This window comes from Microtus pennsylvanicus, chromosome 9 (genome assembly GCF_037038515.1).
Source record: "Microtus pennsylvanicus isolate mMicPen1 chromosome 9, mMicPen1.hap1, whole genome shotgun sequence".
Lineage (NCBI taxonomy): Eukaryota > Metazoa > Chordata > Mammalia > Rodentia > Cricetidae > Microtus > Microtus pennsylvanicus.
The window spans coordinates 37,640,110-37,784,288 of NC_134587.1; the positions used below are offsets into that span (position 1 = coordinate 37,640,110).

General features: G+C 37.7%; 2 protein-coding genes across 2 annotated transcripts; one reads left to right on the plus strand and one right to left on the minus strand.

Moving 5' to 3' along the window:
• Window positions 1–4,833: 4,833 nt before the first annotated feature.
• On the plus strand, window positions 4,834–115,802 carry Nxph2 (neurexophilin 2). The gene is made up of 2 exons (XM_075985309.1): window positions 4,834–5,372; window positions 113,494–115,802. The coding sequence occupies exons 1-2, from the start codon at window positions 5,322–5,324 to the stop codon at window positions 114,226–114,228; spliced, it is 786 nt and encodes a 261-aa protein (XP_075841424.1). The 5' UTR covers window positions 4,834–5,321; the 3' UTR covers window positions 114,229–115,802.
• On the minus strand, window positions 88,834–89,144 carry LOC142856766 (small ribosomal subunit protein eS28-like). The gene has a single exon (XM_075984415.1). It carries the CDS (start codon window positions 89,142–89,144, stop codon window positions 88,941–88,943), a length of 204 nt encoding a protein of 67 aa, XP_075840530.1. The 3' UTR covers window positions 88,834–88,940.
• Window positions 115,803–144,179: the final 28,377 nt, after the last annotated feature.

Sequence of the window (144,179 nt, forward strand, 5' to 3'; positions counted from 1 at the left end):
CAATGATAGCTTATACTGTAGAGGATTTGGAATAAGGGGAACACTCCTCCATTACTGGTGGGAATGCAAATTTGTACAACAACTCTGGAAATCAGTATGGCAGTTTCTCAGAAAATTGGGGAATCAACCTACCTCAGGAACAAGTAATACCACTCTTGGGCATATACCCAAAGGTTACTCAATCATACTACAAGAACACTTGTTCAACTATGTTCATAGCAGCATTATTCATAATAGCAAGAACCTGGAAACAACCTAGATGACCCTCAACTGAAGAATGAAAAAAGAAAATGTGGTACGTTTATACAATAGAGTACTACTCAGCAGTAGTGGGTAACACAGACACTGAGAGCAATAATTAATGGGACCTCCTGAAACTGAGAAACTTCTGTAAGGAAAAGGAGACAGTCAAGAAGACAAAACAGGAGCCTACAGAATGGGAAAAGATCTTCACTAACCCCACATCAGACAGAGGACTGATCTCCAAAACGTACAAATAACTCAAGAAACTAGACATTAAAATACCAAATAATCTAATCAAAGTATGGGGTATAGATTTAAGCAGAGAATTCTCAAAATAAGAATTGAATTCTGACTTAAGAGTATCAGATTCCTTGAGCCCAGCAGTGAAGGTGCACACCTTTAATCCCAGGACTCGGGAAGCAGAGGCAGATGGATCTCTGTGAGTTCGAGGCCAGCCTGGTCAACAAGAGCTAGTTCCAGGACAGGCTCCAAAGCTACAGCGAAACCCTGTAGAAGAAAGAGGAGAAGGAGGAGGAGGAGAAGGAGGAGGAGGAGGAGGAGGAGGAGGAGAAGGAGGAGGAGGAGGAGGAGGAGGAGGAGGAGGAGGAGGAGGAGGAGGAGGAGGAGGAAACTCAAAAGGATTTTTGTTAAGAATGGTACCAAAGAGCCCACCCGCTTTTTAATGTCAAACCCATGAGAAGCCAGAGGCTACTTGAGAATCTCTTAGTCCTTGAGGTAAGTCGCACCCTATTTTAAAATCCTAGGCTTCACTTCTCTGAGAGTGCACATTAGCACTAAATCATGTCAGTCTCCTGACCTCTCAACTCTTCTAAAATTATTGCAATATCAATGCTTCAGGCTTTGATTAGAGTGGAATCTCTTTTCCTGATAATGATATAGATTCTGTAGCTTTTAGCATCTATAGATCTTCCCCCTATTTCTTATTAGCTAGAGGCACAATTGTTCACTACATTTATAACTGCCAGAGAGTTGAATAATACCTGAGGTGGAATGATAAATGGGAAAGAGCAGTTAACAGCAGATCTCAGTGACTTCAATCAAGTTGCAGACTTGCTCATCTCATAAGATGACCTGAAGCGAGTCACATAACCTTTCCAGTTGGTTTCCGTACATGTAAAATGAGAAAGTTGCCTAATATCTAATATCCATTCCAGCTCTGAAATGCCAGCCTGCATATTATCTTTGTCACTTTTTGGTATTGATACTAATGAAGAAAAATGATGAGAAAGTAAGCATGGAGAAAAAAAATACAACACCTCTAACCATCCAGAAAGGCCACAGGTGGATAAATCTGATCTCAAAGCTTTGAGCTTATCTGTGCACCTTACACTTTTCAAAAGACCGAAAGAGAGTCACATGGTGGCAAAATTTGGTTGGCTCAGCGTTCTGCTACTAGTTGGTATAGAATTACTATGCTTACTCTCCCTCAACTTTAACAAGAAAATTCTTAAAATGATGATTCAATAATACCATACTCAAATTGTTAGGTTAATTCTAAGACAAAGAAAATGGTGATTTAAAAAATCTAATTTGTCAGGAAATATGTAAAAGCCCAACCATCAGGTTCAGTGCATCATTCTGAAGCAAAGGTCTTACACCTACATTTCTCTGGTCCTTGCTTCCACTTACCATGACTCCAAGCCCCCTCCTCCTCAAAGCATCCTGCATGTTGCCCTGCATCAATCTTTATGCCCCTTGATGATGTTTCGAATCTCCCTGTAGATTATATCTCTTAATATTTAGTGTGGCATTCCTGATTTCTACCACTTAGCACACAGATCGCTCTTTTCTTGCCTTTTCTCAACACATTTCTTCCACCCACTCTGCACTTGTTGTTTATTCCTCAGCTGAGCAATCAGAAGTCACTTGCTTTGCTTTAGCTCACACTTCCCTCCCCTGCCCCAATATGGAATCGCCTTCTTCACTTTTCTTAACATAGACTAAACTTGGTCATTGTTGGAAGCTAAGCAAACGAGCATTTTTATCTCTTCCATGAAGCACTGGTGTTCCGATGATCTTTATTTCCTCCACCTATGCTAAGTAGCTCTTCTTCCTTTCTGAATTGACTACTATGCTTTGTTTATTGCATATTCCTGATACTATTACTGACTTCTGAGGAACAGATGCAATGTAAACAATTCTTCTAACTCCCTATGTCTCTCCTTTTCTTCTTCCCTCTCTCCTTCCTTCCCATTCTCATTCTCCATCTCATCCCTTTCCCCCTGTTTTTTCTTCTCTCATAATTTGTAAAGTTGGGAAATCTAGAAAACAATCAATTGTTGCTTTATAAATAAACATGGCAATCAATAATATAAACCTTGGGACTTCTCTTCTACACAGTTCTCTTATGTACTATATATGATAGTTTGGAATTCATGTCTCATCCCAACACATCTTTTGTGAGACTACATAGCCGGAAAGCACATCTAACTCTAGGTTCCACTTTTAAATTTGATTTAGAAGTTTTCCTACAAGAACTGAAACATCCTAAGAAATATGAATAAATTAAGAGATTGGTTTATGATTTATTCTGATGGGTTTAGGACTTTTACATTCGTCTTACAAACCATTTGTGGTACAGGGTTACATGGTGAGTTAAAGGACCTCGCTTTTTTTTCTTTTTTTTAAATTTATTTATTTATTAAAGATTTCTGCCTCCTCCCCACCACCGCCTCCCATTTCCCTCCCCCTCCCTGATCAAGTCCCCCTCCCTCATCCGCTCGAAGAGCAATTAGGGTTCCCTGACGTGTGGGAAGTCCAAAGACCACCCACCTCCATCCAGGCCTAGTAAGGTGAGCATCCAAACTGCCTAGGCTTCCCCAAAGCCAGTACGTGCAGTAGGATCAAGAACCCATTGCCATTGTTCCTGAGTTCTCAGTAGTCCTCATTGTCCGCTATGTTCAGCGAGTCCGGTTTTATCCCATGCTTTTTCAGACCCAGGGGACCTCGCTTTTACATCACAGGTGAATCGTTCAGGCTCAGGCAGAAATGGACGGCTTCAAATGAGGGGTTGCATCTGGCTAATGTTTTGTCCTTCTACCATGTATCTTCATTTCGTCAAAGGGGAGTTTGCCTTTTATACAGTCACATCCAAATAAACTAAAACTCTACCCCCAGACTCAGACCCAGGAAATTAAATGTTAGAAATCTCTTTAGATTTTTAAAATGATCATATTTATCCTTCTAGGTCAGAATAATTTTCTAGGGCTAACAATGAAGATTAGTGGTAGGTAGCTTCTCTAGCCTGTGTGAGGTCTCAGGTCCAGTCCTCAGCAACACATACACACACACACACATACACACACACACACACACACACACACACACACACACAGAAGGGGGGAATACAGAGAGAGACAGAGAAGTGGAATTAAACTCTAAAGCCACTGATAAGGAGAATTTTGGGGATGGGTAGCAATGGAATAATGATGTTTGTCTTAAAGAAAATTTAAAGACAGACAGAGATAACGTCCTTAGAACACAGAAATCAGGTTTGGCAAATGCTTAAGGAATACGTCTTATACTTGCCTGTGTCTCTCTCCACACAGGAGTGAAATTTTATGGAGAGATACTCCTGCCATAGCTTCAGGAACAACATGCTTCGAAACCACAGTGGAATTGTACAACACTCTGGGAAAATGTCCTTCTCATTCCCAGTCTTAGGCGATCCACTGAGAGGACTGGGCAGGTCTTTGGCCTGTGAGACCTGAAACCAAGGCTTCTTTGCCTCAAGCCTGACCGCTAGGAATTCACAAACCACCTTCCTATGTTTTGGAATCCAGGATTCTAGGAGAAGGAAACACACCTTTATTGCTTTTGTTTTTCCTCCTGTTTCAAATTGCAAGTCAAACTGCTCCTTTTGCTGTATTTTGTGTTTGAAGACTTGGCTGCAGTTGCAACTCTGCTTCCCTACCTCTACCGTTTCCTTTTGTAAGAGCTATTTGTCTCTAGATGTCAGGACGCCAATTGTTTTGGATATTGAACCTCTCTAGATTCTCTTCGGTTGTCCATTTGTTCAGTAATGGATCATTATGAATTGTACTTAGATTTCCACCCGGTGACCCTTGTGATTGTTCTCGATGTCCACTGCCTTTTAACTTCTTCACTCGATCGTAAAGGCTAAGGAGCTCTCAAAGGAGACAGGTTAACACAGAGGTTGAGGCTCAGAATTGAGATTCGCAGCCTTGCCTGGCCTCTATGATTGCCTTCCATAAGGTTCTCCAGTGGCTGGCTTTCCTCTATTCTCCCTAAACCCGGAGGCAGATGTTACACTGTCATAGCTCACAGTACTGTGGGTCTCCTAAACACCTGGTGTTTAAGCACCCTTAGCTCCTTTACCCGCCATCCTGCCTCTGGCACAGTTTGAAGTCCCCTGAGGGTTCCACAAGTACCCAACTCCAGAAATCCTTCCACCCCTACCAACAACTCTGGTGTTTGTGGCCAAACTCCCTAAGAGATGGGCAGGTGTTCTGAGACCATGACTGAGCCTTGCTTCCTATCATAAGACCTCCCCCCACCTCCACTCCCGCCGCCCTCGCGCCTTTCCCAGGACTCTGAGTAAGCTTCCCTGAGGGCTGTCACTGAGCATCCTTCTTGCATCCATCCAAGGAGAACCCATCCGCCTCCCTAGCCCAGCACTAGAGTCACTCTGCAACTGGCAGTAGGTACCGCTTACAACCCCAGTCGCTGGGCGGGGCCCGCTCCGGTCCGTGCAGAACTCTGCGCCCAGCTCCTGAGAGACAGCCGCTGGCTGTCCCGGGTCCAGTGCAGTAGCGATCATAGTCTCCCTGGTCCCCAAGCCCTTAGGTCCTCAGCCTCTCACCCCAGGGGCACAGCGCTATCTGAGAGAGAGTACCGGAACCTTGCGGCTCCGCGCGCTTTCTTGTCGCTCGAAAGAGGCACCAGGCGCACGGACCCCACCTCCCGGCCGCCCCACCTGCTGTCCTCTCCGCCCACCGACCACTGGGTCCCCGGCGTGCTCAGCTCACAACCCGAAGTGGAGATGCGCGAGAGGCTGGGGAGGGCGCGCAGCTCCTGAGATCGCGCCAGCTGGCACCATGCGCCTGCGGCCGCTGCCCCTCGTCGTAGTCCCCGGCTTGCTGCAGCTGGTGAGTGCCCTACCCCTGGACCTGCGGTGCTGTCCATGTGCGGGGATGCGTTTCGGCGGGAAATCCTCTTCTGTAAGGGACTTGGGAGCTGAGCTACTAGAAGCTCAGGTCCTGACTGGAGTTTAGATTGTCTTACTGTTGGTGGGGAAGAAAGACACTTGGAGAGAGCACCTGGAGGCGAGTTGAAACGCTTAGTGAGGGTTGCGATGTGCGATGTACTGTTTCAGTAAAGTAGGAAGAAAATATTTAGATAAGAAGCGCGAGAAAGAAAGAAGCGCCCTGCTAGTCACTCAGAGAGGACCCGGGCTGACAGACACGACCCGGGGGGTTCAAAGACCTTCCTGCAGCCCAGGGACAATCTTGGCGGCTCTGTTTAGCACAGGTGCCCGCGAACATTCCATACAAAGCAGGGGTAAATAATAGATACAAACTGATTTTCGGGGCGACTTGGATTTACTCTGTTTCTTTCTGGCCTTCGAGACGGAAATGGGTTTCTACCGGCTAGAGATGTAAAACGTAACTTTGATGCCCAACTCCGTGCAGTTGTTAGTAGCCGGATCCGCGGTGCCAGATCTCACAGCCTGAAGCACTGCGGCTGCAGAGCAAGAAGTGGGGTGTTAACAGATAGTTCAGGGTGTGCTAGGAAGAGTCGGGCTGCCATTTCTGCCTTGACTCTCCAGGTTTCCTGAAAAATAGCTTGCTCTCCTTCACATACATTATGTTTTCCTAGTTAATTGTATTTCAGGTAGACTCGAAGTAAAACCTTTAACAAGCAACTTGACCACGAATGTAGAAATTGGTTTCTGACTTGTTCTGCCTTTGCCAGATTTCTCCTGGTCTCTTGGTACCTGTCTTTGGGCAGTGTGATGACTAGCCTTTCCTTGATTCCGGCGTCTTTGGTTCCAGGACTGCTAACACCTTGGGTTGTTGAAAACAAGAGCAACACTTCCAAGTGCTTACAGAATAAAGACCATTTCTCTTTCTTTGTCTTTTTAGAGAAAATCCTAAGTAACTTATGAAAAAAAATTATAAACGGCAACATGTGGTAGAAGTAGGCACTTTGCAGTGTTGAGGGTAGAATGGACCCTAAAAAGTGACGAGGTTTCAGCAGAGACTTAATTCACCTGCACAGCATTTAATAAGAAAATTGTCCATGGCGTCATGAAGAAAGGCGGCTGGGCCGACGGTTTTTGAATGAGCCAGCACTTTCAATAGAGTCCCATAAAATGAACTAAAATGAAGTTTTTAGGTGTCCACGATGCCTGCCTATGATCTTTAGTATCACTTGCTTTAAAAAAAAAAATCAATGTGAATGCCAGTAAAAGTGATCCGACAAGAAAGCCCTTGTGCCATGTGCAGAAGAAAATGCCTGAGGAACCTGGCCGCTTTCCTGGAGTCTTAAGCACAGCCTCATGAATCTTAGCTAGTTGATTTTTACATGCAGTGACCATGGACTGAGTATGCGCTCCATAAGCACCACGTTGGTCCTCAAAGCCGAGGAAATGCTTTTAGGGATGCTGTGGGGAAAAGTTCTATCAGCCCTGATACAGGAAATGTTAGATTCCCCCTCCTCCACCAGGAACTAGGAAATAAATATGGAAGGAATTACATATACTCCTCAAGAGCCGGACTCTAATATTACAGCATGAGTTGATTGATTAGTTTTTAAGGAAGCGTATGCCAAATTCTAATCGGTTTTTGGATTGTACTGGGATTGTAATTTTTTTTCTTCTTCTTCTGGAGCACTTTATCATGGAAAGTGAGTTGGGGAGCTGCAGCCCAGTGATAAGCAGGCAGGCCTGAGCTGCCATCCTCCTGGACAATAAAGGCCTGTTTACATTCTACACATTCTTAGAGCTGTTCCCAGCCTGACACAAGCCAGGGGTGATGTGAAAGGAAAGCAGAGCAGTTGAGCGGGGATAGATGTAAATAAAAACACCCCAGCCCCACTGTATAACCCACCCAGCGGATTTCACAAAACATCGAATCATTTGCTGCTTGGATGGTTCATGGTTGTGTTATTTTCAGCTGATGTGGAACTTCTTTATTAAATCCTAAGAGGAAATAAATTAAAACGGGAACTCGATTTGAAAAGTGGTCCTTATTTTGTAGGAAGCATGAGTCGACACAAGCCATGCCCTATGTAGGATGCAAAGGTGTGTGCTACATGGCTATCAGACGCACAATTATATAGAAATAAATCATGCGAAATTTTATTAAAATATATGTAAAATTTGTTGCAGCAAGACTTGCAAATGGAATTAGACTTTAGTTTTCCATCTGCACTGTCAACCTAAAGAATAGTCTTCAAAAAATTATTTAAGGGAATATTGAGTTTCTTCCGGCACATTAACAATTAATTAAATGAAAATGCTCTACTTAATCTGAAAATAGTTATAGGAGATCAGGTTTAAATAAGTCTTCAGTGACATTATTTCTTGTGTATCTAGAATTTATTTGTACTTATTTTATGAGATTCTTTAAGGAGAAAATAAGCTAAGCTGTTATATGTTATACATAGGCAGCCTATGAATAACATGTGTATTCTCCTTACACCTTTGCGGTTACCATGACCTATACTCGGTCTTTTTAACATGCTATCAACCTAATTAAAGGGATTACTAGGCACATACACAAATTGGACACTCATTTTACAGGTATTCCTTTCTTAATATTCTTGTTCAGTACACTGTTCCTTTTCTGTCGCTTCGTGAAGACAATTAGCATATGGAATTGATCGTATAACAAAGCGAGGGTTGTTTCATGACACGACTTCACCAGATGTCAAACTCTTACAGATTTGCTAGATAACTTGCGACTCATAATAAGGCTGATTTTAATTTTCAGTAAAATGCAGGCTGCTAAAAATACTGCATTTGAATTTCAATAAATAATTAAGTCTAAGTTAAGGTAGACTCTAGCAGTGATTTTTAAAGATGCATTGTTTGGAATTGTTTTTGTGTTAATTGCATTATGACTAAGCAACTCAGAGTTGCATAAATTCGGAATACTTGAAAGATAGTGGGTAATGGTGCATTCATCCTTGCAATGGAATATCACCTCACTCACATTTATTTAGTGTATTTTTGCTCACCTTTATGAATTTATAATTTTAACAGTTATTCAGTACAGTCTTCTTACTCACCCTCTCTTTTGTATGATCCAGAAGTGATAACTCATCACTGTCTTCCATTTATCAATCACAATTTCTCCCATACCGTCTTGATCAATAAACATCAAACCAGCATTTCCCAGTGTGGGATCAATAGTCATCTGTTGTCCAGATGACAGTGCAGAAGAAAAGAATCACATCAGGCCCAAGATTTAGAGTGATCTGGGCTTTCAGACCAAGTCTCCTATAAATATCATTAGTCTGGAACCTTTAATAATGGACTCTTGTCCCCCAGTACCCTGTGGCCGGTTCTGAGATTATGCTACTGATCCAGGTTTAAGTACTTTTCACATGCAAAACTGATTCCTGCTGGGAATTTAGTATGTTGTCAAATAGAAAAGAAGGTCTTCCTTAATCTTCATTTTCTGTGTAAACTCAATTTTCTACTTTTTATTTTTTTTGTGTGATAAGTGGCCAGGTTATATTGTAACTTAAAACATGTAACACTGGCAATCACATGAATTATGAAACCCAGCTTTTGTCATGTACAATATGATGTGTTAACGTGCGTTTTATAATGCACTGTCTAACTTTTATATATTAAGTAGCTAATTAATACACTGTGAATGATCTTGTTATTTAATGGTAGCAATCAAAAATGAATATAAACGTGTCATCGACCTGTGATTTTATGGGAGCTACAAAATTGCCCCTGTTTCTATATTCTGTGAACTCCTGTACCTGAGGCGTTGCTGGGTAAGATTTGAAAAAAGAATTATAGCTGTACACCCTCGAGCTGACAGCCAGGGCTGTGTCAGCATTCCTGTAAAGAATCTCATTCCTATCTGAGCCATAAGCATTTTTGCTAGTTAGAAGCTGGCATTTAATATCTTGATTTTTGAAGTAGGTTGTTTTAACGCTGCTTTAAAAATCGTTCTGAATGATTTTGAGCACTCATCCGTGAGAGGTTACCTCCGAGCTATTGTTATGATATATTATTCAACAAACTAATTTCTGTATTGATCCGGTGACTAAATTAAGAGGCAAATCTTATAGTTTTGATTTGTACATGGTTATAATTTAAGATGTGGTATTTAAAAACTATTTTAGCTAATGTACAAGATAATGTTTTCCAAGTAGCATATTTGTTATACAGTTACATGATTTTATAATACAGTTTTTGAATAGGTGTTTGCAATTTTGTCAAACCACGAATTCCAGTCAATGTTTTCTATGACATTTACTAACATTCTCTTTAAATATTTTATTACTGAGAACATGACCAATGATGCAGATGGCAATTTTATTTTTTATCTTAAAATCCTTTTGAAGTGATTTAGAATAAGTTACAGCATAGACTTTAATATTTCAGAAAAAAATCTAACATATTATTGCTAGAGAACTTCTGTTTTACGTTATTTTAATTTGTGAACATTTTAATATGGATCCACAAAGAACTGTCTGGTTTATTGAACTCTATGATGAGCATTAGTAGGAAATTCTGTTTCAGAGTAAACATACAGTCCGAAATGAATGGTTTCCTTATTTTACCCTAAATGCTAGGGGGAAAATGTTTTTCTTCATCACTTAATTCAAGAAGTTGCATTCATCTTTAAGATGGCCATACTTGTCATTTTTCCTTTTTCAGACCTATAGATGAGTGTGGTAAGGGAATGGGGCATTCTATGAAGTCAATCCACAATGATGGCCAAGCATCATATTTGTACTTTTTCCCCACATTCAGATCTTCCAACAAGTCATCATATATTATTATACCAACGAAGACTAGGAAACATACGATACGTTAATCGTTTCATTCTTGTTCTACAAAGACGAATGAACACCATGTCGAAGATTTGAATTCTCCAAATCAATTAAAAGTTCAACAAATATTACTATCTATTGTGTCCCAGATAATGTTCGAGGAAACAGAACGGTTCCAGATATGAGTGTGTGTGGGCTTGGCCTGTTCATCGTACAGTCTTAGACACTCGTCTGTAAAAATGGAATTATCATGAAAAAAGAAATAAAAAGCTATTTCTAACACTTACTCCTAAGAACATGTTATGACAGTGGTTCACATTTTTCTTTTCATGAATCTCATTTTTTGTTTTTATACCATTTACACAACTTCTTAGACACAAACATTGACTTAAACAAAAGCTTGACATGGGATTTCATAGTATCACAAATGAGACAGGAGTATACATGAGAACAGGTTGGGGGCTGATGACGCTTATCACTGCTTACGGAAAAGGAAAATTTAGTCTAAGATAAAGAAATTAGCAGTCATTAAGCATATAATTAGCTAGATCAAATGAATTTCAATTCAAACAGTATTTTCAGATGTTAGGCCATCTTTAAAATTGTAAACTATTAGCATCTATTCTTTTCTTTCATTTAAATAAAAAATAAATGGATGTTCAGTGTGTGTGTGTGTGTGTGTGTGTTTAAGAATCCTCCTGCTCGTTTTGTTTCGGGTTAAAGGTGAAAGCGATTTGCATAGTTTACATGTTCAATAAGTGAAGGGGTGGGGTGAAAAGAACCACTTAGCATTTTGTAGTGACAGTAACATGTATTAATAAATCTTTGCAATTCAGTAATCCAAGCCAGGAGTTGATCTGGAGCACTTTGAAGAGAATGGCTGTTCCAATGGAACTGGAAGCAGAATTCAAAGGCATGCTGTTCTGAGATGATGACGCAGCAGTTTTAACCTCCCTTTCTACCCCACCGATCGGCATCCACCCCCATTTGCTGTCATTTAAATTTAGATTTTACTGCCAATTCTTAGTGAACTTGTCTAAAGCCAAACACATTTCTTTTAAACCACCATTTTGATACGTGTAACTAACGTGTCGTAGTATAATGGATTACACAGTTTAAGGAGAAAAAAAATAAACTCTTTCATGTACTTGACTTCATGAACGTCTTCACCGCAACCCTGAAAAATAAGCAGAGCAGTGGACGCTGCCTTCACTTTATGGGTAAAGAAACAACAGCCCAAATGTTCCACAGAAACAAATTGCAACGATGGACTTGCCCACCAACTTCATTCCACTCTTGGTTTGTGGCAGGATCCATTTGTAGCCAATTGTGGGATTCATGATGAGTGCCTTTTTTTTTTTTTTGTTTTGTTTTGTTTTTCGAGACAAGGTTTCTCTGTAGCTTTGGAGCCTCTCCTGGAACTAGCTCTTGTAGACCAGGCTGGCCTCAAACTAACAAGAGATCTGCCTGTCTCTGCCTCTGGAGTGCTGGGATTAAAGGCATGCATTACCACCACCCGACATGAATGCCATCTTTATAAGACACTTGGAATTGAAACTCAGGGAAATGAAATTGAGGGACATTTCCCCGAAGGAACTGTTCTGCATAGAAAGTGCATTAATGTGACCCTGACTCTTATGTTTGACAATAGATTAAGCAAGTCTTGCCATAATCTCAAACAAGTTAAACAACATGAACAGTGTTAGAGCATGTTTCTGAACCTGGAGTTGTTTTTTGAGTTCAGCTTTACCAAGTCTGTTTTCCAATGGTTTCCTGCTAATAGACAGCTTTCGTGTTCGGTTTACAGCTGAGTAATATGCTTCCTGTTAGGATTATCAGAGGATTTCAGAGTTCGGATCTCTTCTGTGTTACTTCAGGTGGGGACAGATTGATAGCAGAGAGGGAATCATAGGTTCAAAGTCTGCTTAAGTCTGGTATTCTAATGAACCAGGGGAATATGAGAAGAAGCTGCTGGGCATGAGAGCGGACAAGGGAATACCCACACTTGTGTGGAATGTTAAATTTTGTTTTGCTTTTAGCACACTGCTATCGCTTTCTTTCCCTTCCTCATTATTTACGATATCACATTTTACTACAGAAGTAACACGCTTTAGCAGATATTGTCGGTGCTCTGGGGATACACTTTGCAAAAGTGCAGTTTGAATCCCACGTGGCATTTTCTTCCTTTACAATTCTCTGGACCAGTGACTGGCAGATAAAATACTATGGAGACCCCAACTCCTTTGTAAAGCTTTGAGGTATAAAAGATAACCAGGGTGTCTTTGCAGCAGCCCGTCAAAGCTGTGTTCTGTAGGGCTTTGTCTGAGACCATGCTTCAGTGGCCTTCTCCCATTCTCACACTCCCAAGGAAGCGATCCCTGGATTATTCCCTTACACTCAAGTGCTTAACTCGGCAGCATCTGCATCTGGGGACTCCAACCTAAGGTTCTTGTTTCAGTTTTTCTTCAATATTCAGAAAACTTAAAGTATCTGCTAATCTTGTCCTTGCTTTGAGCAATTATTAATAGTGTAATGACATTTTCCCAGATATTACAGATATGCACTTTTTTTAAATCATGATATGATTTTGAACATCATAATTTCCAACATGCCAGTATAATGCAGTGACAAATGTGGATGTCTTCCATATTGCATAGAGCCATTTCTGTTTTGAGAGTCATAGTGTTCACAGCACTGATTGTACCAAAATATATTTCAGCAACCTGTGGTTAATACTTAGAATTTTTAAATCTAGAAAATATTTGTAACTAAACCTATAAAAAAATTCTTAAAAGTGAAGGTGATGGCTTAATACTGAGAATTTGTAGCTTGAATTTGCTTAAATACGGTTTTCCTTCTGAATAATTTTAACAGTATGAAATACTACTCACAATACATACAAATGTCTATAATTGATATTTTTGTAAACATACCAGTCTATCGTATCTCATTGCTTTAAAATGCTATTTTAGGATTTTTTTTATTACATTTATTTGTGTGTATGTGGGGTGGAGGGGTTGGTTACATGCCACAGCGCACATGTGATCAGAGCATGCCTTTCAGCAGGTAGTTCTTCCATCATGTCTGCCTTAATAATCAATCAGAGCTTGTCAAGCTTAGCAGCAAGTACCTTTACCTTCTGAGCACTTTACCAGCACTTAAATGTGCTGCGGTTTCTTAGGAATGAAAAGGATCTTTTTTATTTAAAAGACATTCCTTTTTCTCTATGCTCTGCATGGTCTTTTAAAATAACATATTTTCAGCTGACTTTTTATAGTCTTTAACCTTTGCAATTTCTTGTTAATATTGCAGTGGTATAATTTTGATGTATTATTCTTGGATGTTGTACAATATAGAGCATTATGAATATTATTTTAGGCATACCTTAAAATTATATTCACTGAAATTAAAAGAATATAATTATTTTTCTATATTTAAGCTTTTATCTGTTGCATTTACGCTATTTTTAATAATTTATGTTTGTTTTTACAGGATTTTCTTTTTCAACAGGTCATATTATTTTCAAATAATCTTTTATTTGGTTGTTTCTATTGAACATTAAGTCTTATTAAAATTTGTTTGCTTGTGACAGTAGGTAACCCTTTAAAATATTGTTGAAGGTGAAAGTAGGCATTGTTCCCAAGGTTCCAAACTTAATGAATATTTTAGTAAATGCAAAATTTGTTTTTTGTTTATGAGAATCTATCAAGTTAACCATATATTTTCATAAATTTTAGGTGCCTGTTGAAGATTTTATATGATCACATAATTTTTAAATGTGAATCGAACATTTGAAAAAAATTTATAATAGGCTTCCAAACATTACTCCTTTTTGAGAAAGCTCGGATTTCCTATACTTGCATAAGCGGTATTAACAAATTATTATTTATCTGAAGAAAAATATTATTTCTATTTTTGTATGTAAAAGGTAGCAAGAGTGATGCAGGCTAGAGTCTGCTCCAGGGTGGTTCCAAGGTTATAGTTTGAGAGACAAGGTCTGTCTACCACTCCACTCACCAGTTACTTGGGGAGAAGTTACAATAGTGATTATTTCCCCTTAGAAGTCTGTCGCTTTATTTATTTATTTATTTATTTATTTATTTATTTATTTATTTATTTAGGATTTCTGCCTCCCCCCCTCATCCGCCTCCCATTTCCCTCCCCCTCCCCCGATCAAGTCACCCTCCCTCATCTGCTCGCAGAGCAATCAGGGTTCCCTGACCTGTGGGAAGCCCAAGGACCGCCCACCTTTATCCAGGTCTCCAAAGGTGAGCATCCAAACTGCCTAGGCTCCCCCAAAGCCAGTAAGTGCAGTAGGATCAAAAACCCACTGTGATTGTTCCTGAGTTCTCAGTATTCCTCATTGTCCTCTATGTTCAGCGAGTCCGGATTTATCCCATGCTTTTTCAGACCCAGGCTGCGAGGGGTGCACCCACACACTGAGACAATGGGGATGTTCTATCGAGAAGTCTGTCGCTTTAACTCAGTTTAGCTTTAAGCCCTTTGTGTGCAGAGAGGAGACCTTTAACTTTACATTTCTTCTCTGGCTTCTTATTCAGGTTTATTTTCAACTGTAACTGAAACCTTTCTATTGATTTTCAAAGAATATTGTGTACTCTATAACTCTTGAGGTTTATTTAGCATAATTACACATATTGTTACTTGGACTTTCAAAGTTATATCCCGTCATTTTGAATTTGTATACTGTATTTTCACATTTATTTTACATGTTTTCAAACAGTGGTGATTAAGGACTGCCTTCATTTTTTCCCCAAGGATGTGCTCTAAATAGGAGGCTTTTATAGCAAATTCTATACAACTGTCAAGGAGCCCAGGCTGAGTGAAATTCTGGGCAAGCGATTGGTGTAGGAGGTCCTTCTACATTTGTGTTGATTTCATTGGTTGAATAAAGAATCTGCTTTGGAAAAAAAAAAAAAAGAATCTGCTTTGGCCTTTTGATAGGGCAGAAATTTAGGTAGGTGGGACAAGAGAACTGAATGCTGGGAGAAAGAAGGCAGGCAGAGAGCTGCCATGAAGCCAGCCGCCAGGTCAGACATGCTGAATCTTTCCCAGTAAGCCATGACCCCGTGGTGACATACAGATTATTAGAAATGGGTTGAATCAAGATGTGAGAGTTAGCCAATAAGAGGCTAGAACTAATGGGCAAGGCAGTAATTTAATTAACACAGATCTCCGTGTGATTACTCCGGGGGTTAAGCTAGCCGGATGGCGGGATGCAGCCCAATGGACCTCCTTACTACAGGAATGTGTATTCAGAAGCACTTTCGGCTCACAGTGCCCAGGCAGTGGCTGGCACATCTCTGGTCCAGTTTCACCCAGGGTTGTGTACCCAGTTTTCTGCCTCTTGCTCTCTTTCACAATTGTTTGGTTATAGTTTGTTTTGCTCAACTGACATTTTCTATCATTCTGTTTAACTCTTTATTTATTTGCTTGATTTCTTTTTCTTTCCTTTTGAGGTAGTATCTTCCTGTGTAGCCCAACCTGGCTTTGTCTTGGGACTCCCCTACAGAATGCTGGAATGGGCAAGCAGCATCATGTCTGTCTTACCTCATTCGTCTTTCTGTCTTCCAAAGCCTCCAAATTTTCTGACTCTTAGGCATTGTGTCCTCTTTTTAACACCCTTAGGTTTTCAGTCCTAGATCATCTCTTTAGCATTGGGAGAGTGCTTTTAGGAAAATGCTCCTTTCCTGTTGCAATAGGAGTTTCCAAAAGCAACTTTAGGGAAAATGAAGTTTATTTTGAGTTATAGTTTCTGAGATAAACAGTCCCTCCTCATGGGGAAGGCATGACAGCAGACAGGGATGCCATGGTGGCATGAGAAAGAGGCTATCAGGTCGCATCTCATTCATACTCATGAAGGAGCAAGTCACAAATGCATGGTACTGTCCAGGCCTCTTTTTGCATTTACACAGTCTGTGCTTCTAGCTGGGGAATGGTCTAATGGTTGGATCGTCTCATCTTCATTAGAATAGGAAAGCTGATTTCCCGCAGACATGCCCAAAGTAGAATAATCCAGGTAATTCTAGATTTTATCAAGTTGACAACTAATATTCACCATCCAACTATACCTTTGGCAACTTAACATTGACACATATTACATTTTAAATAATGTTCTTTTGATAATAAAGTTGTTTATTATAATATATTCAGATCATGGTTTTTCCTCCCCTATTCAATTTCTTCCCAGTTCCTTTCTACCTACCTACCCTTCCAACTCCACACCTTCTTTCTCTCTCTCTCTCTCTCTGAAGAAAACAAACAGGTAAATAAAAAAGACAAATAAACAAGTATAAAACAAAATAAATACTAGTAAACAAAAGGAAGACAGAACACAAGAAATATATACATAAACACATACAACACATACAAACAAAAACCATAGAAGGTTAAAATCAGAAACCGTAATACATAAGGCAGAGAAAAGGTTTTAAAAATGCCCAAATAAAGCTATATGAGACAAAAATCTCCAAATGATACTTCCTTGGGCAAACTTGTTTTCAATTTGCAAGTGATTTTTGACTAGTGATAGCTTCTTAATTAGGAAGGTGAGCTTGTGTACACTTCTTCATCTCAGTGACAGTACTCTGGTTTGGATCTGTGCAGGACATAGATATGCTGCGACAGTTTCTGTGAGTTCATATGTGTCTCAGTCCTGTTGTGTCTGGAAGGCATTGTTTCCTTAATGCCATCCATCCCTTCTGTTTCTTACAATATAGTTCCTCTTCTGAATGGTTACATGAGTCCTGAGGAGAGAAATTTGATGAACACATACCATATAAGACTGAATGTTATGAGGTTTCTCACACTCTGCACATTATCTTTTTGTGGGTGTTCCCATCTACTTCAGGGAAAATATCTTTAATGACGACATTGATTTACGGGTATATCAGAATATCATTAGGACCCATTTTATTGCTATCTCCTTTAGCAGAACAACAGAATTTGGTTTTCCCTTAGGCATTTCCTGTATCAGGTTCTTGGCCCCAGAGCAGTGGTAGGCATGGGTTCCATCTTATGGAATGAGCCTTAAACTCAATACTCCCACAATGTTTGTGTCTGTGTCCCTATTGCACCAGCATATCATGCAGGCAGGTCACCATTATAGACCAAAGGTTTAGTAGCAGGGTTGGAAAGACATCATTTTGAAGCCATTGTCTTCCACTCATTGTCTTCATATTCTCACAACGTTACCATTGAAAATGCATTCAGTGTAGCTTTAAAGGTTCTAATAACAGTATGTTAAAAAGTTAAAACATCAAAGTCTTTTAACTGTGTGTTACTATTAAATAAAACCAAGTTACATACTTCTATATATGCTTCCAATGTGTAATGCACAAAGCACATATTTTTACTCAAAAAAGAAGAGGCAGGATACTGTATGTAATGATCAAGCCAAAGCAGAACCAGAGCCCAGCAAAAGAAAACGCTAAGTCCTATAGTTCTGTGTTCAACATCTGGGGCATATGGTGAAACCCAAGGACCTGGGTAGCCAACCCTACTCCTCTCACTTTGCCACCCACAGCATAGATTGTTTCTCTTGGATGAACTACACTCAATATTTACTATTTTCTTTGCATCTCCAATATTCTAGAGACTCCATTAAGATTTTAGCTTCACATAAACACTGTATTAGTCACTGTTCTATTGGGTGAAGAGATACTATGACAATGACAACTCTTATAAAAGAAAATATTTAATGGTCACTCACTGTGAATAGATCTTCTCTCTTTGATCAGTATAATATACCTACAGGTATGACCCAAGCTGAAAGTAAATACTAGCAATCCTAGAGAGGGAAGAAAAGTAAATATATTTATTCAACTTTCCGCATGGTAACTGTGCATTTTGTAGTCATTTTTGAACTTATTTCTCCTTATCTCCTGTCATATCCATTCAAACTCAGAGTCTTCTGAAATTTCTTTCCAAATTCCTTCACAAACTGTTTGTTCTATGCCTATGGCATTTTGTCACTGCTGCCACATCTTAGGTGTACCTTACTCTGTTGACAGAGGCTACTCATTTGTTTCCTGGCTTCCCAGACCCAAAATAATTAGACAGAAATTATATTAATTGCAATACTGTTTGGCCAATGACGCTAGCGTATGGTAACTGTGCATTTTGTAGTCATTTTTGAACTTATTTCTCCTTATCCCCTGTCATATCCATTCAAACTCAGCTTAGCATCCTGCACCATGAAATTTCTCTCTGTACTTAGATCATTCACAGCAAATAAATTCAGAGAAAGCACAATAATATAATCCTTACTCTCAGTGTATATTCCATCTTTTCATGACTTATTTTTCTTTACTCCTTTGCTTTATGATTGTCTTGCTGTCTTTTTAATAACTTTGTCTTATTTTTTTACAAAAAAACCATTTACTTCTTTTTATAACTGTCTATATTCTTATTCCTCTCTCCCTCAAACCTATGTACATTTATCCAACACTGTGACCCATTTAGGCGTCTTTTTTGGTTTCTTGTCTGAATCTGTCTTTATTGCATATCTGTAATAATTTTCTGACCAGGAGCACTTGTAAAATGCTAATCAGCATGGCCAGAACTAAGGCTGCTTTGCCTTTTGCCTCTGCCCAGTCCAACAATGGCAGAGGTTTGTTCTGCACCAGCTCTCTGGGCCATACTCCAAGCCCCATTTCCAGGCACACAGAAGGTCTATGTCTCCATTAAGCAATTCATAACATTCTACTCACAGACCCCATTTAAATGATTGAGCACCTGAAAGCGTCAAAGCGTCAGAGCTGTTTGTGCAACTAACACCAACTAGGAAGCCGCCATTTTGAAACCTTGTTTTTTTTCTGCTAATGCTGAATCATGAAGACCTTTTTTAAAAGAGCCATGGTTCTCTTGTTCGCTGCCAGAAAAAAAAAAAAACAAAAACAAAAAACAAAAACAAACAAAAAAACTATATGAAAAAGTAGAGCTACTAAGAAGTCATGCTTTGCTCCCATTTTTATGGGTCTTGAAGTGCTCTTTTTTATTTTATTTTTTTACCTTTTAGCTTTTTTTTTGTTAGATCTTATGTGAATCTATGCCCCAGAGAAAGAAATTACTTTTAAAGCACAGCATTACTCCAACATGAATATCCCGCTTTCATGAAATTATCTGCATTAATTTTCTTTTGACTTACTATGACATTTCACAGATTAAGAATGAGATTATGATATTCTTATTTATTTATTTATTTATTTATTTATTTAATACAGTCAGTCTAAATTTTTCTCGTGGCTATTCTAGATCTGTATTTCCTCCAGGACTCACTGCATAGGTAACTTTAGCTAGGCCTATATACTTAGTGCTGTATGAATGCTTCAGAGTGGAGGAATGAAAATATTTGGTTTCAGACTGGATGAATTTCCTTAGCACATGGGTCAAGCTAATGAATCTCACATTTTCTCCTTATAAAAATTAATAGGTAGCTATTTTAAATAGTTGCAATAATTCTATATAAAAGCATAACATACCTGACACAGTATTAACATAACAAATGTAAGTTTTCCTTTCCACATGTTCTAGCTAAATTCTTTTTCTGAAAGCAATAAAAAAATTGATCCTAACCAATGCATACACAGAGGAAAATTAATGAAAAGGGATGGCTCACAGGAAATAAATGGGAATGAGGCATTTTTGAGAACAGAATACCAGGCAGAAAGATATTAGTTAGAAGTTAAATAAATTATAAATAAAGAATCATCAATTTATCTCTTCTTCTTTTCATTAATGATTCACATCTAGGTTGAGAGTGCATTTTTGGGTTAAGCTGTCTGTTCCGTCTGAGAGTGGTAGGGGTCGCTGATGAGCAGTTCAAAAAAATCCAAGAGAGTCAGCACTGTGTAGTCCAATTAGACAACTTGCAATTTTCACTCCAACTGAAAAGTACTGTTACAAATAACTGCAAAGGGGACGGATTCCAGCCTTCCATATATGTCACCATGACCTCCTACTCAGAAGTTGACATGTACAACAGAGATCACCAAAAACTTTAGTTGGTTTTCAGAGAAAAAGAAATACCAGCCAAGCAGTGATGGTGCATGCCTTTAATCCCAGCACTCGGGAGGCAGAGGCAGGCAGATGTCTGTGAGTTAGAGGCCAGCCTGGTCAACAGGAGCTAGCTCCAGGACAGGCTCTAAAGCTACAAAGAAACCCTGTCTGGAAAACCCCCCAAAATATATATATATATATATATATATATATATATATATATATATATATATATAAACACCAAATCTCCCCCCCCCACACACACACACAAATGGAAAGGAAGGGAGCAAGGAGGAAAAAGTAGAAGAACTTACGCTGGAGAAAACCAATAAATCAAGGACTAACCACATTCTATAAAATCTCAAGTGTAGCTCTTAGAGAGTCACAAGATATTTCTATTATGAATACAATATCATGGCTATGAAGAAATATTAGATGGAGAACAAAAAATAGTTTTTAGAAATATGTTTCTACTACATAAGAATTCACAGAAAAGACTACTAAGAATAGGGATAAAGGGTATGACAGCTGAAGTGTTAGAAAATTCCCATGACCTGGAGTAAAATATTAAAAAAGTAGAGGAGCTAATTGACACTGAAGCTAAAGCTAAAAAACCCAATGAAGATCTTCCACAAAGATGACAGTGGTGATGAAGGAAAGAAATAATCACAGTAAAAGCATTGAACAAACTGCCTTAGAAAACAAAACCAAAAATGAACAGACATACAAACAAAAAGCATGAGACTCCAACCTCTCCATCCAGCCATATCCTGCACACACTGTGCTAGAGTCTAGTCAAGTGAATCTTAGGTTTCATTTCTGTGCACCCTCCTCAAGACCCTAGATCTGGCCCATGCTTCACCCCACATGGTCACCAACCACCATATTCCAGCCAGGCCATGCATGCCCCATTCTTCTTGAACAAACAGAAATCTATGTACCATATTCTAGCCTCTCTGCATGACCAGAACCTGTGTATGTTATGCTAGAGTCTAAATAATGTAAGTTCCCCTGATTCTTCCATGCAGCCTCCCACACCAAACCTAGATGTCTTTCAATGGAAGAATGGATAAAGAAATTATGGTACATAAACAGTGGAGTATTGTTCAGATGTTAAAAACAACGGCATCATGAAATTTGCAGGCAAATGGAGTGAATTAGAAAAAAATCATCCTGAGTGTGGTAACCCAAATCCAGAAAGACAAAAATAGTATATATTCACCTGTAAGTGATTTTAGCTGTAATGTAATGGATAACCATGCTGCACTCAACAGATTCAAAGAAGCTAAATAACAGGAAGGGTTTAGGAGCAAGGGATGCTTGGATCTCCCTGGGAAGGGAAAATAGATTTTGGGAGTGGACTGGGGGTAGGTGGCGATGAGAACATGAGGGATCAGGTGGGGATAGGGTGGTGGGGGAGAGTAATGAAAGAGATGACTGAAAGGAGGCATTTCAGAGGGAGTTAGAAACTTAGTGCCGTGGAAACTTCCAAGACTCTACAAGGGTGACCCATGCAATGACTGGTAGTAGGATATAGCCTGAAATGATCACCTGCTATAGCCAGGCAAGACTTCCAGTGGAGGGAATAGGACAATAATTCAGTCACACAACCATCAGCTTACAATTTGTCCTGCCTATAGGATGTGCTGGGGTAAAGGTGGTACAGAAATCGGGGGAGTGGCCTATCATGGTAGTTTGCATCCAAAGAGAATGGCATTATTAGGAGCTGTGATGTTGCTGAAGGAAGTGTGTCACTGTGAAGCTGGCTTTGAGGTTTCTTTTGTTCAAGCTTCCCTCAATTGTACACTGAGAGGGTCCACTCTGCTCTGTGTTGCCCTGTGGTCAAGATGTAGCCAGCACAAGATGATGCCGTGCTCCCCATCATGATGATAATCGACTGATAATATGAAATTTTAAGTCACCACCTCAATTAAATGTTTTCCTTTATAAGAGTTGTTGTGGTCATGGCATCTCTATAAAGCAATAGAAACCCTATGATATGAAGTTCATATCGGGGTCTGGGGTATTGCTGTGATAGGCCTGACTATTCTTCTGTTTGGAGGAATTGGGACTTTGGTATTTTGGGTTAGGAAGGCAGTGGAATGCTTTAAGCACTGCTTAATGGGCCACACACTAGTAAAACCATGGAAGATAATGCTGCTGATAATGACTTGAACTGTCTGGGAATGGATCAAGAGGTTTCAGAGGAGAAGAGCTTTAGTGTGTTGCCTAGAAATCATTCTTGTGAAGAATGTGACTGCTTTTGCCCTTGTTCGAAGGCTGAAGTGAAGAGTTTTAGATGAATTCTGTTGGCAGAAGAAAGCTCAAAACAACCTAGTATAGACTGTTATGATAACTTTAATGAAGACTTATAATGAAAAGGAACAAATTAAGCAGGGTAAATTACAAAATGTAAAATTTACGGAGAAAAAGGACACCAGGAAGTGAAATGGAACTAAGTCCTGTGTTCAAGTCGATAAACAGGTTAAGACGTAGAATAAAGGAAGCTGTAACTTCAGGGCAAGGTCTACCCAATTATATTTCCAACATGTGAAAGAGAATTAAAGGTAAACTTAGAGCTGGGTATCATGATGCTCACCTTTAACACCAGCAATGGGAAGACAGAGACTGGCAGATCTCTGAGACCTGCCCTGTCTATTGAGCAAGTTGTAGAACAGCCAAGTTTAGGTGGTGAAGTACAAAAGGCTGGTGAAGATGTAATTGAAGGAGGATGCCATATTCTAGTCCCAGCAAACAGCAAAACGCAGCAGCCTCAAGCACATGGTTCTGGCTTAAGAGTTAGAATAGAATAAACAGGTTATGGAATCTGCCTCCCTGTCTAGGGAATGCTACTGAGGCAAGCCATGTGTCGGGGATGTCCCTTAATGGAGGCCTAGAGAGGCCATAGCATGAAGCTGTGAAGTTGGTGCCTGGATTGCCTTGGAGACCCCAAGATGTTGAAGATGCCAGAATCATGGGATACCTGCCAAGGGAAGCTTCTAGTAGACAGTGGAACCAGCCCAAGAAAAAGAAGTATATTGTAATCATCAAAAATGGAAGGAGGGGAAGCATTTGAGGAGCTGGAACAAACTGGCGGCAAATGTGGAGGCTTCAGTGAAACCGGAGGCAGAGAGAGGGCAGAAAGCGACAGGAACAGGAACAGGGAACCTGTTTAGGTGCTGAGGAGTTCCATCTGGACGGGTGAGTGTGTGCTATCCAGGGGCAAATTGTCCCGGAAGAGAGCACAAACCCCCCTTCCCCAGCTCCTGCTGCAGGGCTGCCTTTCTTACACACAACCCCCTCCCCCAAGCCTGCATTGTCTGCAAGGTCCTTTGCTCAGGATGGGAAGGCGCCAATGCAAGAATTCCTCCAACAACCTGAAAGGCAACATGACATCACCAGAATCCAGGGATCCCGAAATAAGAATTGTACACCCTACTCCAGAAGAATTAGAAGAAATCGACTCAAAAGTGAATTATATGAAAATAATAGAGGACCTTAAACAGGAGGTCAAAACTGGAAGGAGTTGGAGATCTGAAGAGTGCTTCCATAGCAGATATGGAGATGCAGATTTTGGATTCTGCCCAGCTGGCTTTTGGTCTTGCTTTGGTCTAAGACTTCCTCACTGTGCCCCCTTCCATATGCTTTGGAATGGTAATGTTATCCTGTATCATTATATGACAGAAGCATGTGATCTGCTTTTCATTTTAATTTTATGAGGGATTAGAGTTAAGAGATTGCATGAATCTCAGAAGAGATTTGTAAGCTTACACTTTTAAATAAGTTTTAGACAGTTTTATGAGAATATGGAGACTTTTGAAGTTGAACTGAATGTCTTTTGCATTATGATATGTCTACAAGACTTCAGGAGCCAGAGAGTGGAATATGGTGGTTTGAAAGAAATTGATCCCCAAAAAGGAGTGGCACTGTTGGCAAGTGTGGCCTTATTGTTTTAGGTGTGGTCTTGTTGGAAGAAGTGTGTCAAGTCATGCCCAGTGAGACAGATCATTTCCTGTTGTCTGCACATCAATATATAGCCATGCCTTCTCCAGCACCATGCTCCCATTCAGAATGATAATGGACTAAACCTCTGGAACTGTAGGCTGACAACTCAGTTAATGTTTTTCTTTAGAAGAGTTGACATGGTCATGGGTCTCTTTAGAGCAATAGAAACTCTAACTGAGACAAGGACCATCATGGGAGTGGCATCCCTAAGGTGCAATAGTAGCATAAGTAGTAGCTCTCTATTTGGACTCAAAATCTGCTCAACTGGAAAGAAATCATGGCTAGTAATATAATCCTAGTTAACTACTTAACTCCTGCAGCATAGTAAACTCATAGATCTTGAAGAAACCAACAATAGCCCCTTTACATAAAAAAAAGACAATTCTTAACTACATTCTAAATATTTATCCTTATATTGTCCTTATAATATTGTCCTTACAAGTCAGAATAGGTCTCCCAGCTCCCCAAAACACTTTAGCTTTCAGCAGATGGAGACAATTATAGAAAACAACAAACAGAATGAACTGTCACAGCTCCACCTGATACAACTGTAACACAACTTCTGTACTTTCATTCAGGGATTGAGTGGAATAGGGAGTGAAAATATTTAAGAGTGAGAGAAAGAGGAAATTTTCCGTGAGAGAGTTTGTCATCTAGGAGTGTCAAGAAGCTATATCCATGAAACCTCATCAACATGGTTGCCTAAACAAAACCTGAACAAGCACAATAAGAGACATGTTAACATGATATGGGTAAATTGTCTGGGACCTTAACGCTAGACAATGAACTGGAGAAATGTTTTCTCTGGAGAAGAGCTCCCAAACGGGTTATACAATCCTAAGTAGTCAGCCGTAAAATCATGTACATATAAGAAACATTGTATGTACTGAATAGATTTTATTTATGTATTTAGGCATATACTTTGGGATACACACACATACACAACACACATACACTGTGCAACAGCAGTTAAAGTAGAGCCCAGGGGTGATGTGGGATTCCCTTGTAGGTTGTGAATACCATTGGTTAATGAATAAATATGCTTTGGCCTACAGAAGGGTAGAATTAGGTAAGGCAGGGATTCCAAGCAGATAGAGGAGGAAAGAAGGTGGAGTCAGGGAGATGCCAAGTAGCCACAGCTGGAGACAGACACCTGGGAACCTTGCTGGTAAACCATGTGCCTTGTGGTAAATAAGAAATGGGTTATTTAAGATGTAAGGCTAGCTAGAAATACACTTAAGCTATTGCTCAAGCAATATATTAATTAATACAGTTTCTATGTGATTATTTTGGGTCTGGGCGACCAGGAACAAACAAGCAGCCTCTGCCTACACAGGAGCAGACATGCAAGGAATGGTTGGAGGGAGAAAAAGGGAGAGGGAGACCAATGGAATTGCATTTTACTTTTAGAAAATAAAAAGTAATTAAAAGACAAGCAAAGCATAAGACCTCATTATAGCACTTGAAGGCTAAAATAGAAAATTTTCAGAACTTTCAAAGAAATACAATAGAGCAGCAGTGACACGGTACATCTAATTAATCATACTGAATGTTAGACGTCCCAAGGTTTTCAGTAGAGAGAGAAATTGAACTTAAAATTACATATGACGGAACAAGGAAGAGGGCAAAGAGGAAGAGAAATTAAAGAAATCAAAAAATGATACTTGGGGATTGCAAAGGTCTACAAGGAATAGTTCTACTTTTCCATAGAGAAAATCTTCAAAAAACTTTTCAAAGCAAGAAAAGAAGGCAGGACACAGAAGTGATGAGGTACAGTTGCATTCAAGTCTTAGTATGACTAGACCTCTGTGCCAGGAAAACAAGGTTTCTCTCTTTCCCTTTGTGGAGCAGTGATTGTGTGGTCCCAAAGGGCCATGCACTGAAACTGCATCCTTTTATAAAATGCTACAGTCTGTGGCACTCCAAATAGATTTTTGCATAAATACTGAAATATTAACAAATAGTTTAGATAGTATACTATAAATACAGATGAAAATGTCAAATGTGTAAGTAAGAGGAATATAAGAGATGAATTTAGCAAAATATGACAGATTTCTTAGCTTACACATTAGGAAATTAATAGAAGATGACTAATCTTAATAAATAAAAATAAACAAGAGGTCTTAAAGGTTCCCAAATATTTGAAGAATTAAAATAATGTAACCACCAAAATTTCAGTATATAAATGAAATTATCACTATAAATGTTTACACTTTTTCTGTAACTTGACTTCATTAAAAATATTTAAAATTATCACAAGGAAAAGGCAGACACTGAAGTCTCCATTTTGATCTCAAAATACACTCCTTTTTAGGCTGTGTAGATGGAAGTTTCAGTTCCACCTGGTCCCACAGCCACTCAGTACCAAATAAACACACAGAGGCTTATATTAATTATAAACTTCTAGGCCTATTGCTCAGGCATGTTACCAACTACCTCTTACAACTCAAATTTACCCACAATTCTTATCTATGTTTAGCCATTTGCCTTAGTACGTTTTCTCAGTAAGGCATTTTCATCTTGCTTCCTCTGCATTTGGCTTATGACTGTGTCTCCTCCTTTCTTCTTCCCAGAATTCTCCTAGTCTGGTTGTCCGACTTATACTTCTTGCCTGGTACTGGCCAATCAGTGTTTTATTAAACTAATGCAAGTGAAAAATCTTTATAGTGCAGATAAGCATTATCCCACAGCAATGTTGTGCTTTTAACAAGTGTTTGCTAGTCTATAAATATCACACCAGAGTAGTCTTCGTAGTGAAGATGTTTGTCAAACAGACTTTTCATGAGGCCATGAACGTTCCATGAAGTGATGTGGCCAACTTTGTCTGCTCTGGGGCCATCAGTTCAAACAACTGTTGTTGTTTGCTATGCGACAATTCTTAGTTTTTATTCATTCTGTGCCTTGAAGGTTGCTGTCCTACATAGTTGTAACCTTGACACAAACTAGTGTCCTTTGGGAACAGAGAACCTCAGCTGAGCAATGCCTCCATTATACTGAGCTCTAGGCATGTCCATGTGTTTTGTTGTTGTTGTTGTTATTCAAGGATTGATGTTGGAGAACCCAAACCACCATGAGTAATGACCCTTCTGGGCGGGTGATTCTGAATTTTATGAGAAAGCAAACTGAGCAACTCTAGCTGAGCAAGCCAGCAAGCAGCCTACCGCCATGGCCTCTGTTTCAGTCCCCACCTCCAAGTTCCTGCTTTGAGTTTCCTCCCAATGTCCCACAGTGATGGACTGTAAAGTGGAAATGTAAGCTGAAATAAACCCTTCCTCTCCCAGTTACTTTTAGTCAATTTTATCACAACAACAGAAAATTATGAGGATAAATGCTAAACAGTACCTCTGGCTCTATTCTTTAGAGGCCAATAATCCCCATTCCACTGACACAGCCACAAATGTCTTCAGGTGTTACCAAGTGTCTCCAAGGGAATAAAAGTGTCCTACCTGAGAATACTGAGTATGACTTTTGACTATGGAAGTTTCTCAAACAAATGGCCTCTTTTTGTTTGCAAAAGCACTTTTGTTTCTGTCCTTCAAAGGCAACGAATTTTCTTTTGTTCTGTTAAATTCAACCAGCGTTTATGAGTGCAAATTCTTCCTGGCTCTGTGCCCAGTACACACATCTCTGACAAAAATTCCTCCTTAAGAAAAATGAATGAAGAGTATTTATGCTATTCTTTACCTGGATATTTACTTTATTCCCTGACCTCACCCCATGTGGAAATTGTCACACATTTTATTTTGCTTCATGAATGATCTTAGCGGTTGCTAGATTAAAACACAGCAGTGAGAAAAAATTACTTTGTTGAAGACAGTAAATAAAGGTGAAAGTAGCAATCATAAACACTGGTTGGTTCATGAAAATTTGAACAAACCAAACACTTAATAAGCACATTTAGTATAATTAAAAGATAGTAGAATAATATACATCAAAGTTTCTAGAACAAACCCATGTTATATTGTAGATATCAAAACTGGAAAACTGTAATTTGCAGCATAAATTTTCATTTATTATGTTTTAGGTTAAAAGTCATTTTATGATTGTTATGTGTGCCTTGAAGAAGCTAAATTGCACTTTCTTTAAAAGTTATAGATTCCATAGTTTGCCTAAAAGAAAATTGCAAATTATTTTTTATAAAAGTGATATGAATCTCTTTCTTCTACATTGGATTATATTTTTAATTATTTTTCTTTAAAGAAAATCATTTTTAAAAAGAATATGTATCTATGAACATGCTTAATCACAACAGAGGTTCCCACTGTACAGCTCTTTACTGTGCACTTTTATATACGATTTATGTCATCTGCCTTGGCAATATTTTTATAGAAGTTTGTATAAAAATTTGTTTGTCATATTTTTCTCTATTGCTATCCCAGTGTACCTAGTCACTAAATTGGTAAATTTATTTTCATTTCTGTGTCTGTATTCCTCTCATTTTCTTCTGAATGTTCAGGAATTGGAGTTCAGTAATTCCTAAATTTTGGCTAATGGAACAGCAACAACAACTGCAGAAGGAGTCATTCCCAAAACCTTTTTTCCTTTTTTGTTTGGACTGAGGATAAGATAAGGGGCCATAAAATAGCCACTACCTTTGGAAACACTTGGAAAATCTTATCTCTTTGAAGACATCTGGTGTACTGAATTCATGGTACTTTGGGAAACACAGATACTGGTTAGTGAAATAGGAGCCAACCCTATGGGAAGTTCCAGATTCAGGAAGGCAAATACACCCCATCGCCCCTGGTCATGGATAGCTTTTCCCTCATTTGCAGCCTACCACTACAAAGGTATATGAATCCATTGTATGACCTACTACCCCTGCCGCCCCAGAGGAAAATGAAAGTGTCAGTTTTTCTCCCTTTACTAAAAATAGATTCTAGTGCAGGAGAATCTATATTCTGTAAATTATGTTTTAAACAAATGCTAATTGGCCAGTAGCCAGGCAGGAAGTATAGGCGGGGCAACTGGACAGGAAGTAGAGGCAGGTCATTGAGAACAGGAGAATTCTGGGAAGAGGGAAGCTGCCTCTGCAGTCCTGTCCGGATGCAGAAGAAGCAAGATGTGACTATGCTGCTGAAAAAGGTACTGAGCTTTGTTGCTAACACAGATTAGAATAATGGGCTAATGTAAGTTATAAGAGTTAATAAGAACCCTGAGCTAATGAGCCAATCAGTTTATGATTAATGTAGACTCTCTGTGTGATTTCTTTGGGACTTAACAACTGTGGGAACTGGGCAGGACAGAAATGTCAGGCAACAAGATTCTTTTCTCATACAATATTTCCTAATTACAGCTTCCCTCCCATCACTCATCCCCGTCCCCACCGCACACTCCCAGCTCTTCCCACCTGGTTCCACACCCCTTATGGCTCTACTTAGAAAAGAACAGGCTTTTGAGATATAATAAAATAAAGCATAATAAAATAAAATTAAACCATCAAATAGAAATTGGACAAGTCAAACCAAGAGAAGGAAAAGAGTCCAATATAAGGCAGAAGAACCAGAGACCCACTCATTCACTGACCCTGAAGTCCCATGAAAATCCTAAACTAAAGGCTATAATATCTGCTTATAGGACCTGGTGCATACCTGTTCAGGCCCTGTACTTGCTGCTTCAGTATCATATGACCTTTGCTCAGTTGGTTCAGAATGTGTTGTTCTTCTGATGTCTTCCATACTCTCTGGTTCTCACACTCTTTCTGCCTCCTCTTTTGCTGCATTCTAAGAACTCTAAGGGAAAAATTTGATGGAGCTCTCCCACGTAGAGACCTCTCTCCTCTCTGTAATGTCTGGCTGTGGCTCCTTGAATTTGTTCCTATCTTCTGATGGAGTAGTCGTCTCTGGTGATGGCCAAATAAGGCACTGATCTATGAGTATAGCAGACTATAATTAGGTGTCATTTATCACTACTTTTATTGTATGACTTTTTTGTAGATATGAATAAATGTCTATTCCCCAGATAGGGCACTGATGGCAAACAGATGCATATTCTTACATTAGTGAACCAATGAGTTTACTGGGGTTACTTACTGAAACATGGTTGACTAAAACATAGTTTAATTTATCATGCTTCCTGCCGTGCTTGCTCCACAGAAGTTTCCTTTTATAACCGTATACTTTAGTAAATGTTTTCCCTTTTGTAGCTTATTCTCCAGGCCTTGGGATTTTTAACTGCCTAAATGTTTCCTGCTTTCTACACTTCCTAAGCTTCATGGCCTTCTTCTGTTTTGTTAGCTTTCCGAGACTTATGAGACAGGGAAAATGGTGCAATCCAGAAGTACGTAGACAGCATAAGTTCTTCACTCTGGTCTCTTCTCTTTAATCCCTCACCACTATCTCCTGATGTTGTAATTGTGGATATTCATCTTTAGCTATTGTACGTAAGCAAATTATATGAATACAGGAATAGAGATGTCATTCTCTGTAACAGTGCAGTCATCCATCAGATATGTGAAGAGGTTCAGTGATGAATTACTGAACTAAGTTGTTCAATAACTCTCGTGATAGTCTATGATTTAGAGCATACGAGTTCCTTCTGTTAGATTATAGAGAAGCCATTTGGGTGGTCTATTAATTCCGCCCCAGCAGTCAGCTGTACTTTTAGGTGTAACCAGAGCTTCTTTGTTTTGGTGCTCAAAACTTAAATAGAAAAATATGCCTTGTCTTTAAGAATATGGTACTGGAATCTATTTTAACAAGTCTTCTATGCCTAGATTATATACTCTGCCTAATTCTTTCAAGATCATCTCCATCTTCTATCAAAAACAAGAAGCAGAAGCTAAAAAAATGGTTGGTAATTTTTTTGGAAGAAAATGTAAACAACCAGCATCTAATTTATAATATGTTATGCCTTTTTCTTAACTTGTTTGTTTCTAGGATAATACATCATGGAGTTGTCCTATTTAACTACTGATGTTTAAGTGACTAGTTAATATAGTAAATAAATACTTCTAAAGATTGGATCCAGTTCTTTGATAGAAAATGCCATAAATAATAATATGAAAATAAGGAGTTAAGCAGTGAGTAATTTTAAATTTATGAACAAGATTTCTGGTGTAGTATGTAATTTTGATATCTTAATGCTAATCTGCATTAATTTTCTTATTTATTTCCATATATTTTATGACATAATAGTTCTAAATTTACCAGTGTTGATGTACTAAGAATACTTTTTTCTTAGGATAGCTCAATTTACCATCTTTTCAAATTTTAAGAATTATGCATCATATTTTTATTTGAGGTTAACTGAGATATTTCATGAATGATACTAAAAATTGTAAAAAAGAAATAGATAATTTCTACTAGTCATTATGCTGTCTATCTGTAAGGGCTGCAGCATTCTTATAATAATAGACCATTTGCAAACTCTTTACTATGTGTGGAAGTAGATGCAGCATAATAAAAGGATGGAGCATCCTAAATGAGCATGTGTCTGACAGACAAGGGGACAGGTGTGTTGTCTAGTGAAGGTTATTGTTTGTAGATAGTATTGACTTAAGTGAGGCAGGACTCATAGTATAATCTGATAAGGTATTCTCTATTCATTCACAGCATCCCACTTGAAAGGTATGTCAGAGACGAAACTTGAAATTTCTTCCAGGAACAATTATACTTCTGGGTTGTAGAAAAAAAACATTTTAAGCTATGATGATGAGCCATTTCCATGTATGATAGCACATTTATGTCAGTGGACTAAAATGAACATGAGAAAAGCACATGGACCAGCTATTTCTTCCATGATACTTCCTTTCGGTTTGTCTTTGGATTTCTATTGAGGTAAAGTGTAGCCTAAGCAATAGTTAAGGAGCTGTTAAATGAGATGTCTTCAGTGAAACACTCATTATGTTGGTGTCTGCAATGGGCAAAGGGTTTTTATTCTTGACTTATGTTAATGATATATCTGAAGACTTTCAGTAACAATCTTATGACTCTGGATCTTTTTGTATACCATATGAACCATGGTAAGTGATGAAGCAGGATTGGTGTGAAATCTGGTTCCTATAAACATTCTGATTTCTTATGCTCTCCAGTTGAGCCTTGCTGACTCAGAGCTCCAGACTGGCTTGCCATGTATTCCAGGGATAGCAAGAAGGTGTATCTGGAAAGAGGAAAGAACTGCGGCTTTTGTCACATTTGCTCTTTTCTTCCTCCTCATTCAATTCTGAATCTGTTTAATGTTATCTCCAACAGAAATTCCTGATGAACTCATTCTCTCAGGACCCATATTTCTTGAATACTTCACAATTTATTGTATATCTAAAAATAATATTAATTTTATCAGCATTATTTTCTAACCAGGGAAGAAAGTCTCCAAGTATGTCTACCCTTTATGATACCCTGAATTTTAGATAGTTCTGTCTTTCTGTGTATTTTCTGATATGCAGTGGCACTTTATACTTTCTTTACATTAATCTTTGGACATCCTCTCTGCACTTACCAGTACTTTTATATGATTAGCTTTCAACTCCTATCTTTTCATTTTTTTTAAACTCTCAGAACTTGTAGCTTTCTTTTTAGGTGAATCTGTCAACCCTCTTTTTTAATCTTCAGATAGCGAATACATTTGGATGTATATAATAAAAAGTACAGCTTTAAACATATTCTTCAATGTACTTCAATCAGAACCTTGGAAAAGTAATCCTATGTCTTCAGTAGACCTGAAAAATCACTTTGGCAACTTTATTTTAGTGAACTTTGGGTGGAAGAAGATTTAGTTTGCAACCAAAGCCCAAAGCCCAGGACAGGATCCTACCTTGTCAGAATCAAATGACACAGGAAACCCCTTTTGACTCACAACAACCTCTCTCAAAATAGCACTTTTTTTTTGTTTTTTTATTTTACTTTACTTTTTGCTACAGACTGCGTTGCTTCTTGCTTGAAGCCAACAGGAGGAATAGCTGATGTTCTTTTAAATCTAAAAGATTTCAAAACTCCAGAGAAATTTGGCAAATAGCATTGAAAATATTTGATGCATTATTGTAGCCTAAACTGTGCTATAGCCTCTGACAGGTAACAACATGGACCACAATGAGTATCGAAGTCAATCCTATTGCTAAGACTGACTATCTGTCTTATGAGTTTAGAGAGACAAGGCAACAGTGAAGGAAAATGATTGACTATATATCCAGGGGATGCTTCAGATAATTATAAGTGAAAGAATTAGTTGAAAATGGACAGAAGATAGGTGGGGACGGCTGGAATGGGTTGGGTAGGCTCAGAGGGAGGTAATGCTTGTGGTAGAGGGAAAGAGTTTATACAAAAGCCCTGGCCCTTCATGAATCTCTGACACATACTGAGGAGGAATATTGGTCAAAAGGAAGCTCGCACATGAAAAACCAGTTCTGATAATGTGGCTGCTCTTAGTCTGGATACTTGCTTGACTAAGTGAGTTCAAGTATTTGTCTTGAGCCAAGGAATGAAATGATTGCTCTTTTCTAGAATTTGATCACACCTAATCTGACTGAAAAGTTTGTCAACCATCAATGCCACTTGACCTATGAATGTGATATATGAATCCAAGAAAGTGTTCTCAAATTTAAGTATGAAGTGACTCAAAAAATAATAACAGGCCAGGTGGTGTTAGTGCATACCTTTAATCCCAGCACTCTTGAGGCAAAGGTAGGCAGATCTCTATGAGTTCAAGGTCAGCCTGGTCTTTGAGAGCTAGTTGCAAGACAGGCTCCAAAGCTACAGAGAAACCCTGTCTCGGAAACAAACAAACAAAAAGAAATTAATAACAGTGCAGGTTTGGGCCTGGAAGACAGTGTGGAGCCTAAGAACCTCAACTTTAAGCACCTTCTAGAAAGCTCACTGCAGGCTTTAGGGATGATGTTTTGAGAAATAACCATCATAAACCTAGTTCTACTTTGTCTTAAAAATAGTCGTTTTAGTACACTATAGAATGACGTAAGGATATCTTCTCTAAAAATAACCTTTATGCATGTGAGGACATGTGGTTCTCTATATTCTAGAAGTAACTTTTCAGGATATCAGTATTCATGAACTTGCTTCTCATACGGAGCTCTTTTGTTTTAAAAATCAGAGTGAGTGGTCCGACAACTTGAGCACTGATGAGGATAGAAACAGGTTACGCTGGAATTATGTAGCAAGAAAGAAGAGACATTGATTTATGGATGATTTACTGTCACTCAGTTTGCAGTGGGAGCCCTTCTACTTTGTGGCTGTTTATCTGAGACGGGGATTAGGAGCATTTCTGAAATGGAACCTGGAGGTTGCTGCTTCCCAAGTCCTCTGGGACTGAGCAAATTGAATTAGTTTTAATGTTTTGACACAAAATAAAAGTATAGAATATTGGCACAAGCTTCTCCCTCTCTTCCTCCCTCCCTCCCTCTCTCCCTCCCTCCCTCCCTCTCTCCCTCCTTCTCTCTCTCTCTCTCTCTCTCTCTCTCTCTCTCTCTCTCTCTCTCTTTATCACCATCCAAAACTTTTTTGTTACTTGTAAAATTTCAGTTGAGAGTAGATGGATAGACACAGGTAGGGCCCATGGCTAACAGAAATTTACTACTCTTGTAAGAAAACTTCTGCTTCTTTAAAATAATGATGACTGGGCAAGTGAGATGGCTCTGTGGGGAAGAGTTTTGTGTTCAACCCTGGGCACCTGAGTTTGATCCCTGGAATCCATATAAATGTGGGAAGAGAAAACTCTCCCCACAAATTTGTCCTCTGCTTTGCACATACTCACACCTGTACTGTGCTACTCAAACAGCCCATCCTAATAATAAATAAATAAATTTTAAAAATGATAAATTTAGCTGAAATGCCTTTTACTCCTTGGAGTTTTGTTCAAACCATCTGAAAGTTCAACAAAGAAAGGGAATTAAACAAAGAAAGGAAATTATAGATAAATTTTCCTTATGAACATAGATGCAAAAAAAATCACAATAAAATTCTTACAATAACTATCATCCACCATGATCAAGGAAGCTTCATCCCAGAGACGCAGGATCGATCAACATACAAAAATAAATAAACGTTTAAACAAACTGAAAGATTAATGTATTAAGCCACCTTTTGGGGTGAGTACTACCATGATCCTAGCCAATGCAGGTGTCGGGGTAAGGGTGTGAAAATAAGAAATGTTAGGAAGGAGGAACAGAGATAAGAATGAGTCACAGAGGCACAGGATAGTATCAGGAGGACAACTCAATGGATCCTGAATGCTGAAATCTCAGTTCTGAGTACTGAGTTCAACTGTGTTTAATTTTCATACAGTTTTATACTCCAGTACAAAAGGGGAAGAAGGCAAAAGGCTGTTTTAACATTACTTGTCTAACACTTGAAACATCAAGTCATTAATTCTTGAAAAAAACATTCTTTTGTTTAGGCAGTGAACCCGCTCCAGGCCAAGTATCATGAAGGCAGCCACTCCCTAGGTCAAACCTCCTAATTCAAAAGTAGGGACAGAAATATGCTTAAATTCTCTGACCTTTGGTCAAGTTGGAGTGTATCTACCTCCATGGGCCATCTTAATATCCAAAAGTCTAAGTAGCTACATCTAGGTCAGAGTGTGTAGCCCTAATTATTGTTAACAACTTTGAGCAAGCTCAGATTCTCTGACCTTTAGACAAGGCAGAATAGGCTCATATTTTTGGGCCTCCACAGATTAAAAAAAGGAAAAAATATGATTATCTTATTAGATATAGAAAAGGCCATTGACAAAATCCAACACCCTGTCATGATAAAAGTCTTAGAGAGATCAGGATGCAAAGAACATGTCTCAACACAATAAAGGAAATTTACAGCAACAACCAACAACCAATATTAGTTTAAATGGAGAGAAATTCAAATTCATTCCACTAAAGTTAAGAACAAGACAAAATTATCCACTCTTTTCATATCTGTCAACATAGTATTTGATGTCTTAGCTAGAATAATAAGAGCAGGAGATCAATGAGAAATGAGATATAAATAGGAAAAGGAAAAATCAGTGTCTCTTTGTTTGAAGATGATATGGTAATACACATAAGTGCTCCTAAAATTTCTACCAGGGAATTCTTATAACTGATAAACACTTTCACCAAAGTGCCTGGATACATAAGTAACTCAAAAAGAAAAAAAAAGATCAGGAGCCCTCGAATCTACAAATGAAAGACTGAGAAGGAAATCAGGAGAAAAAACTCCTTTCATAAAACTCTTAAATAGAATAAAATATCTTGGAGTATGTATAACCAAGCAAGTGAAAGTTTGTATGATAAAAATATTAAGACACTTAAGAAATAAATTGAGAAAGATGACAGAAGATGGAAAGGCCTCCCATGCTCATGGTACATTAGGATTAATATAGTAAAAATGGCCATCCTACCAAAAACATTCTATAGCTTTAGGAAAATCTCCATCAAAATTCTAACACAAGTCTTTCCTGATCTTTAAAAGAGAATCTTCAACTTTATAGGAAACAATAACAACACAAACAAAACAACTTATAAGATCAAACAGAATTCTAAACAATAAAAGTACTGACGGAGGTATCACTACACCTGACTTCAAGTTCTACTACAGAACTATAATAATGAAAAGAGCATGGTATTGTCATAGAAACAGAAATATTGATCAACAGAATCATATTGTATATCCAGACATAAATCCACATGCCTATGGACTCCTGAATTTTTATATTAAATAAAAAGCCAGAAATACATTGTTGAAAAAAAACCATCTTCAAAAATTGGTGACAGTCAAACTATACAGTTGTAATACAATACAAATATATTAAACTTAAAACTAGGCTTAAAACTCAACTCTAAGTGTATCAAAGGCCTTAGCATAAAACCAAATATACTGGCCTTGAACTTGTGATCCTCCTGCTTCTACCTCCTTCTGCAAATCCTACCAGCATGTGCTACCACAACCAGCTACCATTTTACAGCTGTCAGAATGGCTAAAATAAAAAACAATAATGATAGCTTATGCTGGAAAGGATGTGGAGTAAGAAGAATTCTCATTCATTGCTGTGGGAATGCAAACATGTACATCCACTTTGGAAATTAGTATGACAGTTTCTAAGAAAATTGGGAGTCAATCTACCTCAGGATCCGGCAATACCACTCTTGGAAATATACTCAAAAGAAGCTCAATCATACTATAAAAGCATCTGTTCAACTATGTTCATAGCAGCATTATTTGTAATAGCCAAAACCTGGAAACACCTAGATGCCCCTCAAATGAAATATGGATAAAGTGTGACACATTTACACATCATTAGAGTACTATTCAGCATTAAAGAACAATTATATCTTGAATTTTGCATGCAAATGAATGGAATTAGAAAACACTGTCGTGAGTGAGGTAACCCCCCAAAATTAATAGGGTATGTGCTCACTCGTAATTAGATACTATAAACAAAGGCAATTGAGCCTATAGTTCATGATTCTAGAGAAGCTAAGTAATAAGGTGAGCCCAAAGAAAAACATATATAGACTCACCTGGAAATTGGAAACTGACAAGATCTCCTGACAAAATTAGGAGCTTGGGGGTGGGTAGTAGAAAAAAGAGAAGGGAAGGGGAGAGGATAAGGGGAGGATAGGAGAACTTGGAATGGGATAGTAGAGATAGAGAAAGGACAGATACAAAAGCAAGGAAAGAGATATCTTGTTTGAGGGAGCCATTATGGGTTAGCAAGAAACCTAGCTCTAGAAAAACTCCCAGGAATCCACAAGGATGACCCCAGCTAAGACCCCAAGCAATAAAAGAGAGGGTGCCCAAACTGGCCTTGTCCTGTAGTCAGACTGATGATTATCTTAAATATCACTATAGAACCTTCATCCAACAACAGATGGAAATAGAGACCCACATCAGAGCACTGGACTGAGCCCCCAAGGTCCAGTTGAAGAATAAAAAGAATGAAATATGAGCAAAGAGGTCAAGACCATGAAGGATTCATCCACTGAAACAGTTTACCTGAGCAAATTGAAACTCTCCAACTCCAGCTGGACTGGGAAAGAAAATGCATAAGACAAAATGAGTTCTCTTGCATGAAATATTTTCTTGCTTTGCCTGCTGAGACAACTTAGAAAGAATCACACCTCAATAACTGTAAACACTCTTAAAAACAGATCTTGTTTGCTAATTCTGTTTTTTAGTAAAGATGACAAGGGAAATGGCTGATTCTGGAACTTCAGCTTAAAAATCTTCATATATAAGATTAAAACATCTTATAATGCTAAAATGTAAGAATATATTTGAATAAAACCAAAAGTTTCCCCACCCAAACCCACAAAAACTCCAACCCTCTATGACAGGAGTGTGTTGAAAGGACACTAAACCAACCGAAAGAGCGATGAATGGTCAAGACAAGAATAATATAAGCAAGAAAATAAATTAGTATTGGATCATAACCAAAATTGTAGAGTACATACTCAAATGTTCTTGTCAATAGAAATTAGTCAATAATAAACTAAAGGCAAATCTCATATGCAGAAGAATGCCAAATAATTTATGTAGACACTACCAAAAGAAGAAAGAGAAGTCCTCAGTTCTTAAATGTACACTGTGTAAGACTGGATTTTGGTAAAAGCACTGTATGGAAAGGGAAAATATTTTTCGTATTTTTTGTAGTGGAGAAAATCTAAGATATTAACCTGATAAACAATGTCAGATCCCTGATATTAGGATGACAATAGATCTTGATCCTTTGGGAAAATGACACTCTGTATCTGTTGTCTTTCCCCCTCAAAGCAAACAACTGCAATCAAGTTGTGAAAAAACCCCACATACAAATACTATTAGAAAGGCATTCTCCTACATAGCTGACTTGTATTCCTCATAATATGGATGCCAAAACAACAACAACAACAACAACAAAGTTTTAGGAAAATTACAATAAAAAGGAGTTAGAGATTCAACAGAAAATTGTATTATCTTCCTGAGTGGGGGACTGTAATCAGAGACTGAGCTTTTTGTTTCCCAGCCTCCCAGGCCCAAATAATCACACAGAAACTTTATTAATTATAACACTATTTGGCCAATGGCTCAGTCATATTCTTTGCTTACTCCTAAATTAACCATTTTCTATTGATCTATGTATCACCATGAGGCTGTAGCTTACCAATAATATTTTTGGCATCTTTCTCCTTTGGTGATTACATGGCATCTTTTTTACTTCGCCTACTTTCTCTGTGTATCTCTGTTCAGATTTCCCACCTGGCTTTACTCTGCTAAGCCCCTGGCCAAAATAACTTTATTAATCAAAAATAAAAGCAACACATATACAAAAGGACATCCCACATCAGAGGACTGTATCAAAAGAGAGATATTAGGGCGGAAATGAACTTTTGCTAGTGATAATGGGTCAAAACTGGTTTATTAAGGGAGAAGAGAGCCCCATTTATATATGAGCTGTCAGTAATAGGGAAAATCAGGTGTAGGCAAATGAGGATGTGTCTTATGTTATGGTTTTCTTTTCATTTAAACTGTTTTAAAATGAAAAGTTTAGTGAGGCGGGGGGTTATAAGTCTATAGTCGCAGCACTCAGGATACAGAGACAGGAGAATTATGATGAGTTCAAGATCAGTATGCCCTTTTCAGTGACTTCTGGAAAGACCCACTCTAGCTGTATAACAAGACTATCTCAAAATAAGTTAGTAATTTGATAATGTTGACATTAAATTAAACAAAAATTTTTAATAGAATTACTCTCTTAAATTGTTATTATTGTGAATATGATGCATATATGAATATGGTGTGTGGGTGTGAGTATGGGTGTTTATGTGTCACGGTAAGCACATGGAGGTCAGAGGACAATTTCATGAGGGCACTTCTCTTCTCCCACCTTCATTTGGGTTCTCACTATCAAACTGGCTTGCAAAGCAAGTGCTTTATCCCTCAAGCAATCTTGCAAAGCTTCTGTATTAAAATGTTTGATGACAAAGGCCTTAGTAAATTCCTTACTTTTATTTTCCCAAGTCATTATTAGTCAACCTCTTAGCATAGTGTTCTTTTTTCTTGTTTTTTGCCTTTTATTTGTTTAGCTATTTCTTATCACATTGCTCGCCATATGAAGACTTTCACGCCATGAGATCAAACCATAAATCATTATTCAGGGTTCTAGTTTTATAATTGATTCTTCCTCCCATTGATCCTTCTCTTCCTCATAGTTCACTGAGATCAAACCCACAGTATTTCAAGCATCGCAATTGCTCATCAGTCACTGTCACAAAATCTCTATGAGGTCTCTTACCAAGTTTGTATTGAATACTTAATAATGAGTGTTAAATTTAGGACTTAATATTCCATTTAAATTCAGCATTCCTCGTAACCTTTCCAGTCAGAACTGATAATCCATTGGAAAGAGAAGTAGAGTGTGATTAACTTTTAACCATCTGAACAGAATTATGAAAAGGTAAAAAATGTGTTACCTTGAAATTTTTTATTTATTAATAGCTGCTATAATTTATCTTGAAAGCTGTCGCTAAATTATCTTCTGGTCAAGGAAAACAAGAAAATGTAACTGAATTTCTTTTTCCTCTCAAGGGGCTATACTAATTTCTCAAAGGCAAAATACTCTTTTGTTCCAGATTTGAAGAAATAGTTTATAGTTAAAGAAAGCAAATGTAGAGGAATTGTCTAAAATAGCTTTATAGCCATTATGAAGATAAAATATATATGGTTCTTGTGCTAGGTAGTTAACTATCTACTTGATACAAACTGTAGTCATTTCGGAAGAGGGGACCTCAATTGAGAAAATGTCCCACCAGATTGGCCTGTCACCAAGTCTTTACAATTTCTTGACTGCTGATTGATGTGGGTGGGACCAAATCACAACTGGAAGTACTTGTCATCCCCAGACTGGTGTTCTGGCTGCTATAATAAAGAAAGCTTTCATGAGCAAGAAGGTGGATATAAGAAAAGTGATATTGAGCTGAGGGTCTTTATACAAAGTTCACACTATGTTCCTAATAAGGGTCCTAAAACTATATCATAAGTTTTTGCTGAAGGTCAGGTCCAGTCTCTAACAATAATCTCTGACTCAAAGGTCTTGTAGTGGAGACTCTCCAGCCACAGGACAGATCACGGTGTCATCTTACCAGATGTGCAGAGCAGAACATTGCTCTTGATTTCTGCTTATATTGTGTAGTGGGCATCATGGGGTTCTAGTTCTGTGTCTGGTTATCCTGAGTAAGTAATGTCCCTTGGTCCTGGTTACCAGGTACAGCCTTGGGTGTAGTGAGATTCCTGACTAAGCTAATTTTGCATATCTAAAAGGCATGTTACCATGCTAACTACAAAAGCTGAACAAACCTTGAGAGCAAGTCAGTAAGCAGCACTTCTCCATGGCCTCCCACTTGTGTTCCTGCCTCCGTGATTCTTCCTTGAGTTTCTCTCCTGTCTCTTTTTAATGAAGAACTGTGACCTGAACTTTATAAGCTAAAATAAATCCTTTTCTACCCAAATTGCTGTTGTTCATGGTATGTTTATCACTGCAATATAAACCTTAAGACAGTTCTCATAAAAGCCAATTAGCAGTCTGAAGTCATAAGAAATGAAAGGTGACTCAATATACTCATTAGAGTAATATAAATGTAACCCACATATACAGCACTATACGTATTTCAAATTTCAATTCGCTTTGAGGATATATTGGATAATCAATAAAATGATGTAAATAGTTGTTAGGTATTGCTAGGTTTCTCCACCACTGATTCAAAATGCCAAATCAAATGAATTTAATAAATCCAGATTTAATAAACAGGGCGATGCAAAGCAGAGCACCACTGGGTGACTTTTAGAAAGGTAGGAGACAGAACACATGGCAGATCTTTAGGTCCAGTCTTAAATAGTCGGTGTGGTCCCAGGCATCGCTAGGGGAGGAGTCACCAATGATGAGTTTTCTCAGGAGTGGAGTTTGAAATGAAGCACCTCCATGAAGCTACTGCTTGGTATGCTGAAGGGGGGATTTGGACAACCCTCTCACCTGTTGAAGGTTCCAAACTATAGGTTGTCAACTCTAAATACTATCTTTCTCATCTGGGTTTCTGTGGATCTTGAGGAGTGCATAGAATAGTCTTAATGTGATCTGTACTGATTATTGATTTCTTATGTGAATATTTACTTCTGAACACTTTCAGTGTCCCAAGATAAACTGGTTCATCCAGCAAACAGGTTCCCGTTCTTCTAATAATCTAACAGGAGAAACAACAAGCAGATAGATTATCAGGAGACTTGTGAGCAGTAAAGGATGTTGTTTAGGGAAAGCACCTATGATGCTGAGAGAGTATGTGTGATGTGGGACAATTTTAGAATTAGAAAGAGAAATTTTGTATGATTAGACCCCTGAGCTAAGACCAGAGCACAAGGAAGAACCTAAAGCAGAGATAACTGAAGAAAGAACCTGCTCCACAGAGAGGTAGAAAGAGGGATCACATTTATTTCCTATTATGGGTTAATAGACTGAATTGAAACTATAAGGCATAAAAAATATTGTATTTCATTATAAGTTATTCTGTTTTATCTTATTGGGACAAAGGTTTCCTTATGTAGTCTTGACTGTCCTGGAATTCATTATGTAGACTATGGACTTGAACTATCAGAGATGCTCCAGTTTCTGCCTCCCAGTGCTGGTATTAAAGCCTTGCACCCTCACATCCAACTCAGTAAGGTATAGATATTAAAAGAACAATGCCAAAGACCATCTTGGTATTATAGCATTTGGGTACCCTGGGTTAGCAAGAAGTTTTATGCTTTCTCCAGTGATAGTTGGGTCATCACAACAGTTTTTGAAAAAAGGTCTGAGAGAACAAGAGACTGTCACAATAAGACGTAGACTTACATTTTCTTTGCACTATTTTTCTATAAAATGTGAATGTTTTAGAGAATTGCCTGCTTCCACCTTTTTTATAACTCCAAATAGTATTGGGAATTCAGAGTAAGAATTTTCAAAATTTGATATCACACTTGTCAGATTCAAAGGAAACTCCAATTTTCCAGACTCCAAAAGGCAGTCCTGGATCCTATAAGGACATCCGGTGGGTAGCTGAAAGCCAGCATCCTTTAGGAACTTGTGAAGCTGAAAAGAAGTAATTTCTGTTATCATTTACATAAAGAACAAATGGCTAGCTGTGCGGTCTTTGAGAATATCAATGGGGATACTAGCCCCAGGCTCCCTCATTATCATAAATACCTGTTATACATTTCAAAGTCATGTTATCATTGCTGCTCTTCACCTCCTTCTCTACCCTAACCTTCCTTTAGGCCACAGACTTCTTCCCCCCAGCTCCTCGTTCTCCTCACAGCCCTGCTATCTCAGCTATGGCATCTTTCAGGCTCCTTCCTTCTTGTTCTCTCCCTCTCTTGCTCTCTCACTTTTCTTGCCTTTTCTCACTTCCTTGCCTTTTCTCTATCTCTCTGTTCTTACTTCTTTCATTCCCATGTCCAGTCTGCTGACCATGTTCAACTATTCCTTTCTCTCTCTGCTTAAGACTCTTCCAGATGCCTTGAGCTATTTTTTCTCTCTCTCTCTCATATCTACAATAAAAACTTTCCATTAACCATATCATGATGCAGTGATGTAGTCAATTTGTATACTATTGAGATACTATATTGGAGAAACCCAGTAAAGTAGTAGGTTATCATCAGGAAAATGTAAATATCATTAGTTTTAAATTCAATTATATGTTATATACTATCTTTCAAATAAATTATTGAAATAAGTGAGCAAGGCTAGTGCTTGAAGTTAATGAAAAGAAGCATATATAAGACAGTGTTTGCTTTATCCAGCAAGAAACTGGAACCACAAACTGTAGATAATACTTCTTAGAACTAGAAAAGTCTTAAGCTACCACAATTTTTAAGTTGTGTCATATATCACTTACTAAGAAACATATTTCTCAACTTGTCATACTTATATGTATGTATACATATATGTGTATACATATATATCGGTGTATATATATAGCATATATATTAAATATATAAGACATATATATTTGTTAGATTTGTTTAATGTGTATGGGTCTTAGATAGGGTTTCTATTGTTATGAAGAGGCACCATGACATGACAATTCTTATAAAGGAAAAATTGCATTCAGGCATGGCTTACAGGTTCAGAGATTTATTCCATTACCATCATGACAAGAAGAATGATGGTACTCTGGCAGACACGGTGCTGGAGAAGGAACATCCAAGTGTAGAAGATCCAGGTGCTCTACATATAAATCAACATGCAGTAGGAAGATAGGACCTGGTTTAGGCTTCTGAACCCTCAAAGCCCACCTCCACTGATACTCTAACAAAGCTATACATTCTAATCTTTTAAAATAGTGCCACTCCCCATGATCTTATGATTTTTTCATTCAAATCACCACAGTATGAGTGCTTCTTTCTGTATACCACTTGCATGCCTATTTCTTGTAGAGACAAGGAAAGGGTGTTAGAACCCCTGAGACTAGAATTACCAATGCTTGTAAATTATCATATGGAAATGAAAACCTAGTTGGGATACTCTGGAAAAGCAACACGTGCTCTTAAACTCTCAACCATCTTCCCAGCTCCTCATTTTATCATTTTTGACTAACATCATTTATTAAAAAATATTTAATAAGTAATAATTAAATTTAATTAACTTCATTAGATTTTTCTATATATACATTTTAAACATAAACTGCCCTTTCTTTTTAGTTACTTTATTTTTACCATATTCACAATTTTGTATACAAAAGACTCTTTCTTTTTGAGACAGGATTTCTATACATAGTTGTGGCTATAGTGGAACTTATCATGTAGAATAGGCTGGCCTCTAACTCACAATTAGCCTGCCTCTGCCTACATAGTTTTGGAATTAAAGATGTGCACCAACACACCTAGCCACAGAAAGTGTTCCTATTAATAATCCAGTTTCTGTATTCTTCTTCTAAAAAATCTACCCAGGCCACGCTATGTGAGAAACTACAAATAGTTGATGATGACAGAACTCACCACTATTATAATTTTCGTTGAGTAAGAATATGTAATCAAATATAGACCGCTACATTTCCATCTGTTGTTGTCTTGTAGTCTCTGAATTCTGTACACATCTCCTTTTTCCTACAAATTTAATTTTGAAGCCACATTATCCTACAGATGTGGCATAATCTTGTCTCTATGGTTTTGGAGACAGGGACTGCATCTCATTTGCCTTTAACTTATTTACATGTGAGCACTGATCTTATTTCGGCAAACACTTAGTAAATATATATAAAATAAGTAAAAGAATTAATGCATAAATGAGTGAATGAATATGTGAGAAGTGAGACCTTACTCTGCTGACACATGGCTACCTTCCCTTTCTGGGCTAGATCCATGATGTTTCTAACTATAGTTGCACTATTTCCAGATTTTTTTTTTAATTTCAGGATCAGTTTTTAATATCCTAAAGTGTTTGAGGGCTGGAGAGTTGAATTCATTTGATTATTCAATTTGGTATATTTGAGCTCAGTGTTCTTATTCTGGATTAAATTTTTGTATTCTAAGTTATTTTGAACTCCATGAGAGGCACTAAAAGCCAGAGAAAGCCACCGTATTCACAAAGTGATTCTTCTGGCGGACTGTCAAATGAGACTTCAAATTCTCCCCAGTGCAAAGGAACAAGGCTTTGTTCTGTCAGCTCCACAAGGGTAAAATTCGGAGTCACAGCAGATATGCTGCTTGGGCATTTATGAATAGATGCGGAAAGCTCCAACCAGAATGCCCTGGCCTGTGAAAGGACAGAACGAGCTCTTCACATAAGCAACAGCTTCCCTCAGACCATTAGTGTGATTGATATAATGGGACATATTCCTATTTGTCTTTAGTTTGTAGAGGAACATTTTCTCACTTCAATTCATCCATTATCGAGAACAAAACAGAATGTCACTATAATTTACTATTTTACTCTGACATTTTAAATGATATCCTTAATATTTTTTTTTTACTTTTATTAGAGGAAGTAGGAAGTATTGTAAGATCTCCGATTTTTTTTTATTTTTTATTCAAAAAAAAAAATTTCTGCCTCCTCCCAGCCTCCCATTTCCCTCCCCCTCCTCCCGCCCCTCTCCCCCTCCCCCCACTCCTCTCCCCTCCCTCTCTGGTCCGAAGAGCAGTCAGGGTTCCCTGCCCTGTGGAAAGTCCAAGGTCCTCCCCCTTCCACCCAGGTCTAGAAAGGTGAACATCAAAACTGGCTAGGCTCCCACAAAGCCAGAACATGAAGTAGGATCAAAACCCCTTGCCATTGTCCTTGGCTTCTCAGCAGCCCTCATTGTCCTCATTGTTCAGAGAGTCCGGTTTTATCCCATGCTTTTTCAGTCACAGTCCAGCTGGCCTTGGTGAGCTCCCAAAAGATCAGCCCCACTGTCTCAGTGGGTGGGTGCACCCCTCATGGTCCTGACTTCCTTGCTCATGTTCTCCCTCCTTCTGCTCTTCATTGGGACCTTGGGAGCTCAGTCCGGAGCTCCAGTGTGGGTCTCTGTCTCTATCTCCATCCATCGCCAGATGAAGGTTCTATGGTGATATGCAAGATATTCATCAGTATGGCTATAGGATAGGGTCATTTCAGGTTCCCTAGATGTCCGTCAATGGAAGAATGGATGAAGAAAGTGTGGAATATAAACACATTAGAGTACTACTCTGCGGTAAAAAAACAATGACTTCTCGAATTTTGTATGCAAATGGATGGAAATAGAAAACACTATCCTTAGCGAGGTAACCAAGACCCAAAAAGATGAACATGGGATGTACTCACTCATAATTGGTTTCTAGCCATAAATAAAGGTCACTGAGTCTATAATTTGTGGTCCTAAAGAAGCTAAATAAGAAGGTGAACCCAAAGAAAAACATATAGTTATCCTCCTGGATATGGGAAGCAGACAAGATTGCCAGGCAAAAAATTGGGATCTTGGGGATGGGGTGGGATGGGGGCAAGGGGAGATGGGGAGAGAAAAGTGAGAAGGGTAGGATGGGGGGAACTTGGGGAAACGGGATGATTGGGATAAAGGAAGGTTGGATAGGGGAGCAGGGAAGCACATATCTTAGTTAAGGGAGCCACCTTAGGGTTGTCAAGAGACTTGAACCTAGATTGGCTCCCAGGTGCCCAGGGCGATGTCCCCAGTTAGTTCCTTGGGCAGCTGAGGATAGGGAACCTGAAAAGATCTCCAATTCTTAAACCTGTGTTAAATTTTCATTTCTAAGAAATGTATGTTCTGAATATTTACTCCCCAAATATTTGTGATTCTTTCATATTTTTAAGTATATTGGTTATATATATAGATCAACATAATTTGTAAAATACAAAAGAGTATTAAGGTACTATTGCTAAAAGTAAGTCTGCTAATAATTAAGGACTTATGAACAAAGTTTCAAGAACTTTCGGACTTTTGATAAGGGTAGTAATAAGGAATAATACATTAAAATTTTTATTCTATTTTATAATCACAGAGTAACCACTGAGTTTCTTGACTGCAGTGCCTAACATCTTTATATAAAAATGCCATTCTTAATGTAAACTTTGCTTTGTATACCTCTTATTCTCAGTTTGGCTATAATGCACCATCCTTGTTTTCTACAATTAAACTCAATAGCTAACAGCTAGAAGTTTCTATACCCCCTGTTTAGATATGGTATTTTCTGATGGTAAGAATAAATAAATATACTTTTCATGGTGTATTTCCCTATCTCTCACATATGTACATTTTCTTTTCTAGCCCATTTTTATCCTTCACAGTAGTAAACTCATTTTGTTAGTACTAAGTGTTTCCATACCTTTTTGTTGTGTGTGCTATCATTTTGTTCAAAGACAGATTGGTTCACCAGAAGTATTCAGTCCACAAAATGGTCCAGCTGAACGATAAATACCTCAATATGCCACTGACCTATCTTGCATATAAATCATGCTAGCTTTAATTTCATAAATGTATACTACTGCATTTGCATCATTTTCCCCATCCTAATCCTCTATCTAACTTCTCCTGTGCCTTGCTTACCAGTCCCTCTCAAATTTGTCACCTCCATATTTTTAAAAATTGATAAATATGTATATATAACCTACTGAATCCCTTTTGTGTTGCTTACATGTGCTAAAGCAGAGATTAAGGAGGAACACTGCTTGCTAACTTGCTCCTCCTGAATTTCATGTTTGCTTTCTTATACACCCTAACTTACATGTCTATGGGTAGCACTACTTACATGGACTGGACACTCACGTGTCAATAATTCATTAGGACAATGCCCTGTATGGTTGTCCATGGGCTAATCTTATGGAGACATTTGCTTAGCTGAGGTTCCCTCAGATGATTAGCATGTGCCATGTTCACAAAATGTCAGCTAGGACTTCTCTTGAGGATTTCAAATAATGTATTTTTTAAAAATCATACCCAGTCCTCCCAGGTCCTCTCAGGCCTACCCCTGGCTCTCTACTTTATCCAACTTGATGATTGTGTTTTTTGGTGTTTTGTTTTGTTTTTAAACACATAGATTTCAATTTTTGTTGCCCAACTCTTCTTGTCTATGCAGCCTTCACTGGAGTGTGACTTCAGACTTTAAATTTCACTACTGACTTACTTGAGTCACACCATCAAAGAAATTGACTATTCCTCTGCCAGGAGATAGAAATGCTAATAGCTCCAGGTAGAGGTTGAAGTTTGTGATCTAACGTGAACTTGCTCATGTGTTCTTATGTATAGCTTCCCTATTGTGTCTAGAAACATTGTCTCCTTGATATCATTTACTATCTCTGGATCTTTCTGTGCCCTCTTCCTGAAACATCTGTGAGCCTTGTAGAGAAGCTGGTGACATGGATGTGCAATTTTAGGGCTCAGCATTCTGTAGACTCTTGTCTACCTGTGGGTCTATAAACTAATTTCCATCTACTCCAAGAAGTTCTCTGATGAGGTTTGAGAGTTGCACTATTCTATAGATATTACAATGTCATTGGAAGTCATTTTAATAGTGTGTCATGCTTTGGGACAATGGTCTTGTACCCTGTAAACATTTGTCACTTGTATTGCTTTATTAAAATTCTGATTGGCCAATAGCCAGGCAGGAATTATATGTGGGGAAACCAGAACAGAATTCTGGGAAGTGGAATCAAGATGAGAATGCCTCCCTGATAAAAGGTACCAAGCCATGTGGCTAACACAGAGAAAAATAATGGGTTAATGTAGGATGTAAGAAGCCTGAACTAATAGGCAAACCAGTTTATAATTAGTATAAGCCTCTGTGTGTTTCTTTGGAACTGACCGGCTACCAGACCAGGTGGGATAGAAACCTCTCTTAACAGTGTCCATGAAACAAAGTGATAATAGTAGGTTTTTCATTAGGGCCTATGAACTAACTATAAATTTCAGGTTCCATTATCAGTACAAAAAATGAGTTCCATTTTGTGGGTGGGACATTAAAGCCAATAAAAAAAGTGGTTAATTGGTTGTTTACTCCCACAAAATTCTTGCCACTATTTTTCCAGTAAGCATATCTTGCTATGTCAGTCTTTATGACAATTCATAGGGTGTCCAGCAAGGTTAGAGTGATGATAGCAATCCTGTGATAGCAAGAATAATGCTTTCATCACTATGAATGCTAACCATCAGGGATGACATTTACAGATTGTTTACAAATTGACTTCTTCATGTTTATGACTCAAGTATATGGTGTCTTCAAAAATAGAATCTGTCAAGTTCTGAAGGGTAACTGAGGGCATTGGCAATAGCCTGTAATGATTAAGCATCTATGGGACACCACTGCATGACAACGTCAAGAGAGGTAACCCATTCTGATACTGAGGATTTTATATGATAGTATATGGTGTCTGGTTGGGGACTTGTCTTCTTCTTATAAGGCAACTCCATTTAAATTCTGTTTATGTATATGTCTGGTATTTAGGAAGCTTCCATAGTAGTTGGTTTCCACATGGGTTTTTCAAAAATGTCTTTAGTGTTAGTTATTCCTCTCTCCTGCCCTACCATGTAGGGATAAGTCCCGCCCCTTACAGGGCGTGTTTGCCTCAGGCTAATGTTTACCTATAAACCTGGCAAGTGTGCTTGCCACCGCAGTCTCTTCTGCTTTCCTGGTCTCTGCAGGAACGGTGGTTCTGTAAGTCTATTTCTCCATTAAAGCTGTATATATATATATATATATATATATATATATATATATATATATATATATATATATTTACAATCTGTCTGCATTCGTTTACGCCGTTACACTACCACACCCTACTCGCTTAATCTTTTGTGTTCCCCTATTTGCTTTTCCTCATTCATAGCATTATATTCTATCTCCCCTCTCTCAAAGATCCCCTCCTCACCCATACTAGTTTCCACACTTCTATGGGTATTCCAAGTGAAGCACACATAACTCCAGATCTAAAACTAGTATTCACATATCAGAAGGAAAGCCAATGCTTATCGATCTGGGATTGGTTTACTTCACTTAAAATGATTGCTTCTAATTTCATCAATTTACCTTTGAATTTTATTTTTCTTAATACCTGAATAATATATCATATTTTGAATGAACTGTATTTTTATTTTCTATGTAACAGTATGAATATTAAGGTTGTTTCTATTTCATGGCTCTTCTGAGTAAAGTAGTAATGAACATATATGAGCATGCCTCTGCAGTAAGATATAGAATCCGCTGGGTACCAATAGTGTTATAGCTGGATCCTGTAGTGGATGTAATTTCAGCTTTTTGAGGAATTTCCACATTGATTTCCATAGTGGTAGCATCAGTTAGTACTCTTACTAGCAGTGAATAAATGTTTCCCTTTCCCTATATCCTTGATAGCATCTGCTGCTTTTTTTTTTATCTTGGCCATTTTTACTGCAATAAAATGAAATCTCAAAGTAGTTTTAATTTACATTTCCCGGATGGCTTAGAGTGTTAAAGTTCCTTAAAATGACTCTTAGCCATTTGTATTTCATCTTTTGAGAACTCTCCATTTATTTCTATGGCTCTAGTCTATTTTTTTATTAATTAGTATAGAAAAGCCCAGGGTACTATTGTTGGCACGCCCATGGGCAGGTGGTTCTGGATTGTATAATAATGCTGGGTAAGCAGGAAACAGAGCCAAAAGGAATGAGACAATAGGCATCCTTCCTCGGGGTTCTTGTCTTGAGTTTCTTTCTGATTCTCTCCAGTGAGGGATCATATCTGTCAGGGTTCTCTATGAGAACAGAACCAAGGCAGTAAATATACATTTAAGAATTAATTAAGTCAGCTTTAAAATATTAACCAGAGTTAGAACATACAAGATGCCACGCCTTCTTAGCGTTATTCCCAAGGGAAATTAGAGTGCACTATCTGCCCATTCTACAGCCCCACCATGCAGGACAATCAGATGCAATAGGGAGTCAAGTCAAAGCAGAAACTCAGTTTATTACTACGAGCATCAGATTATATAGGTTAAGTGACATCATGTGATGTGGGGGCACCTCTAGCCAATGAGAGACACCCAAGCCCTCCTCTGGATGGAGGGCCGTCTACCTAGATTTTGCTTTCTCATCCTCGGTAGCTTTGAAACTATCCCTCAAACTCAAGCCAGGCTTTTCTCTGTCCTACAGACCTTGAGGTATAAGTTCTGAGATAATTTTAGCCCAACATCTCCCCCTTTTGTTTTATATCCCACCCCCTTCCCACGTCACCAAGCCAGAATAGCCCAACAAGGAGAGAGTATAGGTCGGGACCAACCCTATCTGGAGTTTTGGCCTGGACACCCTCAAATTGAGAGTTCATCCGTGGGTGAGATGTATTGAGCCTATCATAACATATTTAAAGGGCCATGAGTTATACCTGTTGTATCTGTTTTTGGAATATTTGTTTCAGCCTGTGGAGAACACATGGGTCAAAAAGAAATATCAAATAAAAAATAGCCATTGGCCCAGTTAGGGAGGGGATGAGTGTGGTGAGCCATGGGGACCAATTAAACCAGGTCTCATAGGGAGTCCTTGACTTAAATGAATCAATATTTTTTCTTAATTCATCTAGGGTTCTTTTAACTATCCCAGAATGGTCCACATAGAAGCAAATTCTTCCCCAAGTGCCCTGAAAATTCCTCCCTGTTCCATAAACAGCAAGTCCAAGCCTCTCCTATTTTTTAGGTTACCCTTGCTAAGGAATCCACAGACTTTTGTAAATAAGGTAATGCAGTCTCTGTCTTTTCTAATTATGTCAAGCCCAGTCTGCGCACATCTCCAGGAAGAACAGTAGTAATCAAGAGGCAGTTTCTAATAGTGGAGGCAGTACGGTTGCTTCCTGGGCATACATAAAAGGGTGTCTGCAGAAAGGCATGTCTCCTAAGGACATGAGGACACCCACACTCAATAGGGTAAGATGCCTGGGTAGAGTGCACCCCCAGAACCTCCGCATTTAGGTCTCCCTTCTACCCCCGGAATCCAGTTCCCCACATCTCAGCTCATCTGAGATGTTGAATATATATGTTTTTTTCCTATCTTCTAAGAGCAATCTGAGTTGTATCATCAAGGCAGAAATAGGATTAGTATCCAATCTTATATAGGCATAGGGTAAGTGTGGCAATAGGTTCTCCACATAAGAGCTGTCTGATTAGAGGTTGCAGGGTTCTGGGACCTCTTGTAGGGCAATATATATGGCTATCATTTCCTTATATTGAGCAGATCTCCCACAAGGGAAAGTTTTGGTAATATTGGTCTTGGTCCCCCTGCAAGAAAAACTATAAAGGTGGCCACATTCTTCCAGACATCTGTGCAAACAGTGAATGCTTGGGGCAGGGGCCTAGAAAAAAAGACTCAGGGGACTCTCCAGTGTAGTTCTTGATATAACTTCACTAACCAGGACTCCCCAAATTGGGTGTCTATGGTCCCCAGTAATTCCTTCAGAAATCCCACTAGGGTGAGGCTAGTCTGGCCACCCATTCTAAATCCTTAATTTTGAATGGAATTATTAATTTAAAGAGATCTTTCCCATAATGTTGGAGGGATGTGTCCCTGATTTTTATGATCACTGAGATGTCAACAATTAACTCTCCTTGGTTCTAAATGCATCAAAATTCAGATATGTCCCAAGGTAACTGTCAGTCACTTGAAGGACACAAGATGGATTGTCTGTGTCTGGTGTTGGAAGTCCTAAAGATTTCCTTGCCCACAATGAAAGTTTGTAAACACTGGTTTTACTATCAAAGAAATCAGCAGCAGAAGCAAAAGCGCTAGGAGGCCAGAGAGAAGGTGGAACAGGATAATCTTCCTTCTGAAATACGCTTTTGATTCTGGCTTGCTACCAGAACATGCCACTCTGAGATGTCTCACATCAAGCCAAGAAATCAGGAAGATTCTTAAGGTGCTGCTGAAGACAATTCTAACTCGTGTCAAGTTGACATTAAACCAATCATAATAATGACAGACTGGGATTGTAAACTGTGTACCCCTGTCCCCAAGCTGTATCAGGTCATAGTGGTTATCATTGCAACAGGAAGCAAACTAGAACATGCTGTGAACTTAATGGAATGAAACTAAGGAAGAAATGTTATGGGTAACTAAATGATAAGCAACAGAGAACAGTAGCCTCATGCCAACAGGGAATGCTTGTGGCAGGGGCTTTCCTATACTTTCTGTTCAATAGTCTTGTTATGAGAACTTAACTTGTTAAGGAACAGCAATGTCTTCATCTATGGGCAATCTAGTGGACAGCTAGGCACGTCAGATAAATGTGGCCACCACATCTTCCTGTTGTCTAAAATGTGTTGACTAACCTTCAAATTAGATATAAATTGCCTGTAGTTCTCCATAAGGCAAAAACCAGATATGAAGAGGGAGCATTTAATTTAAACTCTTGGCCAATTTATCCTCAACAGAGTTTTTCATTTGTGGAGACTATATATCAAAATGCATACATGAAGATATAAGTTACCTTTGATAGTAAATAAATACTCTTCTGCTGGAACTTTCTTTCTTGATAACCCAATGAGGGACAAGCACAGACAGAAGGATAATTGGGGGTCATGAAGATAACTCCTTGGGAAAGTTAGAGCATGTATATTAACATATCAAAATGAATGAAAATGGCGCCTGGTGCTAGCTTCGCTGATATTAGTAGACATCTCCCTTTCCCTTCCAGGAGGGGCCCAAGGTACCAGTTTAGTCCACTATATAACTGTATAAGAATGAATAACTCATGTGTTTCACTACAGTCCTTGATTCCTGTCATCATAACCATGAGCACTATCACCAGTAGAATCTGGGTAGTGATTTTGACTTCGTTTGGGTGGAATAGGACTAGGTTCCATGAGAGTAGACCACTGTATGTCACTCATTAGAGTTATGACTCATTAACCCTTTTATTATTATGGAACATATAAAATATAATAAATAATTATTATAATAAATATAATAAATAAAACCATACATTTGTGTGTGTGCACATGCATGTACATGTGAGTGCCAAGGTATACGTGTAGAGAGCAACTTGTGAGGTTGGCTTCTTTTCTGAAAAGGATTCCTGGGATCTAGCTCATCAGGCATGGCTGCAAGCTCTCTTATCCACTGACTCAACTCACCAGATTCTTTTTCAACTTTAAGTCATACAGTACATTTTATATTGACTGCTATCATATGTGTCACATATGCACATAAATGCAAATTCCTCTTTTTCTCTTCTTGATGTGATTTCAAATTTTTATTAGAAAACATTATGTGATTAACTTCTTTGAATGACCTAAATTCATAAGGAAAAGCTGTAATCAACAGCTCAGCAATGGGACATAAATGGACAATACATGAAAGTGGAGACTTCAATATCTAGCACTGTTTAAAACCTGCTTACCTTTAGGAATGGTTCCTAACAGAAAACATTTGATTTCATCTATGTATGGGAGAGATGATAAACAAGTGAACATCATTATGCCTAGCTTGTAGCAGTTTAAATAGAAATAATCAGTTTGTAGAGCAGCTTGTTGCTGTCCACTGAACAATCTCCTTTCTAGTTTAAGATTAGAATCATTCTTCCTTCCATTTCTCTGGTTTACTGGGTGACAGGCTTGCCCAACTATAGCTTCACCCAAAAGAAGAAAGTCAAATGGAATTCTGTTAGTCTCTGGGACCACAGAAGCAAAGATTGGGGAGAATTAGGCTTGTGTTTTCATCACCTCTTCTGATTTGTCAGATATGCATGTGAAGCTGACAGCTAGACACTTTGGACTTATAGCTGCAAGGCTGCAAGGCTGCAAGGCCTGAATTCAGGGGAACTATAACACTTGCTGTACTGGCCCAGGGGGTCTGGGTGTACAAGGAAGAGTACTCAGAATTAGCAGTCTTCAGTCAGTAATCCAGTATGCATGAATAGAGACGTGAAGATTTATGACAAATATTTTCTATTTTCAATTAGTGCCCTACCTCTGATGTGATGTTATCTTTTGCTTTTAAGGTCCATCTCTAGGATTCTAGATGCTATTGGCCTCTGACCTTCAAAATCACTTCATTGTCCTTGAAATTTTTGATCTAGAATTTAAACTGACTGGTGTCGTTTTGCTTGTATTTATCAAGCAAAGTTGATTTTTGATAAGTGCAACTATGAAGAGCCGCGACAATTACTTCAACTCTTATAAAGGACAATATTTAATTGGGACCGGCTTACAGTTTCAGAAGTTCATTATTATAGCGGGACGTGGTGACATGTAAGCAGACATGACGTGAGAGAAGTTGCTGAGTGTAAGTTTGTGGTAGACTGAAGCAGAAGCAACTGTGTCACACTGGGCCTCACTTGAGCATAGGTGACCTCAAGACCTGCCCCTCACAGTGACATACTTCCTCCACCAATACCACACACACCCCAACAAAGCCACACCTCCTAATAGTGCCACTTCCTATGGGCCCATTTTCTTTGAAACCACCACATTGTTCTCCCTGGCCCCCACATGCTTGTGGCTACAACATTCATTCCAAGTTCAAAAGCCACCTAGTCTATAACAAGTCTTAAGTTTATTTAAAAGTCTAAAGTTCAAAGTCTCTTCTGAAATTCTTTCAAACTATCACAAACCACCATAGCTACAAATTGAGTTGTCAGGGTATATGACAATAAGAAATTGTTATCTTTGTCTTTGCATATGTAGTACGTAGAGAATGTTATGGTCAGACTCTGGAAGCATGAATGAAGGAGCAATAGAAGACATTTTATCATGATAACAGTCTCCTCAGTCCACATACAACACACACAGTTATTTCTCTCCAGTTATCCTCAGTTTTTATTTTGTATATAATCAATAATGTAAGATCAAGAATAAAATATAAGAAAATATAGATGGTATCTAGCCTTTTTCATTAGACATTCAGGATACAGTAACACAGGAAGTATCCAGTTTACTAAGTATCTTGCTTTCATATCACTTTTTGATACTTTTACTTCTCTGGTGTGGATTTTTTTTCTTAGATAAATTAAGACACTCCCATGAATGTTGCTTTGTATTAACAGTCTTAGTCTACAGAAAATCACTTCGATTACAAAGTCTTATCACCTGTAGAAAAATGAGTTTGTGCTGGTCTTTTTGTACTGAGAATTTGGATTTAGAGAACATCAAGACTCTTTTATTAACATCCACTGTGTGGAGGTTAGAATTCCCTCTTCCTAGCATCCTCTGAAATCAGACAGGGTAGTAGTCAAGGACTGGGTCCTAATTTCCTAATCTAGGGGTGGATGGATGACTCTGTGGATGGGTGGCTCAAAAGAGCCTCTGCTATTTCTGTTATTTGGCCAAGTGATGTCCTTGCTCTGCCAGCACACTCTTAGCCAGAGCTCCTGGATGTAATGTTGCTATAGACTACAGATGTCACTTGTCCCAATCACTGCAAAGCTAAAAACCAAACACCATTCATGGAGAATCAGGCCAAGTTGTCAGACAACAGCATTATTCTTTTCTTCCCCCAACACATGAAGCAAGATACCTTCTGCACCATAAACTAAACCATTTTTCCATAAAGCTTAGGGTAGCATCTTTTCTGTTTTGTTTGTTTTTGACCAGGCACATTTATAGAGAAGGTGAAAGCAAGAGGACATAGCTCTCCCGGTAAGGATTTGCTTTAAGGTATATTTTCTCCACCTAGGTTCTATTTACATCTCTTTTTATATTACCTTTTTAGAAATACAAAGAGATTCAATACGCACATTTTCTCAAAGCTGAAGCATATCCTTTCTCCCTTAAGTCCCATTGCAAAGTAACACCATGTTGTAGTCTATAAAGCAGGCAACTTTATAATGCAATGTGAATTACAATTTGGATGATAAAAGTTATTACACATGAGTGAGTTTGTATCTCCAAATCAATGAAACAAATTATGTTCCCTGTTTTGTAGCATATGGTATCCTCATAATTGCCTTCATATAATTATATCTCTATTTATTAAAAAGAATTATGTAAAAATATGGTTGATTTATTCTGGTGTGATTGCCTTAGTAACTTAATTATACTAAAAAGCATACTAAAATAAAATATAATTTAATTACCCAATTCATTTCGAGGTGAATAGAAGCCTCTCACCTCATTTTGATGCTGGGCAAAGCTATGCAAGCAAACAAGCAGAGTTCAAGACCAGTTAGACACCCGAATGGCATGTCAATTAGGAAGCAAAGGAAGAAAGGCTATTCCAAAGCACTTCCTGCCATAAAGTTAAAAAGTAATTTTACCTCAGGATGGTTTCAAAGTACAGATTTTTTTTTTTGAAGTGACTATGGCATTCCAGGACTCTCTTCCCACATTATATAACACCAGTTCCTAAAATCTCTCTCTTCACCCTTTCCTGCCGTGTTATTTTAGTCCTTCTCTCAACTGGCATGACTTCTGGAGATCTCGGTCCCTAATGTGAAGACTCAGGCAGAGCCTAAACCTAGAGTGGAACAGTCTGCTAGCTATTTCAGGGGAACATACACGGCACTGTACAAATGTATGCTGCAAGATTATAGTGGACAGGTATGCACGGATTAGGTAAGATGACTGTGGCCACTCCAGAAACAGCTCAAAAGTCAGGAGATACAAATTTTCCAGGGTTAAGACTTACATTTTCCTGCTTGCTTTCTGTCTGTTCTGTCTGCCTTTTTCCTTTTCTCATTTACAATACAATCATCTTTCTGTTTGCTGAGTAATACTTTGGGTTTCTGAATACATACATACAACCTGATTCCAAAAATCGACCAAAAGCAGCTCTGTTCTACTCCTTAATGTTAACCTTTTTTAACACCGTTGGCCTGATGATATCTCCCTACTGTGAAGTAGACAGTTTCCTATTGCAGCTACTTGTAGAGAAAAATCATACCTCTTCAGTCTGGCGTCTAAGTTCTCCTGACGGCTCCTGCCTGTTCTGTTCTCTGTTTCTCTAGGCAGGTCTCTCGTGTGGTGGTAACCCTTCATGGTAGTAACATGAAATGATTTGTCACGTTGTCCCTCAACCACTGCTTTTTCCTTTTCTTGTACCCTCCATGTCTTAGCTCCTACCAAATCCTATTTTCAGAATAGTTCAAGCCTGAGTTTCAGTATTGCTTCCCACATGAATCATTTGCTTATTGTTTCAGTGAGCGATTGTTTCTCTTGCGTTTGGTGTATAGATAATGTATGTAATTATGGTGTCAAATGGTGTGATTATTTAAACATACCTAGAGTTTCATTTACACTGGGCCTGTGACCTTCTCCGCCCACCCCCATCCCAGTTCTTCTGCCTACAATCTTCTCATGTGAGACCTGGTGATTACTTTTGGTTGAATGAAGCTATACTGTATTTTTTATTGATTATTTTATGATTATTTTATCTATAAATGTGGTGTTATTGGTAGTGTCATTGGGGATTATTGTTGCTGTATTATGCATATCATGGACTTTTTTTTAAAAAAAAATCTTTCCTTTTGGCAATAAAACTTTCCTATGGAAATCACAGTATGCAAATATTCACTATCCCAGCACTCCTGTAAAATTTATTACTTTAAAGGAATTTCCTCTCAAAAATAATAGATCCACTTTCCCAGGACTTTGTGAATCCTTGAGGCCAACAAATCTCTCAGGACCAGCTGACTTCTCTGTCTATTGAATCTCTATATCACAATCAGACAGGCTACAGGGTTGTCTGTCTGCAAAGAAGGAGATGGGAGATACGTCTCCAATTCATAGAATTCTGCATCCATTGACTCGGGCACACATGGCACAAATGATAACACAGCGCTAATGGGAAGAGCAAGGGGAGCGACTGACTGCAAACAATCCCCTTGGCTCAGGCTCTTTGTTTCAGTGTAGTGCTGCCATGCATTGAACTTGGGTGCTTTGCTTTGCTTTGTTATGGGAACAGAACTAAAAAGAGAATAGAACAGAAGTACATCTATAATGAGCGCTGAAGTGATCAAGGAAAAAAACTACATTCGACAAAAGACCCATTTATCAGTGTCACGAAAATTCTTTGAATAACCACAATGTGCTTTTGTTTTTTGTTTTTCTTTTTGCCATGAAGTCTTTTATCCTTATGGGCTGTTGTAATAGGTGTATCTCCAGAGGCTAGATAAAGGTTTGTGCACGCAATGAAAAGGGATGAAAACGTTTTCAAAATAAAAGTAGAAATATCAGTTATTCTTTGGAGGAAATCTATAAGTGCCGTGGATTATTGAAGGTATTTCTTCCCTCATCATTTTATCTAATTATCAGAGTAGGCTTGTAAGCTACATATCATTCCCATTTTATGTGATAAAATCATTCGGATTTGGAACTAAATCCTCCTTTCTTTCTACTATGCTGGATTATAATTACATGCAAACATGAAGATGCACCGTTTAACAAGGTAATAGAAGAGCACGATGAATTCTACTGTCAGCATCTTTCAATGATGTCACACGGCATCATGGTTCAGTGATGCCTTCTGATTTTTAGCTGCCTGAACTTATGTATTTTAAAAGTGCTACTGGTGAGAATACTACCACATTAGCCTTGGCTTAGATAATGAAGGGATGGTAGGAACATCTTGTTCTGACCAATCTAAATACATTGCTGTACTCTTTACCTTAGAGAGAAGACTCCAGAAAAGTTGAGACTTGCTAGAGAAAGACAATTTGAAATTTGTACTAAAATATGTGGGTAGTAGACATTGTAGAGTTGAAAAATCAGGCATTGTGAAAGGACCCCAACTACAAACCTTTGTACAAGGCCTGGTCTCAACTTTCACAGTCACAAAAGTCATAGGAGACTGATGACATTGCAAATTATAAAACCAACCTCTCTAACTTTAGACATCTTTTATCTTTGATTTTTGCAAAAGAGCACAGGTTCACAGCTATGATTTACATAACACACTTCCTCTGCGTCTCATGTGCTGACTTAGAGCATGGCTTTGTTCTTGCCCTTCCTCTTGTTTGAATCTTCTTTACCATACCCCAAATTAGAACACGGATTACCACCTCTAAGTTGGTGAGTAGTAAATCTGGTTCAACAGTCTTGACTCTTTCGCTCTCCATTACTTCATTGTAAACACTGTCAAAATCTTCCTCAGCAGCTTCAAACTCAGGATACTGAGCACTGAATTCTCTGATTTCTTTTCTGATCCTCCGTTGAGCATCAATCTTTTCTCCTTGCTGCCTCTTTTTCTTAATAGTGCCACCAGTCATAGGAGTACCTAAGCATGAATCCTACGGATCACCGTGAACTTTATTTACTACACCACACCAGCAATTATATCTCTTTTGTTCTGTGTCTTCCAAATGGCAAACTATTGGTTTCATCTCACTCTGGCTAGTAGTCATCAATGTTATGTGACTGAAATTCACATCTCCAGGATCCTTCTTCTACTCTGGATTTTATATTTCTAGAAGTAGATAATCATTCATTAAAGATTCTGTACAAACAAAGCTTTCTCTATAAAGGTTTGCCTAGCTTAACTATTTTTTCTGCTCTACCGCCATATTGAACAAGTAACATAATATCATTCCCTACCCCCTAAATAGTGTTTTGAGCAACAGAAACTCAGTCCTGTTAGCTTTTTCTTCCCAGAGCTCAGAACATAGTAGGAGATTAAATAGTGATTGACTCGAATACTAACCCGGCTTTTTCTCCTCAAATACTCCTGTAATTCTGCAACTACTCTTTTCAAATACCCAGAATGGTTTATGTTTTCTACTTGACTTTCTTCTTACATTTAAAAATAGTGCATATAGTTTCTCTCGATTCCAGGACACTTCCTGACGCTGGTCAGTGCCTTCTTCAGATCACATATGAACATCAAGACATGTTCTGGGCTACATGAATAGATTAACAGTTTTGTACAATCTGTATCCCTAAGGCAGCTGGATCTTGTGAGAACATTTAAGCATCGTATCTCCATGTATCTAGGGGACAAATAAACATTCAGATATTTTCAGATTAATGACAATTCCTGTAGGAAAGCTTTTCAAAGATTAAGTGTACAAGATAACATTTCTACTCGTTTTTTAAAAATTTTTAATTGAAAATAAAGTTATTTCAAATAATTCAGATTATGGTTTCCCTCCCCCAACTTCTCCCAGTTTCTTCTCACCTTCAAGAGTAGGCAGCAACACCAAACAAACTCATTTTGGCATTTTTTGGAGTTTCTTTGTCTCATATTGCTTTGGCAAACATATTTTATCCTTTCTATTAGTTTCAACTTTCTCCTTTTGGCTTTCAAGACCTTTTTGAATCTTAGTGTTTAATAAAATATGAGCTAGCTCTGCTAATTTTGAGACACTTGAAGATTGTTTCCTTCTAATTTTATATAGCAATAAAGATAAAGATTCCATAAGTTTATTCAATTCCTTTTTAAAAATAAGCCAGATATTCTCTCTCAATACCTGAAACTTCCTGTCTTTTCTTTTTAAGTTATTCCTAGCTAACAAAGTGAACTTAAATTTGTTTACCTTGATTTATTTAAAGACAGTAATCACTGAGCCACTTGCACTAAAAAAATCTATACAAAGATTTCACTCAATGGTAAAATATCTTTACATGAATTTGTCTTTCAAATATATATTATAGTCTAGCTAAATTTTAAAAAATGAGAAAATTCATAGGACATAACTTTTTTTCAAAATGTTCACTTTCTCAAGATTTCTTCCTAACAAAGGAAGAACAGAAGAGGTTAAGGGGGGATTAAGGAGAAAATAAAAGAGGGTAATGGATAAAGAAAGGAAAAGAGAGAATAGAGAAGAAAAGAGGCAAAGGGAGAGAAGAAAAGAAATATGCAAGGCATTTGAAAGAACTGAATATGTCTTTGAGGATAAAAACAAAACAGTGAAGGAAGTCCCATGAAGACAAAGATATTAAATTGCCTAGAAATATATTTTATATAACACTACATATTTATGCTCTGCTGCAGAATTTTCCTCTTAATCTAGTGGTTTTGGCTTTTAGTTAAATCGCCATAACATACATAATCATGAACAATGAGAAAATCTATAAAAATTAAAAAGAAAAATATGCAATAAACTGCAGAGTCATATTATTAAGAATTACAAAGAACCTCTTATTAAGAGTTTGAATATGAAGTCGGCTCCACAAACCGGAATCAGAGAGAACAAACGGACTCAGTGTGGCTTCCACAGGCAAGCTTGTAAATCACCAGAAGAACAAAACTAGCAAGAACAGCAAAGCTGTGACATACGGGGGTAACAAGGCTGAGCCAGCACTTGAAAGAGCCTGAGATCACCATCTTAAGAAGGATTCTCATTGCCTTGAATCTGACACTTTCAGAAGGTCAAGGATTATCTACTGAAAGAACCCGGTTCACAGATTCATATCAGGCTTTTCTACTCTTTTCTCCATGAAAGAAGTTTCAGTATTAGATGCTTGACAACAGGTCACAAAACATTTCTTCAGTATGAATTCCTTTGAACCAAATGTGTATACAGGATAGTAGAACACTTTCAATTGTGTAAACTGATTACATTCCTAACTCCTCATCGCCGTTCAAAATACTGTGTATCTGGTCAGCAAACTTCCAGAACGACATGGTTCATAACAGACTCAGATGCAGACTGATCTGCGTGGGAGCAAGCAGGCAGTTCTGTGATCTTTGAACTTTGCCTTTTAATCACATTGCTCTAATTATTTCTGCTTCCTGTCAGTTCCTCTGCCCATTTACTCCTGTTCATTCAAAGATATTTACAAAGACATTTCCAGGTGTGGGCATTTATGGATCACAGTTTAAGCCTGCTGCAACCCTACACAAAGACTTATAGGCAACTAAGGGATGCTAAGATGGGGAGAAATAGACCTCCACAGGAAAGAACATAGCCATAAGGTTATCCAGTACTAAGTTGTTAGCCCTGAAAAAATATAAGTAATATTACATGTACTGAGCAGGTTATATTTATGTATTTATAAATAAATATGTATAAACATATTCATGTATGCTTATAGCAGCAATTAATGAAAAATAGATGCCATGAATTTGAAAACGAGCAAGGAGAGCTGTTTGGGGTGGGGGTGTTGCAGGGAGGAAAAAGAAAGTAGAATGAAGCAATTATATTATACAATCAAAAATAAAAGAAATAATTAAAAAGTAAGTCAATTATTCCGGAAAAATAATAAAACTTTGGGGCAAAACTGGTGTAGGAGGTCCTTCTGTTTATGTGTTGCTTTCATTGGTTGAATAAAGAAACTGCTTTGGCCTTTTGATAGGGCAGAACTTAGATAGGCGGGGAAGACAGAATAGGATGCTGGGAAGAAGGACAGTGTGGCAGACACCACGCTTCTCCTGCCCTAGACAGACACTGATTAGACTCATGCCAGTAAGCCACAGTCAAGTGGCGATACACATTAATGGAAATGGGTTAAACTAATATGTGAGAGTTAGCAAATAAGAAGCTAGAAATAATGGGCCAGGCAGTAATTTAATTAATATAATTTCTATGTGGTTATTTCAGGGGTTAAGCTAGCCAGGCGGATGAGAACAAAAGCAGGCCCTCTCCTCTCTTTTACAACACAAAACAAAGCATAGTTTTAAAAGTATAGAGCTATCAGGACTTTCTTAAAAATTTCAGATGCATTATATTCAGCATTTTAAATTTGCTAAGATTTTAAAATAGGCTTTTAGGAAGTGTCTATTACTATGTTTCATAGCATTGTTTATCAGATTAACAATGCATTGTGTTATATTTAAAGATGAGTCTTTATTATACCAAACAAGATAGAAAAGTCCTTGTGGAATAAACTAGGTTCTTTTACCTGTTGCAAGAAATAATACAGATGGGGCTGGAGAGATGGCTCAGAGATTAAAAGCACTGCCTGCTCTTCCAAAGGTCCTGAGTTCGATTCCCAGCAACCACATGGTGGCTCACATCCATCTGTAATGAGATCTGGTGTCCTCTTCTGGCCTGCAGAGATACATGCAGACAGAATGCTGTATACATAATAAATAAATAAATTAAAAAAAATAAAATAAAAAAGAAATAATACAGATGAATTCAAGGCTAGAATTTAATGCAAATTTTCACTTCCAATTTCCAAGTGATGTCTCAAACACACTTAAGAGATTTAGTCACAAGAAATATAAAGTCTTGAGAAATATTTATTCAATTCATAGTGCTGTGTCAGCTTCTAAATAAAAGCTGTGCTACATCCTGGCCAAGCTCCTGTCAACTTTTAACAGTCCTGGTGGCCTTAATTGCCACATGTAAGAGTATTGGCTTTGAGTCTGGGTCACCAGTCCTAAGCTTGAAAAGTCCTGTATTTCTTGTGACCTGTCTGGTTTTTTGGAAGATCCACCTACAAACTGTAATTCTGACAGACCGGAAACTTACAACTCATCCTGGTATTTGGAAAATGTGGAAACTCATTCGGATCCAGGCTTGTGGTACAGAGGATGATTAGTGTCTCTCTCTAGCAAGGAGCTCCATTCATCTTCGCTCTTACCTTAGTTTGTCAAAACACGGGGGAGACTGTATGTAACAGTAGATTATTTTCAAATAACCATGTTGTTGTCAGTAAGCTGTTTCCATGCATTAGTGTTTCCTAGATTATCATTACATCATTAGCCCATAGATTAGACCTAGTCAGAATAGGTATTAAATACATGTGAATGCTTCAAATTTTATAGAGCCTCTCTCCAAATCTAATTATATTTCTTGAAATTACCTATTCCCAAATAAAAAACACAATACTGGATGCATAGTCATTGATTTTTATTTCCTTTTCAACAAACTTCCACAGGCTCTTACTATGAGCATATTAAGTGCATGTTCTTAAAAATTGATATTACCAAGAAGAGGGCAGAAATAAATAACTAAGTAAAAACAAATTGCTAAATAAATCGTAGGTGAATAAAAGTAATAATAATAAATATTTGAATGAGCTTCTAAAGATGACAGTAAAAAGTAAAGGTGAGCAACCTGTGAGGAATCTGAGCCTAAGTGAGGAGGTCATAGAGAAGACCTGTCGATGTGCTGAGGGTAATGCTGATGAAGACGGAGAACCACGAGTCAGACTCAAATCAGGATTAGACAAAGGAAGAAATGTGAGCTGGTCCTGTGAAGGATCACCAAATAGTTTTATATTGAGAAATGTGTGTTTTGAGGTGCGAAGAACTTGAGAAACAACCATTTGTAATAGGAAGAGGAAAGCAGCCTAAAACTACAATTTGGACCCATGAAACATCGTTGGGCCTTTCTCAGATTGAATTGCACAAGTCTCTGCTTAGATAGTACTCTACTGATAACATTCTATAAGGAGACTCAAAATAAATTATCTAGCCCTCTCAAAGACCAGCATTGGAAATGTTAAAGATAGAAATACTAGTGTGCAATATATATGTCTCAGTTTTCAGCATACTTTGAATAAAAAAAACCTGACTTTGTTCAACTGTCTTTGCCACTTAGTAAAATAGTGTATATCTCTTCTCTTAAAGAATAAATAAATTCAATTTAGTGAGAAAACAAATGTAAGGTATTAGAACTTTGTATACATATGACAAAAACAGGATTATAAGCACAATTCAATGTTAATTTTATCTTTAAAGTCGGGAATATATTTTCCCTCAAAGAATAAGTAAAGCTTTTCTGTAATGAAATAACCGGGCAGATATAAGTAGAATTCCAAATACCGTGAGAGAAGATGAAGACATTTAGAAACGTATGGCTTCTTCAGGAAACAATCTTATCTGAGAGTTGATCCAGTATGTACAAAGAGAAATGCCCATAAAGAAATGATCTTTTTAATACTTAAACATTTATTAGAGTCATAACATAATAGAGTTAAGTAAGAATCAGTGTTAGGAAGAAATATAAGCCCCTAGCAAAATTTTGACTGTCAATACAATCCCAGCACTAAAAACTAAAAGCAACTAAAATGTCTTATAAAGCCACATCTGTGTTTTTAAAAAGTTATTTCATTTCTACTTTAATTTATAATTTTCCTTGCTTATTATACAAAGTTTGTTGTCTAGGTGATGGCTCCCTTTTATCATAAAAATATAATGCATTATTTTTATGACAATATTTTTATGTAGGGTTTTGTTTATACTTGGTGTTCATAGTCACTATATTTTAAAGGAAGGCAAAAAATACTGTTCTCTTGAATGCCTGTAGATGAAGTATCTAATTATTTTTTAAAATGGTTAATATTTATTAAATTTCTATATCAAATGCTATGGTAAGTCATTTAAATGTTATTTTTAATCAACTAGTCTTTTGATATATGTATTACTTTCATCCTCAGAAGATAGAACAATCTTTATAAGTTTTATTAGTCTCCTTGGGCTTCTGCATGAAAGTGTCACAGACTGGGTTGATTATGTAACAGAAGTTTGTTTTGTAAAGGCAATGTTATAGAATTCCAATATCAATGTGAAAACAGGAGTAAGTCCTTGGCCTATACATGGTTCTTCCCTTTCTTGTCTTTGGAATCTTTTCTCTATGCACTTATGTGGTGAATGGGATCTTTTTAGTATCTTGTCTGAAGGTCACAGTCCTAATGTCCTAAAGCCCTTCATCTCATGGTACCCTTTCCACAGATAGAGTCACAGCAGGGACTGAGGCTTCAACATGAATAACAAGGACATAAGGGTCGGAACCCAGAGAGCCTAATGTCAGACAAATGAACTTCCACTTGTGATCTTTTCACTGTTTTTCCTGTGTTTTCCAGAATCTCTGGCAACATAGGGAAAAAAGGAACAAATAACTGGGTAGAAATTTACTTAGAGTGAGTATAGAAAAATATCTCATTAACATAGAGTTCATTAAAATTAAAACAACCTGCTTTATCAATTTCAAGAGAATAAATCAATAGAAAAAAGCTATTTACAAAGCACATCTGGCAAATGCTCTACCACTGAGCTGTACCTACCATCTTAACTTATTGGTTGCAGAAAATGTACCACTCTGGTGGAGGATGATGTTGGGGGCTATATATATGGAAACATTTGTACTTGGTGTTCAAATTTGAAAACAAAAACGAAACAAACAAAACTAAAACTGCTCTACAGAATAAAGTCTTATATTAAAAACACACCGGTGATTCAAGCAAGAGAATTGGATCCTTGATTGAAGAGGCCTACATGTTTTCCTTTAATCCCAGCACTCGGGAGGCAGAGGCAGGCAGATCTCTGTGAGTTCGAGACCAGCCTGGTCTACAAGAGCTAGTTCCAGGACAGGCTCAAAAACCACAGAGAAACCCTGTCTCAAAAAAAAAAAAACAAACAAACAAAAAAAAATCCTAAAATATTTTTATTACTGATTTTAGCTTTTGAGATTGTAACAGAATTACACTATTTTACCCTTCCCTGCCTTCCCTTCAAACCTTCCCATGTACCCATTATCTCTCTCTTTCAAATTCATGGCATCTTGTTTTCATCAAGTGCTGCTACATGCCTATATCTAATACCTATATATTCCTAAGTTTACCTTCTTGCTCTGTATAATGCTACTTGTTTTAAAGGGTGATGATTTGATATTAAATTATCAGTTGGTGTGCTCTTCTGTGCAGAGGACTAATTATACCACTTTCAGCATTCCTGTTACTAGTGTTCTCTGTGAAGGATTAAAGTCTCCTCACCTCATGACTCTTGTCATGCCATTGTGAACAACTGAAGTTCACATTCATGTTGGGGAGAGTTTGTAGATGTAGTTTATGACTTTATGAACAGATACAGTCTCACAGCAAAATCTCTGCTTCTCGGGCCCTTACAATCTTTCTTCCTGCCCTTCTGCAATGTGCACTGAAACTTATGTATAGGGTTATTTTTTTTTCACTTTGAATTTGGGATTTATTGAAATTCATTCTAGTAGAAGTTAAAGAATCTTCAAAGTCTTGCTATTTTACAAATATTGCTAAGTAAAGTTTTGCATAAAAAATTTTATAAGTGCATGAAAATATTATACACTTGGGAGTACTAGATGCCTCATACTGTAGAAAACTTACAAAAGGTAACATACACCCCACTTGGTTTCAAATGAGGCCTTTAAGTGGACTGTTCATGCTATTTGTCTGTTTGAATCATTGAAACAAATTGCAACCAACAAAAGCTAATGAGAATCTATGTATAGGGGTTTTTTTTGGCAAATATACCTATATCACTTGGACCCACAACACTGCATTTTGATAGTTTGTGGTTTCACATCTTGGTCTCTATCATTTGCAAAGATAACTTTCTTTGATGAGGGATGAAGACTCTACTTATATGTGACTATAAGGATAAATATTTGGAATGTAGTTAGGGATTGTGTTGGGTTAGTAAAATGGTGGTGATAAGTCTTCTCCAAGATCCATGACTTCTCTAGCCCTGGGGAGTTAGCTAGGTTTCCAGCACCAAGTTGGGTGGGTCTTAAATTGGTTATCTTTATGCTATGCATGTCAGTACTGCACCCTCAGAGATATCTTGCATGCTAGCCATTGTGTTTCATAGGTGTCATACCTGGGTGGGTCTGTTTGTTGCTTTCTTCCTTTGAAGCTTGCTAAGCAATGTAATTCACCATAAACTGAATATTTTTAATTTCAAGAAATACTAAGGACAGTATAGTATAATAATGATCTAACTTATTAACACGGTTTCTGCAGTTTTGACTAGTAATCTCATGAGAATCATCATTATTGTAATTAAACATTTGTGTTTGATATATATTATAAATTCTCATGAAGAGATAAGATCAATTCAGACAGTGGTGGCACTCACCTTTAATTCCAACACACGGGAGGCAGGGGTAGGTAGATCTTTGTGAATTTGAGGCCACTGTGGTCTACAAGAGCTACTTCCAGGACAGCTAAAGCTATTACTGAGAGGAACTCTGTGGAGAGAGAGAGAGAGAGAGAGAGAGAGAGAGAGAGAGAGAGAGAGAGAGAGAGAGAAGAAAGAGATAAGATCAGTATAAATACATCTACAATATCAAGATTTTTACAAGATTGTAACATGTGAGTAATATGGGATTCCCTTCTGTATGCTGTAAATATCATTGGTTAATAAAGAAACTGTTTTAGGCCTGAGGCCTGTACAAGGCAGAACTTAAGTAGGTGGGGAAAACTAAACTGAATGCTAGGAGAAAGAAAAGGCGGAGTGAGAGAGAAGCCATGGAGCCACCAGAGGAGAAGACATGAGCCGCTAGCTGGAACCTTGCTGGTAGGCCATGAGCCTTGTGGTAAAATATAAAATAATAGAAATGGGTTAATTTAATATGTAAGAGCTTGCTAGGAATGTGCTAGAGTCATTGGCCAAGCACTGTTTCAAATAAAATAGTTTCTGTGTGATTATATTGGGAGTCTGGGCAGCCAGAAAATGAACAAGCAGCCTCCTACGACAAATTGAAGCTAGAGCTAATGGGCCAAGAGGTGATTTAAATAATATAGTTTCAGTGTGGTTATTTCAGGGCTGGGCAACCTGGATGATCAAGCAGCCACCTACAACATGTGAGTGTTGTCATAGATCCTGAAACAAGAATATAAATGGGGACAGGGTGCATGACAATCAGTACTAAAAGAAAGCTTAGCAAAATAGTGATGGTACTGCTACCTAGACATTTGAAAACTCTAGATAACAACAATATGTTTTTATGCAGGAATGTAACAAAGCAGAAACAGACTACCAGAGAAAGCCAATTCATTGTTAGATTTTGAAATATAGTAAATCGGCTGTATACCTATATGGATGGGCAAATACAAGATAAACTTGAGTAAAAATGAGTGTATCTGCATTGCCAAGCATTATGTAACACAATCCTATAACATTCTTTTGCCCTAATCTTGAATTGAAGCTATCTGTTTACTAATGTTTTTGCTCAGGAACTTTACTTAAAGTCATGATTTTCCCCTGATTCTAAGGAACTGATTATGGCAATGTTTGACTTCACATAAATATTGTTTCTGAATCAGAATTACATATCATGTAAGAAACTTAACTTTGTAGCTCCATCACCTATATTGATCCTATCTAAAGAAGTTTTCATCTGTATAGGACTGGGATGAATATGAGTAAATGTAGCTAGTAGAATGTTCTATGATATAAATATTTGTGTTTTTTCTTACCTGTATGGATAAAATATATTGATTTCATTTTACTACAAAGTATGATGTAAGAAATTAGGTGGAGTATGGTAGAATAAGCTTGTAGTTTCAGCACAAGGGAGCTAGAAACCAGAGGCTCAGAGGTCCAAGGTCATCTTAAATGCATAGTTAGTTTGAGGTAAGTGAGATCCTGCCTGAGCTAAGCGAGACCCTGTCTCAAAGAAACAAAATAAATAAATATCACTAGTGGTAGTTTGAATTAGAATGGACCCTTGTAGGCGTATATATCTGAATGATTAGTATCAAGGAATGTCACTACATGAAAAGGATTAGGAGGTGTGGCCCTATTGGAGTACATGTGGTCTTATTGGAGGATGTGTGTCACTGGGGGTGGGCTTTGAAGTTTCAAAGCCAAAGCAAGGCCCAGCAGCTCTTTCTTCCTTCTGTTTGTGAATTCAGCAGAAATCTTAGCTACTTCTCCAACACCGTGTATGACTGTCTGCCATGTAAGCTCCTTTCCATGCTGATAATGGATTAAACCTCTGAGAGTGTAAGTAAGCCCTCAATTTAATGCTTTCTTCTATAATCGTTGCCTTGGTCATAATACCACTTCTTCACAGCAGTAGAACACTGAGCAAGACATCACCAAATATTTGTGGTCATTGTCTCAATAATTGAAAATATGAATACTTTCATAGGTTTAAAATAATAAAGAAAGGCAGTAGAAAGATGGCTGGACAGAGGGTCAATTCTCAGAAACTATAAAGTGGCTCTCAACCATCTGTAACTACATTTGCAGAGAACCTGACATATTTTTCTATCATCCCATGGGACCAGCCATGTACATGATGCACAAACTTTTCATACAAGTAAAACACCTACATACATAAATTATAATAAGTAATAAAATAATGAGGAAAATATTCTAGTCATCAACTGGGCCTTTCAACTCTTGGAACACAGTAGACACATGCCATACTTAATTTCAGACTACACTGTTTTAGCAAGTACAAATTGTTTCTTATTCATTTTGTATCTTAGCTCATCTTTCTCACTGTTGCCATGAGCTAGTAAGTCAAAAGCCACCTATAATCTGATGACCCAGAATAAAGCTTTATGTTAGGGGTGAGTCCATCAGATTACAGCTACTCTCACTAGTAGAGTGCCTTGATTTGCAGACTGATTTCCAACAACGTGCAATGTCGTTACAGTGTGTCTAGCTTTAGAGAGAACATATATCATTGTAGGAGGATGTGGGCCTGCTTTTCATCCTGGCCACCTGGCTAGCTTACACCGGAAATAACCACACAGAAATTGTATTAATTAAATCACTGCCTGACCCATTATTTCTAGCCTCTTATTGGCTAACACTCACATCTTGATTTAACCCATTTCTATTAGTCTGTATATCACCATGAGGTTGTGGCTTATGGGGAAAGATTCAGTATGCCTGATTCTGGCAGCGCCATGGCGGTTCTCTGACTTTGCCTTCTTCCTCCCAGGATTCAGTTCTGTCTTCTCCACCTACCTAAGTTCTGCCCTATCAGGCCAAGCAGTTTCTTTATTGATTAACCAATGAAAGCAACACATAAACAGAAGGACCTCCTACACCAATATCATACTGCCTGTCATTTATGTTCTCCCGTGCTATTTGTTTAAAGTTTTAGCTAGTTAATTAATAGCATTTCCACTGTTTAGCATCTGGCACACTAACTTGGAGAAAATACAGTGAGCAGGCAGAACTGAAAATAGTGTGCATTTTTTCGTATCACCATGGCTACACTAGCAGTGAAGCAGTGCTAACTGTGCCGTGGTACTCAGTGTCCCACCACTGCTTGAACCTCTGTCTCCTGAAAGAGAGAGGCATCTAACAGTGCACCGTGGTCTGCTGAGCTCTGATTCTGAGTGGATATCAATGCAAACAGGGTTTGTGAGCACACACACAAAACCATCTCAGCACTTCAGAAATAGAAACTGGAGGCTCAGTTACTTCAAGGTCTTCTTAAATTACATAGTGAGTTTGAGGTCAGTCTGAAAAAAAATGAGACCCTGTTGCAAAGAAACAAGATAGCAAAAAGAAATAAATAGCTACCATTATATATTTTTGATACATTGTCTCAATACACATTTGAATGTTTGCATGGGTTTAAAATAATGAGGTATGGAGCACGAAAGATGGATCAGTTGTTAAGCTGAACAGAAAAGGCTGGCGTAGTTAGAAGTGGCATGTGCTTATACCTGACTCACTGTTATGCACTACAGACTCTGAAATATGACTTATGGACAAACGCTAGGAATGCTAAGTAGATGCCTACCTTCTGGAAGCTAATGAAATATTATAATTTCCTAAAACCATTTCTGGTATAATCTATTGATAAAACATGAAATGAATTGTTTATGATTAGGGATGAAAAACATCCAGAGTTGCAAAGAGCAACATACAAGACAATGATGTACCAAGAAGGACAGCCAAGGCCTCAATTCAACTGTACCAATTTCAACACAAGAACATAGGGATCCAAGTGATTTACTTGGAATCTGTTACTGTGATGGTTGGAATGAGAATGGCTCCCATAAGCTCCTATATTTTGAATGTTTACTTAACAGTTAGTGGAACTATTTGGGACAGTTTAGGAAGTGTGACCTTCCTGGAGGAGGTGTGTCACTGGGGTTGGAGTTTTGAGGTTTCCTAAGCCAATGCCAAACCCAGTCTCTTTCCTTTTTGGCCTGCTGTTTGCAGACAAGGATATAAAGCGCTGAACTATGTATGTATGTATGTCTGCTTCCTGCCATGATGATCATGAACTCACCCTGTAAAACTGTAAGGAAACCCCCGCTTTAAATGCTTTCTGTTATGAGTTGCCTTGGTCAAGGTGTCTCTTCATAGCAATAGAACAGTGACTAAGATAGTTATTTTCCTGTATGTACAAAGAGAAAAAGAATGTTGTTTCTCCTAGTATGCTACTGTGAACACTATCCTGAGGACCAAGAAACTGATAGGAGGCTATGCTCAGCAGATGTCAAGTTCTACATATTATGTAAGAGCAGGTGGCCTGTGAGATGCCCAAGATTAGTAAGTGCAAGATCCAGCTTAGTTTAAAATACAGGATATTAACAAAACCCTAGCAGCTGGCTTAATATGAAAACTTCAGCTCTGAAAATTAGATTTCAGGGAAAAGTTTGAGCCAAATATGTTAGTTTTCTCCTCAGATGCCAAGTAGTCTGCTGTGTAGACTTAACTGTGGTCTTCCATCTCATTCATCAACATTATAATTGTCAAATGATTTCTTAATTTTATTGATGCACTGTGGAAGTTCATTTTGTATTCTTGCTATTTAGCTTCATTGAAGCTGCATGGATTGAGGCTTGCAACTAGAGATACAGTTTGTTTCTTGCTTGTTGGTGTTGCTCAGTTCTGCTTTCAAACGAAACTGCCAGTCACTCTGCCTATCCTTGTTTGGAAGAACAGTGTGTTTTATGTCTTGTCTCTGTTTACCTGAGAGGACAATATGGAGGAACATGTACATGGCCTTTCCATTCACCTAGAAACAAAGATAAGTGGATGGGAAGCAACAAACCACATCCAAGAAAGTACCTGATGCCACTCAAGGCTATTGTGTATAGGCTGAGCTGAAGAGTCCTGGAGGTCCTAAAGATAAAGAACTTCAAGAGAAGGCATGAAGAAACTCCTAATTTTGAACAATGATAGTTGTTTTGTTTACTTTGTCTTGCTTCAACATAGCTAACCACAGTCCCTTAATACAAAGATTGCACCATTAGCACCCATATTAAACAATGCGGAATGTGACCAAACCGCAACACTTCTCCATCAGCTACTCTTGATCTTGTTCACTGAACTGTTGGATCACTGTAGAATGATTTGCTGATGCCCCTGCAGTCTTCACTCCATACTCACATCCACCCAGGGATCCACAGCAGGTTATGTGATATTGCTGCTGTGTGCAGCAATTCTGCTCATCAGTCTGACGACATGCTGCCATGGGTACCTGCCCATTTGCCTACTGGGTGAGTCTCCTCACTGCCGCTGCATTGGCACATGCAGTCTGATCTCCATCTCCATATTGGACTCCTTCCTTCACCTTTCCCTTTCTAGAGCCACAATTCAGCACACAAAGTGATGCTGGCCCAGTATTGAATATCTAATTTAGTGTAACAATGTAGGCCCAGACCTCATGACCACTTTGGTCCTCGTTTTAGCCATTGGCTATCTAATTCCAGTTTTCAATAGCTTATGATTTGGAATTTTATTCTTAAAAAAAGAAAAAAAATCATATTCTAACTAGGATCTTTTCCAAAGCAGACAAGTCGTACAGAATAACAAATGGTATAACATATGGCTGGAAGCAGTTGTCTTTATGAAATAATTTTACCACTGTACTAGGAAACAGTATGTGATTATATCAAAAGTAAATGAGCAAAGAATGAATTTGTATGACAAATTTGGAAAAACTAGAATCTGCTGGCTACAAATTTAATAACATGAAAATAATTCTGTTCTCTCTTGCGGTAGTACAGCATCTTCTTCTGAACTCTCAAATTAATTCCTAAATTAATTAACTTGTCTGCAGTGTTCTACAGATGTTCATTAAAAGGTGTGAGGAAATGTGCTAATATGCCTTTTGAACTAACTTGAGAGTCAGCTTAACAACTATGTTGCACAGATGTAATGTTTTCTCCAATGCTCTTTTTTTTCTATTTAAAAAAACACAAAACTGATACCAATGACTACCAACAATGTATAACACATATGTATACTATATTATATGTAATGTGATTATTATATATTTACTAATATATGTATAATATACTATGTTGTTATATATTAATAAGGTTATTTAATACAGTGCTTAATTTCTTTGAGATACCTGACTTTATTTTCTGTACTCCTGTCCCACAAATCTGCTGACATAAATAGGCAATTTATAGCTTGAAATCATGACAGAAAAGAAGCACCTCATTCAAATCAATACTGCACCCAAGAGGGAACAACCCTTCAGTGCCTCACCGTTATTTTATTTTTTTATCAAGACAAGAGAGGGAAAGTGTTGTTTTCAGTCAATCAGAGTGAGTTTAGTTACCTCCTGCCTCTATAAGAGAGGAATTCAGTGCTACTGTCTTCAAAGGCTCTAGAAGTAAGGAAATTTCACATTATGTGAAATTCATTTCTAGAAACTTTATTTCTAGGAATTCAAAGACCTCAGGATTTGAAGACTGCTGAGTGAGAGTATATCCAAAATCAGGTGGATCATGTGACATTATAAAATAGACAATCACAAAAATATTGTATCTCACATGGGGAATTTATTGATTCTTTGGCTTAGCAGGGCCTTCTGCCCCATCCACATCACATATTAAGAGAAGGCTAAGGAAAGAAAGTTAATTTAGTATGTTTTATTATGAATTATGAGACTACATGAATTTTCTGTTTTATATTTAATATATAGGGCTATGAATTTAAAGTCCTGTACTTTTATAAGAAAAGATAAGTGAATCTGGCTTTATTTCTGTTCAGGTCAAAAGCCATACATAGCAGCAAAGGCATAAAGGCATAAAGGTCGTCTGGTGTTGATATGGAATGTATGGTCAAGAAACAGAGATTGGCAAATGATTCTTCTCAGATAGTTTGCTCCTTTTTGTGCAGTCTGGGAGCCCAGTCTATGGAACAGTACCACAGAAATTTAGCGTCATGCTACCTGTATCAATCAATGGAATTTTGAAAAATCCCTCATTGACACTTCCAGAAATTTATCTCCAGGGTGATTCTAAATCCTGTCAAGGTGACAATCAATATAAATCACAGTCTCAGTTATATCTCTTGATGTGGCAATATACCTGAAAGGAATGATTTAATGGGAGAAAGTTTTAATGGGACTTAAGGGAATGGGTTGAAGCTTGGATAGAAAGGTATTCAGGAAGTCAGTAGTCAAGGAATACCCCAAAGTTACACCACACAAATAACCTCACAGAAGAAATTTATTGGGAGGAAAAAACCCAGGAGGGTGGCTGCCTCTGTTCAAGTGAGAAACAACAGAGAACTGAGCAGCAAGCAGGGTTTATATAGATTTTCTTGTGGAGGGAGTGGGTGGACCTCTACAGGGTGAAACTTTCCAGGGTAGGGATTAGTAGGATTTCAATTCCAGAGCTTGGGCTTTTTATCTGGAGAAGAGGGTCTGGGACTGGCTGTTAAGGCAATTAGAGTGTTCTGTGGGTTGAACCTGGCAGTTGAAGGTCATCAGGGGAGGGGACCTGGCCACTCATATACCTTGAGGAGCTTGTAGTCATGGAGGGGAAAACTTGGCAGTAGGAGTGAGATGTGGACTGGTATACAGATAGAGAAAGATAGGAAAGGGGGTGGGACTTTAAAGACTTCCAGGCTTACTCTCAGTGGCCACTTCCTCTATCAAGGTTCTACAACTTTCCAAAATAGCACTGTTTGCTAGCTGTGGATGAAGTATCCAAACACCTGTCTCAAAACACAACAGTCTCATATTAACTGCTCATTAAAGTCAGAATCTCTCTCATCCTGATAGACTAAATAGCTCACCTTGGACTGATTTTTTTTCTACAGAACAAATACTCTTTGTCTGTATTCACAGAACTGGTGTGTGTGTTTGAAAGAATAAGTATAATGATAGCTGTGTGTTGTATGATTAATTTATAGTGATAGTTATAACTAGATGAATGGAAGTACATGAATGAAGAGCCTTTTATTTTATTTATTTATTTATTTTATCAGATGATGTCTCTCTATTGTAACTCTGGCTAACCTGAGTCTCACACAGATATGCCTGACCCTTTCTTCCTGCCTGCTGGAATTAAAGGTGTGTGCCACTATTCCTGGCCCTTAGAACCCAGTTTTAAATTAGAATAATTCTTCAGTTAGAATCAAATAAACCCATGGCTAGCTGAATAACAGCAGAGAACCCTTGTTACAAAGACTGTCACTGGCTTAGTCTGACTAAGCTTCTTGTCTCCTGATTTTTGAATTCTCTTCCTAGCATTGAAGATGAATGAGAAAAAAAATCCCACACTATCTCAGAATTGAGTATAATAACAAGTTATTTATTTAGGGGTTGACTCACAGATGACAGTCCTCTGCATGAACAAGAAACAGGAACTGAATCCAGTAGTCAGAAAGAAGAACAAGTGTGTACTTTACCTCTGCATTTATAGTATAAGAGGCCATGCCCAAGTGGGATAGTATCTTTTTAAAATTGATTTTATTGAGTTCTTGGTGAGGGAGAATTTTCTGTATTCTGTCAATCATGTTTTAAATAAACACCGATCAGCCAGGCAGGAAGTATAGGTGGGTCAACCAGATAGGAAGTAGAGGCAAGGTGATGAGAACAGGAGAATGCTGAAAAGGAGGAAGCCCATTCCTCCCATTCCTGCCCAGACAACCAAGAAGCAGGATGTGACCTTCCCCACTGAAAAAGGTACTGAACCATGTGGCTAACATAGACTAGAATAATGGGCTAACATGTCATAAGAGCTAATATGAAGCCTGAGCTAATGGGCCAATCAGTTTCTAATCTTATGGAGACCTCTGTGTGATTTTCTTTGGGGTTTGCCAGATGTGGGGTACTGGGCAGGACAGATACCGCAACAAGCCGGCCCTCATGTTACAAGCTATACATTTTTCTCTGTTCCCCTTCCTGTCACTCTCCTCTTCAACCCTCTCCCATGGTACCCATGCTCCGAATTTACTCAGGAGATCTTGTCTTTTTCTACTTCCAATGTATATTAGACCCATGTATGTCTCTCTTAGAGTCCTCATTATTGTCTAGTTTCTCTGGAACTGTGAATTGTAGGCTGGATTTCTTTGCTTTATGTTTAAAAACCACTTATGAGTGGGTAAATATGATAATTGTATTTCTGGGTCTGTGTTACCTCATTCAATATGACGTTTTCTAGCTCCATGCATTTGCCTGAAAATTTCAAGATGTCATTTTTTTCTACTATGTAGTACTCCATTGTGTAAATGTACCACATTTTCCCTACCCATTCTTTGGTAGAGGGGCATTTAGGTTGTTTCTGGCTATGACAAACAATGCTGCTATGAGCATAGTTGAGCACATGTCCTTGTGGCACGATTGAGCATCCTTTGGATATATAGCCAGCCAAAAGTGATATTGCTGGGTCTAGAGGAAGGTTGTTTCCTAATTTTCTGAGAAACTGCCATACTGATATTCAAAGGGCCTGTACCTGTTTCTGTTAATGTCCCTAGTCTGGATATGCTCCTGTGGAGGTCCCTGGCTTTGAGTTGGTCCTGCAAAGGTCTCTGGCTCTGATCTACTCTCTAGGAGGTCCCAGACTTGGGTGTGCCCATATACACAGAGGACCTGGCTCAGGCTTACTCCCTCAATAGTCCCAGACTGACGCCCAGACCCACAGAGGTTCTATCTCAGGCCTACTTCCTCACAAGTCCCAGACTCATGCCCAGACCTGCAGTGGTCTCTGGTACCTACCTATACCCTCATAGGTCCCAGACTCATGCCTGAACCCACAGAGGTCTTTGGCTCTGGTCCACTCCCTCAGAGGTTGCTCCCCTGTACCTGCTCCTGTGGAGCTCACTGTCTCAGGTCTGTTCTGGCCCAGGTCACTGGCTCAATCCTGTTCCTGTGGAGCTTGCTGTCCCAGGACTGCTCTGGCCCAGGTTGCTGGCTCAGTGCTGCCTCCTCAAATGTCCCTAGTCTGGATCTGCTCCTGGTCCCGTGGAGTTCGCCTTCCCAGGCCTGCTCCAGCCTAGGTCGCTGGCTAAGTCTCATGAGCTGGTATCTTAAAGGCTACTGGCTGAAGGAATTCCTACATCACCACATGTTTGATCACCTGCTGTTAAGTTTTTCTTTTTTACTTTAAACAGCTAACAGCACAACATACCACAAAACTACCCATCACATTGATCCAATAGGATGACCTTGGGTACAGTTTTGCTTTTCTTGATTTCTGAAGAATTCCACTGAATACAGTTCAGCTGCTATAAGCATGCCTGAGCTCTGCATCTTACTAATTTAACTTTATTCTTACTTCACACAACTACCCATGTTGCAGAGTGAAAATTCAAGTGCACTCTCCACACGTGGGTACAACTTTTCTTTCCATGAATCAATGGAAAGCTATGGACTCATAAGTTTGGATGCCAAGTTAATAAGGATCAGACTTTGGATTGATTCTATTGTCTGCTTGAAGAAATAACCTGTGTATGACAAGGAAGGTTATTTACTAGGTTAATTGAGGTAGAGTGATCCACCCTAAATGTGAGTGTCACTACTCTATGTTTGGGCATCCCAAAATGCATTAGAAAACATAAAGATAACTGAACAGAAGAATTCACCACTCTGCTCCTTTGCAACAGATGCCATGTGATCAGTAAGCTCCTACTTCTGCTGCTGACTTTGCTGCCATAAGGGGATTCTTTATTAGATGCAAGCCAAAATAAATTCTTTATTAAGTTTTTTGGTCATGTTTTGTTTCAATAAGAAAAGCAACTAATACAAATACAGAAACTACCTGACAGCCAGCCATATGCCTTATTATTGTGACAGATTCATAGATGCTTTTCAGATTAAGTTAAACCTAAAACAGATATTATAAACTACATGAGGCTGGCAAAGAATATGCATTTCTCTTTTAGTTTTCACCATGAATGTTATCTTCAAACAAAATGTGAAAATTCTTCAGGCATAGGATCATGGTGCTCAGAAAACACAAAGACCAAGGCAGAAGACAGATAATGGAAGTGCTCATGAGGCAGGCAAGACTGGAGCAATACAAGTCCATTATGGAACAGTAAAAAATGTCATGAGAAAATGCTTGGGTCCTTGTGGAAGTTCAGGACTGGTATTGTCAGACTGCTGGAATACGTTTGAGTAGACGATCATAAAAAGAAGACATATTCCATAGCCTATAAGATGGACTTAGCATAGAAAAGGAGGCAGAGACTAGTTGCAGAACTATTGTCATATCCAGCTCTGGATTCAAGTTGGAAGGAGCCAGAGGAATGAAAGAAAGGCACAAATGTAAGGAAGAAGTAAGGACATTTCTGTTGAAGGGTACATCTGTTAGTAAGCCTTCTTCCTTTGGCTAAGCTTTTTAAGAAATAATTTTGCCAAAGATAGGATTGCATAGTATAATATCAGGATAAAACAAAAGCATCTTATCTCATTTGGGCAAAGGGGAAGTGGCCATAGGAAGACAGCACAAAGGGAAATGTTAACTAATGGGGCAGGAAGATGTCAATCAATTGGCGAAGCCAACAGTGCTAAGTGATAGAGCCATGGTATAGGTTAAGCCTTAATGATTCTATTGAACTGGGGACTTAAATGTGGCTTGAATTGCTTCTCTAGTTTAGAAGCCATAGGAAGAATGAATATATCTTTTATTAGTAGTATTGCAGTGAAGCCCAAAGCCTAGAGAAAAGTATGGGTGAAGAAAATTCCAGTGGAAAACTGTAGATCTGATAACAGTAAATTATAATAGCTTGTGGTAAACAAAGAGGCTAATTAATTCTTAGACCAAATGGTTGTAAGTTAATCCTCATTTGAACTAACCACTTTGCCTGCAAAGAAAAGCTGCAAATTGGAGTCCTTGTGTGTCGTTCATGGGAACATAGAACAGTGCGGTTGCTGTTGAAAAGTTTGGCAGTCCCTTTTAAGCTAAACATAGCATTACCATATGACTCACAATTTCTCTCCTAGATAGGAACTGAAAACTGTGCCCCAGACAGAAACTTGCACACCGAACTGTTTGCATCATTATTCACAACTACCAAAAGCATATTCAACCAAATGTCCATCATTGAACTAATGGATAAACAAATCCTGGTGTGTATATATAAACAAGTGTTTATATATAACCATCAGAAGGTATGGAATTCTAGCATATCTACATGGAGCACTTAGGATCACAGTGCTAAGTAACAAATCAGGCAACAAAGATATGAACGAATATGATATGTATTAGTTACTTTTCTATTGTGATAAAACACTACGACTAAGGCAACTTTTTTTTCTAATAAGTTTTAAGTTTATGTGAGTTCCAAGGAAATGAGCCCTCATGACAGGAAAGGATGGCTGCAAGGGTCAGGCATAGATGCAAAACCAGGAAGCTCAAAACTCATGTGTCAATTACCAGCACCATGATGTGAATCTAAACGAACACCTCCAGTCATTTACTTCCTCCATAAAGAACACACTTCCTAAATTTGCCTAATCAGCACAGCCAACTAGGGACCCAGTGACCCAGTGTTCAAATATCTGAATCTATGGCATCTATTGTCATTCAAACTACTCCACTCCACTCCCTGACTCCCATAAACTCATATATCATAATGCAAAGGGCATTTAGTCCAACTTGAAAAATTCCTCACAGCCATTCACACTCCCAACACTGTTTGTAAGTTCAAAGTCTCTTCTGAGACCCAAGGTTATTTCTCATTTATAACCCAAGGAAAGAAAGAAAAAAGAGGAAAAAAAAGCAAATTGCATGCTTCCAACATAGTAGAGAGTTTATATATGTTTTAATAAAGGTTAAAATGGCTAGATTTTTCCATAATGGAAAAGAAAAATATCAGGTTTAGGCAAGTTGTAGGAGTGTTGGTAAGTGGTTTAAAGTATATGAAACATGAGTTATTATGATATGTATGTTGATAGTAAAACTGCCAAATTCAAAGTTTAAAACATTGGTGTTAAATGTTAAATCTCTACTTAAATTAATAGAGCTCTCATAAGTATTAATCCACTTTTGGTAACAGTTATAAGTATGGACTACTGAAACTTTAAGAAAACAGTTAAAATTTAAAGTCTATGTTGATTTGACAAATTGCTCCTGAGAAGTTCATGCATTTTATTTTTGAGTAATAAATAAGCTTTTTCATTTATGACTTGTCCTTGGAAGCTATGGAGAATTCTATGAGAGACATGAATTTTGCTAAGTTAATTTTAAAAAGAGTATTTTAGATACATCAGCAGGGCTATTGTTTGTTTTTGATCTGCTTTGGGCTTCTTCTAACAGAAAAAAACAGTTAATAAACATCTGTAAACAGGCTTATGTAGACCCGTGTGTTGCAGTACAGGTGAAGCCCAAAGTTATCAGCGTGAGCATGTCATAAACAATTTAAAATGATCAAAGAAAATTTAAAATTCTAAGCTTGTGCCTATCATTTTAATTGTTTTTCTAATTAAAGCTTTAGCATCTAGTATATATAAGTGTTACAAAGAGTATATGACTATCTTATGAGATCTCCATTAATTTAAGTAGAGGCTTAACATCAATCTGGTACACTTAGAACCTAAAATTTTAATACCATATGTACATCTATAATTCTCATGTTTCACATACCTTAGATCATTTACTAAGACCCTCACAACCTGCATAAATCTATAAATGTGTGGTTTGGATGCATTACTCATGAACGTTTAGTCCTCAATAGTTTAAAATTACAGTTATGCAATAGCTTAGTTTGTAAAGGTTGATCACATGGGGGAACTCAAGGCAAGCAAGTTTTGTTAATACCAAACCTTAAAGGCAGGTCAAACAAACACAGCAGAATAGGAGTCTTAGGGAATCTCAAGATCTATTATTAACTTTTGGACAGCAAAATTTCCAGTCTTTTAGAATGTAGGAGATAGCTTCAGAACATTGCATTGCTGCAGCACAGAATATGCATTACCATTCCAACGGGAAACATTGGAGGCATAGAAAAGAAATACTAAAACAAAATCAAAATCCCATAGGGCAAACATCAAACTTTTTCCAGTGTGTAAGGGTTTAGATGGCTCCCCTCTAGCTTTGCTTCCTGCAACATACATCTCCCTCATGTTGGTTTCAGTTCCTGTGTGTAGCACTCCTTGGAAGCTCTGACATCTCCAATAACTCAGAGTCTCTACTTTCACATTTCCATGCAATGGCCTTTTGACTTCTCAAAGCCTTTGTGCAGGGACTCACATGCTACACACTGACTGGTCTCAATGGTTGTCTAGACCCTCAGGAAGAATCTGCAACCCCTTCATTTTTGCATCCTTCATGCCTTTAAAGTCAACACCATATGGATGGCACTGTCATGTTTGGCTGCTACGAATAGCCCCTGTCCCCTGAATTACATTAGCATCAATATTCAGGCACTTTCTAAGAACAACAAAAGAATGGTTTAGGCTCTTTCACAAGTTGGAAGCTTAGGTTAGTCCTGGCACCATTGTTTTTGACCCAGTGTAGAATATGATGACTCTCCTTAGCAGGGGTAATATCCTTATTTCTTTCAACACACATTGCAACTGCCACATTATTCTTCCTAATGCACTTTTTCTCTTCAAACTCGACATTTAAGTTTTTCTTCTGATCTACTTGCACATTGTAATTGTAGAAATGTATAAGAGCCATTAATAATTGCCAAGGCACATACTCAATATTATACTGTCTTAAAAAATCTTTTGCCAAGGAAATAAATGTGTTACCTTTGATTCATTTATTTAGCCTAGGAAAGTTCTTAGGACAACAGCAAAAGAAAGCTAGATTATATGCCAAAACATCACACCCTTGGCTTCTAGCCCAGTTTTTCTTATTGTTGCCTTCTAAAATTTCTTAGCTGTAGTTCACATTGCTCCCAGCAGTACGGTACTTTTCTGTTGCTGTGATAAAACACCACAACCAAGGCAACATATAGAAGGAACAGTTTATTTGGCCTGTAGTTCCAGATGGATAAGTGTCTATTGTGGTGGAGAAGCATGGTAGCAAGTTGCAGTCATGGAAGCTGGAAGAATAAGCTAAAACCTCACATCTTCAACCTCAAGTACAAATTGGAGAGAGAGAAAGAGAGAGAGAGAGAGAGAGCTGGAAGTAGTGTAAGACTTTCCTCCTCAAAGCCCATCCTCAATAACATATTCTTTCCATATGGCCACACCTCCTAAGCCTCCCCCAGACAGTGCCAACTTCAAGGGACTTCAAATATATGCACTGATAAGGTACATTCTCATTGAAACCACCATATCTGTAATCCCACTGTTATAGAATATTTTTATCAAGCAAATTAGTACATTATAAGGAGTTTAGAGAGTAGGGATATGTTGCTTAATGGCAGAATTTCAGTTTGGGACAGTGGAACTCTTCAAAAACACCATAGTGATTATTATACAAGTTAGTGAAAAACTAATGTAATTTAATTCTTACACATAAAATGGCTATAATTTGGAAATAGTAAAAATGTCCATGTCTGGGTGTGTTCAGTTCTTTTTGCTGTAACAAAATACCTCAGAGAATTTACTTATACAAAGGAAAGACTAAGAAGTTTCACTCACGTTGCCTTGCTCCGGTGTTTCAGGAATTATAATAAGGCGAATATAATGGTGAAGAGTGTGCATGTACTAACAAAAACAGTCTTGTTAACTCTGTGGGAGATCAGTAGAACACACTTCCAAATGTGTGTGTGAGGGCTTCTCCAGAGACATCATGAGGGCTCACACCTGATCAATGGATTGAATCTTTATCGGCCCCTAGCAAAATAGTTTTATATGGAGGTGATATGGGTCTAAAGTAGGAGATTGTAGGAGGAGATCCTTGAAAGGCTGTGTCTTGTCCTGTTTTTTTCCTCAATGGTCATTCAGTTGGTGGACTCATACCCTGAAACTGACAGTCAAAGAAATATTTCTTCTCCCAACTTGTTTCTGCCAGCTTGCTCACAAAGATAAGAAACCCTTGACATAGCTATTTACCTTGTGGTGGTTAGTAAGCAATTAGAGAGAGATGAAGGGCTAGTATTCCCTTCAAGGACATGTTCCCACATGCTAGTTTTCTAGGTGTCACCTCCCATAGGCCTATTACTTTCTAAGAGCATCACAGGCTGGCAAAAAAGCCTTCAAACTTGGCCTTCATAGAATATTTAAGAACTAAACTCTAATAGGTGAACTGGGTAAATACCTGTCGTATTTTCAGGAAGTAGGATATTACTCAGTGTTGCAAATACATGACCATTCATATCAAAAACAGATATGGAAGAACCTTAAATGCCTATTACGAAGGGAAGAAAATCAATCTGAAAAGACTGCTTACCATATGATTCCAGCTATAAGACATTCTGGAAAAAGTGAAACTGTGGAAATGGGGAAAAAAAGATTAGTGGTTGTCAGAGGCCAAGTGAGGCTAAGGATGTACAGGTTAAGCATAGAAGATGTTTTATAGCAGTGAAACTACTCAGTATAGTCTATAAGGGTTGGTAAATATTCTTATCCACTTTTTCAAATCTATTGATCTTATTGTAACCTAGGGGGAACTCTGTATTATGATGTGTATAACTTTAAAAAAAAAAGTGTACCATGCTTGGTGAATGCTGATTATAGGGGAAGATGGCCCATAGGAGTGAGAGGTACAGATCTCTGTACTTTGACCTGAGTTTGCTGCAGGCTTTAAAGTGCTCAAAATATCATCCATTAAATATAGTTAAAATTACAAAGGATTTCATGTATGCTTCATCACAGGAGGAAAAATTCAAAAGAAGCTTCAATGGATGCTGTAGTATTAAAGATGAGAGGGAAAACATAATCTGAGTCTTTGGGATGCTGGGGAGAATTCCCTCACTTCCTCAGGCTAGCCGCTTTTTCCTCTGAAAAGACAGAAGGGTCACTGTAAGTGAGACTGTGCCAGCATCTCCCCCAGATACTCTGGGACTGAAGCTGCTTCTTCTTGATTGGAATTACTGTATTGCTGACACAGCTGAGAGAATGCACCTGTCAAAAACTGGTCTGAACTTGAAGGCTCTCTTATTTTGTTTCAAAGTAGTTTGTAGTCTGTACGGACACAAGTTAAATGTGTGATCCTGCATTGTATTTTGTCAACGTGAAGAGAGTGAATTAAAGTACACTGTACAATACAGCTCTTCTGTTAATTCTTGATTAATTTACGCTTGGATAAATGTCCTCCAGCCTTTAACCCAAAGAGAAGTTGGTATCCAACTACTTAATTGAAGGTTTTCTAGTTAACAGTCATTAACTTTTTGGCAATGTGCATCCTTAATTTAGAACAACATTCAGAAGATAATAATCACTGTACTTGACGTTGGGACCTATTTCTAGACTCCTATGTGGAGTATTCATAACTAAAGGACAGTTACTATTTTTCAAGATTTTTCAGTATGTATTTATAAGGAAAATAAATTGTTAAAACACTTAAACAATTTCAGTCATACAACTAATTTTTCCATGAGAACAGAATGAAACATTAATTTTCAATAGAAAGGAATAATGACATTATTTTAGATTTAATGAATACAGGTATTTGCAATATTCAAGTATTGGTGAAAAATAATAAAGGCACATTATGTGCTCAGAAACTTTCTAAAATGTCTTAATTCATCCATGCTTATACTTTTGTCATGTTTGACTACCTCGGTCTGGTGACAAATTGTGCAGTGGTTAGTGTGTGTCACCGCTGGGAAAGTAGCAGTCCAACTTCTTTTTGTTTTGTTGCTATTACTTTCTAGGTTATCACTGCTTCATGTTCTATGCTAGAAAGAAGCAAAATTCTTTTTATCTAAGTACGTTCATTATATACCCTGCATGTCAGGATAAATGCAGCCATATAAAAGACAGTTTCAGAGCCACTCTTGAAGCTCTTTAGAGAGAACAGCTCTGGCATCTGGGGACAGATGTGACTGCCATTGCAAATTACACCTGATAAAAAAGGAATTGGAGGTAGTATCTGTACAATCAGCTTGGCTACCTGCAGAGTCTTTTGACAAGGTCATATTTTTGAAAGGGCAGAGACCAATCTTATTAAATTAGCTGATGACATAAGGCACAGTGAGAGAAAGGATGTGTTGCCTGACAAGACTCACAGTGATCTCAACAGACTATTATGATGGTTCAATCCAGAAGGAAAGAAATTGAAAGAGACCATTTCAAGGTCTGGCACTGGAATACACAATGAATACCACCAGACAATAAAGCATACATAGTTAGACGTATGCAAAAATTTTAGTTGAAAATAATATTGTGAATCATCGATCCAGCAAAAGCATTCCAACACATGCGTAAGCTTTCCAGAATGCTTATGCAACTTCAGGCTTTATTAATAGATCGTGGTATTTAGCAAAAGAAAAGTGATAGCATAAAGCATCGTACGCAGATGTCAGGCAAATGTTCTTTGAGGTTAATGATGTTTAAGATCATAGATTATAGTATGAGGGTTCATACTGTACCAGATCAAAGCAATGACTAATCCATTTAAATGCCAGGCCCTTTCCTTGGAGGATGGCATGAGTCTCTAGTCAGTGTAAACTGGAATGACCTTCTCTGGGTAGTATGATTGGTCTCTGTTTTCATCTGCTTAGTGTGTATTCTGACTGGTGACAATAACACGGAATGCCGTTTTCCAACTGTGGAAATTTGATTTTACAATTAAATAAGTCTCATCTTTAAGGAACTAAGATGTCTTCTCTTTCAATGATGCAAGTACCTGTTGTTAATAAATTATTGTCTAGAATACAACTATGGTGTCTCTGCAGTAGAAGTTTGTTTCATGAATTTCTGAGAAGTACAAATGTGAACACATGGAAGGGTAAAAATATTTAATAGCACTTACCCTTAAAAAAACCAAATAGTGATTCCAGTGGCCTCTCTCCCAGTAAATAAAATTTACCTGCTTTAGATGTAGACCCCAGAGTATAGTACTCAAGTAGCATTGATACTTTACTTTCATGTTGAGAAATAAGGCACCATTGCTGTATTACAATAGTCCAATTCTAGATAGTTCTCATATTTGAAATCTGAGTTTCAAACAGTTTATATTTTATCTAGATCATGATGAAATCTTCATGACCCATTTCCAATCTAGAGCCTCTTTAAAGCACATCTGTTTGGAAAGAATAAAGTATCTTTCCTTTCATATGTGGTTGTACAAATCCAACTTAGTTGAGCCTTCATTAGGCGATTGATATACTTTGAACACTGACACGAAAAGCTCATGTTGAGCTTGTATTAGTGTTAAAGCCCTGATTGTTTATCCTGCCTCTATTTTGCTAGTGGGTGTTGGCCAGCTCCCGTTCCAAGTGCCTTCCATTGGTTAGATACTACATTGAATTCTCCTGAGTAGTTCACCACCTAGGACTTGCTCAGGGATCTCCGTCCTTCTATAGAATGTCTGAGATGTCTCCAGCTATCTTACTTATTTTTATTTTTTATTTTTTTAAAAACAATACAAATGTTTTATTTAATAGTCGCAGGTCATCATGGGCCAAGTGGTGGATACTCAGGACCCAGCAGGAAGGTCAGTCAGCGCAACCTCCGAGCCTCTCTTTCTGACTCCAATAGGGTGAGCACATCTCCCTCTCGAATGGGACCTTTGACGTTTCGGATGATGGAGCGGCTGGTGTCATCCATAAATTCCACACGCACCTGCGTGCACGGTCCCTGCAAACCGGTCCTGCCCAGCACTTTTATTACCCTAGCGAGCTTGATGGGCTGCATGCTACTCATGTCCGTGACGGCGGCGATCAGGCGGAGCTCTTTCTTATTTTTAAACAAAGATTTATTTGTATGTGTCCTCAGAAGCCAAAAAAGATCTCCAGATTCCCTGGACCTAAAATTAACCTATTAAGGTGCTTAGAACCAAACTTGAGTATACTGGAAGAGCAGCAAGCAGTTTGAAAGGCTGCAACATCTTCTCTGGTACCTTATGTAATACTTAATTCTTAAACCATCTGTGAAAATGGCTTCTTTTTTGTTATTTTAATTTCCACTCGGGTGCTTTTATGAAATTCAAAGCAGATCATTGGATGATGTCAGGAAAGTCAAATTACTATAAAAGTTTCTAAACACAAAACTATTTATCTTGGTGGCAGTTCGGAAACTAAAGGTTATCTGATGACTGACGATTTGAGGAACACTTAATTCTAATACAAAGCCAAAGTCACTTTCAGGGCTTAGACTGCCTTTCAATCATTGCCTTCCTGTGGCTTCTTCCATACTTGCTTGTACTCTATACATCAATAGCTTGACGATATTTTAATTGGAGCCAATGACTTGTATTCAGAGCATAAGAGAAAATGCTAGAACCTAATCAGATAGTCTGTGTCCCCATCATTTTCTCTAACTCTTGAGACAAGATGCAAAAAAAAAAAAAGTATTCAGCATGGACTCAAATCTGCAATGCAGTTTCTTAGATGATATAACATGTTCACATTCAGGAAAATAATGGAGGAAAATTGTGAATCCTCGGGGTATAAGTTTTGGATGAAGGCTAACCAATTGCATGTTGTTAAATATATATTCTATACCTTATTAAAGAGTAAATAGAGGTAGACGCATGCATGATACGATCTCAGTGAGTGAACTCTTCTCAAGAGATTGTTTGCCATACTTTAAAAATTAATAGCAACTTCATACTGAGCATCCTTTAGAAAAGGCTCAGTCACAGTTTTTCATTATATCAGCCCAGCTTGTATTCATCACTTCATGTAGCAAACACTAAAACTAGAAAAGAAACCTTGAAATCACTTTGAACAGAGAGAGGTGACAGCAAGAGCTATTTTACCTAAGTCTTGGTGTGAACAGAACCTGTGTTGGGGTTGTTAGCATTTCACCACTCCGATACCTACTGGATTTCTTGATAATGACCCTGAGAATGCATCTCTCAGTTGCATTCAAGTGGCTGGAAATATTTAATGGTGGCATCTATGTCTTTAAAGGGTCCCCAAGGTTTATTGCCTTAGTCCTGTACAACCCAATTTGTCCTTTCTGTCATCGGCCAGTGGTGCTTTCTCTTGAAATCCATACTGAGTCTATGATTTTCCAACTGCAGGTGGGAAACATTCATTAGTTAAGCTCTCAGAGGTGGTTTATAGCTCTAATATTTTCTTTTACTAATGATCTCTGAAGCATAAAATAGTAAGCCTATCGTGTCTATGGGAAATGTTGAATTTTTATTTTCTTGCTTCAAGATTCAAAGCGTTAGGTGTACTCAATTACCTAAATTATTAACAATCTCATCCCAAGGCCCTGAAGATATAGAAGAAAAATGGACTTTACACTCTTAGTTTTAAATACTTATTATTTAAAACATGGAAAAACAAGGCCCATCTCTCTAGCAGGTACAAATAAGAGCTGAAGCACCATTTTTCTTAAATAATTTCCAAATGGATTTTTCAATAAGAATCCCTTATTTCGGTGTCATTCATTCACCTTCATCCTTTATCCATTTGCTTTACCTCTTTACATGCTCAGGACAAAGGATGTGTGTCTGTTCTCTCTTCTCTTGCACTAAACTAAACTCTCTTTCCTTTGCTTTGGCCATTGTTAAAGATCTTTCACTTTTTGTTATTGTTCGTAGTATATGCTAGTTTATGCTAATTTGCTTCTTATATGTAGATAAGGGCATTTTATATTCTATTTTATGCAGCGAATAATCTGTCAAGGAAGTCGGCTGCCCTTCTTGGCTGCATTGGTAGCAACAAATAGTAGCTTGCATTTTTTTTAATGTTAATCTTAGTTGGTTTGTGAGGATGGCTAGATATGGAGAGCACAAAGAAAATTCAGGACAGTTTTGAATCCTCAGTAGTTGTCCTTGGTGGAATTTGAAAGATGAGTCTGTGGGCCAATGTTGTAATTTTATTTAAGCAAAGAACTACTTGTGAAATATATGTAAAAATAAGAAAAAATATTTCTAGAGAATAGTAAAATGACCCATGTTGCAGAGATTTCTCCGATTATTCCTTTATATTTTACCTTAAACCAGAGTAATAGTCCTGCACTCTTGCTTGTCTTCCCGCAATCGGTGGCTAGCAGGGCCAACCCCTTGCAGAAGCCAGCTCTGTGCCTTTTTGTGCCACTCATGACAAAATTAAAGACTGTGCAATGGACTTCTCAACCCAGAGTCTGACCTCTACAAACCTGCTGCCTCCTCTGTGCGAATGGTACTCTCCAGATCCAAGACCCATACAACAGAGCACACAGTAAGCGTTCCTCAAATTTCCTTTGGTACATCCCCACATCCTCTCTATGGTGCCTTGTTCATAGAAAGTGCTCACAACTGTAGATAATGTCCCAGGGATGCTTCTTCTTTCTCTTTCTGTCTCCTTTCCTAGCCATCTTTCTCATTATAACTTACCACTTAAATGTCTTTTCTGATTTATTCTTATTTGCTTTGTTTCTTCTTCATGCTTCTATATTTGAATGTTGAGGTTATCTTGAATTCTCACTACCAATAGGCATCCCCTCAGCTCTTTAATGCCACTCCGCACTAATTATAACATTGATCTTTACTATAAAGAAAGGAATCATCTACCCATGCCACTTTCTTTTTTTTCCTCAAACTATCTGTTTATTTTGATTTTATGTGCATTGATGTTTTACCTGCATGTATATCTGTGTGAGGGAGTCAGATCTCATGGAACTGGACTTACAGACAGTTATGAGTTGCCACGTGGGTGCTGGGAATTGAACCCAGGTTCTGCGGAAGAACAGTCAGTGCTATTATCTTTTGAGCCATCTCTCCAGTGCCCCTGCCACTTTCTCTCCCTACCTGATATTGGGAGGATCACTTGGCATCATTTCTATTTAACTGTTTTTGTTCTCCCATCCCCAAAGGAGTTATCATGAATGGGTTTGCAATTGAGTCAATTTCATGTATTTACAGTTCTTTCCTGCCTTTATTTTTTGTTTGTTTGTTTGTTTTTTTATGGCTCTATACATCTCTTTCAGTCCTCACTACAGTAATTCTTATTTGAGACCCGGGGGATAAGAGCAGATGTGAATTTGTCCTGCAGCTAGAAGATATCAGCACCACTGTGTTTAGACCACTGAAATGAACCAACAGATAATTACAGTTTCAAATTAGTATTTTAATGAGCCGGTCTTAGCAAATGTAAAGTGAAATCTCCAAGGCATTTATGAAATGAACAGGAGGGAGGACATTAAGTAAGAAGTCCAACAGACGGATGGCCGGCAGGTGTTGGTATGATAGTCGAATGCTCCAATTTTATAATCTTCACAAAGGGGGGAGAAACCCATATTTAAGTGTGAACAGAATTGCCTAAATAGTCTCAGTCACAAATACTACTAAACACTTAATGTTTACTAAAACTAAACATCAGTATACAATGTTTAAACCTAGTAAGTTCACTATTTTTCTCATTTAGAAATTAATAGTGTGGTATTATACTTATATAGACGGGTATCCAAAGAGCAAAGTAAAAATTTTAGAAACTGAGTATTAGTGAGAAGATTGTTGCATAATTAAGGCTCATTTCTAAGATGTTTATAGCAGTAAATATACATTTTGCTTAGTACTGTGTGGTGGCACAGCCTGTACAGCTAAATGAGGAGGCATAGATAATGTTAAAAAATGATTTGAATGCAACATTTAACATGGACTGTTATATATTGTGAGGAAACCATTTTCTGAAATTCTGACAGGAATTTGTGAAGCTAGTTGGGTTCTCCTCTACCACTGGGGAACCTATCACTGGCAGCAGGGACACATAACTACCTGTGTTGCTAATTAGCATACCAAAGCACATGCTGGTCTCCAGGCTCCCTCAGTGTCATTGCTATAACTTTTCAGAGTCCCTGCAAGCATCCTAGCTCTTCACAGGTTTTCCCACCTCCCCACACAACACACATCCTAGACTTCCCTCAGTGCAGGAGCTTTCCTTTGCCTCAGCCCACTTCCAGCTTCTCACCATCCTCACAACCCTTTTATTACAGCAATGCTTTTTTTTTTTTTGGTCTTTTGCCCACACTCTCTCTTGTCTTCTCTCATTCATCTTCTCTCTCTACTTGCTCCTGCTTCTCTCCTGGCCACATCCGGTCTGTAGGTCATGTTCAGCCTTCTGCTTTCTCTCTCTGTTCTGTACTCTTTCCAGATGCATCTGGTTGTTTCTTCCCTCATATCTACAATAGAAACCTTCCCCCCAACCATAACATTGAGTGGTCATGTCATCAATTTATACAAATATATGTCTGCAAGGTTTAATAAAGGGAAGTTTTCTCATATGCGAAAGTGGAGTTCATTGATGATCTCTGAGTGCTGCACAAACCTTCTTGGATGAGGAATACATGCTACACTAATTTGTGGGTATGACAATAAGTATTTAGAATACAGTTATTATTAACCTCTACTGGCTTAGGAAAGTGGCAGCAAGAAGTAGGCTTTCATAATGTCCAAGTCCTTACTGTCCATAGGTAATTGGCTAGGTTTACAGAACCAGATAGGCACTCCCTCCTATTGTGTGGTCCTTAAGTCCAAGCAAACAGACGTTGGTCAGCTCTAGAATAGAATTGCCACTATTGCCTGTTTGAGGATGTCTTGCCATGCTGATCACTGTTGTGGCTGGTAGGCTTTATATCTCAGTAGGGCAATTGATTGTTTTTCTTCTTTGGCAGCTTATACAGCGTTTTCAGATACTTTGAGAGCCAGACCTCAAGAAGTATGCCTCTAGGTCAATTGCAGATTGATTCTTTTATATCCTGTAATGTCTTCAGAAATAGTTTTACCTTTAGGTTTTAGGAGGCAATCAAAGGCAGCAGTGATTGCTTATATTGTTTGAGGAGTTTTCTTGTACTCCCATGATCAACAACTAGAAAGGGCTTTCTCAAGCCAGGTACTAGGATTTTTGTTAGAGAATCCATGGCTCTTGGGACGCTATCAACCCAAGCGGGGTAACAGCTCTGTGTCTAATTTTATACCTGTATCCTTTTCCCATAGTCTTTTTACTGTCCTGGTTGCTGTGATTGATTCAAGTTATGTATTCACAATCAAATATTTTGAATGAAGATCTTCATTTAAGGGCAAATAAATTTACAGTGTTTGTTTTTCTTAGTTTTGGGTACCTCATTCAGTATAATATTTTTAGCTTCATCCATTTACCTAAATAATTAATGATTTCCTTTTTCTGTGATTGTCTCTGCTACAAAAAGAGAAGCTTTTGTAATGAGGGGTGAGAACTACACTGATTTGGGAGTGTAGGAATAAATATTTAGAATGCAGTTAAAATATTCCAGTGTGTCTGTGTACCACATTTCCATTATCCCATTCATCAGTTAAAGGACATTTAGGATGCTGAATGCTTTTAAGTTATTCCTTGCCCATTTTTCTTTTTCTTTTGAGAACTCTCTGTTCAGATCCATACCTCATTTTTTAACAGGGTCATTAGTTTTCTTGATTCTTTGTATATTCTGGATATTAATATTCTTACCAGATACAGAGCTGAAAAAGATTCTCTCTGACTCTGTGGGCTTCCTCTTCCCTTGATTAATTGCTTTCTTAGCTATGTGGAAGCACTTTAGTTTTATGAGGTTCCTGCTGTCAATTGTTGTTCGTACTTCCTGAACAAATGGAGTCTTATTCAGAAAGTCTTTTCCTGTATCTTTCACTTCCCTCTTCATTTTCATCTAGGAGTGGCAGATTCCACATTAGGGTATTTGATTCTTTGGCAATGCAGTTTTGCACTTGTTTATAGATCTAATTTCATTCTTCTTCATGTGGGCATTCAGTTTTCCCAGCATGATTTCTTGAAGATGCTGATTTTCCTTCCATGTATGTGTTTGTAGCACCTTTGTTACATATCACAGGGTTGTAGTTATATGCAGTCATGTTCGAGTCTTCTATTTTGTTCCATTAGGTCTACATATCTGCTTCTGTGTCAGTACCAGGCTTTTTTAAGTACTATAACTCTATAACGCAGATTGAAATATGGAATGGTAATCTCTCCAGCATTGTACCTTTGGTTCATGGTGGCATTGACTATCCTAGACCCTTTGTGGTTCTATATGAATTTTAGGGTTATCATTTCTGGGAAGAACGTCATGGAGGCTTTCATTAGGGTGGCATTAAATCTGTAAATGGCTTTTGATGAAATGGTCATTTTCACAAAATTAATTCTATCAATCCATTGACATGGAAGTTCTTTCTATCTTCTAGTCTCTTTTTAGGTAATTTTATAAGCTATTCAGATTATAGGTGTCTTAATCAGTGTTCTATTGCTGGGAAGAGATACCATGACTATGGTAAATCTTATAAAGGAAAACCATTAATTGGGGCTGGCTTACAGTTTCAGAGGTTTAGTTCATTATTGCCATGGTGAGAAGTATAGGCAGACATGGTGCTGGAGAGGAGCTGAGAGTGCTACAGCCAGATCTGCAGACAACAGAAATGGAGAGAGCATCTAGGCCTGGTTTAGGCTTTTGAAACCTCAAAGCCCATCCCTAGTGGTGCAGTTACTCCAACAAGGCCACTCCTACCCTGAAAAGGTCTTACATACTCCAAAAAGATCACACCTACTCCAACAGGACCACATTCTCTAGATTCAAAGACACAAGCCTCTGGGGATCATTAGATGACACCTTAGTTAGCATGTTTGGTGTAATAAAAGACTGCTGGTTTTGTAAACTGCTACTTTGCTGTAAATAGTGTTCCTAGTATTGATTCTAGGAGTTTTCTGTGGAATATTGGGACTATCTTATGTGTAATATCATGTCACCTACATACATAGATAATTGGGCTTCTTTGTTTTCTGTTGTTAGTCCTTAAATTTTCTTCTCTTGTTTTGTTGCTCTAGTGAGTGCTTGATTGAAGAGGAGTATGGATAATGGGGATCTCTATCTCATTCATAATTTTACTGGAATTGCTTTGAGTTTTTCTCCACTTAGGTTTATGGAGCTGTGGGTTTGTCATATAGAGTCTTTACTATGGTGAGGTATATTCTCCCCAGCCCTACTCTTTCTAGAACTTTTATTGTGAACACATTTTAAATTTTATCAGAATGTTTTTCTGCATCAATACATTATCATATGACTTTTATCTTTAAGCCAACTTATATGATTCATTTACATCTCTTGAATTACATATGTTGAACCATATCTTCGGAATATAGACAGCTTGATTGTGATTTTGAAAGGTTACTTCTGTGTTTTTCTTTTTTCTTAAAAATAATTAGACATATTTTGTACAAATCTTGTTAAAAATCTGATCGACTTCTGCTGGGAGTCCACCTTGAGCTAGGCTTGCATTAGTTCAAAGGCTTTTTACTCCTGTTTCTGTCTCCTTTGTTTTTGTCTGTTTCAGAAATGGTGCGGTCAGGCTTAGATCTGGAGAGCTAACCAGGAAAGGCTAGTGTGGGAGCTTATGTGAATGTACCAGGGGGTTAGCATATGGGGGTGGCACATTCGTGCTTGGGTCTGAAGGCCTTCACCAAGTTTAAATATGATTTTTAAAGGCACCAGTCATGCATGTGATATATTTGCAAAAATTCCTATAAAACATTCATACACATAAAATAAAATACTGCTTAACTAGCCCAATTCCTCTACTTTGTCTTCAAATCCTAGTATTCTAGCTTCTCCCTGATTCATTCTACTTGTAAGGCTCTCTCTCTCTCTCTCTCTCTCTCTCTCTCTCTCTCTCTCTCTGTCTCTCTCTCTCTCTGTCTCTCTCTCTGTCTCTGTCTCTCTCTCTCTCTCTCTCTGTCTCTCTCTCTCTCTCTCTGTGTGTGTGTGTGTGTGTGTGTGTGTGTGTGTGTGGTTTGCAGGTGCATGCGCACACATGCATACTTAGGTATCATAGTGCTTGTGTGAAGGTCCAAGAACAAATTGCAAGTGGTCAACATATGTAACACCAATCTGTTGGGGGAGGCTGCTTGTTCATTTCCCAGCCTCCCAAAATAATCACACAGAAACTATATTATTATTATTATTATTTGGTTTTTCGAGACAGGGTTTCTCTGTGGTTTTGGAGCCTGTCCTGGAACTAGCTCTTGTAGATCTTAGCTGGGTGGTGGTGGTGCACGCCTTTAATCCCAGCACTCGGGACGCAGAGGCAGGCTATATTATTTACAATACTGTTTGGCCAATGGTTTAAGCATATTTCTGGCTAACTCTTACATCTTAAATTAACCCATTTATATATTTTATATTTTACCACAAGGCTTGTGGCCTACCGGCAAGGTTCCAGCTAATAGCTCATGTCTTTCTCCTTCATGGCATCTCCTTGACTCTGCCTACTCTATCTATCTATCTATCTATCTATCTATCTATCTATCTATCTATCTCCATATCTATCTATATACCATCTATCTATCTATCTATCTATCTATCTATCTATCTATCTATCTATCTATCTATCTTCCAGCCTGACAATATTCTGTTAAGCCATTGGCCAAAAGCAGCTTCTTTATACATTAACCAATAAAGGCAACACGTATACAGAAGGACTTTCTACACCAAATGTGGGCCATTTAGTTATTTTCTTCCATTATGTGGGTATCTGGGATAGAACTCAGGTTATCAGGCTTAAAGGTAAGCATAATTACTCATTAAGACTTCTTAGCATAGCTGGGCAATGGTGGTGCATGATTTTAATACCAGCACTTGGGAGGTAGAAGTAGGCAGATTTCTGTGAGTTCAAGGTCAGCTAGGGCTACACAGATAAACCCTGTCTTGAAAAAACAAAAAAGAAAAGACTTCTGAGCAGTCCATAGATCTATACTTTCTTTGACAACTGCAAGAGGAGTTTGCTTGTGTTGTTTTTCTTTCTATTTAAGTGGTTGAAATTTGTATATATTTCTTGAATAACTTAAGACAGTATCTTGTACTTTCTTTTATTTTTAAATTATGTGTTTATTCACATGCAAGTATCTTTATATACTTTCAATAATTTTCATTTCCACTTCATCACAATAAACATTGGTTGACAATCCTATTCTGGTATTGTGCTAGCCAGCATTGGTCAAAAAATGTAAAGTGCATAATTATTTATTCTCTAGTCATAAAGTTCATCTTTCCAAGTCCACCAGGAACTAGAAGAGTAAACAAGTCTCTGATAGACATCAATTTAAAATTTGTTAACATTGGGCTATGTACATTGTAGTTATCTTATTTAGAAGACATTGATTCAATTTATAATGGCTTACTTTGGTTGGTTTCAAAATATACATACAGATTGAATTAAAGAGGGAAACCATCTGTGAACTTTCTGTCTTATAATTATTTAGAACATTCACTTTAATTTTCCCCATGTTTGCTATATATCATTATATTGAAATAATAACTCAGGAACAATTATATAGATATTTTAACAAATCATTTTAAAAGGCATTATTAAAATATATCATTATTTAAAAGTACTAGAAAATAAGAGTTTAAGTAATTATATCAAAGAATATCTGCACAATTATCTTCTTAATTTAGCGATTTTGCCTGTTTGCATGCTGCCACAGTATAAATAGTCAATCACATTATATACACACATCTGCTACAGGTGATGGCGTAAAAACTTTTATAAGGATAACACTTCGGAAATGCTAGTTAGCCAGGCCATAGTGGTGTACCCTTTTAATCCAGCACTCAGGAGGCAGAGGCAGGTGGCTCTCTGTTAGTTTGAAGCCAGCCTGGTCTACAGAGTGAATTCCAAGACCAACTCGACAGCTACAGCAAAACCCTATCTCGAAAAATCAAAAAAAAAAAGTGCAATTAATTATTTCATGACTTAGAATGAGGATTTTAGACTTTTCTGAATAATGTAAACTATCTTCTAGTAAAGCTCTGCAAATTTACATCGCCAGCAAAGTAGAAACCTACTTACATCTGCTACGTTATTCATTGGTTTGTAGTTTCCTTTTCATGTAGTTTCAGGGAATTGCTGGATTCTCTCTTTTTTCTTCTTTGATCCAGTAATTATTAAGTGATGAGTTGTTTGATCTGTTTGTGTGTTAATTAGAGATATCTTTGTTGCCAATTTTAAGTTTTATTTGTGTAGACTTATTTCAGACTTTCTGAATTTTTAAATATGTGTTTTGCCTCACATGATGTGATCTACAATAGAGAATCTGCCATGTACTGTTGAGTAGAATTTATTTTCTTTCGTGTTTGTGTGGAATCTTTTGTACATACCTATTAGGTCCATTTGATGTATGATATCACTTAATTTGGGCATTTATTTTTGTACAGATCACTTGTTTATCTGAAAAAGCAGGGTATTGAAATAACCTATTACTTGTTTGTGTCAATCTATGTATTTAAGTAGGGTAGGACATATTTTATGAAATTAAGAGTTTAAGAGTTTGCTGAGAATTTATTTAGAATAGTAATGTGTTCTTGATTGGTTGTTCCCTTGATTAGAATAAAGTGTCCTTTACCTATTCTGATTAGTTTTATTTGAAAATCTATCTTTATGCATTATGTTAGCATTATGATAACAGTAACTGCTTACTTCTCAGTCCCATTTGATTTGAGCACTTTTGTCAGTCTTTTTTTATTATAAGGCAGTAATATCTCTAAAGCTGTGATTCTTTCCATTTATTTATTTATTTGCTTGTTTGTTTGTTTTTCAAGAGCTGGGTCTCCTGGAACTCACTAGGTAGACCAGATTGGCCTTGAAGTCAGAGGTGCACCTGTCTCTGCCTTCTGAGTGCTGGGATTAAAGGCATGCATCACTGCATCACTAAACCTAGCTTAAAGCTGTGTTTCTTATAAATAACCGATACATAGTTTTTGTTTTGTGTTTGGTTCCGCTATCTTGTGACTTTTGATGAGAGAACTGAGACTGTTAATATTTAAAGTTACTATTGAAGGGTTGTGTTGTTTGCAGGCACTGTCTTGTTGATTTTTAGTGTTCTTGTTTGTGTTCTCGGTGGTATTTTGTGTGCAGTAATTATAGCTTTGCATTTCTATTCAGGGACTCTTCGCTATAAGAATTCCTCTGTCCTGTCAAAAATAATGTATTCTGTCTTTTACAAAGTTTGGTTTCTTTATATACCAATGTTTTTGTTTTCTTTATATCATGGAAAGCCTTTGTTTCTCCTATAACTATAGTGGACTGTTTTCTCTGGGTATAGTAGTCTAGATTGGCCCTCCTGGTCTTTTAGAATATGTCCTGTCACTCACAGGAATCTCAGAAAAACAGAAAACTGGAAATGTGTGTGCACACACACACAGGCACAAAACCTATATGGTTAATGAAATGAAAAATAGCCCCAACAAAGCATTATGGGACAAAGAACCTCCCCAAATGCCATTGAATTCGTTTTGTGTTGGGCATCTACAGCCATGCGTGGGTCCTGCCCTTTTAAGAGTGGTTGACATAGGCAGTGAGACTCTCTTAGAGAAAACTAAGCTTTTCCTTTGCAAACAATTATGTTTGAAGTAGTTTCTGGGTTAGGGGTAGCGGCTTGGGTCCACTTCCACTCTCAGCACTGAGACTCCGCCTCCCCAATCAGGTCCAAACCCATGCAAGTCCTGCCCTTGTTGCCACAGTCTCTGTGAATTCACATCTGCATCCATCCTGCTCTATTGAGAAGGCCTTGTTTCCTTGGTGTCCTCCATCCCTCTGATTATCTCACATTCTTTTCATCTTTTCTTCTGCACAGTTCCCTAAGACCTGACAGAGGAGAATTGATGGAGACATCCAGTTTATGTCTAGTGTTCCAGTGTTTCAAAACTCTGCACATTGTTCACCCGTGGGTCTCTCAATTTATTCCCATCTACCTCTGCAGGAAGCTTTTGTGATGATTGTTAAGCAAGACACTGATCTCTGAGTATAGCAGAACGTTATGAGGACTCATTTTATTGCTATGTTCCTTTTGAAGAATAGTAGTATTTCATTTTCTCCTAAATCCCTGACCCATCTAGTCTCAGATTCTAGGCCACCTAAACAGTGTAGAGAATGGGTTCCGTCTCATGGACTGGGCTTTAATCCAATTAGATACCCCCAAAGCATCAGCACTTGCTCATCCTGCATGCAGGTGTCCATTTAAATAAAATGGGTTTGTAGCTGGTTTTGGTCTTTAACTTTCTCCTTTGGTAGCATTCAGAGAGTACCTTTCCGTACCATGAACTAGTTCATGTAGGGTTAAAGACTTTAGGTGGGCATCATTGTTATTTAAGAGTTCAATGAGTTGTGTAGATTTCGCCTCAGGCTTTATTCTAATAGCTCTATCTTTATATGCTGCTTGGTATTTTACCCTTGCAGATTTTAATATTCTTTCTTTGTTCTGCACATTTGCCTTTTTGATCTTATTATCATGGGGAACTTCTTTTCTTGTCAGGTCTATTTTTACCTTGATATCTCCTTCTTTAGGCTAAGGAATTTTCCTGTGGTTTTGGTAAACATATTTTTTATGCCTTTGACCTGGATTTCTTCTCCTTCTTCTCTCCTTATTATTTTTAGTTTTTTATAACTCAGATTTCCTGCATATTTTGTCTCTTGATGTTTTTTGATGTAATGAGACCAATTTTTTTCTATCTTGCCTTCAGTGCCTAAGGGTCTTTATTCTATCTCTTGTATTCTACTGATGAACATTGCCTGTTGGAGTTCCTAAATTTTTCATTTCCCTTTTATATCAGTTTAGGGATTTTTTTGAGTAATTCAATTTCTATTTCATGTCTTGAACAGTTTTCTTCATTTCATTCCACTGTTATTTGTTATTTCATAGATTTTATTATGGATTTATTCATATCTTCCTTATAGTGCATGAACACATTCACAATAGCTATTTTGAAGTCCTTATCTTCTGTTTCATATATATTGCCTTCTTAGGGTCTACTATATGAGCATGATATTTCTGTCAATGATTACGAGCATACAGATAAAATAGGAGTTGCCATATTTAAACTTAGCAGTAAAACTACTGCCAAACATTGCAATTGAACTTTTTGGCTCTTGCTGATGAGACTTCTGTCTTCAGATCTGTATTTCCTGTTAGTTCCTGCATCAATTTAGAAAACTGTAAAAACAATTAAAAATTTTCTAAAGATAAAATGAACATGTGACTCTCAGCAGAAATGATGATCACTGTTTAACTTTCTTCTCCTAAGCAATCATCTGCTTTTAAAGACAAAATGAATTTTGAAACAATGCCATGAAATATTAATATGTGCAAGTAGTATATCGACAGATATTTGATTCTGTTATTCTTCATTTCACTTTTTTCTCCCTTAATCTGCTGTTATAGTTTTGTAATGAAGCACTGGAAATATTACTCTCAGGTAAGCTGTAGCATTTGTCATCAATAAAGCATTACATATGTCCAGTAGGCTCATGACTGTATGGATGGTATTCTAAAAAATTCTCTCTTCAGAGAGAATGTTTTTCAATATATATTTACAAGCTGACCAGCTGAGTCTCTGTTTGTGTGTGTGTGAGTGAGTGTGTGTGTGAGTGAGTGAGTGAGTGTGTGTGTGTGTGTGTGTGTGGTTTCTGCTAAGCAAGTTGTCATTTTGTTTTAACTGCAAGGAATGGGACAGGATTATTAGAGTAATCCAATATGTCAGTTATATACAAGCAACAAAAATGAGGCTACGGAACACGTTTCATTATCGGTTCCATTTTTCAGCTATAAAATGATCTCCAAGTCACCTTTAGGTTTTACAACAGTGACCAGTGTAGACCTCTTGCCTTAAACAAGGACACCCAGTAAAATAATTAGTTGCTAGCTATATAAATTCAATCATTATGGTGCTGTAATCAAACTCATCAAGCAAACCAGTTGTTCTCCCCTACCTTGTACTTAGCAATGACTGTCACAATGAAAGAAAATGAGTAAGTACTTCTTGGGTGTCCAAGAAGCCCGATACAGCTTCCTCCAAAAGTTATATGCTCAGATCTTTGTTAATTGATCTTTGTTAGTTGTAGCATGTGCTATATTCCTTAATTTTTAAAAAGTGAAAACAAACAGTTTGTTACATACAAGGAAATATATAGTTAGTTCATTGATATTTTTCCTGTAGGGTCAGAATTTTCTTCTTTTATACATAAAGGAATAAAATTATTGGTGTGCTGTATATAATTATAAGCCATATGGATTCCTTTTTAACGGCAGGTAATCTATGCAGTATATTATGTGCTGCATTGTTACAGCAGTATTTTGAATAAGGTAATATAAACTGTAAATATAATTGTTTGATGCAAATACAGACACCTGAAACCTTGAGGCCATTGCAATCATTGATGGGTAAGGCCACATGCTTCATGAGCTTCTCAACCTGAGTTTGATCCCTGCTATCACATGAAGGTGGAAGAAGACAACCAAGTCCATAAAATTGCCCAGACCTCACTGTGAGCATCATAGTAGTCTTACCTTCCCATTAATAGTAAATTAACTAAAATTTCAAAAAGAAAGCCTTTTTTATAATACCTCTTTGATATACTAGCTGTAGGGATAATTCTTTTATTCTGTTTTCTCTTAGATATTGACACTAATGTGTCCAATGACAATTAAGAGTATTAGTTAGATTTGTTGCCTATTAGCAGATTTCTTAGACCCTTGTAAATACACTGGCAAATATGAAATATACTTCTTTATTTAGAACAATTTCCATTCATTAACAAATAACACTGAACTATCAAACCTATCTAGAACTTTGAAAGATGATAATGATAATCATGGCCAAAGTCTGTCTGTTTCTGAACCTGGGAAAGTATATTCCAAACTCTTCATCATTCTTTGCATGTGTAAAGAGAAAAGACAAGACTTGATAAGGTCAGTTCTTCTAAAACTGCATTTGAAAGCCAGGAATTCAGAACACAATGAGCAACAGGCCATGTGTATGTCACAATAATAGCTTCTCATTAGCTTTTCACAAGAAAATTTATCCATAATCTCATCATATTCTCATTAGTAGCTAGAAACCTATCAATACAGAATTTCTATTTAGTCACAGAGGAATATAATTTCTTTATCTAGTCACTAATTCATTCACTTTCAACTATCCACTGGAACATCTTTAATTTCTTTCTCTCTCTGAATAAAGTTGATATTAACTGTCCAGCTCTGCTCAGTCCTTTCTATCATCCTGTCCATGTTTCTTTGATTGGGATGGCTATGTCTGTTTCTATCACTAGTCTTGTAAAAACAATTATACTTGTAAAGCCTACAATGGTCATCTCCTCCTCAGCACTGAGTTGCAACTCACAAGTCCACTATAGCACGTTTCACAGTTGTGAAAGGCCAGAAAATTGGTGTGACTTCTGCTAGAACAGACAAACTGTTTGTCCTTCTTAGTATTAAACTTCCAGGGCTGAGAGCACAATCTTAGGCACCCAGAATAATATATTTGGAAAGTATGTTGAATAGGTGATTACAAAGTGGCGGATGCTTATTTTTGAAGGGAATTCAAGTTCTCCTTGCTCCTCTGCACTGTGCCCTCCCCCTGCTTAGCCAAGTACCTACAGATAGATTTGACTTATCCAAGCTCACTGTCCATCTCAAAAGCCCCTTCAAATCTTTAAAGAGCTATTTGATTTTCTGAGTTGTTGTCATTTTTTTCTACTAAGCAAAAGCCACAACAGCAGAACAGTTTTGTAAAAGGTGTTAGGAAAATGACATGATTTCCTGTTTCTGTCCAGCTCTTCTGATCGTTGATCTTACTCCATCTGACCGAGCTCATTTTCCTCAGGCTCTTCTATTCATTCTTCATTCAGCACACTTATTTTGATTATTGTGTATATACAGTTGCAAATGGTTATGCTCACATATGCCTTCTTACAATAGACAGGCTCTATTGGCACACTTCACCATTCATATTCATCCACTGATTTTAAAGCTAGCATATGAGTGCCATAAGCATTCTTGTGATCTTAGATATGGACAAAAATAAATGAATCAATAAATTAATTCTGTCAAAACAATATGCTTGGCATCTATTTGTGTATTTTTCTAGACTTCCTATTTTGTTAAACAGGAAATGTTAATATCTAGTGTTTTCCTGCTAAGTCAGAACACAGATGTTTAAAACCATTGGGCTTAAAAGGCTGAAATGGTTTGTTTTAGAGATCCAAGCCTCACGATAATTCTGAATGAAAACATTTTTCTTCAGGATTTTCTCTACCTAAGCAGAATATCAGCTTTAACAGCAGTTAAGTCGTCTTGCTAGCAGAGACTCTTCAGTTAAAGGGATGAAAGTGGTACTAGCATTCAAGTGCTTCCAGCAAAGGCGTCAGTTTAACTTAACCATAAAAAAAGCAGACACACCAAAGTTGGGGAGCATTCTAAACATTATACATCTAATATTCCTCCAAACAATCAACGTAATGGCTAACCACAAATATCGGAGCAACTGTCCTATGTGAGACAAGCTGAGTAGGGATCACAATGATTCATTTAGATCCTGGAATACGCAGTGAATGGTGAGGGAACCATGAGGAAATTCCAGGCCTGGAGCTGATGTGTATCAGTGTTGGTACCTCACTGCTTATGAGAGGTGCATCTTACTGCTAGAAGTTAACAGTGGAGGAAATTGAGCCCAGTGGAGGAAAGTGAGCAGAACACATTGAAACACTTCATATCTTTCAACTTCTGTGTTCACTAAAATAATTCAAAAGTAAAATGATTATTAAAAATATATAGCAGATAGAGTTGAAAAAATTTTAAAGGATGTTTTCAGAAAAATGTTCCTTTTTGTTTATAAATTATTTCTATAATTTGTGACAGTTCTCACATCTGCTACTATAAAATTCATTGCAATTTTCCTGCCTCTAAGAAAAACGCATTTAATTATCAGTGAAATTCAACTTCAGCTTGTTAAGATGAACGACTTGAGCCTGTCAGCTACCCTCTCCACCACCACGACAAAAGGAACTGAAATGAAATGGTCTTATTACCCTACCTGCTTTTCTCTGACTGCTTCAATTAATTGATGACAATTTTGAGCACTAATTAATCATTTTAGATTCTTTTGTAAGGAGCAGAAAAGGGTAATATGATATCATTGTATATAACTAATGTGTGTGATTATTGAGATTGATTCATCCAAACAAAACATAAATTACGTAAGCTTTAATGAATGTGTTGTAAACAGAGAATGCTCAAACGGATAAAGATCAACACTTGCTCCTTCTTCTCCTTTATAAAATTCAGTCCTGTGCTTAGAGGTAAGTGTTTTTGCATGATTGTTTTAATAGGACAAAAAACAGGGATGATACCAATACTGGTATGAGAGCCCCAGCAAGTAGAGAAAGTAGGCAAAGGGACACAGACATGTATTTTAGGTAACAATGAACAACCTTGCTTTGATGGGAAATTTTACCAAATTAAGAGAAATGTACTGTGTTCACCTAGAATATTTTATCATAGAAACCGTTCAGGACTGGAGGTTCCGACCCTGATGCAGGTCCTCCTGCTGAACTCATTTGTTTAGAATCAAAGATAAGATACGAAATGAATTGTTCTTCAGGTTCTAATTGTGTCTTGGATCCTTTTTTTTTATTTGATGGTGGCTGACTGCTTAAAATATCGAAAGTGTAAAGTTTAATATGAAGCTGCTTCACAGCTTCAATTCAGGGCTCAGTTTTTCATTGTGTAGAAGTTAGTTGAGGTGTATAGACTTTGGGTAAGCAGTTATTTTGCTGTGTGATGCTTTATTTGTACATTTTTATACAAAATTTTATAAAAAATGTTTTTAAAAAATCTATAAACATATTTTGTCATCAAAGGGAGTTTCTATGTGTCTCGAATCTAGGTGTGACTTCCCTGCTAGTGAGTCTACAAATACGAGGAAATGATTGATCTCCTTGGTTGAGAAGGCGGATTTCTACTGAGCTGCTAATTTATCACATGGCAGCGAACACGGTGTTCAATTACTCATTAGTCAGTTCTTTGGAGGCTCACAAATTTGTATAATTCTTTAGAGACCGTGTTCAGTAGAAGTCCTGAGATTGTGCCTTTGGACATGGGAGAAACATTGGTTATTAAAAGGGCTTTTGCTAAGGATTGCTCTCTAACCATCCTTCTCTTTGTCTCAAAATAAAAATACAAATGAGATACAAATGAGAAAATGTGGAGTTCAGCTCATAGAGCAATGGAAGAGGGAATAAGATCCATGGTCAGTAAATAGTTGTTTTCCCCACCATATCATGTGGCTTCTCTGTTTAAAAGGTTGTGTGTTTATAACTCGAGCGTTGTTGTGGTTTGTTTGTCTAGTCTGTCTTCCCTCATAAGATTTTTCTGAGGGTAAGCATGAACTTTAGAAACTTAGATCATACAACCATCTAGCTGATCTGCTAGAATGGCCAACAAAAGTGTACTTTCTCAGTGATGAAACTATGTAGTGATGGCCAATAACAAAAGGAAGACACACATGTTATACCAGAGAAGGAAGAAGTCTGGAAAGTTTCATCAGCATTTCAAGATGATGAGAAATGTATTTCTAGTTTTAATTACACTAGAAAATCATTACTGAACTCCTTGTTGAGATTTGTGCATAGCTTCAGAAATCAGCATTGTGCAAACAACTCAGTGGAATTGTACAGTTTTTATCAACTTGGTTAATGATATTGCCAGAGCGGATTAGAGATGACGGTCTGTGGAAACAGATAAATGGATGAGAGATAAGAAGATATTTTATATATAAATGGTACTTCTATATATAATGTAAGCACTTCCTATATAAGAAACTTGCAGTCAGGATACAGGAAGGAAATGTTATAGTTTGTGCTACTGGCTAAATATTATTTTATATAACCCAGACATCACATCAAGGACTCCTTCGGTATGTTTCTAAAAGAAAAAGAGTGTGTTAGAAAGATTATTTTAGGAACACAATTTTATTTTAAATCTCACATGGACTATCTTTTCTCTAGAGTTAGTGAATCTTTATATAAACAATCTCATCTAATTTATTTGTTTTGTAGACTTAAATTTGTTTTTGTTTCCTCACTTATATTTCTTAAGGGATCACATATGTTTGGAAGAAATTCTGTCTTATATCTTTTATAAAAAATTATATCTTTTATAATTTCTTTGAAAATATATCTTACGTAATATCAGGAAATGGCCATTTGCTTTTATTAGTGAGTTTGGTGGTTTAAATACAAATGCCCCCCATAAGCTCATATATTTGAATACCTAGTCATTAAGGAGTTCTACTATTAGGAGTATGTCTTTGTTGAGGAAGTATGTCACCAGGGATTTCACAATGCCAGGCCAGGTGGCTCTCTCTCTCTCTCTCTCTCTCTCTCTCTCTCTCTCTCTCTCTCTCTCTCTCTCTCTCTCTCTCTCTCCTGCCTGTCAATCCAGATGTAGAATTCTATGTTCCTTCTTCAGTACCACACCCATCTGTGTACTGCCTTACTTCTCTCCACAATAATAATGAACTAAACCTCTGAATTGTAAACCAACCCCAATTAAAGGTTTTCCTTTATAAGAGTTGCAATGGTCTTGGTGTCTCTTCAGAGCAATAGAACACCAAGACAGCGAGTAACCTCAGACCTACCACATCAGTGGTCATAGCAGAAAGGGAAGGGTCTCATAAGAGGCTGAGGTTAACTGCATGTCCTAATTCATTAGAATTAAGTAAGATTGGAAGACACTTGCCACTGAAGTAGGCTCAATATTTAGGGGTTCTCAAAAAAAACAAAACTGGTAGGGAGGATGAACAAAGCACTGATTGAACAGACATATTCTAAGCAGAAAAAGTTCAGAAAAACATGTAACATGCAATAAACACTTAAAGGAAGAAAAGAAAAACGATTTATGGTAGCAAAGACTGCAATAAGGTATAAATTGGTAGAAGGTTATAAAATTCAGGGGCTGGTGAGTTTGATCAGTGAGTACAGATGCTTGCCACAAAGCCTGATTTAATCCTTCAGTTCAGTCCCCTAATAACTACATGGTAGAAAGAAAGAACCAACTCCTGGGAGCTGCCCTCTGACCTCCAAATACAAACATACACACACATACGCACACAAAGACACACACAATAAATGTAATTAAAGTTTAAATGGCTTAATATGATTGATATTTAATATAGTTCAAATGAAATTTTTTTCATTGGGTTGACAATATTTCCCCACGAGGTGAAACCATCTAACAAGAACTTCTAAACCAGGCATGAGAGACCATCTTCTGAAATGTTAGGATCATCGAAAAAAAAATCCCAAAACATTATAGACTATTGCTAGAGCCCTTGGTTGCTCCTCCAAAGGCAGAAGTTATGTCCTGAGGCTGAAAACACCATGCACTTCAGACAGCTGGAACTAAGCCAATTGCCTCCTCCCTGAGGACCAACTCTCATAGTACCAGAAGGTGCTATGCCAACTTCCAAAAGAGGGAGGCAACCAACAGTCTTGCCCATGGAACATAACAAATGTCAGCACAGCATGATAACTCGGGCTGCAGTAGGGACACACATATCTTGGTAATAACCAACAGCTCGTGAATTGGCCACAAGACCCACTAAACAGGAGGGAAACCTAGCCAACTACCCAGGGCTAGTGAAGTCATCTTCCTGGAGAAAAACCTACAACCTCCACTTTAGCAAAGCAGCATAATCCCTAACTACATTCTAAACATGTGTCCTTACAACCACAAATAAGTGTAGTCCTTACCTCTCATCAAGAAATATTCTCTTTGCACCAGAAAGAGACCACTACAGAAAACCACAGCCAATCAAGTATAGAATTGTGGAGTCCAGGCCCAGTAGATACCACTGAAAAACAACTCGACTTCCAAGGCTCAGAAATAGTTGTAGGAACAGAAATAATGTAGAAGTCAGTGGATCAGTGAGTTTGCTATGATTTTGTGTCTCTTAGTAATGTCAGAATCTATACCCATAAAATCTCTCCAGCGAGACTGCCTAAACTGAACTGAGCATAAGATGAACAAAGACCACAAAAGCAGACATAGTAAAGGGGGTGGAGAGAAGCCCAGAAGGCCTCATTCCCACTCAAGGAAGTATAAGAAAGGAAGGAACGATGAGAGTGAGAGAAACACCATATGGTCAGCCATGCAACATACAAACGAGTAATAATATGCATAATGAGCAAGCTCAGTTTCTGTATTTATGGGTGTGTGTGTGTGTGTGTGTGTGTGTGTGTGTGTGTGTGTGTAAGCATGTGCACATGGGTGTACATGTAACAAAATTAATGAAAAAATGGGCCAGGAATTTGAAAGAGCAAGGAGGGGTATATGAGATGGTTTGGAGGTAAGAAAGGGAAGGGAGAAATGTGTGTGCAGGGGCACGGAGGAAGGCATTAGAATCCCTGGATCTGGAGTTAATGACATCTGTCGGACACCTGACATGGTTTCTGACAAATGGGTTTAGATCCTCTGCAATAATAAGTACCTTTAACCACTGACCTATCTCTCCATCCCTATTATTTTAAAAAGAAGAATGTAAGTACAAAATGCACCTTACAAGGGCAATCAGAAGGAATATGACCTATGGGAGAGAGGAAGGCAAACAGGGATGGGGTAAGACATTTTGAAGCTGTGCCAAGTCAAGTCTAGATCAGAAATAAAGGAAGAGTTTATGTCTAGGGGATAATCAGCAAACAGCAGCTGTATCTGACATATTTCCCAAGCAAGGCCAAGTTCACAAAGTCGGTACACAGCAGAAAGTAGGTAGCAACAGTCCCAATCCTGCAGGAGGGAAACTGGGCTTCTTATCTGCTCGTGTGGTCTTGATCTCCCTGGGGCTCAAGATGTAATATTTAACACAAATTCTTCAGTCCTTCAGAAACTAAGTAAGCTCTGTGTCTATTACCTTTGATTTGTATATATTATAACCAGGAATGTTCAAAATTAGAAAGCTATAGTTATAATATCATATATATGTATATGTATATATATATATATATATATATATATATATAATATGTCATCTATAATACCACAGGGATAGAAGTAGTGACACCATGTACAGTGGCACATGCCTGTATTTATAACACTTGAAGGAGCAAAGGCAGGAAGCCTCATGATTCTGAGGCCAACATGGATAAAACTGGAAATACCCTCTATCAAAATAAATCAGAACCAAGAGCTAAAGAACTGAACTACAGCTGAGTTTTTTTTCCAGCACATCATTCTTTTTTATTATTGATTTTTATTGAGCTCTACATTTTTCTCTGTTCCCCTCCCTGCCTTTCCCCTCAGTTGAGTGTTAACTTGCTTGCTCACCATGTACAAGACAGTGGGCCCTGGCTTCCCTAACAAGCCTTGCTAAACGACCCATCCTGAACACACCACTAGAGAGACAAATATTAGTGGGGAAACAAAGCAGAAGAGCAACATGTATTCAGAGTGGCCACTTTTGGAAGAATGAAAAATAAACAGATCTACAGATCCCTCCAAGTCTCTTTGGTATACTCTGACAATAGGGTTTAAGTTTAAAGGAAAAAGCAAGAGGGGTGTGTACAACTAAGCAGTCCTGGTCAAGACGTGACCCTGCACGTCACTCTTTTTTTCTGAAGCAAGGTAATGTGCTAACTGTCAGAACTGTGTGAAATCTTTTCCTGGAAGACAAGCTCATCCTGTGTCTGGCACCAGGCGCCAGTCTTTTCCCTCCCCTAATGTATGATTACTAGGGAAATTCCAATTCATCTGGGACTTTTAAAAAAGTTTCTTAGCCAAATGGAGTGGCCCAAGTATCTTTCTCTGCAATAGCTCCACCTCTGCCGTGATGGGTCTAGAAGTTATTGATTCAGCCCATGCCTGCACAAACACCTATGATGCTGATGGATGTGAGTTCTCATAAAAGTAAAAATATGTGTTATACCAAATTACCCTTAATCTAACTATAGTACTTTCAGTGATAAGAAAGAAATTTTGAAGGAAAAAGGGAAAGGTAAAACTCCACAGTTTTGAAACTTTGGATCCCTACCCCACAGTGATTCTGGTCCTATATATGTTAAGACATGTCTGACTAGGTTCTTCTAAAATTTAAACTTCCAAAGTTTTGTGACCATTAAGAAACATCACAACTTCAAACTAAATCTGTGATATTTTTAGTCTGTGCTGTCCCTATTCTCTTCTGAAATTTTATTGAAAATAATCTGAAGTGAATTTTGCCAGCTGGGTCGGAAGGTTGCACGGGTGGAGAAGCAGTGTATGCTTCCAGCCTTCCTTTGTTCCTTCTCCTCTCCATCATACTGACAGTTTTCTCTGGAATCATTACAATAGTGGTGTTGTATCACTAAGATAAGAGGCTACCCATATATCCACCAGGAGCCTCTGTTCCCCACTCTATAACATCATACACGTCATAACCTTGTCCCTCAAAATCCACACTGACCTACCTAAATGATGCTGGGAATTCATGAGGATCTCTACTACTTAAACAATACAAAGAGAAATCAAATCTAAATAAAAATGTTGTCTCAGTGGCTATGGTTTGAACCAAAATACTTTGGAAGCTATGAAACAGATATAGAGGTCTTTCTTAGGAATCCTTCTTTGGAGTATGGTTTTATTATACTACAATATATTAAGCTATATAGTCTCTTAATCATTGTATACCCTTTCATATCATTTTTTGTTAATGTAGGGAACTAAATATATAATTGTGTTTTTCATCTAAAATTTCCATGGAAAACTGAATACCAATCATTATTTTTGTTACATATTTTGAGATGGAATTTTAATGAAGCCTATGAAATTATATGTATTAAGTCTTTGAATAATGCATTGCCATAATCTTTCAAAATATATTTAAAAGATTTATTAATATTATACACTTACATGGTCTTATAGCTCCTTGATAGAAATTTTGGGTATTTATATACTCATTTGACTAAAAGAACTAATATTCACAAATTTAACAGTTTATCACATGAGGGCCAAAAAACCGCTACTTGAGCCAATCTGCAGATTAAATGCTGAGGATAGGGAGACCATAGCAACATCGAAGCTGCAGGACTTTGTTTTAACCTCAACATTTTAAAACTTTTCTCACCAGTTTCCAGTGTCTGAATTAAATGCTCTTTGTCCTTCTATTGATGAACATACCTGCGTGTGAACTGATCACTGGAATCCAAATTATCTCATTTCTCTTTTCCTTATCAATCTATGCTGATAGTCAAAGCCTATCCCAAAGTACATTTATCTTTCTTCTTTCCCCACAGCTGTTTTGTGACAGTGAAGAAGTAATACACACTACGGAGGGTGTGGACTGGGAAGACAGAGATGTTCCAGGAGCATTGGTTGGAAATGTGGTACACACACGGATTACCAGTCCTCTGCGCCTGTTTGTTAAGCAACCTCCCGGTCCAAAGCCTGCATATACAGACAGCATGGAAAACTTTTGGGATTGGCTGGCCAACATCACGGAGATTCAGGAGCCACTGGCAAGAACTAAAAGACGGCCAATAGTGAAAACAGGAAAATTTAAGAAAATGTTTGGCTGGGGTGACTTCCATTCTAACATTAAAACCGTTAAACTTAACCTGCTCATCACAGGGAAAATTGTCGATCATGGAAATGGAACGTTCAGTGTTTATTTCCGACACAATTCAACAGGCCTGGGCAATGTTTCAGTGAGCTTGGTACCTCCTTCTAAAATAGTGGAATTTGAGGTATCCCCCCAGTCTACCTTGGAGACCAAGGAATCCAAAGCTTTCAACTGCCGTATTGAGTATGAAAAAACAGATCGGGCAAAGAAGACCGCTCTGTGCAATTTCGACCCTTCCAAGATCTGCTACCAGGAACAGACACAGAGCCATGTGTCCTGGTTATGTTCCAAGCCCTTTAAGGTTATCTGCATTTACATTGCTTTTTACAGCGTTGATTATAAACTTGTGCAAAAGGTTTGTCCTGACTACAATTACCACAGTGAGACACCATACTTATCTTCTGGATGACTCTTTTCTCAGTAGTAGAAATGAAATATTCGCGTCAATTTACCTAAAACACCCAAGAAACCGCCCCAGCTCTCCGTGGAAAAATATCCTTTTTATTTCTGACAGTGGACTACCATTCCTTGTCCAGTTTTCAAATTAAAAGAATATATTCAAATATGGAGTGCATTTGTTTCGGTGATAAGTACCTTTATCAAAAAAGTCAAACTGATTGTGAAACCATCATTTTCATGGGAGATGGTAACGTTCTGGAAACACTGCTTCTCTGTAAGAAGCATCACTGGTAGCCATGTGTGAAGCAAGGAACCGAATTGTGCATGTGATAAGCATCGCTCTTCACATGAGCCTACTATTGAAATGTTTAGGAAGGTTTCCTTAGAGAGAGTAGGTTCAGCGGAATAACTGAAAAGGAGGTATTTAAGAGAAGAATTGTGTTTCTGGTGTCAAACCCTCCTCTAAATCTCCTGTCTCTTCAGAGTGGAGCCAGTTTTAATGGCTATGGCTTCACAAGAGAATGAAATCCATTACCATGTGGGCAGTTGAGTAGAGTGTGGTCAAAGCACTTTGCCCTTATGATTTCTGTTTGAGTTGTAGTAGAACATACCATTTGGGTAGTAGAAAGGCAAATGCAGGTCTAAATTTGTCAACAAGAATGAAGATGACAATGTTTTCAAACACTTTCGTGCCGGGAGGTTGTTTTTTAAAGTTCTAAACACATCAAAGTTTAGGACTTCGTTCCCTTCATTTGGTAATCCAATTTTATATACATTTATGGGACAATTCTGAAATCGAAAGGAAGTGTTTTGGGGCAGAACATTCCAGTCATGGGCTCATTATTTGTAGCCCTTCAGATTAGGTTTTCTTTTGTGTGTTTAAGTAATCAGTAAAATGAGAATAAGAAGTCTGTGTGGAAATATGAGTTATATTTGGATCTTTCTAAATGTTAAGTGCTGATACCTACAATGTTCACACCCCTGAGCTTTAGAAATTACCTTACTCTCAGTGTCCTCATTTTCTAGAAGAGTTGGGTGGCCATCTTTATGATGTAACTTGACATTATGTGAGAAGAGGCAAAAGGATGAAGGCTTTTAGGGCTCCAGATGTGTGATTACTCTCCCTGTAGTAGATGTTAACTTCTTTCTCGCTTCTCATCTGTACAAAATCAATTGAATAAAATACTCAAAGAGGGTTCACGGAAGGTAAGTCCTAACCAACAAATATGCTCTTATCACACTGGTCAGAAAGGCAGCAGCTCTGTTCTCTATTTCACATTTCTTTCTGTTCTTTTCCTGGTGATATCTGCAGTGTCTTATTTTGCTTTTTGTACAAGTTGTGCTTGGTTTAGTATGTGGTTGTCCATGCTTGAAGTTTCTCCTTTGAGTTCATTGGGGTGCTTTGGTAAATTTGTGGTTGGTGAGTAATATTTTGAGACATCTTTTTGTGTTCATCTAGAAACATGAGTAAAATACTATTTATTGTAAAATATGTGGGTAATATATACTTAGGATTTTCTGTGTACAAATGAAGTATGTGTGCATTTTTATGTAAATAAAATTATTTGCTAGTTCTGCACATGACTCTAGGTGTTTGCTTGTTTTTTAAAGAAGTTTCCTTGGTTTTTTTTTCCCTCACAGTTTTATTCTTCTGGTGTGTGTGTGCAATATCAATTAACTATTGAGATTTTCTTGTGTACATGTTAAGTAGGACCGACTGGCTAAGAAGATTATAGAATAAATGATAACTAGTGTAAAGTAGATAGAAGATAGTCTGACATCCAGGAAAAATCCTGTAGGTGCAGCTGCTGTTCTTATTGCATTATTCAAAACATAAAATTAAATTTTGAGATATCTGATATTCAAATGCTAAGAGGTATAAACATTTTTATGCAAAGAAATAAATTGTAAGTCAATTTATGCAGTTCTTCAATTCAAGCAGGATTTGTGATTTTTTTCAAGTTTCCCACGGGCGTATTTTTAAAGTAGTGTAGAACATATGCCACATCTATTTCTAAGTCGTAACTTCACTTCAAACTACATAATCATCAACGATGGCACTTGCCATATTATAAGTCAGACCCCATTTAAAATACATACGCACACATTCCTATCAAAACCATTGTTGCTTTATAGAGCTCAGTTAAGGAAAATGACATTAATATAAGCAATTTTCTGGAGCAATAATAAACTGTTCAAAAAGTTAAGAAATAAAAGGAATAAAAGCTTTTTAAAATTTTGTGTTACACTAGAGTTCTGCAAGCTAATAACCGTAATATTAATGTAAGACGAGTACTTCAAAAGGGAGCACTGTTGCTGCTATGTCTGTCTGTTGAGGGAGCATTATTGCTGCTATGTCTGTCTGTTGATAGTTACACGGCATTTCCAAGAGAGCGAATGAAGTGGTATGATAACTAAAATGTCTTCCTACTGATTCCTAGTAAGACAGCTAAGTCAACCAATAATTACAACAAATTTATAGAAGACATAGCCCAAACCACTAATACAAGCATAAGATGGCATTCAGAATATCCTTCCTCTAAAATGTTTAGGATGATCATTTCCTTATGAATTTAATGCTTTTAAAAACTAAAATTATTTTTAAAAAGTCAAAATGAAACTATTTTATCCAACAATACACTTGGATGAGAATTAGTACCAGCAGAATGTTTCATTTAAAGTCTTAGATGCTTACAGTACCTGAAACTGTATTTTGTAGAAATTGTTAAATTGTGTAGAATAGCTATGTTGCCTAACACTCCAGCTTTACCTCACAAAAAATATTACATTGATTGTCTAACCTCCAAAATAGAGAACAGATTAATGTATTTACTTGCAGTAAAATGAAAATTAGCCCAAAATTAGTTAATCAAACCATCAGTGAGTAAAATGACCAATTATAAAAGATAAATCATAGGAAAATTATCTCTTATTAGGGATTTTTTTCTTAAAACTTATAGGAGATGTTAGTGAATCATTTCTTATTCCTCCTCATCTTCTCCATGTTGAGATCTGGAACTCTGGGAACACATCCCATCCTGTTTCATTTCAATCTTCCCTTGCCTTCATTTAGTTCAGCTTCCTCCTGGAGCATATGTAATCTGTCGTCTCAGAGAATGAGCTAAGTCTGAGAGTCTTCTGTAACAGCTGGCTGGCTTTCTGGTCTGTAGTACTGTAGCAGTCAGGTTTCTCCAGAGAAACAAAGTCAGTAAGATATGGATAGTGTATGAGATTTATTATGGGAATTGGCTCACACTGTTGTGGAAGTGAGGAAATCCAAAAAACAGGAGAATTCGAAGAGCAGGTGGTATAATTCAGCCCACAGCCACAGCCTACAGACAAAGGAACTAGAAAATTTAATGGCCAAAGACAGAAGAAAATGAATGTTCCAGCTAAAAGGGGAAACGGGAAGCAAGTTTCCTTCCTCTGTGGGTAGAATCTTGTGTTCCGCCCAGACAAACGGATTGGATGCTAGTGGGAGTGTATCTTTAGTCTACTCACTTCCTGAAAGAGCCTTACAAAACACCTATAAATATTTTACCAGTCATTTTACCTATATGTCAAGATAAAGATACAATTATACATCACAAATTGATACTTAATTAGCATTTGTGGTTTAATATTTTTCAATCTCCAAAGCAGTGTAGTGACTGTTCGGGGCCTACTCTTCCCAAATGAGGCTACCGTATATCAGTTTCTGTGTGCACTCAAGCTCCAACTTACCACAATGCTTAATGACTATTAGCATGGAAAGACATTGAAACTGAAAAGCTAGACACTAAACAAACAAGTGCAGAATTTGGAATGAATGCAACCTGCATTTATGCATTGAATCTGTCATTTAATAACTATGGGACCATTAGCCCACTACTCAACTTGTCTCATCTTCAATGTGGAATTATAATTTCTGCTTCATAACATTAACAAAGAAGCAAATAACACATAGATTGTGAACAGCAATAGATAACAATAATTTTAAAATATGATGCATTTTTATTTACTTGCTGCCACTACTTATAGAAGGGGTAGATATAGAAAAGCAAGGATAAATAAACTTCATTGGTTTTATTCTGTCTCTTGCACCAAAATTACTTAGTAGCAATCAGTGAAAATATCTTCATTGCTGCATTCAAAACTGTGTATGTAAAAAGAAAGTTGTATCGATATCTTGGGTGTCTTTGGAATGACATCTACTTATAATATTTTCTTTATTTCTATATTATGGAGAAATTGAAAACTTGAGCATAGCATTTTGCAAGAAGAAATTCATTTTCAAAAGAGGAGCTAGTAGACTTTGTAGCTTAAAGCCCCATTTTCTTTTTACAAGAAATGAAGGTTGTAGTAATAATTTTACTTAGATTTTTAATGCAATATTTTATAAATGAATGATTGCTAAATGGCAACCTACAGCTAAATTAAATTTAGGTAGAGCAATGACCTTATATTTTCTTTTTTATGCTACCTCAACGAAATCACCATACCATGTCATTGTATGCTAGCAATTATCTTATTCAGAGTGCTCTTCTTTGCCTGTTGTGTTCTGCAAATGAGAACCTCATCCACACTCAATCAGTCTCATTTTTATCTTATAGTGTTTAATTAAAATTGACAGACAGTTCTCTTTGGATCCTGACACATAAGGTATATCACCCTGTTGCTTTCTCTCATTAAGATAAGAAGGCAAATGGAGTTTCCTGCTAAAAGGTAAGCAAACATCTAAGCATTCATAGGTAAGGTAAGTCTTAAAAGTACAAGGGTCTCTCATTCTGAGTCTTGAAGGCCAGCAGCAGCCCTTGCATTTGGATTCATTCAGACATCTCCTTGTGTCAATTGGTTTTTGTTTGTTTGGTTTTTTTTTGTTGGTTTTTTTTTTTTTGTAGATCATACGCTAGTTTAATCCTAGCAGAAAACTTATTTCTTTTGCAAAGAATGCATCCCCCACCGCTTTTACTCTTGGTCTGATCATGTATATTGTTATATGCTTTGGTAACTTGGATCTGAACAATTTTGACAATCCTCTAATCAAAAAAAAAAAAAAAGCTTTCTGTCTGTGGTTTGACAAACTTTTCCAGGGAAGACACGACTCATATGTCTCTTCACCACAGAAAAGACCAAAGTAATAATTACACCAATGTGCAATCTGGTGTATCTGTGAGTTTTAATTGGGGTTACTAATAGGAGTGTCTTCTGAGGAACAGCTCTTTTGCCAGAAAGCCCACCCCATGTGGGTGATGACCACTGGACCTTTCTTCAGCTTGCAGGCAGTGCCACACTCCAAGTGTGTCTTTCTGAAGGCAAGCCTCACTAGATTCCCCTTCCTCCCTGGAGCAATGTCTTCCATTTGTAGCGAATGTTGAGATTTATAGAAAAATGGCCCACAACAACACGTAACTATGGAATTTGAGTTAGGCTCTGTCTTTGATTTCTGCCCTTTTGGGGAAAATATCTGTGATACAATATGAGAAGGCACTTGGAATCTGGGCTGTAACAAACCCTGATAGCCTACTTATTTCAGGAGCAAAGCACAGTGTCTGTAACCTTAAGCTACCGACTAGCGACTACTACAGGAAAATAGTAGAGAACGGATGGGAAGTGGGATAAGGGCACATGCCAAGCCCAAAGATGTATCTAACAGGTTTATAATATATGCAAAGAATAAAGAGATTTCCTATACTAAAGAATAAATTTAAGTTACAAAAATATGATAAGAAAAATACAATCAGAGAGGAAAAAAATCTCTCAATAAGCAATAACATAGAGATCGTGTGTCACTAGCAGACTATAAATAAGCTTCTTTACTGTTTTGATGGCAACAAGAATCGCATGTTTGTAAACAGACTGTAGGTGATAACTCACATTCCCTCAGATAATTTGATATTACGTTTAGTAATTAATTGAGGAAATCATCAGTTTGGATAGATGCACCTCCAGTTTCCCAAACTATATTATTTTTAAAGTACACTTTGTACTATAGTTCCCAGAGATTTTGAATAGAGAAAAGCAGAAGGTTGTTTTGTCAAGGACTGTCCTGAATGTTGAATTCTGCAAGTGATTTATTCTCCTACGTCATGGGAAAATAAATGCACCTTCCACCTGACTGAGACTCTTTTCATTTGTCAACTATTGATTCCCTCCTACAGCCTCTCTTCTTAGCTTCATGATTCTTCTAGTGGTTAAACCAATGAAGTCAAGTCCCATTTATTCTTCCTACTTTATCTTGTGGTATCACAATCCATAATAGCGGAGTAGCCAGCCACTCACTCATCTTTAGTTAGTAACAAAGCGGCAGACATTAGCTAAAGGGAAAAATTGTCTACGTATTTCCTTTATAACCCAGTAATATAAATTACACTTTGAAAAAAAATGTATTGAATGAATTTAAAAATATATATCATTTATAAATTTAGTATGCAGCTACACCAGCAATGTCCTTTGTTTTCTACGATAAGCAAACAGAGAAAGATTCCAATTGCCATCAACGTAATATATGGTAAATAGTAAGCAAGTTACAATAAGGAAAATGAGGAAATGAGCCTGATAGAAAGTTAAAAAAAAACTATCACACCTAAAGACCATGTTTCTTCCTAGAATTCATTATTTTTATTATTTATGTTATTTATTGAAATTAAAATAGGATTACATCTTTTTCCCAGTCCCTTTTATCCCTTCAAACCCTCCTATATATTCATATACTCCTAACTCTCTTTAATTCATGAAGTCTCTTCATTGTTACATGTGTATATGATATATATGTGTATATGTATATGTGTGTGCACGTATATGTATATATTACAACATATAACCTGCTCAGTCTATGTAAGGTTACATTTATGGTCTCTTTTCAGAGTTGATCATTTGGCATTGGGTTACTGATTGGTGTACTCTCCTTTGGGTAAGACTGTTCCCCTAACTGTCCACATTCCTTAGTTGCCTATAGTTCTTTGTGTAGTGTTGAAACTTCATGGGCTTTTCCCCCATTGAGCATGTCTATTTTTGTTATTCTGTTCAACTCGTGTTTAAGAAATCATGTTGGTAAGATTTCACAGGTAAAGTTTCTGATATTACTAGGAGACAGTCTTATAGCAAAATCCTTAATCCCCTGGTTTATACAATCTTTCTTCCCCTCTTCCACAATGTTCCCTGAGCCTTAAATGCTGGCGTGTTTTGTAAATTTTTTTATGGGGACTAGGCCATAAACTATGCAGTTTGATTGGGTATGGTTTTCAGCAATGGTCTCTCTGTGTTGCAGTGAGAAATTTCCTTAAAGAAAGGTGAGGATTATACTTGTGTGGGAGTGTGAAGACAAATATTTAGAATGCAGTTAAGGATTATGTTATTTTGATAAAGTCATAGCTGTAGGTTCTCTCCAAGATCCATGACTTCATTAGCCCTGAATAGAAGCCTAGGTTTCCAGCATTAGGGATGATTTTTCTTTGTTGATTGGGTCTTAAGTACATTTAGAGAACACTTGGCTACCACCATGCTTTATATCCCTGTACTCCTGACCCTTAGGGTTTTCATGACATGCTGATCATCATTGTGGTTCCTATACATCACAGTTGTGTAGAACTGTTAGTTTATTCCCTGTTTTTTTTTTCTTTTTTGGAAGCCTGCATGGGTAACTCTGGTACCATGAAGACTAGTTCTGAAGAGGAGCATCTCCGTTTCAAGTTTTTCAAATCTATTGAAGAACATTTTGTTCCATGAAGTTGTGAACTTATCATTTACAGATTAGTAACTACTTCTGTCGCTTTTTTTCAGATATCCAAATACCATATTGTGAGTCTAAACTAAAGCATATGCATCTGTCTAAATAACTGGATTCCTTTCAGTTTATAAACAATTCTATCATTTCAGGGATAGCATCATTTACATTTTTTAGACTGGAAATACATTCTTTTTTCATTTTTCTCTTTCATTGAAAATAGGTTCTCTTCTTATACAATATGTCCATCCCTCTATTCCTCCCATTTTCTACACAACTCCCCTCCCCTCTGGATCCACTCCCATTTTGTCCTCATTAGAAAAGGTCAAGGTTCAAAAAGATAAAAACAAAACATGACAAAATAAAAATACAATAAGATAAAGCAATAACCATAACATTGAGGCTGGACAAGGGAACCAACAGAAGGAAAAGAGCCATAGGAGCAAACATGAGAATCAGAAACCCACTCATTCACATACTAAGGAGTTCCATGAAAATACTAAGCTGAAAGCTACACTATATACTCAGAGGAACTGATGCAGATTCATTTAAGTTCCTTGCTTGCTGCTTTAGTCTCTGTGAGTTCATATCCACCTTGCATAATTGATTCACAGGGTCTTCTAGTATCCTTTACACCTTCTGGCTTGTACACTCTTTCTGGCTTCTCTTGCTTGGGATTCTCTCTCTCTCTCTCTCTCTCTCTCTCTCTCTCTCTCTCTCTCTCTCTCTCTCTCTCTCTCTCTCCCTTCTCTCTCTCTCTCCCTTCTCTCTCTCTCCCTTCTCTCTCTCTCTCCTTAATGTCTGGCTGTGAACTTTTGAATTTGTTTCCATCAGCTACAGAAGGAAGTCTCTCTGATAATGGCTGAATAAGGCACCAATCTATGAACATAGCAGCATATCATTAGAAGTCATTTTACTGTTAATTTTCTTTTTGTTCCATAGTTTTTGCTATGTCTCTGGTCTATCTGGTCTCAGGTCCTTCGTCACTGAATTAGTGTCAAGTATGAGTTTCATCTCATGGAGTGGGCCTTATGTCAAAATCAGACATCAGTTGGCTACCTCCACAAGTTCTGTGTCAATACCGACCTAGCATATTTTGCAGGCAAGACATTGTAGGTCAAAGTTGTTTTATTTTTGCTGAGTTAGTATTTATATTCCTCTTATGGTAGCCTGCAGAGTACCTTCTTACATCAAAGATGCTAGAATGTTAGTGTGGAGGCTCTATGTTGGCACAAGCTTGAACATCTTCATGTTTAATGAGTTGTGTGGGTGTTCTCCTCAGCAATGGGGTCCTGCTGTCACTTTGCAGAGAGAAATGTAACATTTCTGGATTGTTTGGGGATTTCCATGGGGCTCCCTTAGCCAACACATCAACAGAATGCAAGTCAGTCCCAGTACTAGCAGCCTTATTTGGTGGCAAGAGATAGCCAGTTGGTTTTTTGTATCCTTCTATTATTTGGATACCTCATTAGGACTGGCTTCATATATTTTAGGAAGTTTCCACTGTACTAGTTTCTGTATCATCTCTCAAAAGCTCCTCAATTTCAGCAGTTAATCCCTGCATTCAACCCTCTCTCCCCTTCTGCCCCACACCTGATCCTTCCTTTCTCATTTTTACCTGACCCCAGTCCTCCCATAAAATCTATTCTGTTTCCCCTTCCCAGGGAGATCCGGTAGGTGTCCTGCCTAGTCCCGTCCTCTATACCTATCCTCTGTGGTTCTAGAGATTATAGCTTGATTATCATTTATTTAATGGCTATCATCCACATATAACTGGATGCATTCCATTATTTTATCTTTGTGTGTCTGGGTTACCTCACTAAGGATGAGTTTTTCAAGTTCCATGCACTTGCCTGCAAATTTCATCATATCATTTTTTAAGCAGCTGAGTAATACTCCATTGTGCAAATGTAGAACATTCATTTTCTTTATCCATGCTTCTGATGAAGGACATCTATGTTGTTTTCAGTTTCTGGCTACTAAGACTAGAGTAGCAATGAGCATGGTGAACAAGTGTCTACAGGTAACCATCAGTATTATCATCATGGCATTCTCATCTTGCTTCCTCTTGGTCTGGGTGACAACTGCAAACAGAGTCTTTCCTCTTCCAAGAATTCTCCTGTTCTTATCACCCCACCTATACTTCCTGCCTGGCTACTGGCCAATCAGTGTTTTATTAAAGCAATACAACTGACAAACATTTACAGGGTACAAGACCATTGTTCCACATCAAATTTAGACATTCTTTTTTTGTATTTTATTTAGTATCAATAAGTATTTGTCCATCTTGTTGATTTTCTCAAAAAAAATCCAACTCTTTGCTTTATTCTTTGTATTTTTTCTTTGTTTCTATTTTATTGGTCTCAGCCCCAAGTTTCATTATTTCTTGCCATCTACTTTTCTAGGGTGTTACTTATTTCTTCTTGTTCTGGAGATTTCAGGTGTACTGGTAAGTTGCTAGTATGAGATCTCACCCCCTTTTTTAATGTAGGTACTTAGTGCTATGAACTTGTCTCAGCACCGCTTTCATTATTTCCCATAAGTTTTGGTATGTGGTATATTAATTTTCATTGCATTCTACAAAGTCTTTTTAACTTTTTTCTTTATTTTTGTCTTGACGCATATTTTTATTCAATAGAAAGTCACTCAGGTTCTAAAAGTGTGTAAACTTTCTGTTCTCTTTGTTGTTTATGATATCCAACTTTAATCCATGGTAGTCTGATAGAATGTAGGGAGTTATTTCAATTTTCTTATATCTGGTAAGACTTGCTTTATTACAGGGTATGAGGTCAATTTTGGAAAGAGTTCAATGAGGTGCTGAGAAGAGTGTATATATTCTTTTGTGTTTGGGTGAAGTGTTCTGAAAGTGGCTTTAATATACATTTAGTTTACACCACCTGTTAGCTGCAGTAATTTAGTTTAGTTTTTGTCTGGATGACCTGTCTGTTGATGACACTCAGTGTTGATGGTTAATATGTGATTTAATTCATTAGTGTTTCTTTTAAAAACATGGCTGCCATTTATTTAGGGTCTAGATGAGAAAAAATGATGTGTCATTTTGATTGAGTTTTCCTTTGATCAGTGTGTAGTGTCCTCCCTATCTCTTGATTAGATTGGTTTAAGGTATATTGTGCTAGATATCAAAAGGGCTAAATCAGCTTGCTTCTTGGGTCCATTTGCCTGGAATATCTTTCTCCAACCATTTACACTGAGATAATGTCTACCTTTGATGTTGAGGTGTGTGTTTTGGATATAGTAGAAGTTTGGATCCTGTTTTCATATTCATTCTGTGTCTCTGTGTCTTTTTATTGGAAAATCAAGGCCACTGATATTGAGTTGAGAGGTATCAATGACCAACGACTGTTGACTCATGTTCTTTTAATAGTGGTGGTGGTGGAGGTAGTGGTGTGTGTTGTGTATGTGGTGTGTGTGTGTATGTGTGTGCCTGTGTGTGTGAGAGAAAGAGTGTGTGTGTGTGTGTGTGTGTGTTTCCCTTCTTTTGATTTTACTGGTCTGATATTATTTATTCCCTTAGTTTTCATAGATGTAGTTAACCTCCCTAGGATTGGAGTCTACTTTCTAGCACCTCTGTAGGGCTGGATTTGTAGATAGATATTGTTTAAATTTGACTTCATAATTTAATATATTGTTTTCTCCATCTATGGTGATGAAAAGTGTTGCTGGATATAGTAGTCTGTACTGGTATATATGCTCTCTTAAAGGCTGCAGCACCTCTGTGCAGGATCTTCTGACTTTTACAGTCTCCAATGAGAAATCGGGTGTAATTATAACAGGTCTGCCTTCATATTTTACTTGGCCTTTTTTTCCTTTGCATATGTTAATATTCTTTCTTTGTTCTATATGTTTAGTGTTTTGTTCAGTATAGGCTAAGAGGACTTTCTTTTTTGGTCCAGACTATTTGATGTTCTATATGCTTTTTGTATTTTTATAGACATCTCCTTCTTCAGATTAGGAAAGTTTTTTTCCAATGATTTTGTTGAAAATATATTCTGAGTCTTTGAACTGTGATTCTTCTTCTCCCTCTATTCTTACTATTCTTAGGTTTGATCTTCTTCATAGTGTTCTAGATTTTCTGGATATTTTGTTTCAGGGATTTTTAGCAGATGTGCCTGTTGGGGTTGGGATCTGGGAGAAAGCTATGAATCAGAAGAGGGAGATTAGAGGTCTGTGGGATCCATAGGAGACATGAGCAGGGGTGGGGGACATGGAAGGCTGCCTTAAGTGCTCTGCTGCTGAAGTGGGAATGAGACTCAAACTACAAGATTTTAAGGAAAAGCTTCCTGTGTCTGCTGAGGAGATGACTCAGTTTATAACGTGCTTGTTGCTCAAATGTTAAGACTGGAATTTAGATTTATAGAATCTACATAACAGCTGGAAAAACGTAATATATAGCTCCTCTTATAATCACAGCACTCAGGAAGCAAAGACAGATCCCAGAGGCAAGCTGACTAGTCAGAGTAGCTGCAAAAGAACACTTTAGGTTCTGCCATAGACCATGTCTTAGTAAATATTGAGGAAAGTTAACAGAGGAAGACACCTGACATCAAACTTTGGTCCGTATATACATGTACACACATGTACACATGCGTGCACACACACACATAAGTACAAATACATGCCTATACGCCACACATACAAAAACCTGAGTAGAAAATTTTTCTCAATTTCTTTTATTGCCTACATTTATATCAGTTTGATCTTGGTTTATTTCTCCAGTAACATATCATAAAGATATTAGTAGATACATCTATATATTTTTATTATTAATGCTCCATCTTATCCAAGAAAGTACTTAATCCAATACATATTTTAGCCTATGTAGTACTCACTAAGAATGGGTACAACAGCCAATGATGTCTTAAGTGAACATAGAAGAGACAAACAATAGCCATCTCCTTCTAGTCAGTTAACAAAAATAAGGCCAAGACTTTAAGGAAATAGAGGTGATTGATCATGTACTAAAAAGGTATTCTAAATATGACAAAGCAGAAACCATGAATCAATAAGTTAACAACTTTAATAAATAATTTGAAAATATCACAACTGATTAGACAAAAATAAGAAAATGAATACAAAATAATCAGAAATGAAGTGCTGGAAATTATTTGATAAAACTCATTAAATAGTTTATAGACTTTAAATATAAATGCCTCTCTAAATCAATTAGAAAATTTTTCTCTACAATTAAACATGACATAATATCCTACTAGGTGCACCTAATAACAAACTTCATTTACTAAAGCATATTCATGTAAAACAAATATAAGCTCTGTTGCTGTGATGAAAATATCATGTTGTTATGCCAACAAGGAGCAGGTCCTCTCTTCTGTTCTATCCTGTGCGTCTTTAACCCATTCTCACTTGATGGTGATAGATTCTGCAGCAGTGCAGTGCTACACATGGCAGAAGGAAGAGCAAAGACCCAGGAACAAAGCAACTACAAAAGATGCTAGCCTATTTATTTCTCTCTAAGGAGCTTCTTCAGTTTTCCCCTAGCAACTTTCACTTACTTCTTATCATCAAGGACCTTGACATATGACCAATCCTAGCTATAAGGTAGGCTGAGAACTATTATTGTTGTAATGAATTTAAGAGATGATAGCAATTAATACAATTCAAAGGCTTTTTGTTAGAAAAGAAAGGGGAGTTAATATTGGAGAACTAATTTACAGTGTCTATTATAAAAGAGAGTCTTCTGATCATTGCCAAACTCCTTTATAAGGTCACAATTGCCCTGTTTCCCAACCACAGAAAGATTCAACAAAGAAAGAGAATTACAGACCAATTTTGTTCAGGAACATTGATGCAGAAATACTCAATAAAATACTGGCCAACCAAATTCAAGAATATATAAAAATTATCATCCACTATGATCAAGTGGACTTCAACTCAGAGATGCAGGGATGGTTCAACATATGAAAATCTGCAAATGTAATCCACCATATAAACAAACCGAAAGAAAGGAAGACCACATGATCATTTCATTAAATGCTGAAAAACCTTTAACAAAATCTAACACCCCTTTATGATAAAAAGTCTGGAGAGATCATGGTAACAAGGGACATGACTAAACCTAATAAAAGAATATACAACAAGTCAATTGCCATCATCAAGTTAAGTGGAGAGAAACTCAAAAACATTCCACTAAAATCAGGACCAAGGCAAGGCTGTCTGCTCTCTACCTATCTATTCAACATAGTACGTGAAGTTCTAGCTAGAGCAGTAAGACAACTAAAGGAGATCAAGGGGATATAAATAAGAAAAGAAGAAGTCATAGTATTATTATTCATAGGTGATATGACAGTATACATAAGCAACCCAAAAAAATTCTACAAAGTAACTCCTACAGCTGATAAGCAGCTTTAGTCAAATGACAGGATATAAGATCAACTGAAAAAATCAGCAGCCCTCTGATATACAAATGATAATTAGACTGAGAAATAAACCAGGGACTCAACACCCTTTACAACAGCCTCAAGTAATGTAAAATATCTTGGCATAACTCTAACCATGCAAGTGAACGACCTGTATGACAAAGACTTCAAGTCTTTGAGAAAGAAATTGGAGAAGACACCAGATGATGGAAAGATCTCCCATGCTCATGGATTCATAGAATTAACATAGTAAAAATGGCTATTTTACCAAAAGCAATATACTGCTTCAACATTATCCCCAGTAAAGTTCAAACACAATTTTTTGCAGACCCGAAAGAACAATAGAACAACAGAAAAATGAAGAACAAAGGATAGCTAAAACTATCCTGTACAATAAAACACCTTCGGGAGGTATCACCATACCTGATTTCAAACTCTACTTCAGAGCTATAGCAATCAAAACCACATGGTACTGGAATAAAAGCAGACAGGTTGATCAATGGAATAGAATTGAAGACCCAGACATAAGTCCATATACCTATGGACTGCTGGTTTTTGACAAAGAAGCCAAAATTATACAATGGAAAAGAGAAAGTGTCTTCAACAAATGGTGCTGGTCTAATTGGTTGTTGGAATGGAGAAAAATGCAAATAGATCCCTACCTATCACCAACACAACACTCATGTCCAAGTTGCTCAAATACCTCAAATAAATCTGGCTACCCTGAACCTGACAGAAGGGAAAGTGATAAATAGCCTTGAATACACTGGCTCAGGAGTCAACTTACTGAATAGAATACCAGTAGCCCAGACACTAAGATTGAAAATTAATAAATGGGACATCATGATAAGGAAAAGCTTCTGTAAGGCAAAGGGCATTGTTAATAGGACAAAACAGCAGCCTACACAATGGGAAAAGATCTTCCCCAACCCCACATTCCACAGAAAGCTGATTTCCAAATTATAAAGAACTCAAGAATTATACAGAACTCAAGAAACTAGACATCAACAAAGTAATCCATTTAAAAATGGGATACAGATTCTCAACAGACAGTTCTCAACAGAGGAGTCTCAAATGACTCAGAAACACTTAAAGAAATTTTCAATATCATTAGCCATCATGAACTGAAATTCCAAACTACTTTGAAATTCCATCTGTCAGAATGGCTAATATCAATTGCTGGTGGGAGTGCAAATTTGTACAGCCACTTTGCAAATCAGTGTGGTAATTTCTCAGAAAACTGGGACTCAATAGCACAAGACACAGCTATACCACTCTTGGGCATATACCCAAAGGATGTGCAAACATAGCACAAATACACTTGTTCAACTATGTTTATAGTAGGTTTAATCATAATAGCCAGAACCTGGAAATAATCTAGATGTGCCTGACTCAAGGAATGAATTTTAAAATGTGGTAAATTTACACAGTGAAATATTGCTCATTGTTTAAAACAATAACATCAGGATTTTTAAAGACAAATGGATGGAACCAAAAAAATCATCCTATGTGAGGTAACCCAAACTGAAAAAAACAAGCATGATATATATTCACTTATAAGTAGATATTAGGTGTAAAATCAAGGATAAATAACTATGCTACAATCCACAGACCCAAAGAATGTAGGTAACAGGGAGTTTTTACGGGGGTGGGGGAGGACACCCAGATCTTCCTGGGAAGGGGAAATAGAAGAGATTTTGTGAGTGAACTGTGGGTGAGTGGGGATGGAAATATGGGCAATCAGTTTGTGGAGGAGGGGGGGAAGTACTGAAAGAGACTCCCGGAAAGGGAGGGAGCCTTTCAGGGGTAGGTAAAAACTGGGCACAAGGGAGTTCCCCTGGAATCTACAAAGATGACCTCATCTAAGACTCCTAGCAGTAGCAAATATGTAGCCTGCACTGACTATTTCCTGTGACCAGCCAAGACTTTAAGTGCAGAGGAAAGAAAACCAACTCAGCTACATAATCTTCTACCTATAGTCTGTCCTGCCTATGGGATGTATGGGGGTAAGGGTGGCTAGAGATTGAAGGAGTGACTGTTCTCTTTTAAAACCCATGCCATGAGAGCAAGCTTTCCCCACCCCGGTGACACTGTGTGGAATATCAAGACCCACAGACTAGATGACCCAGAGGCCTAGGATAGAAACAAACATGACTGGAGGGGGAAATGTCAATATAATGATGCCTAATGATACTCTGCTATACTCATAGATTGGTGTCTATCCCAATTGTCATCAGAGAGGCTTCACCCAGCAACTCATGAAAACAGATGCAAACACACAGCCGAACATTAGGCAGAGATTAGAGAATCCTGCAGAAGAGGAGAAGAAAGGATTATTGTTGTATTACGAAGCAGCAGGCTGTGTCCCGCCACCCGGCTAGCTTTACCCGAAATAATTACATGGAAACTGTATTCTTTTAAACACTGCCTGACCCATTAGTTTCAGTTTCTTATTGGCTAGCTTTTACATATTGATCTATCCCATTTCTATTAATCTGTGTAGCCCACGAGCTGGCTTACGAGGAATGATCTTAACCTGTGTAGGTCTGGAGTGGGAGAACCATGGCGACTCTCTGACTCAGCTTCTTTCTCCCAGCATTCCGTTCTGTTTACTCTGCCTACCTAAGGGTTGGCCTATCAAATGGGTCTAGGCAGTTTCTTTATTGCTTAACCAATGAAATCAACAGATTGATATATGACACTCCCACATCACTTCCCCTTTTTCTGTTTAAACAAAAAAAGGAAGGCTTTAACTTTAACATAGTAAAATTACATATAGCAAAACAGTTATCAAGCAAGAATTACAGTTACAATATTTATATCTACTTTATCTTTTATCATAACAATGGAAAACTATAACTACCTATCCATTCTTCAACTCCATCAAAGACTCCAGAAGGATATAATATTACCTAAGTAAACAAGAACTAAGAAACTTCAAACTCTAGAAATAACAAAGACATCTTGCTGCCTGGACAGTCACCCAAAGTTCTTTTGTACCGTTGGGGCATCCATCTTCAGCCTTCAGGCCCATAGTATCCAGCAGACATTTTCATCAAGCAGGAAATTCCAAAGACAGTTCAGTCACTTTCTGCTGTGTCCTGCAGAATGTCTCGCAGACTCTTTCATGAGTCATGAACCCCTAAAGATCGTCTCACCTTTAGGCAAGTTCAGCAGTCCTCTCTCTGCTGGTTCTCTGTGTCCATTTTATGCAACAGTCCAGGCAAGAGCAGTTTCTTGCCCAAATGGCTATCAAACTCCATAAGGATCCTCTTCGATGCCCATCTTCCTCTCGAAGTAGATTGGTGCCGCCAAGAGCAGACATGTCTCATTGTCATGAAAAGTCTTAAGTTATTAAAATATTTTAAATGTCATATTGTAGCCTTTGAGAGATATGAAGAATGCCTATCTGAAATATATCTCTATATATCTAGAAAATCTAACTAACATGACTACAAGCTTGACTATTACTGATGATTAGCCATTAACAACCTATATTTCTTAATTATACAGTACATTTTTAAATGAACTACACAATCACAATACCTTAATCAAGATCAAGAAATACATATAACAAAATTGACCTTAAAATCCATACCAATGCTAATTATTCATACCTATATCATTTCCCCCTTTAAATGTAAAAGAACATTTATAAACAATATTTTGGGAACATGGGCGCAGTTTTTTCTCTCCAAACTGCTTCCTGTTGAATGGGGGCATCGTTAATTAGGTCTTTCATGGTATAACCTGTGTGCTAGTTTCATCTCAGTTGGCAGTTGAGTGGTGTAATTTTTTGAGGGTGTTCACAGGAGCTTTTCAGGAGGTCGTGGTCTATCATACCAAATTGGGATAGATGCAATCCACAGGGTCTGGTCCTCTGTGAAAACAAAAGAAGACCTGCTCCAAAGCATCATATCCTTAGACCCAAATTTTGAAATCGTAATACCCTTATGATATCCGTTCTGGTTCCATTTGGCAGTCCATATAATGAAATGTCTCTCTGTACTTAGCTCCTTCACAGTCAAAAATTTTAAAGAAAACACAATGTACATAATCCAGACTCTCTGTGAATTTTCCATTTTTACATGGCTTATTTTTCTTTATTTCTTTTAATCTATAACTATCTGTACTCTGTCTCTTTAAAGACTTTACCTTTTTTTTTTAAACCATTAACTTTTCTTCTCTCTCTCAAGCCTACATACATTCATCCAACACTGTGATCCATAGAGGTCTTTTATGTCTGAATCTGTCGTATTGTGAATCTGTAATTTTTTTACTATCCAGGAGCATTTCTTAAAATGTTAAGCACTTCTTAAAAACTTAAGTTGTGCCACATAAGGGTAATACGGTACTGCCTGTTTCCTGGGGAGTTTAAACCTTAACTGTGCTGTTTTTATGGTAATTGCGGTTTCTGCCTGAGACCAGCACAGTTCATCCTGGTGTAGCCCAGCAGCTCCTGCCTCAGAGCCATTGGTGCCCCTGAGCCACAGACAGTTCCAGGCACACAGCAGTCCACATTGCCATCAAGCAATCCGTAGAGCTTTACTCCAAATGCTCCATTTAAAAGCTCTGTCTCCCACAGGGGCCAGACAGAGATCGCAATGGCGGCACAGCCCAGAAAGCGGCGGTTTAAAACTGCAGGTTTTTTCCTGTTGCGGCTGCTGAGTCAGGAAATTGTCTCTACAGCATGCTACCCACAAGCAGCAAAAAATTGTGTTAAACTCTCTCTCTCCTTTTTAAAGCCCTCTCGGGTTTTTAAGTGGATTTAGTCCATCACGTCTGGGCGCCATCTGTTGAAATAGGAGCAGCGGGGCTGCATCCCCGGCACCCGGCCGCCACCACGGCTAGCTTTACCCAAAATAATTACACGGAAACTGTATTCTTTTAAACACCGCTTGGCCCATTTCTATCTAGCCTCTTCTAGGCTAGCTCTCGCACCTGGACTAGCCCATTTCTAATAATCTGCTGTAGCCCACGAGCTGGCTTACCAGGAATGATCTTAACCTGCATCTGCCTAGGGTAGAAGAATCATGGCGACTCCCTGACTCAGCTTCTTTCTCCCGGCATTCCGTTCTGTTTACTCTGCCTACCTAAGGGTTGGCCTATCAAATGGGTCTAGGCAGTTTCTTTATTGCTTAACCAATGAAATCAACAGATTGATATATGACACTCCCACATCAGGATTATAAGAGCCAGAGAAGTCAAGGACAACACAAGAAAATTCATAAAATCTGGTTTTATCCCAGGCTTTTTCAGCCCCAGGCCATATGGCCTTGGTGAGTTCCCAATAGAACATCCCCATTGCCTCAGTGTGTGGGTGCACCCCTTGCGGTCCTGAGTTCCTTGCTCGTGCTCTCTCTCCTTCTGCTCCTGATTTGGACCTTGAGATTTATGTCCCGTGCTCCAATGTGGGTCTCTGTCTCTGTCTCCTTTCATCGCCTGATGAAAGTTAATATTCAGGAGGATGCCTATATGTTTGTCTTTGGATTCACCTTCTTATTTAGCTTCTCTAGGATAGCGAATTATAAGCTCAATGTCCTATATTTATCGGATAAAACCGGACTCTCTGAATATAGCGGACAATGAGGACTACTGAGAACTCAAGAACAATGGCAATGGATTTTTGATCCTACTGCACGTACTGGCTTTGTGGGAGCCTAGGCAGTTTGGATGCTCAACTTACTAGACCTGGATGGAGGTGGGGGTTCCTTGGACTTCCCACAGGGCAGGGAACCCTGATTGCTCTTTGGGCTGATGGGGGGGGGACCTAATTGGGGGAGGGGGAGGGAAATGGGAGGCGGTGGGGGGGGGAAGAGACAGAAATCTTTAATAAATAAATAAATAAAAACAAAAAAAAGAAAATTCATAGAATCAACTAACTTAGCCTCACAGGGACTCCCAGAGAGTGAACTGACCACCAGGGAGTCTGCATGGTGCTAATGTAGGAACTTTGTATATATATTATAGTTGTGTTGCTTGGTCTACTTGTGGGACTCCTAATAGTGCGAACAGGGGCTGTCTCCAACTATTGTTTATCTTAGTTAGTGTTTCTATTGCTTCAATGAAACATCATGACCAAAAGGCAAGTTGCGAGGAAATGGCTTATTTGGCTTATGCTTCCAAATATTAATCAATGATTGGAGTACATCAGAACAGGAACTCAAGCAGGTCTGGTAACTGAAGGCAGACCTGATACAAAGGCTTTGGAAAGGTGCTACTTACTGGCTTGCTTGACATGGCTTGCTCAGTCTGCTTTTTTTTTATAGGACCCAGGACAGCCAGAAAGGATTGGCATCACACACCATAGGCTGCACCCTTCCCCATCAATCAACTCAATAAGAAAATGCTCTAAACTGGCCCACAGTTCGATATTATGAAGGAATTTTCTCAGTTGAGGTTACCTTCTCTCTGATAACCACAGTTTGTGTCAAATTAACATAAACCTAGCCAGCACAAGCTGTGCATTGTTGTTCAGTACAGTACTTGGGGACCCATATCTAGTGATTATGTTCTTGCTAACCGAGTTGAAGTGTGCAACAGGGAAGAGGAAAAAAGCCAGAAAGCAAGCCTGTGTGTGTTCCATTCCCCTCCCTTTTTTCCCAGAGCATCAACTCTAAGGGGTAGAACCTAGAAGCAGGACCTGATGACGTTATTCGTAATCACCTTGCTGAGAACAAGGCTACCTCTAAATACCTTAGTCAGATTTGGTTTCCACTTTCAGACAATACCTCACCACAGGGAGCAAATTTCATCCTAGAAATCCAAAAAAAAAAAAAAAACCACATCCAAATCATATCCAGTCAACAACCAGAGAGCAGAAAATTTTCTCACCGTCTGTTTTTTTTTTTCCCCAAGAACAGCTTGATAATTATTTCAAAAGCTTTACAGAGTTGCTTATTCTTTGACCCAAATGGAAGTATCGGTCAGAGAAAAAAAACCAAAGGTTAAGTAACAAGGATGTTCACTGGGACATCTGTCACCGTGCAGATCCTGGAGACACAGCTATGCAGCAGAATTTTGTACAATTGTAAAAGGTGATAAAAAAAGAAAGCCTTGTTTGGAAAAGTCTTTCAAGGTCACATGACAAGTTTCTATCATAGGCTGTTTTTAATTTATCCTAAACACTTAGGTTCTCAGAATTGTATTGCATGAAATCTTGTTGCAAGAGTTTGAATCAGAAAATATTTCTAAGGCAGAGGAAAGTATAGTAATTATCTTCCCCCAAACTCTCAATAGCATTTAACAAAGTTATTTTCTGATAGACTTAATAAAACAATTTCCAAATTAGGAACCAAGGAAAATATAGTTACTTTAGGGTGAAATATTCTTACCTGTAAGTATATTAGACCAAAAAAAGAAAAAAATCAACCACAGCCTTTCTTTCAGACAATAGTCAGGAAGGAGATTGCCCCCACCCCGCCTTCTGTTTCCTAACAGAATACAATAAATCCTAACTGCTGAAAATAAAAGAGTGGTTATCTTCCTGTCCACAGTGCTGAGGAGTGGAAAATGGGATAAGATGCAGTTAATTACTCACAAATAATATAAAAATAGCTAATAGCTAATATGTGAAAAACAAGTAGAGAAAATACTTCAAAATACATCCGTATGTGACCTCACTGTAAATATTTAACTCTCTCATTCCCAAACACAAGCAAATGATTAGGCTCTTGTTCAGATCCTGAGTATTAACATAAAGAGTTTCAAGATTAGAGTCAGCACTTAAGTCTAAGAACCAGCCAATAAAACCACAAACTAGCATATAGCTTTGATTTGTATCCTTACAAGATGTTTGGGAACATACCGTAGTACACAAACAATTTTATCTAAAGCCAATATGTTCCTTAATCCATATTGTCTTGAAATAGAACTTTAGTTGTAAAACATGACCAGTGGAGCTAAAGACATGGCTAAATTATTGAGACTATTTGCTGCTCCTTCAAAGGACCAGAATTCTATTCCCAGCACCCATGTCAGCACTCACATCCATTTGTAACTCTGGCTCCCGGGGATCTGATGCCCACTGCAAGCCTCTTTGTGTCTGTGCACTCACATGCACACACACACACACAATTAATTAATTAATTAAAATATAATATAATTGGCCAGTGAACATATGTTATGCAAGACTAAGCAATGTGGGTACAATATTTATTGGTTCTATCATATTATTTTCTATAAAGGTCTCCTCCAACAGAATAGCTACAACACATTGTGGAAGAGGGAGCAGAAGGCTTCTAAGAGTCACGGGAATGAGAAGCTTACTGTGAGATTACGTCTCCTAAATCAGAGCTTCTTCAGCTTTGTGACTCTGTGTATGGGTATGCAAAATAAAAACAAAAATTAAGCATTTGCTGAGGATAAGTCAAAACAAATTTTATTTTAAAACAATTCTATTGCATGTACATCATCTTACAGCTTTTTAACAGAAAAGCACATTTTCACATTTATTTTTACAAATATAATTTAATCTGGGTTGCAAATCTGATATCACTGGATGATATTTATCAACTGTTCAATATTTTCATTTCATAATTACTAATACTGAGAATACTGCCTCATTTGTGTAGCTTGCTGAAAATATGTTCTATGCTTTTGATACTATATTGTTCTCTGTGGTATTTTATTATTATCCTCCTATACTGATAATCCACTATGGCCCTTGCCAGACTCCCTCCTTTACCCTCCTCTTATACGACACTCCCGATTTAATCCTCCCATTTTAATTTGTCCTTTATCTCTCCATGACATGACATTGTATTTCCCCTCCTTGGGGAATCCTCTTCTCCCTCTTGGTCTTTTACTAGATAACTAATGTCTGTAGTTATTCAGATTGTTGTGCACATAACAAAAGCTTAAAACCTTACATCCACATAAAAGAAAAAAATCTACAATATTTGTCTTTGGGGCCTTGGGTTAATTTACTAAAATTTTTTTTCTATCTCTTTCCATTTGCCTGAAATTTTCATAATTTTGTTTTCTTAACAGCTGAGTGATATTCTATTGTGTAAATGTAGTATCACCTTTTGATTAGTTATTCATCAGTTTATGGACATCTAGACTGCTTGTAATTTCTGGCTATTGTGAAGACCATGGATGAGCAACTATCTCTGTGTCAATACGTATACTTATATGCCCGAGTGATCCAGCTAATCTTGAAGGTAGAACAATTTTCAGGCTTCTAACTACCACACTGACTTCCATAGTGGCTTGGCCAGTTTGCATTGCACCACCACCCTCTCCCCTGACACACAAGGAATTAGTGTTCCCTTTCCCCACATCCTCACTAGCATGCTTTGTCACTTGTTTCCTATGCTCAAAGTAATTTGAATTTGCATTTCCCTGATGGCTAAAGATGTTGAATTGAACATTTAAAAATGTTTCTCAGGCATTTGTGTTTCATCTCTTAAGAACTCTTTCATTATTTCTGTAGCCCACTTTTTAGTTGGGTTATTAGTTTCCCTGATGACGTACTGTTATACCCAGTTCGACCCACTTCTTTTTGCAGTAGGTAGGCGTTAACACAGAGCCCCTGTAGGGTGGTGATTGAGACTGGCCCCAGGAGGCTCATATATCACCAGGGAGTGATACTACTTGCAAGGATTAGGTCTTTTTTTAGGAAGTGTGTCACTGACTAAGATGTTTCCATGGAGCAAGTGACAGACCTGACCATGCACCTTGTTGGCAGAATGTAGAAGTTAGGACTTAAACTTAAGAAAGAAATTCAATATTTAAGCAAGGTTTAATAGGCCAGTAGGAATGTGTAAGACATAGATATAATAATCTAGATCAAGAGGTTTCAGAGGAGAAGAATATTAATAAATGTCCTAGAGAACATTGTTGTGATATTTTGGCAAAGAATGGGCCTGTTTCTGCCCCTGTCCAAAAGCAATCTTCCTGAAGCTAAATTAAAGAGTTTTGGATTAAGGGTGTTATCAAAGGAGATTTCAAGATACTGTAGTATTGACTCATTTATGTGATTATTAATGATCATTCTTATGCAGATCTATAATAAAAATGAGCAAGCTAAGCAAGGAAAATAACAAAATGTACAGTTTGAGGAGAAAAAGAACACCAGGAAGTGTAATAATAGCACTAAGTCCACTGAACCACCTCTCCAGCCCCTACTTTTTGTTTAGTTTACATAGGCAAGAGTTAAGAGATTGCTCAGAAGAGACTTTGAACTTTTAAATCCTGTAAAAACTGTGATAGACTATGGGGACTTCTGAAGTTGGACTAAATGCAATTTTAATTTGAATGTGGTGATTTGAATGAGAATGTCCCCCATAGCTTCATAGATTGAATACTTGGTCAACAGGGAACTACTATTAAACTATTAGAAAGGATTAGGAGGTATGAACTCGTTGGAGGAATTCAGTCCCTGTTGATAGGCTTTAAGGTTTCGTTCTAAGCCCAAAAAATCTCTCTCTTCCTGCTGCTTGTGGATCCAGATGTAGAATTCTCAGTAACATCTTCAGCACCAAATCTGGCTGTGTGCCCACATTCTCACCACCATTATGACAATAGATTAAACCTCTGGAATTGTAACTAAGCCCCAATGCAGTGGTTTCCTTTATAAGAGGTACCATGGTCATGGTGTCTCTTTATAGCAATAGAACACTGACTGACTAAGACAGACCCGTATCTGAACAATGCACAGAGAGTGAGAAACTTTGGAGCACTCAGACCTAAATACAATGTCTTTATCAAACTTCTCCCATCAGTGGTCAGGAATCCACGAGGATAACAAGGCAGAAAGATGGTAAGAGCCAGAGGTAGTGGATGGCTCCAAAGAAACAGCATCTTCTAGATAAATGAATCAGTATTTTCAGTATTGGTAAGTATGAATTGAAAAGCAAGTACACATATAAACTCTCAGAGACTGTAGCAACACACACAAAACCTCACAGTTTCAAGCCAGGCTGAGTGCCAACATTGAGAGGGATAGGGAATTAAGGAGTCACAACACCACTCTAAAAGCTATTTGCTACATTAATACCAGCTAAAAAAAGAGAAATTCACTTTTATCTACTAGAATGTCAGTGGGTATATCTACCATACTACAAGGTAAACCCTATTCCCAGACATATTTTGTGACAAACACAAAACAAACTAAATGATATTTTTGTGAACTTTTTGTTTAATTTTGGCTTTTTTGTCATATTAGTCTTTTACTTGCTTATTTTGTTTTTCATTTTTGTGGGGGCTTGTTTTTTGTTTTCTATTTCATTTTAAAAGAGAGATTATAAAATTGGGTGGGTAGGGGAGTGGGGAGGATCTGGGAAGTATTGGGAGAGGGGAAACATGATCAAAATAAATCTTATGAAAAAATAATTAAAATATTTGAAATAAATCAACCAAGGAAGTGCAAGACAATGAGACCTTTTTAAACACTGAAAAGACAAATTGAAGAGTACACCAACCAATGGAAACCTTCATATATTCATTGATTTGTAGTATTAATAATTGTAAAATTGGCCATTCTATCAAAAACTATACAATCAGTGAAATACCAAGGATGGTCAAAACAATTGTAAACAATAAAATTCCTGCTGATATCACCAATAAAATAATAACATTATACTGTTATAAATACAGACACATTGATACATAGAATCAAATTTTTGGAGCTGGATATAAGTGCATGCTTCTAAAGCCATGTGATTATTTTTTCTTTACAAAAAGACAAAAATACACAATGGAGAGAAGACAGTTCTTCAATTAATACTAGAAGAATGAAGGCAGCAGTACCTAATCTCTCATCCTAACCAAAATTCAATTTCCAATTTATCAAGGACATCAACAAAAGTATAGATACTCAGAATGTGACAGAGATAGTCAAAACAATTGTAAACAATAAAATTCCTGCTGATATCACCAATAAAATAATAACATTATACTGTTATAAATACAGACACATCGATACATAGAATCAAATTTTTGGAGTTGGATATAAGTGCATGCTATAATTGAGCCACAAGGAAGGACTTTCTGAACAGAATCCTAATAACATCAGTGTTAAGATTAACAAGTTTAGAATGAGACCTTACTAAACTTAAAAGCTTCTGTACAACAAGGGACAATATCATTTGAGTGAGGAGGCAGTCTACAAAATGGAGAAAATTCTGTCCTGGTTATACATATGACAAAAATTTGGTATCTATAATATATAAAGAACTTTTAAAAACTAAATATCAATAAAACAACTCAGTAAAATTCAGGGTTTGAGGTTAAACAAAGAGTTCTCAAAAGAAGATATACAAGTAGTTAAGAGACATTTTCTTAAATGTTCAAAATTCATGGCCATAATGAGAATAAAAATTAAAACTACTTTGAGGTTTTTTGTCTTGCCCCAGATTGGCTATCAAAAATATAAAAAAAAAAAAAACCAAAATGACCACAAGTAAAGGTATGGATACTGGAGAAGCAGGAAAGTTATTCATTGGTGGTGGAAGTACAAACTGGTATAACTACTATGGAAATCACTGTGAAGGTCCCTGCCTCCAAAAATCTATAATCTCTTCAACTCTATGATTCAGGAATCGCACTCCTGAGCATGTTTCCGAAGGACTCTGCATCCTACTACAGAGACACTTGCTACCTCATATCCATTGTTTCTCAGTCACAATATCCAGGAAACAGAAACAAAATAGCTGTCCATCAACTGATAAACAGATAAAGAAATGATGTCTTTAAATGCAATATAATATTATTCATCTGCAAAAATGAATGAAAACAAGAAATTTATAATTAAATGAATAGAGCTGGAAATAATTCCAAATGATTTAGCCAGGAATAGAAAGACAAACGGTGCGTTTTCTCTCTTAAAAGTAGATGCTAGGTTTGAATTTTTAGACATGCATGTTTAATCTGAATACACACAGAATAGAGGAAATTGGGAAGAGGCCATAGGGAGTGGCTGAACTTTAAAGAAATGGTGATAAAATGGAGGTATTATGAAAGGGAATAATGGGATAAGAATGGTTAAATAAGAAAGGACGTGGGAGAGCTGTGTAGAGGATAGAGCATGGAGAAGGGATAGCTAATATCGAAGGACCTTAAAGATGCTATATGAAAATCTACTACTACATAACAGTTCCCAAACACATAAATATAAAAGCAGTTGAAATGGAATTATTTTATTATAAGGATGGCTAAAATGCTTCCCCAAGATAATAGGCTATCAAAAAAAGTACCAAGTACCTGTTATATGTTACCTTTTTTTGAATTGTTAGGGATCTGTAGATCCTCCCCTAGTCAATGAAGGCTATTAAAATCCAGAAATTGATGATAAGATACCATTGCTGAAAACAGCACACATATGAGTCAAAAAACACAAAGAATCAAGCTGATACTCAGAAGATTTTTCTCTACTACCTTGCTTTTATAATGCTAGAAAAGATATAAAGGTTGCAAAAGGAGAAAAATCATCCACAATATTAATCAATTATGAAACTAGCAAGCTACAGTAGTGACAAGATATGCCAACAGGCATAATAGTGGAATAAGTGATATAGGTGTAAGAAACCACTTTCTGACTGGATTTAAAGCCTACTCCACAATATAAAACTCGTAACTGGCATCATTAGCTTGACCCAAAAAGCTGTGGCTAGCTAGGCCGAACGTAGCCTTAGAGGAAAATCTAATCCTATTATTCTACTAAATTGGACACAGTAATAAACTGTCCTCTAAAGTTCTTATCTTTAAACCCACACATTACTAAATTTCTCAACCTTTATAAGAGAAAGCTCTCTTTTTTTTGTAGTAGATGGTGATTAATGAAGAGACCCACAACTGGTTAAGGTGCACAGAATACGAGATCGTAGAGTGTCCAGCTTTAAATAGAAGAACTTTATATCACCACCCCTTCACTGAGGCTAAGGGATCACTGCAGATGAGAGAGCAGAAAGATTATAAGAGCCAGAGATAGTAGCTGTTTGAAGTGAAACAGTGTTTGCCGTAACACGTACACTTAAACTCACAGACGCTGTAACTGCATGCAGAAGACCTGCAAGGGAGCCAGAGAGCCAGAATTCCGCGATGTACAAGGCTTTACTCTGAAATAATGACCTCTGACAGCCAGTTGCTTCTAGAGGAGAGAAGTTAATTTTCTTCATGGGTACAGCCCCTAAGAAGTTGTACACTTGGGCTGGAGAGAAGTCTCAGTGGTTAATAGATCCGCAGTGTAGTGAAACTGAGTTTAAAGTTTTTCTCTCTGAGGGGTGTGGATTAAATTCACACATGTGCTATTCACACCATATTCTTTATTATTCTGTCTACTTTTCTCTTGTCCAATTTTCTTCTAAATTCTAATTCTTTCTAGTTCTCTTTTGTTTCAATTCTCTCCTGCTTCTTTGTTTACCTAGGTTAAACACATTTTTTTACAGGAGGCTGGAAGCCATCTCAATGGTCGTAGAATATTCCTTGGTTAAATGATATGGACAGAATCATTTACCACAGCAACGCAAGGTTTAAGGTTCCTGGTGTAAGACTGTACCCAAAGGCCATGGGGACAGTGTCCATTGAGACAAGCTGTGAGACATAGGTCTTTATCAGCTGGACTTGGCAAGCAAAAAAATGGAATGATTTTTTAGGTCAGTTTGTGTTAATAACCTTGGTTAGACATCTGCAACTCTGACCTTATGCATTTCTATAAAGTTTTCAACTTATAATTCATTTATAGAAACATTCAGTCTAGTTTGAACTTGTTCTGAGCTAATTGTACATAGTTTGAGTGAAAGGAGCAAAGCAGTCTTACAGTCCTCATGGGACAATATATCTAGTTATGAAACACATCCTAGTATATTTTACATATATCAAAATTAAACAGCTAAATGAGAATTCATCTTTCTTACCATCCATGAATAGACGAGGCCATAAGATTGAGATGCAGTCATGAGATTACACATACATATCATATGAAATTATACACTACAGTGAGTGTATTCGGGAGACACCATGGTTGCTTTAGCAAATGTGAATACATTAGCAATGTTTTCCAGAGTCGATGGTCTTGTAGGTCCTGCTTGAATGGGATTCTCCTCCGTCAGAGATTCATTGCTCTGATTGGGTGATGTCTGAACACTTGTTGTAACATGATGCAACTCCTATGGATTGTTGGGGATCCAGGATGAGTGGAAAACATGGAAAGAGGAGAAAAAATAATTGAGGGCAAGCATCCATATTTTTTTGGCTTTCTGCTTCATAGAGATGTGAACAAGCAGTTTCCCGATATAAATGGATTCCTTAAACTATAAGCCAAAATGAACCTTTCCATTCTTAAGTTATGGGGAAGGGATGACTCTAGGACTCTATATCTGCTTATATTCATCAGGATGCTTTATTTCACAAAGAGGGAAATGTTTGGGGGCTATTCAGAGTAGATCAGGAAATAGATTAGGCAACAGAATCTGTCCATATAGTATGTATTTTTCAGGTATCAGCTATGGAAGAGTAAGGGGTCTCAGTGGTTTGCACCAAGATTCCAAAAAGCTCCTGAAGCCAGGCAGTATATGACAGGGTTGGATTCTCTGAAAGGACATTATATCAATCTGGAAATATACACTCCAAGTTGCAATACTTCTTGATGATTTTAAGACTATGTGATATCCAGTGATAAAAGCTGCAGTCGCAAGGGTGATAGCCACATGTGCTATACACAGCAGAGCTAGAGGACCTGGGAAGCCCCAGACCACTGGAGCCAAAGTGATTCCAGAGAAAGCCTCAAATAAAAGATAAGTTTCGTGGTTTCACTTTTTGTCTTCTTTGGTATATATCTTGCTTTGCTCCAATATTTTCCTAGCTATTATCTTGGTGCTCTTTTGTAGAACAGTAATGATGTGTCTATATATTATACAT

Coding starts and splice junctions, on each gene's coding strand:
- Nxph2 (XM_075985309.1), top strand. CDS start 5,322: ATGCGCCTGCGGCCGCTGCCCCTCGTCGTAGTCCCCGGCTTGCTGCAG. Junction 5,373..113,493: donor TCCCCGGCTTGCTGCAGCTG/GTGAGTGCCCTA, acceptor CTTTCCCCACAG/CTGTTTTGTGACAGTGAAGA.
- LOC142856766 (XM_075984415.1), bottom strand. CDS start 89,144: ATGAGTAGCATGCAGCCCATCAAGCTCGCTAGGGTAATAAAAGTGCTG.